This window comes from Pristiophorus japonicus, chromosome 13 (genome assembly GCF_044704955.1).
Source record: "Pristiophorus japonicus isolate sPriJap1 chromosome 13, sPriJap1.hap1, whole genome shotgun sequence".
In the NCBI taxonomy this organism is placed as follows: domain Eukaryota; kingdom Metazoa; phylum Chordata; class Chondrichthyes; family Pristiophoridae; genus Pristiophorus; species Pristiophorus japonicus.
This window is the reverse complement of record NC_091989.1, coordinates 69,418,380-69,562,558: the sequence shown is the minus strand read 5'-3', so window position 1 is coordinate 69,562,558 and position 144,179 is coordinate 69,418,380. Positions and strand designations below refer to the sequence as shown.

The window sequence follows — 144,179 nt, the reverse complement described above, 5'->3', positions numbered from 1 at the left end:
ATCTTATTGTTCAGGGTAAATACACAAAAACAAATATGATAATACATACAATCAGGGATAAAAAGGTGCTTATCAGAGATAAGTTACTAGTAACACAATGGGTATCAGAAATGAGCCATTGGCATATATAGCCAACGTGAATATTGACATTGGTCGCACGCCATTGTAGCAATAATGCATCGTGCCGTCAAATGGAAGGCAGCAGGTTTGATCCATTCTGTCTCCCCACCCGACTCCTCAGGTTCTGATTTCAACCATGCTGTGTGGTGAAGACACTTGTAGAACCGAATCAATTTTCACTGGAGAAAATAGAAAAGAAAGAAGAATGATTCGCATTTATACAACGCCTTTCATTACCTCAGGACGTCCCAAAGCACTTTACAGCCAATTAAGTACTTTTGAAGTGTAGCCACTGACGTAATATAGGAAAGGCTGAAAGTCGACTAGATTCAGATCTTTAAAAAGGCGAAGGGTGTGGTAATGTAAATGTAAACCGATTGTTTAACTTGGAATGTGTAGTGAATTAACAAGGTGTGAGCGAGCTATGATTGTTAGATTTCTGCTCATTGACTGAGCCATTGAAAAATCTAGTCCATGTGCAACCAATTCACAGTAAATCTTTGTCAATACTCTCATTTCATGAGCGGCATAAATATCTATTTATGAATGGGATTGAACTATCTAAAGATAAAGGCAGTGATTGATGACCTAATTCTGTATGGAGCAGCATAGGACCAAGGATGTCATCTGAGAAACGCAACTAGTCAGATTGAACAGTGTGGGCTGTGAGATTCAATGAGTAACCTGGCGGGTGTCCCCAATGATACAGAGCTAAAGTCTCTGGGGCGGATTTTAATTCCGAGCGGGTTTCCGGCAAGTTGATTTCTCACCTGACAGTGGCAGCGGGAGGTCATGGTGATTTTAACCACCGGGCATCATTTAAATGTCGTCGGTCCACTTCCTGCCCACGACGGGCATGCAGGTGGTGCAGAGCATCTGGCCGCAGGCGAAGATCGGGTGGGTCATGGCTGCCCACCTGCCATGACACAGCGATCAATGTCCATCAATGAGTCTACAACAGACCCAGACATGGGGTGAGGAAAACCCCCAGTGGGGGAGGGCTTTGGGAACCACAGGTCCACAATCACCTGTTCCTCCCAAGCTCGCTGCACTCGCCACACGGCATGTCTCAAATTACTCATCGCAAAATATTATTTTAACATAAGAAATAGGAGCAGGAGTAGGCCATTTTGTCCCTCAAGCCTGCTCCGCCATTCAATAAGTTAATGGCTGATCCAATCATGGACTCAACTCCATTTCCCAGCCCGCTCCCCATAACCCTTGACTCCCTTATTGCTCAAAAATCTGTCTATCTCCACCTTAAATATATTCAATGACCCAGCCTCCACAGCTCTCTGGGGCAGAGAATTCCATAGATTCATGACCCTCTGAGAAGAAATTCCTCCTCATCTCAGTTTTAAATGGGCGATCCCTTATTCTGAAAGAAATCTATTTAATTTGCATTTAAGTGAATCAATACTATCGGCTTCCATTAGGGAATAGTGGACCTCTGGGATAGGCTTGTGCACAATGGTCCCACTAATTGTTTTTGTGCGTGACTCTTTTAAATTTGCTGCATGGTATCTTTCAGCGGCAACAGCTTGTGAGCAGCTTGCGCGGGACCCCCCCACCTCAATGAATATGGCCCATGCACTCTTGGGGGAATATTGCTGCTGTGGTGAACACTGTTTTATTGTATACCTTCAAGAGAGAGCTGAAAATATTTCTGGGTAGGGTGGATGTGACCAGTTTTGGTTGCCCTACCTAAGGAAAGAGATACTTGCCTTAAAGGCAGTGCAACAAAGGTTCACTAGATTGATTCCTGGGATGAGGAGAGATTGAGTAGATTGGGCCTCTACTCTCTGGAGTTTACAAGAATGAGAAGTAATCTCCTTGAAGTGATCTCATTGAAACATGTAAGATTCTGAGGGGAATTGACAAGAGTCTAGAACTAGGGGGCCATAGTCTCAGGATATAGGGTCAGCCATTTAGGACTGGAATGAGTAGAAATTGCTTCGCTCAGAGGGTTGTGAATGTTTGGTATTCTCTACTCCAGAGGGATATAGATGCTCAGTCATTATGTATATTCAAGAATGGGAGCAATAGATTTTTGGACTCTAAGGGAATCAAGGAATACGGGATTGGGCAGGAAAGTGGAGTTGAGGTTGAAGATCAGCCATGATCTTACTGAATGGCGGAGCAGGCTCAAAGGGCCCATATGGCCTACTGCTGCTCCTAATTATTATGTTCTTAGGTAAATTACCTCATAAAAGAGGTAGATATCCCGTGACGTAAATCAGGGGCAGGGTGGTTAGTTTCAATCGCCTGAGGGAGTCGGAGAGGAATTTTCCAGTTTTTCTTCCTCTAAAATATTTGGTTTCTTTAAACTTGTTTTTTCACCTCTGGGTGGGTGGGGTGTGTATGTACTGTGATGTACTCTACGCCTTTTTCCCTGCAAGAATCTGAAATTCCTCATTTCATAATCTATCTTCCCTCTCTTTATCATTTTTTTAGTCGTTCTTCGCTGGCTTTTAAGAGGTTCCCAATCCTCTGACCTCTCACTAATCTTGGGCACATTGTATGCCCTTGTTTTCAATTTGCTACCATCCCTTATTTCCTTAGTTAGCCATGAATGGTCATCCTTTCTCTTACAGTCTTTCCTTCTCATTGGGATATATTTTTGTTGAGAGTTATGAAATATCTCCTTAAATGTCTGCCACTGCTCATCAACCATCCCATACTTTAATCTATTTTCCTAGTCCACTTTAGCCAACTCTGCCCTCATACCTTTATAGTCTCCTTTATTTAAGCTTATGGTTGAATAGCTAGGTCCTTCATTGAAACACCTGTGAACTCATCCCTTTTTGGCATGGAAACAGTCATCCTTGTTTCGAGGGACAACCTATGATGTGATGTGAGTGTGAAGCTTGCAGCAGTGGTACGCGTGTGAGGGTGAGGTGAAGCTACGAGTGTGAGGTATGAGTCCTATTTGTTAGAAATTGTTGATAGGTGAGTGATGGGGGTGTGACGCATTGAACAGTGTGTGAGGCCAGTGGTGGGGTACAGAACTTGAAGATGCATTCACTGACCTTGGCTATTCATGTGAGGTCATTGAACTTCTTGCTGCACTGCATCCAGATCCTCGGAGCTTGACTTCTGGCATTGACAGCCATGGCTATCTGCTCCCATTGTCTCTCTTCAGAGTTTGTTTGGAGTGCTTCCTTGGCCTTGTGGCTAGAGGACCTCTCTCCTCATGTCCACCTCCTCTACCAGGAACCTTGGAGTTCGCTCTCTCTCCTGTTGTGCCATTAGTCACTCTCCTTGCAGGTCAGATTCCCTTTCCCAGCCACTTCCAGCAGCTGTTCCAGCCAATGAAGTACTTTTGGAGTGTAGTCACTGTTGTACTGTGGGAAACACGGCAGCCAGCTTGAGCATTGCAAGCTCCCACAATCAGCAATGTGATAATGACCAGATAATCTGTTTTTTTGTTATGTTGATTGAGGGATAAATATTGGCCCGAACAATGAGGATAACTCCCCTGCTCTTCTTTGAAATAGTTCCATGGGATCTTTTATGTCCATCTGGGAGGGCAGACGGAGCCTCAATTTAACATCTCATCCAAAAGACAGCACTTCCGGCAGTGCAGCAATCCCTCAGCATTGCACTGGAGTGTCAGCCTAGATTTATGTACTCAAGTTCCATGGAGTGGGGCTTGAACGCACATCCTTCTGACTCAGAGGGGAGTGTCCTACCCACTGAGCCACAGCTGACAAAAGGTGCAAGTTGCCTTCAATTGATTCAGGCTAGTTTTAAGTGGTGCAGACTAGCTTTAAGTGGTGCTAACTTGGGCCACCTGCTGTGGTATGTTGCAACTCAACAGCATGTTTAGCCCTGGGCTGCACGCAGCCATTATTTAAATTAGCAGGCAGCATGAAGTTTGCATGCTGCCTGCATCAGAAGTAATGGTTATCATACATCTCAATCCCCCGCCCATTTTCAGAGGCTATAGAATGTAGCCCTCCTAGTCTTTTCAGTTGAGGGGTGTCTTATATTTGGCCTTCAGCTTGGTTCTTCCATTTTTTTAAAAAGCAACCAAAAGATAATTTTAAAAATAGACAAAATATAACTTTATAAAAACAAACTAATTCCAGATCTTTGCAGAATCAAAATTTTGTATGCCAATTTCATTGCGCTTTATCCCATCGTGCTCTATGCAGCCCTGATTGTTATGTCAATAAGAAGTCTGACATAGCATTAAAGACATTTTTGGCAGTCAACAAATAGGAATTATGCAAGAGGCCAATTTCATGAATCGCAGCTGAATACGAAAGGTTATAGGTCAGTGAGTGTCAATGGTGAAGAGTGGTGTTGCTTGTGCCAATTTGCCGCTCGACTTCCAACTTTGACGTACAGCTAATCCAACTGGCCAGCTGCCTAAACATACCAACCAGCTGAAGCTGGCAAACAAGCCAGTAATTGTCATCCTGAGCTTCTCGGATGGATTTTACATCTTTATCTGCAAGGGGATGATGAGTTGCATGACCTGATTTTAAGGTGGCAACTGTGGCTCAGATGCGGCCGTGTGTGTTCTCCGTTTTGGAAGGCAGTCTGAAATGCATGTTAGCGAGACAAGGCCGATTGTAAGCTGGCAAAATGTTGCTTTTTATGTCGAATACATGAATAAACAGAATACAGTTTTCCACTGAGGTACATTTATTTCCTTTCTGACCATCCTAGCATAAAATAACAACCCTAGCAACTGTGCTGCTGTTGTGGGCTAACTTCATTAACCAGTTAGCAGTCCCTGGTCAAATTGGTACTAATTTTTAATGATACGCCATACGTGTTCATACCTCAGCCTAGGGTTTCTGACTCTGACTGATTAGTGAGATATTGCACAGTTCGAGAGTGACTGTCCAGAGAGGGTGATAGAGACAAGCAGAGACAGACAAAGGCTGTCTGACTAATTCCTCAACTCTGAATGACAATGACAGGCTCTGTAAAAGTGCCATTGAAAGTTACACCTTAAACCCCCCTCCTTCCCACCCGGCTTTGTGTGGAAGCTCAAGGTACCTAAACGATCTGTCCAGCTAAACTCTCTGCCTGCCATAATGAACGAAAACCCATATTGGCACCAGGAAGTTCTGAATAACTTCTCATTGTTTCAATGCTGACAAAACAAGCAAAAGTAAATAGTTTGCAAGGATGGCTGCCTGGCATTCCAACCTGAGTAACATTCGCAAGTGGTTTGTGTATCTCTGACAGTTAACGCTTTGTAAGCTGAAACTATTTCATCGCAATATCACAAAAGTATCAGTCAGGATTATGCATTCGAGTCTCTGGAGTGGGGATCAAACCCATAACCTTCTGACTCAGAGGTGAGAGTGCTATCGCTGAGCCAGGGCTAACATAACATAACAGCAACAATTTTTATTTATATAGTGCCTTTAATGTAGTAAAACAACCCAAGGCGCTTCACAGCAGTGTTATAAGACAAACGAGCGACGTGATTGGGGCCCAGGAGAGACGGGGCCCAGAAGAGGCGAGGCCCAGGGGCAGCACAGGCCAGCCCACACTGCGACATATGTGCGCACTAGGTCCGTGCAGCAGAGCAGGCCTCCAGTCGTCCTTTAACTCTTGCCACTGGACCAAGACCTAGCTCTGTCAAGCCCGTGTGGTGGCTGGTGTGCAACGGTCACCACACGTTAAAAAAATCCGTGCACAGGCATCTTCCACCCTACAAGATGTAGTTCAGGACCTGGAATATCAGGTCCTCATCGAAACACCTGTGAACTCATCCCTTTTTGGTGTGGAAGCAAGTCATCCTCGATACGCGGGACCGCCGAAGAGAGAGAAGACAAAACAAATAAATTTGAAACCGAGCCACATAAGAAGAAATTGCAGCAGATGACCAAAAGCTTGGGTAAAGAGGTGGGTTTTGAGGAGCGTCTTAAAGGAGGAAAGAGAGGTAGAGGGGTGGAGAAGTTTACGGGGAGAGTTCCAGAGCTTGGGGCCCAGGCAGCTGAAGGCACGGCCACCGATGGTTGAGCAGTTATAATTAGAGATGCTCAAGAGGGCAGAATTAGAGGACGCAGTCATCTCCTAGATGCTAGGGAGAGGAGACAGTTAGCAGTAGAGAATAGTAGCCGGGGGTTATTGTAGTGGAGTATTTAAAATAAACACAACACCAGGTCTGGGTTTGAAGATTCAAGTAGTCTTTATTTTGCACCAGTGGGGAGACCGCCTGCTGGTTGTCTGTCGCCAGGCTTCTCCGATGATACAAAGTTCCAAGCAACCTTTTATACACTGAATGATGCATGTCAGTCTCATCCACGACCCCCATGCCCCAAAGCCCGCGTGCACAATTGCTGATTGACTAATTCCCTTTCACATCACACAATCATTGGCCTATGTCTCATACCAGATGGAGTTTCTCCAATGTGTTACCTCTGACCCTTTGCCCTGTTTAACTGTCTCTCTGGGCCTTGGGCCTTCTGTGGTTCAGCAGTTTGGCTATTTGTAATTGCCCTCAGGTTACACAGCTTGCAACAGTTAATCATTCTGACATGTTATTTTTAGCGTTATCTCTTCTGCCCGTTAAGCAACTTAGAAAGCTGACCACTACAAAAGCCTATTTAGCTCTTTTTAGTTCCGAGACCCATTCTTAACCCTTTAATTATGGCAGAGCTTGAAAGCCCCACTTTAGACCCCCCTTTTGGTACTTGGCTACTCTGCCCAAGATTACTAAACACATTCTACTTCATCCTGTGTCCCCTGCTCTGTTCTGTGGTGATCAGCCACGTGGTTTGGGGGCTCGGGACGTGACCTATGTCTCAAACTATTTCAGGGTACTCGGCTAACAACTTTCGCTGTTCCATAATTAAAGCTTTTGCTTTCCTTCTCCGTTGCCTCTTTCTGCATGCCGTGCATAACCCAATTCCCTATCCGACAGCTAGCCCTAACTGTATGACCAACAATACGTGAGAGGCTATACGAATTCACGGATGGATATTCACATTTATTCCCCAATTCCATACATGTTCCCACTATTGAGTGTCTTCCAGGGTTTCTTCAATGTCCTTTGAATGCTGAATGGTATCTTCCAAAATTCCATGATACCGATGTATGCTTTTCTCAGTGTCCTTTTTCAATTGCGTCAAATGTTCTTTGAGATGGGGAATGTCTTGCCAACTTGGTATGTTATATTGTTCCATTTCATCATTCCATCTCGGTTGTTTAAAGTGATGATCCCGATGCGTTCCTCTCTTCGTGGGAATAGATATTGATGGCCTATTTTGACTACAGCTTTAGGCATAAAACAGAAATTAGGTTGTGGGATCGCACATATGACATTACCATGCTTGTATTCATTTTCCTTGGTCAATATGCAGTACGGCCCATCATCCCAGGCTGCCACCTCAGTCCCTCTCTGACTAAGGGGGCTGATTTCCAACGCGCAATTAACCGTCTGAGTGAACCCGCACGCTATACGTTGCCCTCCTTCTATGGGGTATGCGCACACTATCACAGCCGAATATTGCGTGCAGCCGTCGATGTGTATCCCTTGGAATGGGTCACTTAGTTTCACAACATAGGGGGGCGTATCATGGACTAAAACCCGGGATGGACCTTGTATCTCGCCTATATTTTGTACTGCCCACAGAGGTTTGGCCTCCACGCCCTCCAGCTGTGGGAATGCGAGGAACATACCTATCAATTTCACTTCTCTGGTAATACCAGTACTTGGGGACAACAGCACTTGTGTTGTCTTGCGAACATCGCAGAGGGTAATACCATCCTCAGTCCATTTGGACAACTGCTCATTACTTATCCAATCGGGTATTTTTCCTTGTTTCATCTGGTTTACATTGCGTCGGATATTCCCCAGTAACCACGTGCCACACATTGCACATATGAGTTCTTTATGCGTTTCTTGGGCTAAGGCATGTAGTCGTGCACTAATCTTATTGATAGTCTGGGCATGGGGCTCGAGGATCTCCTCAACTTGCAGCACTTGTCTGGCGACCTCGTCCCCTGTTTCTGACAACTGAGATGTCAGATCGTTTCCCCTCAGTAACTAAGTCTTGGGCTAAGTCTTGGACCTCTTGGTCTAGACTGGCTATGTCAAAAGTGTTGATGGTTGCCCCCCCCCTGCCACATACCCTGCTCCTGCCGTCTCTAGTACTCCCCTCCTTTTCCTGCTCAACCGCCCTTGGGATCCCTGTAATTGTTTCTCCAACAAATTTTCCCATACTCCCGTGGTGTGCCTATCACATCGCTTAGGTAAAGTTATCCCGCTAATATTGAGGGCAATGTTAACAATTCTGTGGGACACTTCAAAATACCCTACTTTCCTGGTTTGCTTCATCACCAGGCCTCCCTGGGCTCCTTCTGTTACTGCAGGACACGGCAGAGGAGCTGGTGGGGCTGGTCTCTGTCCTCTCTTTATCCGGTACTTTCCATTTCTTTGCTCACACACACCGCTATCATCATACACATCCCGGCGTTGCCGTCGAGGCGTCAAGTCTCGGCATTTAAAGGTCACCATATCTACTTGTAGCGCCTTATTTCGGACGAGCCTGGTGCATAGCCCCCATCGAAATACCAATAGACATATCCCATGGAGTTCCATTTTAGTACCATCCAAAATCATACTTTCCCCGCCCCCACCGGCGGTTGGAACATGATCTCTGTCCCATCTTCAAAGCTTCTGCTGTCCACACATCGCACTTGGAGATCAATCCCGTCATTCACGTACAGGTGCCCATCACAGGCACACCCCTCCAGGTGGCTTGGCCTATAATACAGGGACCAATCCCTGCTGGCGAGAGTGAGGGTGGTGAGAATCATCCATTGGGTTATTGCCATATCGATTAACCTATGGATTAAAGCATACTCTGGTCGTCACCGGGGTTATTATTTCTTCTTATCCTATCCTAACTCTTCCCTTTCTAACCGGTACTGCTGGGATTGATCAGTGATCCAGCGGACCCATATCCTGTCGCTGGAGAGATACCACTAACGATGTCTCCGCAAGATCCTACAAATCCCCTGGGAAGACAGACACATCAGTGTCCTCGACCAGGCCAACATCCCCAGCATTGAAGCACTGACCACACTTGATCAGCTCCGCTGGGCAGGCCACATTGTCTGCCTGCCTGACACAAGACTCCCAAAGCAAGCGCTCTACTTGGAACTCCTACACGGCAAACGAGCCCGAGGTGGGCAGAAGAAACATTACAAGGACACCCTCAAAGCCTCCCTGATGAAGCGCAACATCCCCACTGACATTTGGGAGTCCCTGGCCAAAGACTGCCCTAAGTGGAGGAAGTGCATCCGGGAGGGCGCTGAGCACCTCGAGTCTCATCGCCGAGAGCATGCAGAAAACAAGTGCAGGTAGCGGAAAGAGCGTGTGGCAAACCAGTCCTACCCACCCCTTCCCTCAACGACTATCTGTCCCACCTGTGACAGGGACTGTGGTTCTCGTATTGGACTGTTCAGTCACCTAAGAACTCATGTTAAGAGTGGAAGCAAGTTCTCCTTGATTCCGAGAACATAAGAACATAAGAACATAAGAATTAGGAACAGGAGTAGGCCATCTAGCCCCTCGAACCTGCTCCGCCATTCAAAAATATCATGGCTGATCTGGCCGTGGACTCAGCTCCACTTACCCGCCCGCTCCCCATAACCCTTAATGGTTAAAAATCTATCTATCTGTGATTTGAAAACATTCAATGAGCCAGCCTCAACTGCTTCCTTGGGCAGAGAATTCCACAGATTCACAACCCTCTGGGAGAAGAAATTCCTTCTCAACTCGGTTTTAAATTGGCTCCCCCGTATTTTGAGGCTGTGCCCCCTAGTTCTAGTCTCCCCGACCAGTGGAAACAACCTCTCTGCCTCTATCTTGTCTATCCCTTTCATTATTTTAAATGTTTCTATAAGATCACCCCTCATCCTTCTGAACTCCAACGAGTAAAGACCCAGTCTACTCAATCTATCATCATAAGGTAACCCCCTCATCTCCGGAATCAGCCTAGTGAATCGTCTCTGTACCCCCTCCAAAACTAGTATATCCTTCCTTAAGTAAGGTGACCAAAACTGCACGCAGTACTCCAGGTGCGGCCTCACCAATACCCTGTACAGTTGCAGCAGGACCTCCCTGCTTTTGTTCTCCATCCCTCTCGCAATGAAGGCCGACATTCCATTCGCCTTCCTGATTACCTGCTGCACCTGCAAACGAACTTTTTGGGATTCATGCACAAGGACCCCCAGGTCCCTCTGCACCGCAGCATGTTGTAATTTCTCCCCATTCAAATAATATTCCCTTTTACTGTTTTTTTTCCCAAGGTGGATGACCTCACATTTTCCGACATTGTATTCCATCTGCCAAACCTTAGCCCATTCGCTTAACCTATCTAAATCTCTTTGCAGCCTCTCTGTGTCCTCTACACAACTCGCTTTCCCACTAATGTTGGTGTCATCTGCAAATTTTGTTACACTATACTCTGTCCCCTCTTCCAGGTCATCCATGTATATTGTAAACAGTTGTGGTCCCAGCACCGATCCCTGTGGCACACCACTAACCACCGATTTCCAACCCAAAAAGGACCCATTTATCCCGACTCTCTGCTTTCTGTTAGCCAGCCAATTCTCTATCCATGCTAATACATTTCCTCTGACTCCGCGTACCTTTATCTTCTGCAGTAACCTTTTGTGTGGCACCTTATCGAATGCCTTTTGGAAATCTAAATACACCACATCCATCGCTACACCTCTATCCACCATGCTCGTTATATCCTCAAAGAATTCCAGTAAATTAGTTAAACATGATTTCCCCTTCATGAATCCATGTTGCGTCTGCTTGATTGCACTATTCCTATCTAGATGTCCCGCTATTTCTTCCTTAATGATAGCTTCAAGCATTTTCCCCACTACAGATGTTAAACTAACCGGCCGAAAGTTACCTGCCTTTTGTCTGCCCCCTTTTTTAAACAGGGGCGTTACATTAGCTGCTTTCCAATCCGCTGGTACCTCCCCAGAGTCCAGAGAATTTTGGTAGATTATAACGAATGCATCTGCTATAACTTCTGCCATCTCTTTTAATACCCTGGGATGCATTTCATCAGGACCAGGGGACTTGTCAACCTTGAGTCCCATTAGCCTGTCCAGCACTACCCCCCTAGTGATAGTGATTGTCTCAAGGTCCTCCCTTCCCACATTCCCGTGACCAGCAATTTCTGGCATGGTTTTTGTGTCTTCCACTGTGAAGACCGAAGCAAAATAATTGTTTAAGGTCTCAGCCATTTCCACATTTCCCATTATTAAATCCCCCTTCTCATCTTCTAAGGGACCAACATTTATTTTAGTCACTCTCTTCCGTTTTATATATCAGTAAAAGCTTTTACTATCTGTTTTTATGTTTTGCGCAAGTTTACTTTCGTAATCTATCTTTCCTTTCTTTATTGCTTTCTTAGTCATTCTTTGCTGTCGTTTAAAATTTTCCCAAATCTTCTAGTTTCTCACTAACCTTGGCCACCTTATACGCATTTGATTTGATACTCTCCTTTATTTCCTTGGTTATCCACAGCTGGTCATCCTTTCTCTTACCACCCTTCTTTTTCACTGGAATATATTTTTGTTGAGCACTATGAAAGAGCTTCTTAAAAGTCCTCCACTGTTCCTCAATTGTGCCACCGTTTAGTCTGTGTTCCCAGTCTACTTTAGCCAACTCTGTCCTCATCCCACTGTAGTCCCCTTTGTTTAAGCATAGTACGCTCGTTTGAGACACTACTTCCTCACCCTCAATCTGTACTACAAATTCAACCATACTGTGATCACTCATTCCGAGAGGATCTTTTACTCGGAGATCGTTTATTATTCCTGTCTCATTACACAGGACCAGATCTAAGATAGCTTGCTCCCTTGTAGGTTCCGTAACATACTGTTCTAAGAAACAATCCCGTATGCATTCTATGAATTCCTCCTCCAGGCTACCCCGTGCGATTTGATTTGACCAATCAATATGTAGGTTAAAATCCCCCATGATTACTGCCGTTCCTTTTTCACATGCCTTTATTATTCCCTTGATTATTGTCCGCCCCACCATGAAGTTATTATTTGGAGGCCTATAAACTACGCCCACCAGTGACTTTTTCGCCTTACTATCTCTAATCTCCACCCACAATGATTCAACATTTTGTTCATTCGAGCCAATATCATCTCTCACAACTGCCCTGATATTATCCTTTATTAACAGAGCTACCCCACCTCGAGGAACTGCTTATGATGATAATGCTGTTGTCATCCATGTCTATATCTGCCAGTGCTCCGCGGGTGCCTCTGAAACAAAATAGTTAAGACATCTACCAGTCGTCAACTTGCAGTTTGATTTAACTTTGACTGTCTCCTTGGTCTTATACATTTTTAATTGGGTCCAGTGTTTCCATCTATCCTCACCCTTCATGTCCACACAGGCACATGTATCACTGGTCAGGATTACCTCATATGGTCCGCTCCATCTGGGGGCAAACCCCACTCGCCCGGGTCCTACCTGAACCAACACTCGTTCGCCCAGCCCCGGTACAGATCCTACTGGTCCCTTACTCTGAGCTTCCTGGTCCTTAATAGTCTGCTGTTCCTTCACCTCCTTTTGTAAGTCCCGTAACTGTCTGTCCAAGAGTCGCACATAGTTTCGAATGCGATCCCTTATTGGACCTAAGTCACCACCATCGGTAGATACTCCTTCCGGTAGGTGCATGGCCCATAAGTTTGTACGGGGTCAGTCCAGTTGTCTGATTTGGTGTTGCCCGAAGGCACATTAGTATACCTGGCTGGATGTCTGCCCACCCCCGTCCTGTTCCTGTGATGGCCTTGCCTATGGGTCTGCCCACCCCCGTCCTGTTTCTGTAATGGCCTCGCCTATGGGTCTGCCCACCCCTGTCCTGTTTCTGTAATGGCCTCGCCTATGGGTCTGCCCACCCCTGTCCTGTTTCTGTAATTGCCTTGCCTATGGGTCTGCCCACCCCTGTCTTGTTTCTGTAATGGCCTCGCCTATGAGTCTGCCCACCCCTGTCCTGTTTCTGTAATGGCCTCGCCTATGGGTCTGCCCACCCCTGTCCTGTTTCTGTAATGGCCTCGCCTATGAGTCTGCCCACCCCTGTCCTGTTCCTGTGATGGCCTTGCCTATGAGTCTGCCCACCCCTGTCCTGTTCCTGTGATGGCCTTGCCTATGGCGATTTTTAATGTACGGTTCATTCGTTCGACCATTCCCGAGCTCTGAGGGTGGTAACGGGATGTGGAATTGCTGCTGAATCCCTAACAATTGGCAGGCTTTCTCCGTGACCTTTCCCGTAAAGTGTGTACCCTGATCAGAATCTATCTGAAGGGGAACTCCCCCACCGAGGGATTATGTCGTACGCGAAGATCTGGGCCACGGTTCTAGCTACAGTCTCAGGTGGGGAATGCCTCCACCCATCGGGTGAATTGATCTATCACTGCCAGACAATATATCTTCCCTCGGCCTTGGGGTAATGGTCCCGTAACGTCTATCTGTAAATTCTCCCATGGACCTTTGGGTCGTGGCTGGATTGCCATCTTGACCCTTATTGGTCTTCCCGGATTATATTGACCACACACTATGCACCGTTGGCAATACTTGGCTACATCTCTCCTAGCCCGCTCCACCACCAGTCCCGACTCATGCCATTGCACCCTCCATGGTCGGGGCCATGGTATATATTCAGCAGTTCCCAATGAATACAGTCAGACGCTCCCACTGTAGATCCTTCCTCCATATTCCATCCTCTCCTTGTACAGCTCCTGTCCTAGTCCATAATTCCTGTTCTTCTACGCTCGCATCCTCCTGTAGCTTGTGTATATTCATCTCCCCGAGTCCTATGGCGGCTGCAGCGATCATAGTAACTGGCTCCATGCCTGCAGCTTCTTTGGCAGCTTCATCTGGTAACTCACTGCCTCTTTGCTGGGCATCTTCTACCTTCCTGTGGGCTTTTATCTTTATCACTGCTGCTTCCGCGGGTTCCTGGGCAGCTTCTACTACATCTAACAATGTTCTCGTGTTTTATGTGTCCTCCTCCCGAGTTTACATGCCCCCTCCTAATCCTTGCTGTCATGTAGCCATGTACTACACCAAACGCGAACCGGCTATCGCTAAAAATATTAACCCCTTTTCCCTGAGCTAATTTTAATGCCTTGGTGAAGGCCACCAATTCTGCAATTTGTGCTGATAAAGTTCCCTCCAATCCTTCTTTTGCTACAATTTTCCCGTCTTAATTAACTACAGCCCAACCTGTATGGGGTTCTCCATTTATATACCTGCGTGATCCATCTACATATTAGGTTTGGTCCCGGTTCATCTAACATGTTTCTCTGTATGTCATCATCTTTTGTCAGTTGACATTCATGAGCCTCTCCCTCCCATATATATACCATTTGCCGGATTCACTCGGCCATCCATCACTGTCTGTACTGACCAGTCCTTGGGTATGAGGACTGCTTCCCAAACAACTCTCCGGCTGTCTGAAACGGACCGCAGTTTACCAGTATTCAATAACTCTACTAGGGTATGTTATGTGTGTAGCACTATCTGGCCGGACATTACCATTGGTTTGCAGACCCTGACTGCTCAGGCTGCACAGTCTAACACAGCCACACATCGAGCCATTCCACTGACCACTGGTGTTTGTTGCGTGGAGTAGTACGCTATTGGTCGCATACTTCCCCCATGCTCGAAGCGAGGATGACTTGCTTCCACGCCAAAAAAGGATGAGTTCACAGGTGTTTCAATGAAGGACCGAATGAACTACATCCTGAAGGGTGGAAGATGCCTGTGCGTGGGTTGTTTTAACATGTGGTGACCGTTGTACACCAGCCACTACACGGGCTTGACAGAGTTATGTCTTGGTCCAGTGGCAACATTTATCCAAGATGACTGGTGACCAGCTCTGCTGCATGGACCTAGTGCGCACACATATCACAGTGTGGGCTGGCCCCTGCTGCCCCGAACTCACGCCTCCCCTGAACCGCGATCACATCCCTCCATAGTCTCTCGCCGCTCCTTTGCCCCGACCTCGCCGCTCCTGCTATATCTGCCCATGCTTCAATACCAACCTGGATCTTGATGACGTCACTCTTCGCTGCCGTCACCCTCCTGCACCAGCTCGCGCTGCTCCCTGAAGTATTATGTCTCCACACTGCTCCCAGGCCACCATACCTCCGCTCCTTTTATGGCCCTGACCTGCCAGCCTACCACAGCATGATAGAAGTTGTCTTCTATGCTGCAATATACGTGAAAAGATCGGGTTATATTTGGGAGTCCCAGGGCTGGTGCTGATACGATTTTTAGTTTGGTATCTGCTACATCTTGCTCCGGTCCCCATTCTATTTTATCCGTGGAGGACTTCCCTCCCTTCACCAGCTTCTGGATGGGTTGTGCAATAGCTGTGAAATGGGGTATAAAGTTCTGGCAATAATTAACCAGCCCGAGCACCTTTCGCACCCCCCTCACTGTAAGTGGTTTTGTCATGCCACTTATGGCTGCCTTTTGGTCCTCGGCTAGGGCTTTGCAACCATGACTTATTTCATGCCCTAAATATCGCACCTGGGTGTGTCCCACCTGAGCTTTCTTGGGGTTCACTTTAAAGCCAGCTTGTTCCAAGGCCTGTAGGGTGCACAGCAGTGCTCCCATGTGCCCTTCCTGACTTTCAGACACGATCAAAAGATCGTCCACGTACTGCACCAGGGTGCTTCCATACTGTTTCAAATCTACATCCTCCAGTGCCTGACTCATTACCCGGTGAAATATATTGGGACTGTTGTGGAATCCCTGTGGGACTCTTGTCCAGGTGCATTGCCGGTCCCCCACAGTAAAGGCGAACCTATCCTGGGACTCGCATGCCAGGGGAATCAACCAGAACCCGTTGGCTATATCTAGGACAGTGAAGATCCTGTGTTGGGGTTCCAAGCCGTTGAATATGGTCGACGGGCTGGCTATATGGGATGTTCTCTCGGAGTTACTTTATTTGGACCCGTATAATCGGTCGTCAGACGGCATGATCCGTCCGGCTTCTGGACCGGCCATACCAGGGAATTGGTAGTGGAGGTGGCTTCTCTCAACACTCACTGTTCTACCAACTCTCGTACTATCTCCTGCACCGCCCTCCTCGCTTCAGGTTTTATAGGATATTGTCGATGCGTGCTGTGGACGGGCCTGGTATTATAATGGGATCTATTTTTACCCGTCCACATTCCTGTTCTTTACCCGCTCACACTCCGTGAACAGCTTTGCACAGGATTCCCCATTTCCCCCCTTTAGTCCAGTCTCTCCCCAAAGGTTTCACACTCCCTAGTTTTGTTGCATACGGGCCAGAGCCCTATCTCCCCCCAACCCGTTGCTTTCACCCACTGGAGTCAACCTATATCAATTGTCTATTCCTTGGGTCAATTAGTATGTTTCATTCATTCAGAATATCTACTCCCAAAATAGTCCCCTCTGGATTTTTGTATACCCATAACTGAACTGGTAATAATACTCCTTCTACCTCTGATAGCTGTGTTTCACTTTTATATGCTGTCATTTGGTTACCCCCCACTCCTTGGATAAGTAAGGAGTGTTTGGCGAGGAGGAGGTCTAAGTTAGTTATTGATACTGAAGCCCCTGTATATACTCACATATCACACTGCTGGTCCCCTAACAGCGTGGTTATGTACATGTGGGGCTCATCCCTTTTCGGCGTGGAAGCAGGTCATCCTCGTTTTGAGGGACTGTCTATGATGATGATGTACACACGGGGGTCCTGTCCCTATCCGGGGGCCGATGCTACCGACGCTTTTGGCTGTGCCAGGGACTTGATGATCTCAATCAGCTGGTCTCTAGTCATGTTGGCCATATTGGACACTTGCTCGTTTGGGGGTGGGCTTTGCTGTCTTCTGGCTCTCTGCCCCTCGCTACCTCCTTCCTTTGCCCAACAATCCCTGGCCTCATGTCCGAGTTTGTGGCAATTGTGACACTATCTCGCTATCTTCCTTGAGGCTCTGCACTCATTATGCCGGTGCCCGGGTTTGTTACAGATGTAACACACTTCGGGTTTCCCGACCGCCCCCACTGCTCCTAATTCTTCCGCAGCGGCCACCTTTATTTTCTGTTGGTTGTCTAGTTCGGTTGCCCATCGTACCAGGTCATCACACGTTTGTTGTCTCCGCAAGATCCTACAAATTCCCTGGGCGGACAGACGCACAAACATTAGCATCCTTGACTAGGGCAACATCCCCAGCATCGAAGCACTGACCACACTCGACCAGCCCCGCCAGGCAGGCCACATTGTTCGCATGCCAGACACGAGACTCCCAAAGCAAGTGCTCTACTCGGAACTCCTTCACGGCAAGCGAGCCAAAGGTGGGCAACGGAAACGCTACAAAGACACCTTCAAAGCCTGCCTGATAAAGTGCAACATACCTACTGACACCTGGGAGTCCCTGGCCAAAGACCGCCCTAAGTGGAGGAAATGCATCCGGGCGGGCGCTGAGCACCTCGAGTCTCATCGCTGAGAGCATGCAGAAATCAAGCGCAGGCAGCGAAAAGAGTATGTGGCAAACCTGTCCCACCCACCCCTTCCCTCAACGGCTGTCTGTCCCACCTGTGACAGAGACTGTCGTTCTCGTATTGGGCTGTTCAGCAACCTAAGGACTCATTTTAAGAGTGGAAGCAAGTCTTCCTCGATTCCGAGGGACTGCCTATGATGATGATGATAATGGTGATGCATTGTGACCAACCCAGTTTGTAATATGGCTTGGTGGGCACTGCTCATTCTATCTTTGTACATCTTTTGAAAGGCTCGATTATCCCTGTTCGGTTGTGGTATGCCTGAATGGGCCAGAAAACTGGTCCATTTTCGTCTTCCATATTCATGCGCTGATTCTCCCTTATTTTGTGTGACCCTCCATTATTATTGCCCAGTTTACAGGTACTACTCCCATGACCCGTGTAACATCAGCTTTAAACACATCATAGTCTGCCGCTTGTTGGGCAGCTGTGGGTGCCACTTCGGCGCGTCCCGTCCTGTCCCTGAAACTTTGGGCCAGTCGTTGCCACATATCTTCACTCATTTTTGCTCTGACTAATCCTCCCACATCACAATTATGAAAGTTATGACATATTCGCGTTTCCCTTATTTTTTGCCAAAATGTCCCATTACATTGTCTGGGTTTTAAATCTGGCAGTATCTGTAGTAGTTTTAATTTGTCACCTGGGGAGAATGACCTGGTCTGCTAGTGCTGGGAGAGCTACTGCCAGTCCCTGGGTTGGGAACTGCGGGAGCTCCTGGTATGAACTCTACCTTAATGGGGGGCCGCTGGCAGTTGTTTCTCATAGGTGGGTGGTCTGACCCACTCGGGGTCTTGATTATACTCAGCCGTCTTTCTGCCTAAGACCCCCCAGTCTATATCGTTGTCCTTTTCGCGTGTCCTGACGGGTGCTGTCGCCATCACACCTACTGTCGGTTTATCGCTATTTCGACGCTTTTCAGTCAATAGTCTAGTTCGTCTACTTAATTCATAATATACATGAGTGACTAAAATGAGAACTTTCTCCTCCTTTTGTTTCTTTTCCGACTCCCACCATTTTCTTTGTTCAGCGGGTGGGTCGTCTGGCTTCCAATTTTGTTTAATCATTATTTCAATTCGTTTTCGATTTTTGTCTGCTAGGTACCATGTCAGAGATCCCTGTAGAAACATAGAAACATAGAAAATAAGTGCAGGAGTAGGCCATTCGGCCCTTCGAGCCTGCACCACCATTCAATAAGATCATGGCTGATCATTCCTTCAGTGGGTATGATCATGGCTGATCATACCCCTTTCCTGCTTTTTCTCTATACCCCTTGATCCCTTTAGCCGTAAGGGCCATATCTAATTCCCTCTTGAATATATCCAATGAACTGCCATCAACAACTCTCTGCGGCAGGGAATTTCACAGGTTGACAACTCTCTGAGTTTTTCACTTTCCATGGATATTGGTTGTCAGCGGTATGTCCCTTACTTACTCGCTCTGAGTGAAACCGTTACTTGCAACCTATTTGTTGTCAGTGGTATGTCCTTTACTTACTCCTCACGAGTGAGACCGTTACTTGCAACCTTATTGGTTGTCAGTGGTACGTCCCTTACTTACTTCTCATGAGCAAGATCGTCACTTGCGACCTAAACCAATTATCGATCGCAACGTTACACAGACACACTTCTATATAACCGATCGTAATTGTTTCACCTGGGATCTTCTGCTGACTACTTGAAGTCTCGGCCAGACCTGCAGATTCGGATCTCTCGGGCAGCAGAGACCAGGCAGATTTCTGCCCTTGTTCTAACTGTGCGTGGTAATTAAAACATACTCACGCCTTTGACATGGTTTCCATCTGTCGATGTCCCCCGTCCGCTTGAGATCCTGCTGACTATGCCAATTGTAGTGGAGTATTTAAAATAAACACTCAAACACCAGGTCTGGGTTCGAAGATTCAAGTCATCTTTATTTTGCACCGGTGGGGAGCCCACCTGCAAGTTTGTCTGTCGCCAAGCTTCACCGATGATGCAAAATTCCAAGCAACCTTTCATACACTGAATGATGCATGTCAGCCTTGTGCACGACCCCCATGCCATTTAATTGGCCCAAAGCCCGCGTGCACAACTGCTGATTGACTAATTCCCTTTCGCGTTACACAATCATTGGCCTATGTCTCATACCAGATGGAGTTTCTCCAACGTGTTACCTCTGACCCCTTGCCCTGTTTAACTGCCTCTCTGAGCCTCCTGTGGTTCAACAGTTGGCTATTTGTAATTGTTCTCAGGTTACACAGCTTGCAACAGTTAATCATTCTGACATGTTATATTTACCGTTATCTCTTTTGCCCGTTAAGCAACTTAGAATGCTCACCACTGCAAAAGCCTATTTAGCTCATTTTAGTCCCGAGACCCATTCTTAACCCTTTAATTATAGCAGAGCTTGAAAGCCCCACTTCAGTTATCATTGCAATCCAGAATGATCCTGGAATAGTGAGCATTTTTTGCAGACAAGAGTAGGACCCGATAATGCTTTATGTGGTCCAGCCAGATCTGGCGGTGAATGGCTAAACCAGTTGTCCACCATAACCATTCAAGTCTGTGTCCCTTGGACTTGAGGGAACAAAGATCAGGGCTGTACCAGAGGGAACGGCCAGGGTGAGAGGGAGTAATGATTTTAACAGGGACTAGGACATCAAAGGGGGAGATGAGGGTGCAGTTGGGCAGATTGATGGCTACTATGTTCCAGTCCTGTTCTCACATTTCCTGTTTCCAAATATTTTTCTTGAAAGATTCTGATTAATGCCGCTGCTATTTGTGCCTTAAACTGCTTCGGGATGCATACTATCTGGGCTTGGCGCCTTTTCTACTTATAATCCAATAATTTTTTTCAATATAGTTCCCTTTTGAATACTTACAAACCCCATCCCCGCCAGGTAATGTCACTTCCACACCCTATTCATAAAAGAAAAACTTGCATTTATATAGCACCTTTCACAATCTCAGGACACCCCAAAGCACTTTATAACCAATGAAGTATAGTCTCTGTTGTAATGTGGGAAACACAGCAGCCAACTACGCACAGCAAGCTCCCACAAACAGCAATGTGATAATGACCAGATAATCTGTTTTTGTTATGTTGATCGAGGGATGAATATGGGCCAGGACACCAGGGATAACTCCCCTGCTCTTCTTTGAAATAGTGCCACGGGATCTTTTACATCCACCTGAGAGAGCAGACGGGACCTCGGTTTAACGTCTCATCCGAACGATGGCACCTCTGACAGTGCAGTGCTTCCTCAGCACTGCACTGGAGTGTCAGCCTAGATTTGTTGTGCTCAAGACTGGAACATCCACTGCCGCAGCCCCCATCCATGCCTTTGTTACCTCTAGACTTGACTATTCCAACGCACTCCTGGCTGGTCTCCCACATTCTACCCGACGTAAACTAGAGGTAATCCAAAACTCGGCTGCCCATGTCCTAATTCGCACTAAGTCCCGCCCTCTCATCACCCTGTGCTTGCTGACCTACATTGGCTTCTGGTTAAGCAACGCCTCGATTTCAAAATTCTCATCCTTATTTTCAAATCCCTCCATGGCTTCGCCCTCCCTATCTCTGTAATCTTCTCCAGTCCCACAACCCCCCCGAGATGTCTGCATCCCCTAATTCTGCCTTCCTTAGCATCCCTGATTATAATCGCTCAACCATTGGTGGCCGTGCCTTCTGTTGCCTAGGCCCCAAGCTCTGGAACTCCCTGCCTAAACCTCTCCGCCTCTCCTTCCTCCTTCAAGACGCTCCTTAATACATCCTTCTTTGGTCACCTGCGCTAAATTCTACTTACACGGCTCGGTGTTAAATTTTTATCACATAATACGCCTGTAAAGCACCTTAGGACGTTTCACTATGTTAAAGGCGCTATATAAATATAAGTTGTTACTGTTGTTATGTTGACCAACAGTTTTCTTTCTTACTTCCTTTTAGCCTTCCTAATATTGGTCAGAGGCAACTGCTGATGTCTGGTTATGATCAACGAGCTATGGCCAGTTGCACAATGTTTCACAAAATCCTGTTATTGTTTACAATGGCTAAATTTGTACAATATTTCAATTCACATTTTTTTCGCAGCTGCTGAAACATTTATCAAATTCTCCATGACCTTCCACTGCCTGTCCGACACTAGTGTAGCGTTTGCTGAATGTTGGAAGTGACAGTGACAGCTGAGGTTTAGCCAACCCTTTGGAAGGATTGATTGACTTGAGCAAATACGTAATAGCAGTTATTTTAAGAATTATAGGGCGCATGCCCGAATTCATAATATGTACTCGCATTGAGAATGCGAATTCAGAAAATTCCACATTATCTTGTAAATCCCACAGAATGAGACCATTCGGCCCATCATTGCCAGCACAGACACGATGGGTCAAAGGCCTCCTTCAGTACTTTATGATTCTGTGATTTAATTATTCCTGGGAAAAAACTTGAATTCATATAGCACCTATCATATTGTCCCAAAGCACTTCATAGCCAATGAAGTACTTTTGAAATGTTGTCACTGTTGTAATGGAGGGAAACGCTGCAGCCAATTTGCGCACAGCAAGGTCCCACAAACAACAACAAGGTTCAGTGACTCGATAATCTGCTTTGGTGGTATAGGTTGAAGGATAAATGTTAGTCAGGACACCGGGGAGAACGTTCTGTTTTTCTTCGAATGGTATTGTGGGATCTTTTACATCCAGTTAAAAGGGCAGGCATGTGAGATCTGATTGGAAAACCAGCACCTCAGCACTCCTTCAGTACTGTGCTGGAGTGTCGTCTGACATTCAGTGCTCAGGTCCCTGGAGTGGGGTGTGAATTCACGACCTGCAAAGAGTGCTACCTCGAAGCCAAGGATGACATGCAAAAAAACATATTTTGTTTGTTGGAAGTTTCTCCCCACCCATGTTACTCATCACAGAGTCTGGAAGTTGTCAAACTGGAAACTGGCCTTGAATCAGACGTCAAGAGAAATACTGTCACAAAAACTGTCACTTAGTATTTACGTGTGTTTCCTTGTTAAACTTACCCTAATGTCACATAACTGTGTACTTGTCATATCATAGGAAGAAAGATAGAAAGAAAGAAAGAAAGACTTGCATTTATATAGCGCCTTTCACGGCCTCAGTATGTCCTGAAGCGTTGAACAGTCAATGAATGACAAATTTATATATTTTTCTGAAGTCTAGATGCTGCTGTAATGTGGAAAATGCAGCAGCCAATTTGCAGATAGCAAGTTCCCAGAAACAGTCATGAAAAATAAATGGCCAGATAATCTGTTTCAGCGATGTTGGTTGAGGGGTAAATTTTGACCAGGACACCAGAGGGAAGTCCTGTGCTCTTACTCGAATAGTGTCGTGGATCTTTTATGTCCATGTGAGAGGGCAGACATGGCCTTCATTTAGCCTCTCATCCAAAAGGCAGCACCTCTGACAGTGGAGTATTCCCTCAGCACTGCAGTGTCAACTTGGATTATATTTTCAAGTCTTTGGAGTGGGACTTGAACCCACAACCTTCTGATTTAGAGGTGAGAGTGTTACCCACTGAGCCACAGCTGACATACGACACTCCCAGGCTTCCAGTAGGGGGTTGCGTGCACAGTGCGTGCATTATGTGAAATTATAGACAGGCAGGCTAAACAGCTACTCACCAGCTTCGCTGGGCGGGCCACATCGTCCGCATGCCTGACACAAGACTCCCAAAGCAAGCGTTCTACTCGGAACCCCTACACGGCAACCAAGCCCAAAGTGGGCAGAGGAAACATTTCAAGGACACCCTCAAAGCCTCCTTGATAAAAAGAAACATCCCCACCGACACCTGGGAGTCCCTGGCCAAAGACCGCCCTAAGTGGAGGAAGTGCATCCGGGAGAGCGCTGAGCACTTCGAGTCTCATCGCCGAGAGCAAGCAGAAACCAAGCACAGGCAGCGGAAGGAGAGTCCAGCAAACCAGTCCCACCCACCCTTTCCTTCAATGACTGTTTGTCCCACCTGTGACAGAGACTGTAATTCCCGTATTGGACTGGATGGAAAGCCTTCCTCGATTTCGAGGGACTGCCTATGATGCTGATAATGACGATGACACGTTCCATCAAAAGATACCAAACAGCAAACTGTTCCTGCACTGGGGAAGTTTAAAATCCTGGCAGCACTCAAATGGTTAACAAGTAACAACTTTACTCATTTAGCACATGCTCCTCAATTAAGCAAGAAAATCACTGGATTTGGGTCATTGCAGGATTATAAGGAAATATATCTCGTTTTTAACAATGCTCCCAAACATGAACGGACTGGGAAAAAAATGCAGCTCACCCACAATAAGGGCTCTATAACCTCCTCCAGCCCTACACCCATCCCTATCTCTGTAACTTCCTCCAGCCCTACAACCCTCCCTATCTCTGTAATCTCCTCCAGCCCCATACCCCTCCCTATCTCTGTAACTTCCTCCAGCCCTACAACCCTCCTTATCTCTGTAACCTCCTCCAGCCCCACAACCCTCCCTATCTCTGTAACCTCCTCCAGCCCCACAACCCTCCAAGATCTTTGCACTCCTCCAACTGAGGCCTCTTGTGCATCCCTGATTATAATTGCTCCACCATCGGTGGCCGTGCCTTCAGCTGCCTGGGCTCTAAGCTCTGGAACTCCCTCCCTAAACCTCTCCACCTCTCTACCTCTCTTTCCTCCTTTAAGTCGCTCCTTAAAATTCACCTCTTTGACCAAGCTTTTGCCATCTGCCCTAATATCTCCTTATGTGGCTTGGTGTCAAATTTTGTTTGATAACGTTCCTATGAAGCACCCTGGGACATTTTACGACGTTAATCGCGCTATATGAATGCAAGTTGTTGTTTTTGTAGTGCTTAATAAGACAACGGATTAAACATTCTTTGTACAGCACCATAATTTCAAATCCTGATTGATTGTGTTTTGAAGGCAGTAGAGGAGAGAAGTCTAATGGGGTAATTGTATGAATTGGCTCTCCTGGAGTGGAACTTCAGACATTGAGAACGCATATCAGGAATCAGGAGCTGCCCCTTGAATATGTTAGCTCATGAATTCCGTGAAGCATTTGTTTCTGACCAGTAACCATGATACCTTTTAGGCATAATTACCCAAATGTTTGTTACTGTTATTGTACGATGTAAAACATGACACTGAGTCTCGTCAACAGTTCAAATCATTGGACCGGTTGAAGTCAAACAGAGAAGTGATGTGGTGTACATAACCTACCAGAAAACTTTTGATCCTAGGCAAATGACCTTTGCATCACTGCGCCCCAGAAACTGGGGAACGGTTTAGTATATTAACAACTTTCAGACCCCCATCTGGAGCACTGCGTTCAGTTCTGGGCACTGCATGTTGGGAAGGATACACTAGCCTAAGAGCGGGTGCAGCTCAGATGCATCAGAATGATACCGGGGCTAAAAGGGTTAAATTATGAGGACAGATCTGCATAAACTTGGCTTGTAATCCTTTGAGTGTAGCAGATTGAGGGGTGATCTGATGGAACTGTTTAAAATGTTAAAAGCATTCAATCGGGTAGATACAGAGAAAAGATCATGTCCATTGTGCCCCGTCGGGGAGCTCCTCAGCCACAGGGAGAAGACGGTTGAGGAGGACTCTAGCGATGACTTTCCCAGTGGCTGATAACAGGGAGATTCCCCTGTAGATGCCGCAGTCGGACTTGTCCTCTTTTTTAAAGATGGTCACGGTCACTGCATCTCTGAGATCTCCTGGCATGCTCTCCTCCCTCCAGATGAGAAAGATGAGGTCATGTATCTGCGCCACCAGTGCCTCTCCGCCATACTTTAGTGCCTCAGCAGGGATTCCATCCGCTCCCGTAGACTTGTTGTTCTTAAGCTGTCTTATGGCTTTTTTTACCTCGTGCAGTGTTGGGGCAATTTCCTCTGGTGGGGAATCAGAAACAAGAGGGACATAATCTTAAAATTTGCGCTAGGCCATTCAGGATGGAATCGGGGAGAATTCTTTCACACAATGGGTAGTAGAAATTTGGAATTCTTTCCCCCTAAAGGTTCTAGATGTAGTATCAATTAGAGCTTTCAGAATGGGATTTTCATTAGGTCAGGGTATGAAGGGGAAGGTAACAAAAGCAAATAAATGGGGTTGAGGTGCTGATCTGCCATGATCTATTTGAATGAAGGTACAGGCTCGGGGAGCTGAGTGGCCTCCGCCTGCTCCTCTGTTCAGTTCATGCTCAGTTTAAATCCTGTTGCATCATCAAGAGATCTCAATTTTCCTATGCTGTCGTAAAACTGGAAGAATGTTTTAGTTATATTTGTCTTATGAAGCGACGTTTGGTTTTAGTTCCCTCTTGGCCTTCTTTTTTTACACTTTTTAAAAGTCATTATTTCCCGGTGGTTTCCCTCAACATTTTCTTCCCACAGTTTGCTGCTGTTTACTCATTGCACTTTGTATTGCTTTATTGATCAGTTTCTTTAACCTGTGCTAACTAGGCCATGATATGTTTTCAATCCTGCATGCTTTGAAAATAATAAAGTTCAAATTGTACTCGTCCAGATGCGGGACTGTCGTGCTCGGGAACGGAACATGTCCCATTTTGGGAACCCGGTGATTATTCAAGCACTCCCAAGTTAGGTCATCATCATAGGCAGTCCCTCGAAATCGAGGAAGACTTGCTTCCACTCTTAAAATGAGGCCTTAGGTGGCTGAACAGTCCAATACGAGAACCACAATCCCTGTCACAGGTGGGACAGACAGTCGTTGAGCGTAAGGGAGGGTGGGACAGGTTTGCCGCACGCTCCTTCCGCTGCCTGCGCTTGATCTCTGCATGCTTTCGGTGATGAGACTTGAGGTGCTCAGCGCCCTCCTGGATGCACTTAGTCCACTTAGGGCGGTCTTTGGCCAGGGACTCCCAGATGTCAGTGAGGATGTTGCATTTTATCAGGGAGGCTTTGAAAGTGTCCTTGTAACATTTCCGCTGCCCACCTTTAGCTCGTTTGCTGTGAAGGAGTTCTGAGTAGAGCGCTTGCTTTGGGAGTCTCGTGTCTGGCATGCGAACGATGTGGCCTGCCCAGCGGAGCTGATCAAGTGTGGTCAGTGCTTCAATGCTGGGGATGTTGGCCTGGTCGAGAATGCTAACGTTGGTGCGTCTGCCCTCCCAGGGGATTTGTAGGATCTTGCGGTGACATCATTGGTGGTATTTCTCCAGCGACTTGAGGTGTCTACTGTACATGGTCCATGTCTCTGAGCCATACAGGAGGGCGGGTATTACTACAGTCCTGTAGACCATGAGCTTGGTGTCAGATTTGAGGTCCTGGTTTTCAAACACTCTTTTCTTCAGGAGGAACTATTGGCTGGATTTTCGGGTGGTTTGCAACCGGGTTTTCGCCACGTTTTGACCATCTGCGGCGAAAAACAGGGCGCTCAGCTGTTTTCCACCCGGTTGCGATTCACGGCTCAGTTTTTTGGAAACACCGCCGGGGAGAGCTGCGCCGGGGTGTAACGCCTCGGATCGCGACAATGTCCGAGTTTCGCCACTCCCCCGGCCCCTACGCTGCGCCCCGATGACCGCCAGGGAAAACACGGCGGGACAGCCATTCCGGCAGCGGTAAGTTGGAAAAACTGAAGAAAAAGTAAGTTAAAGTTTTTATTTTTTAATATTTTTGTAGTGATTTATGAGGTAAGGGTGTTGGCAATGTTTTTTGAATGTTTTCCCCCCCCTCCCAAGGCCTCTCTCGGAGCACTCCCGGCCCGGCACTAATGTTGGCGAGGTTCCCGTTTTTGCGCCACGAATAATCGTGCAACGCCTCCCTTTGCACTGCGCCCCTAGTGCAGACCCCAAATGTCGAGAGTTAGGCAATTAATCGGTAACGTTAATTGGGCGGCAATTTTCCCGCCCCGCCTCCGTTTTCACCCCAAAACGGAGAAAGCCGAAAATCCAGCCGATTATTATTCTAATAATCTTGGCACAGGTACTTGTATGGAATTGATTGTGCTGACATGTTTGCCTGTCGGGGAACATCAGCAAATTCCAATTATATAAAGCCTTTAACCTGGGACGTGCCCCAACACACTTGACACGGGGAGGAGAAGAAGAAGGAAGAAAACATGACAGGAATGAAGGATGGATGTCGAGGCCTTGTGCGAGAGTTGGGGAGCTGGCTGAAAGTTTTGTCGGAAAGATGTATTTTCAGAGGCGTTTGAAAGGTGGAGAGAGCAGTGGTGGGGAGGAGGAGAGATGTAGCCAGGATGTTCCTGACAGCAGGGCCAGGATGGTTGAAGTGTCTGCCATGGGGTTTGCATAGAAAGCCTTCATATAAATGATCATTAATTCAATACATCCAGTAATTTGTGGGCTGCCACTGGAAAAATCTGACCACGAAAACTGCCGGATTGTCATAAAAACCCAACTAGTTCATTAATGTCCTTCATGGAATAGAACCTGCCACCCTGGCTGGGTCTCACCTACACCTGACGCCAGTACCACACTACGAGGTGGGCGAAAAAAAATTTGTTGCCCACATCCTAAGAACAAATGAAAAGACCGCATCTTGTTGGGCATCTCAGTGTATCAGTCTTGAAGTTTTATTGCAAGGGGGATAGAGTATAAAAGCAGAGAAGTCCTGCTACAACTGTACAGGGTATTGGTGAGGCCACACCTGGAGTACTGCGTGCAGTTTTGGTCTCTGTATTTAAGGAAGGATATACTTGCTTTGGAGGCTGTTCCGAGAGGTTCACTAGGATGATTCCGGAGATGAGGGGGTTGACTTACGAAGATAGGTTGAGTAGGTTGGGCCTATACACATTGGAGTTCAGAAGAATGAGAGGTGATCTTATCGAAACATATAAGATAATGAGGGGTCCCGACAAGGTGGATGCAGAGAGGATATTTCCACTCATAGGGGAAACTAAAACTAGGGGACATAGTCTAAGGTGCCGCCCATTTAAAACTGAGATGAGGAGGAATTTCTTCGCTGAGGTTTGTAAATCTATGGAATTCTATGCCCCAGAGAGCTGTGGAGGCTGGATCTTTGAATATATTTAAGGCAGAGAGAGACAGATTTTTGAGTGATAAAGGAGTAAAGGGTTATGGGGAGCAGGCAGGGAAGTGGAGCTGAGTCCATGATCAGATCAACCATGATCTTATTGAATGGCGGAGCAGGCTCAAGGGGCCAAATGGCCTACTCCTGCTCTTATTTCTTATGTTTTTGAAGGGAAGAGGGTGCCCACGAAGACCAGAGTCGGATGGCCAAAGGATGTAAAACTGGAGATGGTTGCAGAGATAGGTCTGGGAGAGGACATGGACTTAGTTGAAGATGAGGATTTCAAACTTTAATTTATTGGGCATGGGGAGACAATGTCAACCAGAAAGAACGGGGGTGATGGGTGATGGGTGAGTGAAACTTAATGTGGGGTGAGAATATTGACAGTTGGGCTTGGACAGGTTGGAATTTATAAAGGGTGGAGAACGAAGGTGGTGGGGAGGTCAGAAAGGAGGGCATTGGAGAAATCGAGTCCAGAAGTGAGAAAAAGGGGACAGGCATGGACACAGGAAGAAACGCACCAAATCCCTTCACCCATCAGCCCTGTGCTCGCTGACCTACATTGGCTCCCGGTTAAGCAATACCTCGATTTCAAAATTCTGATACTTGTTTACAAATCTCTCCAAGGCCGCGCCCCTCCCTATCTCTGTAATCTCCTCCAGCCCCACAACCCCCCGAGATGTCTGCGCTCCTCTAATTCTGCCCTCTTGAGCATCTCTGATTATAATCGCTCAAACATTGGTGGCCGTGCCTTCTGTTGTCTCGGCCCCAAGCTCTGGAATTCCCTGTCTAAACCTCTCCGCCTCTCTACCTCTCTTTCCTCCTTCAAGACGCTCCTTAAAACCTACCTCTTTGACCAAGCTTTTGGTCATCTGCTCTAATTTCATATGTGGTTGACTCTTAACCCCCTCTGTAGTGGCCTAGCGAGCTCACTATCACCTCAGGGCAACTGTGAATCGGTAATAAATGTGGCTTTACCCACATCCAGATACCAGAGGACCAAGATCCAGGCTGACACTCCAGTGCAGTGCTGAGGGAGTGCTGCACTGTCAGAGGTGCCGTCTTTCAGATGCGACATTAAACCGAGGTACCGTCTGCTCCCTCGGGTGGACGTAAAAGATCCCATGGCACTATTTCAAAGAAGAGCAGGAGAGTTCTGATCAATATTTGTCGCTCAATCAACATCACTAAAACAGATTATCTGGTCATTATCGCATTGCTGTTTGCGGGAGCTTGCTGTGCGCACATTGGCTGCCGTGCTTCCCACATTACAACAGTGACTACACTCAAAAAAAAAAAGTACTTCAATTGGTTGTAAAGCGCTTTGGGATGTCCGGCGGTCGTGAAAGGCGCCATAGAAAATAAGACTTGCATTTATATAGCGCCTTTCATGACCATTGGATGTATGAAAGCGCGTTACAGCCAGTGAGTGTACAATGTTGTCACTGTTGTAATGTGGGGGAAAAATGCAAGTCTTGCTTCTTTGACCCCAAGATGAAATCAAGAAAGATCTTGCTTTAGAGGTTTTTTTTGCAACATCTGATTCAATTTTTTGAACTTGTAGTACTTTGTTTTTAAATAACCCTGCATAAAAAGGCAACCAATGACGTGGGCTAGGGGCAGATTTGGGAACACGGAGTGCAAGGGGGAGGTTTTGTGAAGGCTGAGGCTGTGGGTGGGCGCCTGGTGCTGTGAGGTTGAGTGACGCGAGGGCTGGGGAGGGAGGCAGATGCCTTTTGTCCCGGCTGATGCAATGAGGGGCAGGTCAGAAGCACCTTAAATAAAGCAGAAACCGAGCGCAGCCTGTGGCAACGTGTCTCTCTCTCTCTCTCTGCAGTGGTGGGCTGTGGAATCCGCTCATCGGACCGACCACTGGAGACTTCGCTGCAATTCACTCCCACACGTTACACTTAAACCTTCCAACACTATTCCCCTCCTATCTGCAGAATCCACTGGAAAGAATTAAAACGTGCCTGGAGACTGATAGATTAAAAAAAATGGAGGTAAGTGCAGCTTTTCCTGTTTTATTGCAATTGCATCTGACACAAAGTACTCCTGGATTTTAACCAAAGCTTCCTGGGCAAGGGCGAACAATGCAACGCAATGTGTCCCTTTTGTTCAGGTCAGAATTATTAACTCTTGTTAAAATACAACTTTGGAATCTGTGCAGAGTGATCTGACTGTAATTTTAATAATGCAAAATGCAAAAAAACAACCCTGCCTGCATTTGTGTTTTCGTGCAAAAAAATTCATGAAATTTATGCTCACTTTAATCAAACCGGATCTTAATTCCTGTACAGCAGGGTAGAGAAGTTGCACTGGCCCTTCATGTTGAGATTGCACAGTAGTCCCGCTCCCTGCTCAGCCGCTGGGTTTATTTCGAGCTCTGCTTCCCAACCTCTGAAGGGCAATGCTGCTATTACTAGAGCTGACAGCTCTCAGTCTGACTGGCTGAGAGAGCTGCTGTGTCTCGTTTCTCCTCCTTTTTCAGAGATGTTCAGTTCACACTGAACTGTCGAATGCCGTGACTCTCTCTCATGTGCATGGCTAAAAATCGTAGCACACTTTTTTTCTCCTGACAAAATCATTGTAAAATGAACATCTCTTCTTGCTGGATCGAGAAGAGACAGGAAATCGGCAGGATTACATAGGATTACATCGGATTACACAGGATGTACAACATAGGAGCAGGCCATTCGGCCCAACCTGTCCATACTGGCTGGCGTTTATGCTCCACTCCAGCCTCCTCCTGTCTTTCCTCCTCTAACTCTATAAGAACATAAGAAATAGGAGCAGGAGTAGGCCACTTGGCCCCTCGAGCCTGCTCTGCTATTCAATAAGATCATGGCTGATCTGATCTTGGCCTCAACTCCACTTCCCCGTCCGCTCCCCATAACCCTATCCGCATAACCCTCTATCCCCTTCTCCCTCATATGTTTGTCTAGCCTCACCTTAAATGCCTCTATATTATTCACCTCACTCACTCCCTGTGGTAGTGAGTTCCACATTCTCACCACTCTCTTTGGGTAAAGAAGTTTCTTCTGAATTCCCTATTAGATTTCTTGGTGACTATCGTATTTTGATGGCCTCTAGTTATGCTCTTCCCCACAAGTGGAAACATTCTCTCTGTGTCCACTCTATCAAAACCTTTTCATCATTTTAAAGACCTCTACTAGGTCACCCCTCAGCCTTCTTTTTTCAAGAGAAAAGAGACCCAGCTTGTTCATCCTTTCCCGATATGTATACCCTTGCATTTCAGGTATCATCGTTGTAAATCTTCTCTGCACCCTCTCCAGTGCCTCTATATCCTTTTTATAATATGGCGACCAGAACTGTGTGCAGTATTCCCAAGTGTGGTCTAACCATTTGAGAGGAAAAAAATATCTTGGAAAGAAAGAACTTGTATTTCTATAGCGCCTTTCACGACCACCGGCTGTCCCAAAATGCTTCGCAGCCAATGAAGTCCTTTTGAAGCGTAGTCACTGTTGTAATGTAGGAGACGTGCCATCCAATTTGTACACAGCAAGGCCCCCCCCCCGCGATGTTGGTTTTGGGATAAATATTGGGCAGGACACTGAGGAGAACTCCCCTGCTCTTCTTCGTATAGTGCCATGCGATCTTTTATGTCCACCTGAGAGGGCAGATCGGGCCTCGGTTTAACGTCTCATCTGAAAGACAAAGGGCTGGATTTTTGGTTGTCTAAGGCCTCAGTTAGCGGCCAGAGGGGGCGTTAATAGGAGTGTTAGAGCTTAGTGACCGGGCGCGTAGCTTTCATTAGAGGCTCACCGGGGGAGCAAACCAGTAGCGCCCGGCTGCTGACGATCGCTCCGGTCATGACATAATCCTGGTGCCACGCCCACACTTGCTCCCCGGTCGGTAAATTCGGTGCGCCTCATTGAGCGCCCGCCAATAACACCGTCTGGAAAAACAGTGGGTACAGGCTTGCAGAGTCGTTAACTGGCGGCTACTTAAAGGGATGAGGAAGTGCTTCCCTCAGAGGTCACAGTCAGTGCAACGTTTACACACAGCACGGTGCATGAGCCTCCCAGTTTGCCGCGGCAGACAGACCTAACAGCGCAGGGGGAAACAAGTGAGTTTGAAAACTGTAATGAGTGCATTACTGTGCTGCGCCTTTAAGACTCGGCGTTTTCCGGGATCTGATTCAGAGTTCCGCCCAATGGGTCCACAAAATGTACCGACCAAACTTTCGTTATCACCGCCCCCAGCTCTGATGTGCAACGGCTGAATTATCGCCCCTGTCACAGCTCCTCGACCGATTCTGATGAATTTCTAGCCGGGAGGTGCAAACCTTTTCAAGGAGCTAAAATTCCCGCTCTGCCTGGATTACCGCCGCAACGTGACCGAAGTACTCCCCCAAACAGTGCATGTTTTTTTATAAAAAGATAAATCGTCTGATGAAGACACTGGAAATCATAAGTGCTCATCGACCTGAAACGTTAACTCAGTTTCTCTCGCCACAGATGCTGCCTGACCTGCTGAGTGTTTGCAGCAATTTTTGTTTTTATTTCAGATTCTAGCTTGCGCAGTATTTTGCTTTTGTCACAGTTGTGCATTGTTGTGCAATGGGGAAACAGGTTGGGCCATCCTGTCCCCTGTAGCTTGATGTACTGTGACTGATAGGATTTCTGTTTAGCATCGATTGTTTTATAACATTGTAAACCATTTAAATCTGGGGTGGCTTTGTACAAGTACAGTTACTTTGATACTTGGCATCGACTGTGCAACTTCACTGGTCACGCACCATTTCAAGTTCCTACATATCTGCGATTTTAAGATGAGGGACAGAACCATTTTGTTTACTGTCCAGAATTCAAAAGTCACATGTTTTTGATTTATTGAGTTTAATCTACAGTGACTAGATAATCAGCATCACATGCACTTGTGCAGAACCATATTTTCTTGCAGGCAGATATAATTTTCCCCTCATTCTGATCTTTCTGTTATTGTATTTATATAGCGCCTTCCACAACCACCAGACGTCTCAAAGCACTCTACAGCCAATAAGTACTTTTTGGAGTGTAGATACTGTTGTAATGTGGGAAACATGGCAGCTAATTTGCGCACTACAAACTCCCACAAACAGCAATGTGATAATGACCAGATAATCTGTTTTTTTTGTTTGTTTGATTGAGGGATAAATGTTGGTCCAGGATACAGGGATAACTCCCCTGCTCCTCTTCGAAATAGTGCCACGGGTTCTTATACGTCCACCTGAGAGAGCAGACGAGGCCTCGGTTTAATGTCTCATCCGAAAGATGGCACCTCCAACAGTGCAGCACTCCCTCAGCACGGCACTGGAGTGTCAGCCTGGATTGGGACTATGAACCCACAACCATCTGACTCAGAGGCAAGAGTGCTACCCACTGAACCACAGCAGACACTGGGTCATATCAGCAATCAAATGAGTAAATATATCAAAGGAAAATAAAAATCACTGGATAACTTGAGTCTGATAATATTAATCATATCTGTAGGATACATCATGTGGGTACAATGGTATGGGATTAGCAACCCAGAGATTGAAGTGGCAGTTTTCACCTTCAATGATTAGGCGATTAATTGACGTGGCGGAGTGGATTCCACCCAACTAAAGAGCTCCAGTTCGGGGCACCGTAGCTCAGGAATGCTATATTGTCCTTAGAGAGGGAGCAGTGCAGACTCACCAGACTGACACTGGGGCTAAAAGGACAGGTTGCACAGACTAGGCTTGTATTCCCTTGCGTATAGAAGATTAAAGGGTGATCTAATTAAGGTGTTTAAGATGTTTAAAAGATTTGATAGGGTAGATAGTGAGATCCTATTTCCTCAAGTGGGGGGAGTCCAGAACAAGGGGGCATAACCTTAAAATTAGAGCCAAGCCGTTCAGGGGTGATATCAGGAAGGATTTCACATAAAGGGTGGTAGAAATCTGGTACCCCGCCCCCCCCAAAGCTGTTGAGGCTGGGCGGGCGGGGGGTGGGTGCAGGGGGGGGTGAACTGAAAATGTCAAAACTGAGATAGATAGATTTTTATTTGGCAATAGAAGCAAGGAGGGTAAATGGAGTTAAGATACAGATCAGCCGTGATCAAATCGAATGGCGGAACAGGCTCGAGGGGCTGAATGGCCTCCTCCCGTTATAGCACCTGCCTGATTTTCATCCCGTTCAAAATCAACATAAATGGAAAATGGTTGGGTTTTGTAGCGGGTGGGCAATCTGCTCTGCTAGTCTAGCCCCCCAAGTGCTGAAGGTTAAAATGACCCCCCCACCCCCCCCCTGCTGTGTTTTTACGCCCCACCAGCGCAAGTTGTGAAATTCAATTTAATAAATTTGATAATTTGTGGGCTGGGGTATCCAAAAAAAAAGATAGATACTAATGAATTGTTGTAAAGTCCCAGATGGTTCACCTAATGAAGGGAGCCCGTCACCCCTCGCCCCCCCCCCCTTCCCCCAACACTCACGCCCACCAGGCCTACTTGTAACTCTGGATGGTTGACCTTTAATGGTCCTGGAAGTGGTTGAGCAAGTCATACAGTCGATCTAAATATAAGCAATGAATGCAGTGTTGCCCACTTCCACCAAAGATAAATTGCACACACAATACGCTTAGCAGGCAGTCTACAATTCCTCTCATCCCGACCTTGATGTATTGATACCTTAGGTCTGAACCTGTGACTTGTTCTAGTTTCTGTCCACTTCCCCTCATGCCACCTCCAAGCTCACCTTGTCCGTGAGACCCACCTCCTGCTCTCTTGACCCCATTCCCACCAAACTACCATCCACCTCTCTTCAGCTACTGTTTTCCTCCATTTCAATACTGTCGATTTCACTCCCGCCTCAAAAAATCTCACCGTAGACCCCTCTGTCTTTGCAAACTGCCACCCAATCAGCAGCCTCCCTTTCCTCATCAAAGCCCTTGAACGTGTTGTCACCTCCCAAATCTGTATACATCCTGCCCGCAATCCATGTTCCAATCTCTCCAATCAGGTTTTCCCCTTGCCACAGCACTGAAACGGCTCTCATCAAAGTCACAAGTGACATCCTATGTGATTATGACTGCGGTAAACTATTCCTCCTCATCCTTCTCGACCTGTCTGCAGCCTTTCACACGGCCAACCACAAAATTCTCCTCCAACGCCGCTCCTCCATCGTGCAGCTGAGCGGGACTGCCCTCACTTAGTTCCAGTCTTACTGATCCAATTGTAGCTAAAGCTTCTCTTCCAGCTCCTGCACCTTTACTTTCGGAATCCTATTCCTCATCATTCTGCCACTCTCTGCCTTGGCCTCAGCCCATCTATTGCTTCAATCCTCATCCATGCTTTGGTCATCTCCACAATGGACTGTTACAATGCTTTCCTGATCGGGCTCCCAACCTACACCCTCCATAAATTTGAGCTCATCCAAACTCTGCTGCCCGTGTCCTAACTCGCACCAAGTCCCGCTCACCCATCATCCCTGTGCTCGCTGACCTACACTGGCTTCTGGTCCTCAAATTTAAAATTCTCATCCTCGCGTTCAAATCCTTTCATTGCCTCTCTGCTCCCTATCTCTATAATCTCTTCTAGCCCACCAACCCTCCATGAACTCCTCCAACTCTGGCCTTCAACATACCCCAATCCCTTCGCCCCACCATTTGGTGGCCCGTATCTTCAGCCGTCCTGGCCCTAAGCTCTGGAATTCTCTCCCTAAACCTCGCCCCTCTCAACCCCTTTGTCATCCTTTGATGTGACAAAGATTTTAGTCTCCCTCTCCCACAATATCGCCTTCTTTGCCTTAATGTCACTGTTTGACTTGGCTTCTGTGAACTGCCTTGGGATGTTTTCCGATAGTAAGGATGCTATATAAATGCAAGTCTTTCAGTCCTGGCCAAAGTTATCCCTCAACCAAAGCAGATTGACTAGTCGTTTATCTCACTGCTGTTTGTGAGATCTTATTGTCCACAAATTGACTGATACGTTTTCCTAAGTAACAACAGTGTCTGCGCTTTCAAAGATAATTCATTGGCTGTAAGTGAGTGCTGGCAGGTTACTTGACCTTAATTGATCACCCATTGTATTATTTCCACCCCGGCTCCTTTCAGCTGTGCAGATCTTGGGCGAGAAATTCTGTGCTAAAGATCTCTACCCCCCCTCGACAATACTTCCTTCAGGCTGTTTGCTATTTGCACTTTGTAAAATGTGTATTCACTGTTTCCCAGTCAGCACATCTGCATGACAGGACCCTTGGCTCAAGAGGCTCAGTTCCTGCGATGAAGATGCTGAACTGTGTCTGTGCCCTGATTGCAAGCTTGACTTCCCATTGGATGTAACTCATGCTGCAGTGCATCAGAAAATTGTCTGCTAGGCTCAGTGGGTGCAGCAGAAGATGGTGGCTTTAAGTTCCACTCCAGAGACTTGAAAACATAATCCCTGTGCAGTACTGTCTGACACGCCCAGTGCAGTACTGAGGCAGAGGAAACGTTTCAAGGTCACCCTCAAAGCCTCCTTGATAAAATGTAACATCCCCACTGATACCTGGGAGTCCCTGGCCAAAGGCCGCCCTAAGTGGAGGAAGTGCATCCGGGAGGGCGCTGAGTACCTCGAGTCTCGTCGCCGAGATCATGCAGAAAGCAAGCGCAGGCAGCGGAAAGAGCGTGCGGCAAACCAGATTCCCCACCCACCCTTTCCCTCAATGATTGTCTGTCCCACCTGTGACAGAGACTGTAATTCCCGTATTGGACATTTCAGTCACCTCAGAACTCACTTTCAGAATGGAAACAAGTCTTCCTCAATTTCGAGAGACTGTCTATGATGACTAAGGCAGTACTGCACTGTTGGAGATGTCGTCTTTTGAGTGACACGCTAAACCTAGTCTGCTCTATTGGGTGGATGCAAAAGATCCCTCGGCACTATTTCAAAGACAAGCAAGGGAAGTCCTCCCCGGTGTCCTAGCCAATATTTATCCCTCAACTTAACATCACTAAAAGAACAGATTTAATGATCATTTATCACATTGCTGTTTGTGGGACCGTGCTGTGTGCAAATTGGCTGCTGCGTTTCCCACATTAGAACAGTGATTGCACTTCAAAAGTACTTCATTGGCTGTAAAACACTTTAAAAGGGCTAGATTTTCGGGGCGGTAATGGCGGCGGGGCGATAAAGTTAGCACCCGGGAACAGCTTGCGCCTCAGTCAGCAAAATTGGGCAGCTGGGCACTAAGGGAGGCGTTGTACACCTGTCTTAGGGCGCTAGGCCGGCTGAGCATGGGAAAATCCCGAGCTAAACAGCCGGCCTCGGAGCGCCCTGAGAGAGGCCTGGGGAGAAAAACACCCCGAAAAAACCCATCAAAAACATTCCCAATACATGGCCCACGCCACCACAACATAAATCGCAAACAAAAGAAAAGAAAAACCAGCCACACTTACCTGAGGTATACATTACTGACCTCACCACAGCCGGTGTATAGGTTGGACTGCCCGCTTCCACAGGCGGTACCAGCAGGGGGCGCTGCGGGGTGCACGACTCAGGCGGGAGTGCAAAAGCGAGCCGGTGTCGTAACCAGGGGCCTTGCACACCGACTCGCCTCTCCCGGGCGGTAATGCTCCGCGCCCCCACCGAAACCGTCCCCAAAAACCCCGGCAGGGCGCTGAAAGCTGGCTGCCCACCCGGTAAAGCTCACCGCCACCACTGTTGTCCCTCCGAGGCACAAACAGAGGCGGACATCACCGGAAAATCCAGGTTGTCTTGAGGTTATGAAAGGCGCTATATAAATGCAAGCTCTTTCAATTAAAATACCATGTTGCTGGCTGGGCGGCAGATCGAATGACACAAAAGACAAACAAACCTGGAAAGGCAAGAACTCTCTGGGGAACGGAGGACCTCCCAGAGGTTGGTTGTCAGCACCTGCCTGGATGTGCTTCAGAGACCTTCACACTTGGCCACAAGTCCTGCAGTGTAACTGGACCATCGTACTCTGCTGCAGGAAGAACCTGAAGATGAGCTTGGAATGACATTGCGCATGTGGACCCTAATCGAACGGGAAAGGGAGGGACTAGCCTGACTTCATTAAACCCCAATTCCGGGCCTCTCGTCTCCAAGCTGTTGAGCGGTGAAGGGAAGGTGTTTACCGGAGTGCCTCTTTCCCATTGCTGCTGATATTTGCCATTTCATCTGTTCTGTGAAAGGTTAGTGTTTTTTTTGTGGAAGAGTGCAGGGTAATGTAGAGTGCAATCCCAAAACACCACTGAAAGTAATAATTATAACAGTCCCAGAATCAATCCACAGCAATGGAAATTGTGGTTGGCTGGTGTGATGGGTCGTGTGTTTGTGTGTGTGTGTACATAAGAAATAGGAGCAGGAGTAGGCCATACAGCTCCTCGAGCCCGCTCCACCATTCAATAAGATCATGGCTGATCTGATCATGGACTCAGCTCCATTTCCCCGCCCGCTCCCCATATCCCTCGACTCCCTTATCGCTCAAAAGTCTGTCCATCTCCACCTTAAGTATATTCAATGACCCAGCCTCCACAGCTCTCTGGGGCAGAAAATGCCATATATTTACAACCCTCTGAGAGAGGAAATTCCTCCTCATCTCTGTTTTAAATGGGCGGCCCCTTATTCTGAGACTATGCCCCCTAGTTCTAGATTCCCCCACGCGGGGCAACATCCTCTCTGCATCTACCCTGTCCAGCCCCCTCAGTATCTTATACGCTACAATAAGATCACCTCTCATTCTTCTAAACTCCTGAGAGTATAGGCCTAACCTGCTCAACCTTTCTTCAAAAGACAACCCCTTCATCTCAGGAATCAACCTCGTGACCCTAGTGTAGTCCCTGAGTAAATGAAACACCCGAGTCCCCATGTGAAAAAGGAACGGCAGTAATCATGGGGGATTTTAACCTACATATTGATTGGTCAAATCAAATTGCACGGGGTAGCCTGGAGGAGGAATTCATAGAATGCATACGGGATTGTTTCTTAGAACAGTATGTTACGGAACCTACAAGGGAGCAAGCTATCTTAGATCTGGTCCTGTGTAATGAAACAGGAATAATAAACGATCTCCTAGTAAAAGATCCTCTCGGAATGAGTGATCACAGTATGGTTGAATTTTTAATACAGATTGAAGGTGAGGAAGTAGTGTCTCAAACGAGCGTACTATGCTTAAACAAAGGGGACTACAGTGGGATGAGGGCAGAGTTGGCTAAAGTAGACTGGAAACACAGACTAAACGGTGGCACAATTGAGGAACAGTGGAGGACTTTTAAGGAGCTCGTTCATGGTGCTCAACAAAAATATATTCCAGTGAAAAAGAAGGGCGGTAAGAGAAGGGATAACCAGCCGTAGATAACCAAGGAAATAAAGGAGAGTATCAAATTAAAAACTAATGCGTATAAGGTGGCCAAGGTTAGTGGGAAACTAGAAGATTGGGAAAATTTTAAACGACAGCAAAGAATGACTAAGCAAGCAATAAAGAAAGGAAAGATAGGTTACGAAAGTAAACTTGCGTAAAACATAAAAACAGATAGTAAAAGCTTTTACCGATATATAAAACGGAAAAGAGTGACTAAAGTAAATGTTGGTCCCTTAGAAGATGAGAAGGGAGATTTAATAATGGGAAATGTGGAAATGGCTGAGACCTTAAACAATTATTTTGCCTCGATCTTCACAGTGGAAGACACAAAAACCATGCCAAAAATTGCTGGTCACGGGAATGTGGGAAGGGAGGACCTTGAGATAATCACTATCACTAGGGGGGTAGTGCTGGACAGGCTAATGGGACTCAAGGTTGACAAGTCCCCTGGTCCTGATGAAATGCATCCCAGGGTATTAAAAGAGATGGCGGAAGTTATAGCAGATGCATTCGTTATAATCTACCAAAATTCTCTGGGCTCTGGGGAGGTACCAGCGGATTGGAAAGCAGCTAATGTAACGCCTCTGTTTAAAAAAGGGGGCAGACAAAAGGCAGGTAACTATAGGCCGGTTAGTTTAACATCTGTAGTGAGGAAAATGCTTGAAGCTATCATTAAGGAAGAAATAGCGGGACATCTAGATAGGAATAGTGCAATCAAGCAGACGCAACATGGATTCATGAAGGGGAAATCATGTTTAACTAATTTACTGGAATTCTTTGAGGATATAATGATATCCTCAATAGAGGTATACCGATGGATGTGGAATATTTAGATTTCCAAAAGGCATTCGATAAGGTGCTACACAAAAGGTTACTGCAGAAGATAAAGGTACGCGGAGTCAGAGGAAATGTATTTGCATGGATAGAGAATTGGCTGGCTAACAGAAAGCAGAGAGTCGGGATAAATGGGTCCTTTTTGGGTTGGAAATCAGTGGTTAGTGGTGTGCCACAGGGATCAGTGCTGGGACCACAACTGTTTACAATATACATAGATGACCTAGAAGAGGGGACAGAGTGTAGTGTAACAAAATTTGCAGATGACACAAAGATTAGTGGGAAAGCAGGTTGTGTAGAGGACACAGAGAGGCTGCAAAGAGATTTAGATAGGTTAAGCGAATGGGCTAAGGTTTGGCAGATGGAATACAATGTCGGAAAATGTGAGGTCATCCACCTTGGGGAAAAAAAACAGTAAAAGGGAATATTATTTGAATGAGGAGAAATTACAACATGCTGCGGTGCAGAGGGACCTGGGGGTCCTTGTGCATGAAACTCTTTTAGAAAATGCTGAGAACCGCAGTCGGTAGGATTCGAACCTGCGCGGGATAACCCAATGGATTTCTAGTCCATCGCCTTAACCAGTCGGCCACGACTACCCCAAAAGGTTAGTTTGCAGGTGCAACAGGTAATCAGGAGGGCGAATGGAATGTTGGCCTTCATTGCGAGAGGTATGGAGTACAAAAGCAGGGAGCTCCTGCTGCAACTGTACAGGGTATTGGTGAGGCCGCACCTGGAGTACTGCGTGCAGTTTTGGTCACCTTACTTAAGGAAGGATATACTAGCTTTGGAAGGGATACAGAGACGATTCACTAGGCTAATTCCGGAGATGAGGGGGTTACCTTATGATGATAGATTGAGTAGACTGGGTCTTTACTCGTTGGAGTTCAGAAGGATGAGGGGTGATCTTATAGAAACATTTAAAATAATGAAAGGGATAGACAAGATAGAGGCAGAGAGGTTGATTCCACTGGCCGGGGAGACTAGAACTAGGGGGCACAGCCTCAAAATACGGGGGAGCCAATTTAAAACCGAGTTGAGAAGGCATTTCTTCTCCCAGAGGGTTGTGAATCTGTGGAATTCTCTGCCCAAGGAAGCAGTTGAGGCTAGCTCATTGAATGTATTCAAGTCACAGATAGATAGATTTTTAACCAATAAGGGAATTAAGGGTTATGGGGAGCGGGCGGGTAAGTGGAGCTGAGTCCACGGCCAGATCAGCCATGATCTTGTTGAATGGCGGAGCAGGCTCGAGGGGCTAAATGGCCTACTCCTGTTCCTAATTCTTATGTTCTGTTTTTATGTTCTTATGTACAATGTATTCGGAGGTTATAGTGCAATATAATGTCTGGATGATAACAGAACAAGAGTGAGTGCTTTACTGGGGCTGGAGCTGTCCATTATAGCAGCCCAGAGATCACTTCTGTTGTTCCACAATTGATAGCTGGAATAACTCCAGTCAGTACCTTTCTTCCTAAGTTCCTGTCCTGCCTCTGTCCAAATTTAACCAGTCATTAAACACCGGGTGCTTATCGATTTACCAACGTACACCGTGCAATGGGTTCAGGTCAGGTTTTATAAACAGAAAACTACACAGAAAAGAAGAAAGACTTGCATTTATATAGCACCTTTCACAACCACCGGACATCTCAAAGCGCTTTACAGCCAATGAATTACTTTTGGAGTGTAGTCACTGTTGTAATGTGGGAAACACAGCAGCCAATTTGCACACAGCAAGCTCCCACAAACAACAATGTAATAACGACCAGATCATCTGTATTTTTGTGATGTTGATTGAGGGATAAATATTGGCCCAGGACACTGGGGATAACTCCCCTGCTCTTCGTCGAAATAATGCCATGGGATTTGTTACATCCACCTGAGAGGGCAGACGGGGCCTCGGTTTAATGTCTCATCCGAAAGACGGCATCTCCAACAGTGCAGGCACTCCTTCAGCACTGCACTGGAGTATCAGTCTAGATTTTTGTGCTCAAGTTCCTGGCGTGGGACTTGACCCCACAACCTTCTGACTCAGTGGCGAGGATGCTACCCACAGAGCCACAGCCTCTTTTTGTACTAAATGCCCGCACTGCTCGCATCAGTCGTGGCACACACTGATTACCCAGCATTCTGCAGGCACTGTGTTAGACCATGAAATAAGGACGGGGAGATCTCGTGGAGCAATGGGTCGATGGTTGAGTTCAGCAAAGCCCAGACGAAGCAGTGCTGTGCGACACGCTCTCCACAGAGAACATGGACGCCTCTCCCTCTCACTGCCGTCCCCAGCAAGTACTTAACTGTGACCCTCTGGGCTCGAAGGGCCGAATGTCCTACTGCTGCACCTATTTTCTATGTTTCTATGTTAAAGATGCTGTTGCTCGCGGATGAGTGTCTGGGACAAGGGGCAGTGAGTGTCCTGTTGGATAAATTAATGCACGCCCCCTTGTTACAAAGACAGCAGATGCAAGTCTCCAAGGTCAAGCTATTGTTATGGCGACTGATAGCTTCAGAAGTTTTAAGCGCTCATTAGTGTTTACGCTTTAAACTCATTTATTTTGTCAATTAATAATTGTTTTAATTTATTTTTGTGTATATGTATTATTAAATGACTCTTAAACTACCTGTATCCCGCTTTATCGGGCTGGCTATTTGTTTACACTTGTCAGTGGAAAGTACCTGGTGTGACATACATTGTCCTCCGGCCAAAAAGGTTTGTGTATTTTAGTCACAATCAAAGGGCAATGTATTCTGCTGTGCACATTCCAGCTACTGTTGAACGATATTTACTGGCAAAGTATGTGGCCTAAAGTGGGTCATTTGAAACCCCTGAATAATTCCAAGTGTGGAGCTGGGGGTTACTGTGGGGGTTACTGTGGGGGGGGGGGGAATTCACTGTGGGGGTCACTATGGGGTTACTGTGCGGGTTACGGTGGAGTTACCGTGGGGGTTACCGTGGGGTCACCACGGGGGTCACCATGGAGGTCACCATGGAGGTCACCATGGAGGTCACCATAGGGGTAACCGTTGGGGGTTACCGTGGGGAGTTACTGTGGGGGTTACCGTGGGGGTTACTGTGGGGTTAGTGTGTGCAGGTACTTGAGATTTACTGAACGGATTCGACAAGTGTTGTTGTGAATGTCTCGCAATTGTTTTCTCTTGAAGCAAAAGTGGATGTTTTTGGTTGAAGCTTGACACGTTGCACTTTCTATCCAGTTACAATCTTTTGTTCTTTATTTCCTGTAGGGCAGCAAACATGGAACGGATGGGAATTCCCCACAGCCTGGGACTGACACATTTAAGGTATGTCCCTGAATCTAGATTAGTGTCTGGGCACCACATATATGTGGTTCAGTGTTACATGTCAAGGATGCTTTAAAATGTGCATTGAACATTATTGAGACTGGAGAGTAGAAGGATATACAGGGCAATGGCAAGTAGGAGCCAGTACAACCTTAGACTGCAGTGGGGCTGACAGACTCAAGTTATACTGTTGGTTCTGTAGCACTCTATTAAGGGCACATGTGTACTTCCATCTGACACATACAGGTACTGACACACACGCACACACACACACACACACAGGTACTGACGCACACACACAGGTTCCTACACACACACACACACACACACGTTTTTACACACACACACACACACAGGTACTGATGCATGCACACACACACAGATATTGATGCGTGCACACACATACACACACAGGTAGTGATGCATGCACACACACACACACACCGGTATTGATACAGACACACAAACGCACACACACACAGGTATTGATACAGACACACACACACTCACACAGGTGCTGACACACACATGCACACACACGGGTACTGATGCGCACACACACACACACACACACGTAGTGACACACACACACACACATACCGATGCGCGCACACACACACACAGGTACTGATACACACACACACACACACACACACACACACACAGGTACTGATACACACTCACACAGGTACTCTCACACACACACACACACACACACACACACACACATGCGCGCGTACCGATGCACACACACAGGTGTGTCATACTCCCAAATTGTGCTAGGGTTGATTAGACATTTGATGATGAAAGTTCTGTTTCCAGCCTATTGGGCCTGGCAGTGTGATACGTTAGCAGTCATTACATCCCAGAAACTGGGAAATATCATGGGGACTTGATCCATTATGTTTATGCTGTATACTGTGCATTTTCTGGGTCATTTGTTGACTTACTGTGTAGCTGTGTGTTTTGGGGGAAATGTTATACTAAACATCAATGGCCTGGCTGCTCTGTGCCGTTGGTATCCAACGCCAATGATGGATTAATAATTGTGGTATAATGACTGCAATTTACAGAGTAATCATCTGCAGTTTATTACCAGTTAGTGTATATTACAATTAGATAATATCTAGGGATTTCCTGGTTGTAATCTTACGTGAACTCTTGATTGTATACATAGTAATTACACAAACGGAAATCAAAAGCACAATTGTCTGTGTCCAATTAATCCAAGTGTCCGTCATGTGTTAGTACACAACTAGAATCAGGGCTGCTGTTTCACTTTGATAAACCTTTAAAATAAACACTGGCCGATCTTCTGCGGCATTATACACAAGATCTAGTGTAGTCTTCAGGTAAAGTGAGGCTAGAGAGGAGGTGGGAGACCAGGGAATAACCCCCACGTTATTCAGTCCCCATCTTAAAGCCATACATTCTATTCTTATTTTTATATTTCTATTACAAATTACTATGGCCACATTTATAATGGAAATTGTGTAAACGACTGTTCAGGACTGGGGAGGGATAATGGAGATTAGCTGCACTAGGCGATGGACCTGGGCTGTGTTTGCACTGTGGGATGGACCTGTGGGATGGACCTAGGCTGTGTTTGCCACGGGGAATGGATCTGTGGGATGGACCTGTGCTGTGTTTGCACTGTGGGATGGACCTGGGCTGTGTTTGCACTGTGGGATGGACCTGGGCTGTGTTTGCACTGTGGGATGGACCTGGGCTGTGTTTGCACTGTGGGATGGACCTGGGCTGTGTTTGCACTGTGGGATGGACCTGGGCTGTGTTTGCACTGTGGGATGGACCTGTGCTGTGTTTGCACTGTGGGATGGACCTGGGCTGTGTTTGCACTGGGGAATGGTCCTGTGGGATGGACCTGGGCTGTGTTTGCCACGGGGAATGGATCTGGGGGATGGACCTGGGCTGTGTTTGCACTGTGGGATGGACCTGTGTTGTGTTTGCACTGTGGGATGGACCTGTGCTGTGTTTGCACTGTGGGATGGACCTGGGCTGTGTTTGCACTGTGGGATGGACCTGGGCTGTGTTTGCACTGTGGGATGGACCTGGGCTGTGTTTGCACTGTGGGATGGACCTGGGCTGTGTTTGCACTGGGGAATGGTCCTGTGGGATGGACCTGGGCTGTGTTTGCCACGGGGAATGGATCTGTGGGATGGACCTATGCTGTGTTTGCACTGTGGGATGGACCTGGGCTGTGTTTGCACTGTGGGATGGACCTGGGCTGTGTTTGCACTGTGGGATGGACCTGGGCTGTGTTTGCACTGTGGGATGGACCTGGGCTGTGTTTGCACTGTGGGATGGACCTGGGCTGTGTTTGCACTGGGGAATGGTCCTGTGGGATGGACCTGGGCTGTGTTTGCCACGGGGAATGGATCTGTGGGATGGACCTGTGCTGTGTTTGCACTGTGGGATGGACCTGGGCTGTGTTTGCACTGTGGGATGGACCTGGGCTGTGTTTGCACTGTGGGATGGACCTGGGCTGTGTTTGCACTGTGGGATGGACCTGGGCTGTGTTTGCCACGGGGAATGGACCTGGGGGATGGATGTGGGCTGTGGTTGAATTAGAGGCCAGTGGAAATAACGATCAGGCAGGATGTATAATGGATAGCCGATCCACAACTGCCCGTTTTCCGCCACTGCGGAAGTTAAAATCAGCCGTTCTGTGTGTGACTCTCCTTGTTTAGCAAGTAGAATGTTTACATTTTCTAACTGTCAGCATTACATAACTGACAATCTGTTGAGAAATTTGAGGCTGTTTGCTTCAAAATTCAAATAACCTGGGGGTACTTGTGCATGAAACACAAAAGGATAGTATGCAGGTACAGCAAGTGATTAGGCAGGCCAATGGTATATTGGCCTTTATTGCAAAGGGGATGGAGTATAAAAGCAGGGAAGTCTTGCTACAGGATATTGGTGAGGCCACACCTGGAAAACTGTGTGCAGTTTTGGTTTCCATATTTACGAAAGGATATATTTGCTTTGGAGGCAGTTCAGAGAAGGTTCACTAGGTTGATTCCGGAGATGAGGGGGATGACTTATGAGGGAAGGTTGAGGAGGTTGGGCCTCTACTCATTGGAATTCAGAATAATGGGGCCAAGTTTCGGCCTGAGTTGCTCCTGTTTGTTTGGAGCAACTGGTTTAGAATGGAGTATCTTAGAAATTTGAATTCTCGCCATTTAGTTTGCTCCAGTTCTAGTCAGTTCGAACAGTTTCACTTTGGAACAGAATTTTTTTTTCAAAAGGGGGCGTGTCCGGCCACTTACGCCTGTTTTCAAAGTTTAGGCAGTGAAAACTTACTCCAAACTAACTTAGAATGGAGTAAGTGAAGATTTTTGTACGTTCGAAAAAACCTTGTCTACGCTTTAGAAAATCAGGCGTAGGTTACAAATCAGGCGTAGGGAATGGAGCGGGGGGGGAGGGTTTAAAGGGAAGTTTACAAACATTAAACACTTCAGTTTTACAAATAAAGAGCCATCATCAATAATAAATGATAAATACATCAATAAATCAACCAATAAATCAATCAAAAAAAATTAATAAAAAATAAAAAAAATTAAAAAAATCAATAAATAAAACATTTTCTACTTACTGACTGCAGCACCGGGAGTCCTCCAACAGCGTGCTGGGACGACCCCCCCCAGTGTGTCTCTGTCAGTGTCTCTATCTCTCTGTCTGTCTGTGTGTGTGTGTCTCTCACTCTCTGTCTGTCAGTATCTGTGTTTCTGACAGCGAGGGGCGGGGGAGAAGGGGGGTGGGAGGGGGAGGGGGAGAAGGGGGAGGGAGGTAGAGGGGGGTGGGGTGGGGGGAGGAGGGGGTGGGGTGGGGGGGGGAGGAGGGGGGTGGGGGAGGAGGAGGGAGGTGGGGGGGTGGGGAGGAGGTGGGGGAGGAGGTTGGGGGGGAGGAGGAGGAGGGGGAGGAGGAGGAGGTGGGGGGGAGGAGGGGGAGGAGGAGGAGGAGGGGGGTGAGGGGGAGGGAGGGAGGGAAGGAGAGAGGAGGGAGGGAGGGAAGGAGAGAGGAGGGAGGGAGGAAAGGAGAGGGGGGATGGAAGGGAGAGAAGGAGGCTGAACGGCCGGGCCCAAGATTTCGGGCTGGATTTACAGGTAGGTGGCGTCGGGTTTCGGGGGGGGGGTCGCAGAGGTCACCGGGGGGGGGGGGGTAAGAGTCGCGGAGGTCCGGGGGGGGAGGGAGCGGAGGTCGAGTCGCCGGGGGTGGAGGGGGAAGCAGAGGTCGAGTCGGGGGGGGGCGGGGGGGGGAAAGCGGGGGTCCGGTCGGGTGGGAGGAGCCTTATCCACGCAGCCCCAGTGAAGCCATTCGGCCAGGGCTAGGGGCTGCGTGCTTCGGGCCCCTCCCACAGTTTTGCCCACTGTAGCGCGCATGTGCAGAGGACCCGGTACTGTTTTCAGCGCAGAGACCTGGCTCCGCCCCCTACAGCTCGTGCTGCGCCGCGCCCAGCTCCAGAGGGCCTGCAGGGAGCCGGAGAATAGGTAAGTTTTTTTTAGGCGCACTTTCTGGCGCAAAAGGCGGGTGTCCAGGGAAACGGCGCAGCCCGAAACTTGGGCCCAATGAGAGGTGATCTTATTGAAACGTATAAGATTATGAGGGGGTTTGGCAAGGCGGATGCAGAGAGGATGCAGAGACTAATACTAGGGGGCATAATCTTAGAACAAGGGGCCGCCCATTTAAAACTGAGATGAAGAGGAATTTCTTCTCTCAGAGGGTTGTAAATCTGTGGAATTCGCTGCCTCAAAGAGCTGTGGAAGCCGGGACATTGAATAAATTTAAGACAGAGATAGACAGTTTCTTAATTGATAAGGGGATAAGGGGTTATGGGGAGCAGGCAGGGAAGTGGACCTGAGTCCATGATCGTATCAGCCATGATCGTATTAAATGACGGAGCAGGCTCGAGGGGCCGTATGGCCTACTCCTGCTCCTATTTCTTATGCTCTTATGTTCTTATGTAACTCGAATTACAACAAGGAAAAGGACTGTTTGTCTCTGAGCTTTCTGGAGTTTATAGAACACGAAACAACTCCATGCTTAAATTCAATCACGTTATTATGAAATAGGTACATCTTTGGGGAGGGAAGGTAGTGTGAGTTTAATGTGTTTAAACGCTTTTTGGATATTGTAAATTAAAGTTACTGAAGGACGAAAGAAATAATTTCAGAAGGGATTTTGAGTAATTTGTGGGAGTATTGTGTACAGTTTTAGTCTCCTTACCTGAGGAAAGATATACTTGCCATTGAGGGAGTGCAACGAAGGTTCACCTACTGATTCCTGGGATGGGGGAATTGTCCTATGAGGAGAGATTGAGTAGACTAGGCCTATATTCTCTAGAGTTTAGAAGAATGAGAGGTGATCTCATTGAAACATATAAAATTCATCCAGGGCTTGATAGGGTAGATGCAGGGAGGATGTTTCCCCTGGCTAGAGAGTCTAGAACCAGGGGTCACATCTCAGAATAAGGGGTCGGCCATTTAGGACTGAGATGAGGAGAAAGTTCTTCACTCAGAGGGTAGTGAATCTCTGGAATTCTCAGCCCCAGAGGGCTGTGGAGGCTCAGTCTTTGAGTATAGTCAAGACAGAGATCGATAGATTTTTAGATATTAAAGCAATCAAGGGATATGGGGATCGGGCAGGAAAGTGGAGTTGAGGTTGAAGATCAGCCATGATTTCATTGAATGGTGGAGCAGGCTCGAGGGGCCGAATGGCCTACTCCTGCTCCTAATTCTTATGTTCTTATGTTCTAACAGCACTGTGGGAGTTCCTTCACCACAAGGACTGCAGCGGTTCAAGAAGGCGGTTCACCACCACCTTCTCGAGGGCAATTAGGGACGGGCAGTAAATGCCAGCCTTGCCAGCGATGCCCACATCCCGGGAACGAATATGAAAAAACAAATTATAATAGCGGGGGAAGGTCGCCTTAAAAAGTAGCAAAAACATGACAGCAGGAAGTCAAGTTGTGCAGACAGGAAGTGCATGTAGGCATAAGATACAGATAATTGCCTTGAATGTCATTGTAATGTGCAGTGACATTTATCATGAATTACTGTCAGGGTAAATTTTCCCGTTGACTGCTCGCGGGTCAGAGCCTCAACTGCAGGAAGCATATATTGGCCAATCGCTCGTGCTGAGGGTTGTCACCGCTTCGATGTGCACCTGTGATTTCCCCGTACCCAGTCCCGGCCGCATGCGATTCTGTGTGAGAGCACGCTATCAGAAAACTCAGCTCCTTAAGTGAACCTTTATACATTCGCCCCTCATTGTTTAAAAATGCCTGGCAACTAATGTACAATATAACAGCGTCTGACCAAATCCCCGCGGCAACAGTGACAACATTTATAAGCATCAGATCTCTAGTTCGGTAAAGCAGCCTTTCTGCTCAGGTAATTTAACTGGAAAATATCCAGTGCCTGTGATGTGACCACATCTACTCGATATTTTCCAGTCACACCACCTGACAGGTTACTTTCTCTAACCAGAGATCTGATGCATATACATATTGTCATTGTCGCCGTGGGGATTTGGTCAGGCGTTTTATTGCTAATGTCACTGTGTCACATGTGTGGGAAGAACAGTGGCTTTACATTTTATAATATTAAGACCAGATTCAGAAATGTGGAGAATCATAACCACTATAGTGCTGTGTGTAACAGTGTATATTACAGGTACAACATCTCAAATCCATCAACCTCGGGACTGAGAGAGAGCGTGCCACTTTTTGGATTTTGCCGAATTTCGGGCCTCGTTGTTGCCGCTCCTTGGCGCCCGCTGATGCTCCGCTCCTCGCCGATCCTTCGCTCCTCACCGCCCGGCGATTCCCGCCAATTCTCGCCGCCCATGACCCCTCCCAGGCGCTGCGGTTTTTTTACCGGTTTCCTCGTCCCTCGCCGCCCGAGGTCGCCATCTTGGCCACCTGAAAAATGTCCGGTTTTGGGACAGCTGGATTCAGGACGTTGTACCTGTACAGTATTTGAGACTGTGAATATACATTGTTAGTGCAGTTTTTGGAGGCACAGGTTGAACCTCTCTTATCCGGAACCTTCGGGACCTGGCCTGTGCCAGATAAGGAATTTTGCCGGATGAGGGGTGGTCACATTAAATTGGATAGTACAGGTACTGAGCAAAGGGGGATATCGGGGCTGGCTGGCTTGGGGCTGGGATGCGGCAGAGCGATCATGGTGGTGGGGGCGGGGGGGAGGGGGAGGTGGATCGCAGGGTCAGGCCAGCGATTGCGGGAGTCGGCAGCGAGGAAGGACTTCAATTTGTTCATGTCGGAGTTCTGTGCACGCGCCACCCGGTGGCCGGGAATAGTTCTGAATGAGTGGTGGTTCTGGATAAGGGAGTTCTGGATAAGGGAGGTTCAACCTGTGTAAAGACCAGAGAATGTAGCACCAACTCTACAAAAACCAAATGGACTAATTGATAAAATAAATACGTGTGTTATGTTTATATACCGACTGCCTCTTGCCTTTGCCATTTCAGCTCTTCCCCTTGAATCTTGACTTGCTTGTTTGCAATTTACACAAGGCACTTTCTTGTAGCTTAATATATCTGGAAAAGAATGTTAAACAATCTTGCATTTTATAGTGCTTTTCATGTCGTCAGGATGACCTAAAAGCCAAGGAAGTACTTTGAAGTGTCACCACCTGGTTCTTGTAGCACTCTCGCCTCTGAGTCAGAAGGTTGTTGGTTCAAGTCCCACTCCATGAGACTTGAGCACATAAATCTAGGCTGACACTGCAGTGCAGTTCTGTGGGAGTGCTGCAATGTCGGAGGTGCTGCCTCTCAGATGAACTGCTAAACCGAGGCCCCTTCTGCTCTCTCAGGTGGGTGTAAAAGATCCCATGGCACTATTTCAAAGAAGAGCAGGGGAGTTATCCCCAGTGTCCTGGTCAACCAGCTCCTACAAAAACAGATGATCTGGTCATTATCATATTGCTGTTTGTGGGAGCTTGCCGTGCACAAATTGACTGCTTCCTTTCCTGCATTACAACAGTGACTACACTTCAAAAGGTACTTCATTGGCTGTAAAGCACTTTGGGACGGTCGGAGGTTGTGAAAGGCGATATAGAAATGCAGTTGGCTATGGAGAAACATGCCCGGCAGTGACAAACAGAAGACCAAATGCCTTCCTCCCCCTTTGGTTTCTGGGTCACAGCTTTGAGCCCAGACTAACACAGAGAGCCTCATGTTCGTTTTCGCCTGGCGTCCTTTCCCCACACCATGCACCCTGGCGCCGATAGATCGCAATCGCCTTGCTGTTGCTTCAGCCCGTGCTTGGTGCCGGTGTGGATGGGAACAGGTATAGGCTGGGTACAGTGGTGTGCGGGAGCGGGTATAGGCTGGGTACAATGGTGAGCGGGTATAGGGCGGGTACAGTGGTGAGTGGGAGCGGGTATAGGGCGGGTACAGTGGTGAGTGGGAATGGGTATAGGGCAGGTACAGTGGTGAGCGGGAGCGGGTATAGGCTGGGTACAATGGTGAGCGGGTATAGGGCGGGTACAGTGGTGAGTGGGAGCGGATATAGGGCGGGTACAGTGGTGAGTGGGAATGGGTATAGGGCAGGTACAGTGGTGAGCGGGAGCGGGTATAGGCTGGGTACAATGGTGAGCGGGTATAGGGCGGGTACAGTGGTGAGCGGGAATGGGTGTAGGGCAGGTACAATGGTGGGAGACAAAACCAACGTGCAAGAATCAAGTGAGGTGCAAAGTTCCCCTTGTTCCACTTCCACAGTGTGACCTAACCCTAACCCCTGCCTGTTGTGGCACCTAATAACCTGTGTGGAGTTGTGAATAATTGTGCACATGGGGATACAGCGAGACATTGAGTGATGTCTGCGACGGGGAATCAGGCAGGTCATAAAACAATGAAATTAGAACTGGTGACAGAAATCGGCCCCGTGTGAATTATTTCTGAAGGGAACTTGGCAAATACCATGTAGCACAAATCTGATCGATCTGGTGAACCTTTCTCATTTTTCAGATTGATATAATCCAATAGATTTCCTTCGTGGCTTTTAAAATGGCCACGTGTTTTTCTGCATGCCTTCTGTTTACACTAACTTTAACTTGACATAACTTTAATTTCCCTTCCACCCAATGGTTAACTTATGAGGACAGTTTGCATAAACTAGGTTTGTATTCCCCTGAGTTTAGAGGATTGAGGGCTGATCTGATCGAGGTGTGTAAAATGATAAAAGGATTCAGCAGGATAGATACAACAACAACAACTTGTATTTATATAGCACCTTTAAAGTAGTGAAACGTCCCAAGGCGCTTCACAGGAGTATTATGCGATAAAAATTTGACACCGAGCCGCATAAGTAGAAATTAATACAGGTGACCAAAAGCTTAGTCAAAGAGTATGTTTTAAGGAGCGTCTTGAAGGAGGAAAGAGAGGTAGAGAGGTTTAGGCAGGGAGTTCCAGAGCTTGGGGCCCAGGCAACAGAAGGCACAGCCACCAATGGTTGAACAATTATAATCAGCGATGCTCGAGGGCAGAATTAGAGGAGCGCAGACATCTCGGGGGTTGTGGGGCTGGAGGAGATTACAGAGATAGGGAGGGGCAAGGACATGGAGGGATTTGAAAATAAGGATGAGAATTGTGAAATCGAGGCGTTGCTTAACCAGAAGCCAATGTAGGTCAGCGAGCACAGGGGTGATGGGTGAGTTAGGACATGGGCAGCCGAGTTTTGGATCACCTCTAGTTTACGTAGGGTAGAATATGGAAGGCCAGCCAGGAGTGTGTTGGAATAGTCAAGTGTGGAGGTAACAAAGGGCTTCCTCTGATAGGGGAATCCAGAACAAGGGGAAACAGTCTTAAAATTTAGAGCGAGTGATGTCACACAAAGGGCAGTCAAAATCTGGAATTCTCTTCCCCAAAAAAGGCTGTGGATTCTGAGGGTCAATTGGAGCGTTCTAGACTGAGATGGATCGATTTGTGTTGGGTAAGGGTATCAAGGGATATGGATCAAAGACGGGTCAATGGGGTTGAGGTATAGATCGGCCATTATCTAATTGAATGACGGAACAGGCATGCGTGGCTGAATGGCCTCTCCTCCTGTTCCTCTGTTCCAACTAATAGTTTTTGTTCAATCCCTCATTTTAGACGTGCTTTCTGTGTTGCCCAATGACCCTAGTTGAGAGGGTTTGCAAGCATCAGGGTCCCTAGTCGGGGGTCTGTGCCAGCTATGTAACTGGCCATCAGGAGGTGGACAAGAGCAGCCTCTCTTAACTTTCACTTTGACTTTTCCTCCCTTCTCGGTTGGAAAGTGCCTTCATGGCCCCTCCTTTCCATGAGTATAGGAGCCAGGATGTCTTACTACAGTTATACAGGGCCTTGGTGAGACCACACCTGGAGTATTGTGTGCAGTTTTGGTCTCCTTACCTAAGAAAGGATATATTTGCCATAGAGGGAGTGCAACGAAGGTCCACCAGACTGATTCCTGGGATGGCAGGACTGTAGTATGAGGAGAGATTGGGTCGACTAGGCCTGTATTCACTATAATTTAGAAGAATGAGAGGAGATCTCATTGAAACGTATAAAATTCTGACTGGGTTGGACAGACTGGATGCGGGGAGGATGTTTCCCCTGGGCTGGGAAGTCCAGAACAAGGGGACTCAGTCTCAGGATACGGGGTAGGAAATTTAGGACCGAGATGAGGAGAAATGTTTTCACTCAGAGGGTGGTGAACCTGTGGAATTCTCTACCACAGAAGGCTGTGGAGGCCAAGTCACTGAATATATTTAAGAGGGAGATAGATAGATTTCGAGAAACAAAGGGCATCAAGGGGTATGGGGAAAAAGCGGGAATATGGTGTTGAGATAGAGGACCAGCCATGATCATATTGAATGGCGGTGCAGGCTCGAAGGGTCGAATGGCCTACTACTGCTCCTGTTTTCTATGTTTCTATGACTCGACTGCGGTAGGGAACTCGCCTGCGTTGGGAAGTGATCGCAGCTTTACTGTTCCATGGCCCAGCTGCTTTGAACACCAGTGTGCAGTGACCATAGCCTGAGTCGCTACAAGGTCAAACTCGGGGAGACCGCGTGGTGATTCCACCGTCTGATGCTTCGAGCGATGACCACAGTGGACGTGCCCCAGGAAGTCGTGGACACGCAGCCCCAGTTTCACGAGGTGCGGACTCTGAGACCGCCAATCCCAATCGGGAGCGGTGGATCACATCAATCGCTCCTTGTAGGCAATCATTCCTAATTTGCTGCATTCACCAGAAAAGATCCGAAAAATAAACCTGTGAACGGTTCGGTTTTACAAGGATGTTACCAGAATGGAGAGGATGCAACTATGAGCAGGCTCGGGGCTCTTTCCTCTGAAGAGCAGAGAACATAAGAGCAAAAGAATTAGGAGCAGGAGTCGGCCACTCGGCCCCTTGAGCCTGCTCCGCCATTCAATGAGATCATGGCTGATCTTCGACCTCAACTCCACTTTCCTGCACTATCCCCATATCCCTTGATTCCCTCAATATCCAAAAATCTATCGATCTCTGTCTTGAATATGCTCAAAGACTGAGCCTCCACAGCCCTCTGGGGTAGAGAATTCCAAAAATTTACCACCCTCTGAGTGAAGAAGTTTCTCCTCATCTCAGTCTTAAATGGCCGACCCCTTATTTTGAGACTGTGACCCCTGGTTCTAGACTCCCCAGCCATCCTCCCTGCATCTACCCTGTCAAGCCCTGTAGGAATTTTGTATGTTTCAATGAGATCACCTCTCATTCTTCTAAACTGTAGAGAATATAGACCTTTAAAATTGTGACACAGTAGGCATGGAGCAACTGTTTCCGCTTGTGAGTCACTAACAGATCAAATAAAAAGTTTAAGAGCAATTCCTTTACACAGAGAGTGAGTATGTGGAACTCGCTGCCACAGGGAGTGGTTTAAACAGAGAGCATTGATGTAATTAAGGGGAGGCTTGATGCATAGATGAGGGAGAAGGGAATAGAGGGGGGCAGGGCGGGAGGAGGCTAATTGAGTGGGAGGAGGCTTCTGTGGAGCATAAACTCCGGCACAGACCCATTCGGCCAAATGGCCTGTTTCTGTGCTGCAGACACGATGTAATGTTGCACACACCAACTTTTCAGAAGATTGCGAACTGGTGTTTCTTTAGCCTGAATATTTTTTTTCCTTTTCTTCAAGGCTGCCGATGTTGAGATTGAACTGGTTTCAGCTTCAGCAGAGAAGCCGGACCCGACCCGGCTTGCATTTGGGGCGGTGTTCACTGATCACATGCTGATGATTCGCTGGACGGCAGCAAGAGGCTGGGACAAGCCACAGATTAAACCGCTGCAGAATCTCTCGCTCCATCCGGCAGTGTCGGCGCTCCATTATTCGGTGGAGGTGAGTTGGCGGGAGGGAAGTCCTCCCTCTGCTTCGCTTTCCTTTGTTCACTGTGCCAGCTGTGGCTCAGTTGGTAGCACTCTCACCTCTCATTTAGAAGGTCATGGGTTTGAGTCCAAATTTGTGCGCATATTCTCGGCTAACATTCCCGGTGCAGTGCCGAGGGAGCACTGCACTGCCAGAGGTGCCGTCTGTCGGATGGGACGTCTGCCCTCTCAGGTGAAAAATCCCACGGCACTCCCAAAACCCCCCGCGACCTCTCCCACCTCAAAGGACAAGGGCAGCAGGCGCATGGGAACACCACCACCTCCACGTTCCCCTCCGAGTCACACACCATCCTGACTTGGAAATATATCGCCGTTCCTTCATCGTCGCTGGGGCAAAATCCTGGAACTCCTTCCCTAACAGCACTGTGGGAGCACCTTCACCACACGGAACGGACTGCAGCGGTTCAAGAAGGCGGCTCACCACCTCCTTCTCAAGGGGCAATTAGGGATGGGCAATATACTGAAGAGGAGCAGGGGAATTCTCCTTAGTGTCCTGGCTAACGTTTATCCCTTAACCTACATCACTAAAACAGATGATCTGGTCATTATCACATTGCTGTTTGTGGGAGCTTGCTATGCACAAATTGGCTGCCGTGTTTCCCACATGACAACAGTGACTGCACTTCAAAAGTAATTCATTGGCTGTAAAGCGCTTTGGGACACCCAGTGGTCGTGAAAGGCGCTATAGAAATGCAAAACCTTCTTTATCACAATAGAGCAGTTTAAGTTTTTGAGCTAATTTGAGGTTTTGCGCAGGCCGGATACACTGTAATCGCTGGTCTGGGGCCACCTGCAGACAGGAACTGCCATTGCCTCTGTGCTTCCATGCGTCTAATCAATCGCACGGCACTCTCCCAGACAGGACTGTGAGAGACACAGACACAGGACCTGCTTTCTGTCTGGAGATGGGCTGTGCGACTGACTAGACGTACAGACGCACAGAGCTCACTCTTAACACTCTTAACAAATCAGCGCGGTCCCGGCCTGCAAGACCATCAGCAGGCCGGGGCCATTAGAGGGAGCAGAGTGCGGCGACATACCACTGCAGGGAGCAGTGCGTGGTGCTGCAGGAGGGCGACGGCTGACTGCAGTGTGGGCAGGTACACTAGGAGCACCGAGGTCGGGGCAGAGGAGCTGCGAGAGATTGTAGAGGGACATGATCGGGGCCCAGGAGAGGTGTGAGTTCGGGGCCCAGAAGAGGCGAGGGCCCTGGGCCAGCATGGGCCAGCCCACACTGCGATATATGTGCGCACTAGGTCCGTGCAGCAGAGCTGGTCTCCAGTCATCTTGGTTAATCCTTGCCACTGAGCCAAGACCTAGCTCTGTCAAGCCCGTGTGGTGGCTGGTGTACAACGGCCACCACATGTTAAAAAAATCCACGCACAGGCATCTTCCACCCTTCAGGGTGTAGTTCAGGACCTGGAATATTAGGTCCTTCATTGAAACACCTGTGAACTCAGCCCTTTTTGGTGTGGAAGCAAGTAATCCTCGCATCGAGGGACTGCCTACAATGATGATTTTGATTTGTGTTTATTATTTTGGAGAATGTATGACGAGCACACTGTACAGTAATTGGTTGACGTACATTGTCCTGAACGGAGACTTTTCCTGCTCCTCGGATGCTGCGGGAGACGGACCACAGCACCCTCTGGTGGTATTTACCTGGCACTGCATGATGCTGCACAGCTGGAAGAAAGAACTTGCATTTCTGTAGCGCCTATCATGTCGCCACCTCAGGACATCCCAAAGCGCTTTACAGTCAGTGCAGTATTTTTGAAGTGTAGTCACTGTTGTAATGTAGGAAACGCGGCGACTAAATTATGCACAGCAAGTTCCCACAATAAGCTGCTCTGTTTCAGTGATAGAGGTTGAGGGATAAATATTGGCCAGGACACCGGGGATAACTTACCGAGCAAGATTTTTAACTGACCTGTAAACCAGAAATGGGAATGAGCAGAAAACCTGCCGTACAATGAAGTGCCTCACATACGCAATTCAAAGACAACTTTTCTCGACCACGTTTTTTTTTTAACTGATCAGCCGTGGAATCTCCTGAAAATGATGTGTTTGACCTGATGTTTTCCCTACAGCTGTTTGAAGGGATGAAAGCATATCGAGGAGTTGACAATAAGATTCGGCTGTTCAGGCCCATGTTGAACATGGAACGGATGCTGCGATCAGCCACCAGAGCCTGCTTACCTGTGAGTATCTGGGCAGGTGTGCCAGCATTCATCTTCACAGATCGATAACGGCATAGAAAACGTCTGCATCCTAACTTGGCAGCTCCTTATAACGCAGTGCGCTTTTCTTCTGTAATGCAATGCTTGATCCAAAGGTGGTGCGATCTTGTTAATCAATGCATGCTGTAATCAGCGCATAGACCTTTAATTACAACTCTAATTGTCTGTGTTTATAAGTCTACATTAGACATCTAGCAACATAGGCCCCAAGTTTCCACATGATTTGCTCCTGATTTTTAGGAGCAACTGGTGTAGAACGGAGTATCTTAGAAATCGGAATTCTCGTCATTTAGTTTGCTCCAGTTCTAGTCAGTTAGAACAGTTTCACTTTGGAACAGAATTTTTTTTTCAAAAGGGGGCGTGTCCGGCCACTTACGCCTGTTTTCAAAGTTTCGTGAGTGAAAACTTACTCCAAACTAACTTGGAATGGAGTAAGTGAAGATTTTTGTATGCTCGAAAAAACCTTGTCTACACTTTAGAAAATCAGGCGTAGGTTACAAATCAGGCGCAGGGAATAGTGGGGGGGGGGTTGTTTAAAGTGAAGTTTACAAACATTAAACACTTCAGTTTTACAAATAAAGAGCTATCATCAATAATAAATGATAAATACATCAATAAATCAACCAATAAATCAATCAAAAAAAATTAATAAGAAATATTTTTTTTTTTAAATCAATAAATAAAACATTTTCTACTTACCGACTGCAGCACCGGGAGCCCTCCAACAGCGTGCTGGGATGCCCCCCTCAATGTGTCTCTGTCAGTGTCTCTATCTCTCTGTCTGTGTGTCTCTCATTCTCTGTCTATCAGTGTCTGTGTTTCTGACAGCGAGGGGAGGGGGAGGAGGGGGTTAGAGGGAGAGAGGGGGGGAGCAGAGGGAGGGAAGAGGGAAGGAAGAGGGAGGGATGGGGAGAAGGGGGAGGAGGGGGGGAGAACGGGGGAGGGGGGAGAAGGGGATAAAGGGTAGATGGGGGAGAAAGGAGATGGGGGGAAAGGAGATGGGGGAAAGGAGATGGGGGGGAAAGGAGATGGGGGGGGAAGGAGATTGGGGGGGTGGGGGGGAAGGAGAAGGGGGAGGGAGGCTGAACGGGCCTGGCCCGAGACTTTGGGCAGGGCCCGTCCCCAGCACCAGATTTACAGGTAGGTGGCGTTGGGTCGGGTCGGGGGGGTGGTGGGAGGGAGGTCGGTTCGGTTTGGGTCGGGGAGAGGGAGGTCAGGTCGGGGGGAGGGAGGTCAAGTCGGATCCAGTCCGGGGGCGGGGGGGGTGGGAGCGGGTGTCGGGTTGGGTCCGGTCTGGGGGCGGGGGGGGGGGGGGGGGGAGCGGGTGTCGGGTCCGGTCCGGGGGGTGGGGGGGAGCAGGTGTCAGGTCCGGTCCGGAGGCGGGAAGCGGGAGTCGGGTCGGGAGGAAGCAGGAGCTGGCCGTGGGAGGAGCCTTATTCACGCATTCGGCCAGGGCTAGGGGCTGCGTGCTTTGGGCCCCTCCCACACAGTTTTGGGCGCCTGGAGCTACTGAACACGCACGCCCACTGTAGCGCGCATGTGCAGAGGTCCCGGCACTGTTTTCGGCGCAGGGACCTGGCTCCGCCCCCTACAGCTCCTGCTGCGCCGCGCCGAGGGCCAGAGGACCTGCAGGGAGGTGGAGAATACGGAGGGTTTTTTTAGGCGCACTTTGTGGCGCGAAAAACGGGCGTCCAGGTCAGGACTGTGCCGTTCTAGGCGCGGCTCGAAACTTGGGCCCATAGAAACAGGAAAACATAAGAAATAGGAGCAGGAGTTGGCCATTTGGCCCCTCGAGCCTGCTCCGCCATTCACTAAGATCATGGCTGATTTGATCCTGGCCTCAAATCCACCTCCCTATAACCCTTGACTCCCTTAGTGTTCAAAATTTTGTCTATCTCCACCTGAAATATATTCAATGACCCAGCCGCTGGGGTAGAGAATTCCAAAGGTTCATGACCGACTGAGAGAAAAAATTCCTCCTCATCTCCATTTTAAATGGGCGACCCCTTATTCTGAAACTATGCCCCCTAGTTCTAGATTCCCCCACGAGTGGAAATATCCTCTCTGCATCTACCCTGTCAAGCCCCGCTCAGTATCTTTTATGTTTCAATAAGCTCGCCTCTCATTCTTCTAAACTCCTGAGCGTATAGGCCCAACCTGGTCAACCTTTCTTCATAAGACAATCTCTTCATCTCAGGAATCAACTTCATGAACCTTCACTGATCTGCCTCCAATGCAAGTATATCCTTCCTTAAATACGGAGACCAAAACTGTACGTAGTACTCCAGGTGTGGTCTCACCAATGCCCTGTACAGTTGTAGCAGGACTTCCCTACTTTTATACTTCATTCCCCTTGCAATAAAGGCCAACATTCCATTTGCCTTCCTGATTACTTGTTGTACCTGCATACTAACTTTTTGTGTTTCATGCACAAGGCCCCCCAGATCCCTCTGTACCGCGGCATTTTGTAATCTCTTCCCATTTAAATATTAATTTGCTTTTTTATTTTTCCTACCAAAGTGGATAATCTCACATTTTCCAACATTAAATTCCATCTGCCAAATTTTTGCCCACTCACTTAGCCTGTCTATATCCCTTTGCAGATTCTTTGTGTCCTCCTCACAACTTGCTTTCCCACCTATCTTTGTATCATCAGCAAACTTGGCTACATTACACTCGGTCCCTTCATCCAAGTCATTAATATAGATTGTAAATAGTTGAGGCCCCAGCACTGATCCCAGTGGCGCCCCACTAGTTACCGTTTGCCAACCGGAAAATGACTCATTTATCCCGACTCTCTGTTTTCTGTTAGTTAGCCAATCCTCTATCTATACTAATATATTCTTCTTCTTAGGTAGTCCCTCGGAGTCGAGAATGACTTGCTTCCACATTAAAATGAGTTCTCAGGTGACTGAGGCGTCCAATGCAGGATCTACAGTCTCTGTCATAGGTGGGGCAGACAGTGGTTGGGTTGTCGTGCGCTCCTTCCGTTGTTTGCGCTTGGCTTCCGCGTGCTCCCGGCAAAGAGATTCGAGGTGTTCAGCGCCCTCCCGGATGCGTCTCCTCCACTTTGAGCGGTCTTGGGCCAGGGATTCCCAGGTGTCGTTGGGGATGTTGCATTTTTTCAAGGTGGCTTTTGAGGGTGTCCTTGAAGCATTTCCTCTGCCCATCTGGGACTGTCCTCAGGCTGTGTCAGAGCTCCGAGTAGAGCGCGTGTTTTGGAAGTCTAGTTAGTATTGGGCATGCGGACAATGTGGCCCGTCCATCGGAACTGATGACGAAGTCCAACACCGCCTTCAGTATGCCAGTGCAGCCTTCGGTCGTCTGAGGAAGAGAGTGTTTGACGACCAGGACCTCAAACCCGGCACCAAGCTCATGGTCTACAGAGCAGTGGTGATAACCGCCCTCCAACATGCACTATGTACAGCAGGCACCTCAAAACACTGGAGAAGTACCACCAACGCTGCCTCCGCAAGATGCTGCAAATCCATTGGCAGGATAGGCACACTAGTGGCAGTATTCTCGCTCAGGCCAATATCCCCAGCATCGAAGCATTGACTATGCTAATATATTACCCCTAAACCCGTGAGCACTTATCTTGTGCAGTAACCTTTTATGTGGCACCTTATCGAATGCCTTCTGGAAATCCAAATACCCGACACTACTGGTTCCTCTTTATCCATCCTGCTCGTTACATCCTCAAAGAACTCCAGCAATTTGGCAAAAATGGTTTCCCTTTCACATCCACTATTTCTGAAGCCACTCCTTTTAAGACTTTAGGATGCAGGCCATTCGGTCCAAAGGACTTGTCCACTTTAGTCCCATTAGTTTGCCTAGTACTTTTTCTCCAGTGATAGTGATTGTTTTAAGCTCTCTTCCCCCCCGCTAATAGCCCCTTGATTATCAATTATTGGGATGTTTTTAGTGTCTTCTACTGTGAATATTGATACAAAATATTTGTTCAAAGTCTCTACCATTTCCATTTCCCCATTATTAATTCCCCAGTCTCATCCTCTAAGGGGCCAATGTTTACTTTAGCTATATTCTTCCTTTTTATATACCTGTAGAAGCTCTTACTATCTGTTTTTATATTTCTTGCTCGTTTATTCTCATAATCTATCTTCTCTTTCTTTCTTATTTTTTTAGTTGTCCTTTGCTGGTTTCTAAAAATTCCCCAATCTTCTGGCCTTCCACTGTTCTTCGCGATATTGTATGCCTTTGTTTTCAATTTAATATCATCCTTTACTTCCTGAGTTAGCCACGGCTGGTTCATCCTTCTCTTAGAGTCTTTCTTTCTCACTGGAATATATCTTTGCTGAGAGTTATGAAATATCTCCTTAAATGACTGCCACCATCTTACTCTTTTACTATATTTTCCCAGTCCACTTCAGCCAACCCTGTCTTCATACCTTTGTAAGTGCCTTTATTTAAGTTCAGGACACTAGTTTGAGACTCAAGTTTCTCACCCTCAAACTGAATTTGAAATTCTACCATGCTATGATCATCTTCCCAAGAGGATCCTTCACTACGAGATCAATAATTAATCCAGACGCATTACACATTACCAGATCTAAAATAGCCTGCTCCCTGGTTGGTTCCACAACATATTGTTCTAAGAAACCATCCCGCATACACTCTATGAACTCTTCCTCAAGGCTACCTTGGCCAATTTGATTTGTCCAATCAATATGAAGATTAAAGTCGCCCATGATTATTGCCGTACCTTTCTTACAAGCCTCTATTATTTCTTGATTTATACTCTGTCCTATAGTGTGGCTACTGTTTGGGGGCCTGTAGACCACTCCCACCAGTGATTTCCTACCCTTCTTATTTCTTATCTCCACCCAAACTGATTCTACATCTTGATCTTCTGAGCCAATATCATTTCTCGCTACTGCACTGATCTCGTCCCTTATTAACAGAGCTCCCCCACCTCCTTTTCTTTTCTGCCTATCCTTCCGAAATTGCAAATACCCCTGAATATTCAGTTTCCAGCCTTGGTCACCTGGCAACCACGTCTGTGTAATGGCTACCAGCTCATTCCCATTTATTTCTGTTTGTGCCGTCAACTCATCCGTCTTGTTACGAATGCTGCCTGCATTCAGATAAAAAGCTTTTTACTATTTTTTCCCTACTCTGACCCCACTTTCTGATGCACTCTTATGTTTACATGCTCTGTCCCTTCCTGTCACACTCTGGTTATCATTACCCCTATCGCTACGCCTTCTCCTCGTGCCTGCCCCATCATTCAGTTAGATCTGTACCCCAACTCCATTTACCCACCTTTGCTCCATGTCGCTCGGTACCCTTACCCAACAAAAATCTATTGGCCTCAGTCTTGAAAGCCCCAATTGACCCTCAGCCTCGTCAGCTTTTTGAGGGAGAGAGTTCCCGATTTCCACTACCCTTTGTGTGAAGAAGTGCTCCCTGATTTCACTCAGGAATGACCGAGCTCTAATTTTAAAATTGTAGCCCCTGGCTCCAGATTCCCCCACCAGAGGAAATCGTTTCTGTATCTACCCTGTCAAATGCCTTTGTCGTTTTATCATCTTCATGGGCAGTCCCTCGAAACGAGGATGACTTGCTTCCATGCCAAAAAGGATGAGTTCACAGGTGTTTCAATGAAGGACCTAATATTCCAGGTCCCGAACTACATCTTGAAGGGTGGAAGATGCCTGTGTGTGGATTTTTTTAACGTGGGGTGGCCGTTGCACACCAGCCACCACATGGGCTTGACAGAGCTAGGTCTTGGTCCAGAGACAAGGATTAACCAAGACGACTGGAGGCCCGCTCTGCTGCACGGACCCAGTGCGCACACATATCGCAGTGTGGGCTGGCCCGTGCTGCCCCTGGGCCCTCGCCTCTCCTGGGCCCCGAACTCACACCTCCCCTGGGCCCCGACCACACCTTGATTAGATCGCCACTCAACTGCTAAACTCAAGATCTGAACATAGAATTACGTAGAATTTACAGCACACAACCAGCCCATTCAGCCCAATGGGTCTCTGCTCCAAACCTTCGATGCTCCCTTTATTTTAGAGATTTTTAAATCATACACAGGCTTATTTCGAAAAGCCAACTGTTCAGCACACCCCTGCAGACTCGAGCAGCCCCAGTCGCTGTGTTTATCGATGATGTCGCCATGTGTTTTGAGCATTAACGGTATCTGCAGCTGGGCGATTCGTTTTTATAATTTTTCTTTCCTGTTCAATTCGTTACCAAAAGGAATTTTGTTTGAATAAGTGTTCCCTTTGCCAGAGCTTCGATCGGGGGGAGCTGTTGGAGTGCATCAAAAAGCTGGTGGAGATGGACAAAGAGTGGGTGCCGTACTCAAAGGCTGCCAGCCTCTACATCCGCCCGGTCTTTATCGGAACAGAGGTGAGACCATCTGGGCCTGTGAGTACGTGCGTGTATTTGTGTGCGTGTGTGTGCGCGTGTGCCTGTATTTGTGCACGTTTGCGTGTATTTGTACGTGTGTGTGTATTTGTGCGCGCGCGCGTGCGTGCGTGTGTGTGACAGTGTGTGTGACTGTGCGCGCGTGTATTTATGTGTGTGTGAGACCGTGACTGTTTGTGTCTGTGACTGTGTGTGTGTGTGTATATTTGTGTGTGTGTGAGACTGTGACTGTTTGTGTCTGTGACTTTGTGTGTGTGTATTTGTGTGTGTGTGAGACTGTGACTGTGTCTGTGACTGTGTGTGTGTGTATTTGTGTGTGTGAGACTGTGACTGTTTGTGTCTGTGACTGTGTGTGTGTGTGTATTTGTGTGTGTGTGAGACTGTGACTGTTTGTGTCTGTGACTGTGTGTGTGTGTGTATTTGTGTGTGTGTGTGACTGTTTGTGTCTGTGACTGTGTGTGTGTATTTGTGTGTGTGTGTGAGACTGTGACTGTTTGTGTCTGTGACTGTGTGTGTGTGTGTATTTGTGTGTGTGTGAGACTGTGACTGTTTGTGTCTGTGACTGTGTGTGTGTGTGTATTTGTGTGTGTGTGAGACTGTGACTGTTTGTGTGTGTGTGTATTTGTGTGTGTGTGTGAGACTGTGACTGTTTGTGTCTGTGACTGTGTGTGTGTGTGTATTTGTGTGTGTGTGAGACTGACTGTTTGTGTGTGTGACTGTGTGTGTGTATTTGTGTGTGTGTGAGACTGTGACTGTTTGTGTCTGTGACTCTGTGTGTGTGTGTATTTGTGTGTGTGCAAGGGGCAATTTTGCGAGTGCCTCCCCGCCAGTCAGTAAGGGGTCGGTGAGTGCAGCGGGAAAACGAGCGGAGCAGTCCTGGATATGCTCCGCTCCTGAGGAAGGGTAATTTCTAAAATGGCGGCCCCCCCACAGAGAGTCGGTGGCAATTCCATGCCTCTTGTGGCTGCCACTTTTCGGCAGCCTTATCGGGAGGGGCAATTTCAGCCCTAATAAATTTGACACCGAGCCGCATAAGTAGAAATTAGCGCAGGTGACCAAAAGCTTAGTCAAAGAGGTATGTTTTAAGGAGCGCCTTGGAGGAGGAAAGAGAGGTAGAGAGGCGGAGAGGTTTGGGGGGAGTTCCAGAGCTTGGGCCCAGACACAACAGAAGGCATGGCCACCGATGGTTGAGTGATTATAATCAGAGATGCTCAAGATGGGTGGAATTTGAGGAGTGCAGACATCTCGGGGGTTGTGGGGCCAGAGGAGATTACAGAGATAGGGAGGGACGAAGCCATGGAGGGATTTGTAAACAAGGATGAGAATTTTGAAATCGAGGCGATGCTTAACCGGTAGCCAATGTAGGTCAGTGAGCACAGGGGGTGATGGGTGAGTGGGACTTGGTGCCAGTTAGGACACGGGCAGCTGAGTTTTGGGTCAGCTCGCGTTTACGTAGGGTAGACATGACCTCCCATCTCCTACCGCACCATCCAGTCAAACAGCAACTTTCCCCCATCCCCAATCATTTTATAAACAAAAGTGTTCAAAGTAAATGAGAAAAAAAACACCATTATTTAAACACCCCTGTGATGTTTATGAGACAGGATTAATAAACCATCTCCTAGTAAAGGATCCCCTTGGAATGAGTGATCATAGCATGATTGAGTTTCAAATTCAGATGGAGGGTGAGAAAGTTGGATTTCTAACCAGCGTACTAAGCTTAAATAAAGGAGACTATAAAGGTATGAGGGCAGAGTTGGCTAAAGTGGACTGGAAAAATAGATTAAAGTGTAGGACGGTTGATGAACAGTGGTGTACATTTAAAGAGATATTTCACAATTTTCAAGAAAAATATATTCTAGTAAGGAGGAAAGGGTGCAAGAGAAAAGAAAGCCATCTGTGGCTAACTAAAGAAATAAAGGAGGTATCCGATTTAAAAACAAGGACATACAAAGTGGCCAAAACTAGTAGGAGGACAGAAGATTGGGAAGCTTTTAAAAGCCAGCAAAGAATGACTAAAAAAATCTTTAAGAAAGGGAAGATAGACTATGAAAGTAAACTAGCATGAAATATAACAACAGATAGCAAGAGTTTCTATAGATATATAAAAAGGAAAAAAGAGTGGCTAAAGTAAATGTTGGTCCCTTAGAGGACGAGGCCAGGGAATTAGTAATGGGGAACATGGAGATAGCAGAAACTCTAAAGAAGTATTTTGTATCAGTCTTTATGGGAGAGGACACTAACAATATTCCAACAGTGGATAGTCAAGGGGCTATCTGGTTGAACGAGATAGAAGGACCAAGTTTGTGGGCAAGTGAGTGTGTACAAGGACCATCAGCAGGTCGGGGCTTTCAAAGGAGCATACCACTTAAAGGTACAGCGCGTGGAGAGCGACGGCTGTGGAGAGGGCAACTGGATTGGACATCACCAAAGTCCAGGTCGGTGATTGGAGCGTGGGCAGGTACAGCAGGAGCAGCGAGTGATTGTGGAACAATGTGATCGGGGCTCAGGGGAGGCGAGGGCCCGGGGCAGCATGGGCCAGCCCACACTGCGATATGCGTGCACACTAGGTCCGTGCAGCAGAGCTGGTCTCCAGTCGTCCTGGGTAATCCTTGCCGCTGGACCAAGATCTAACTCTGTCAGGCCCGTGGGTGGCTGGTGTGCAACGGTCACCACACGTTTTAAAAAATCCACGCACAGGCATGTAGTTCAGGACCTGGAATATTAGGTCCTTCATTAAAACTCCTGTGAACTCATCCTTTTTGGCTTGGAAGCAAGTCATCCTCGATACGAGGGATCGCCTATGATGATGATGAGTCAAGGGGGGGAGGAACGTAACACAATCACAATCACTAAGGAGGTGGTACTCAGTAAGATAATGGGACTAAAGGCAGATAAATCCCCTGGACCTGATGGCTTGCATCCTAGGGTCTTAAGTGAAGTAGCAGCAGGGATTGTGGATGCATTGGATGTAATTTACCAAAATTCCCTGGATTCTGGTGAGGTCCCAGCAGATTGGAAAACTGCAAATGTAACGCCCCTATTCAAAAAAGGAGACAGACAAAAAACAGGAAACTATAGACCAGTTAGCTTACCATCTGTGATTGGGAAAATGTTGGAGTCCATTATTAAAGAACAATAACAGGACATTTGGAAAAGCAAAATTTGGTCAGGCAGAGTCAGCATGGATTTATGAAGGGGAAGTCATGTTTGACAAATTTGCTGGAATTCTTTGAGGATGTAACGAACAGGATGGATAAAGGGGAACCAGAAGGCATTTGACAAGATGCCACACAAAAGGTTACTGCACAAGATAAAAGTTCACGGGGTTGGGGTAATATATTAGCATAGATAGAAGATTGGCTAACAAACAGAAAGCAGAGAGTTGGGATAAATGGTTCATTCTCTGGTTGGCAATCAGTAACAAGTGGGATGCCACAGGGATCAGTGCTGGGACCCCAACTATTTACAATCTATATTAACGACTTGGAAGAAGGGACTGAGTGTAACGTAGCCAAGTTTGCTGACTATACAAAGATGGGATGGGAGGAAAAGCAATGTGTGAGGAGGACATAAACAAGCTGCAAAAGGACATAGACAGGCTAAGTGAGTGGGCAAAAATTTGGCAGACGGAGTATAATGTTGGAAAGTGTGAGGTCATGCAGTTTGGCAGAAAAAAAAACAAAGAGCAAGTTATTATTTAAATGGAGAAAGATTGCAAAGTGCTGCAGTACAGCAGGACCTGGGGGTACTTGTGCATGAAACACAAAAGGATAGTATGCAGGTACAGCAAGTGATCAGGCAGGCCAATGGAATCTTGGCCTTTATTGCAAAGGGGATGGAGTATAAAAGCAGGGAAGTCTTGCTACAGCTATATAAGGTATTGGTGAGGCCACCCTGGAATATTGTGTGCAGTTTGGGTTTCCATATTTACGAAAGGATATACTTGCTTTGGAGACAGTTCAGAGAAGGTTCACTAGGTTGATTCCGGAGATGAGGGGGTTGACTTATGAGGAAAGGTTGAGTAGGTTGGGCCTCTACTCATTGGAATTCAGAAGAATGAGAGGTGATCTTATCGAAACGTATAAGATTATGAGGGGGCTTGACAAAGTAGATGCAGAGATGATGTTTCCATTGGTGGGGGAGACTAGAACTAGAAGGTATGATCTTGGAATAAGGGGCCGCCCATTTAAAACTGAGATGAGGAGAAATTTCTCTCAGAGGGTTGTAAATCTGTGGAATTCGCTGCCTCAGAGAGCTGTGGAAGCTGGGACATTAAATAAATTTAAGACAGAAATAGACAGTTTCTTAACCGATAAGGGGATAAGGGTTTATGGGGAGTGGGCGGGGAAGTGGATCTGAGTCCATGATCAGATCAACCATGATCGTATTAAATGGCGGAGCAGGCTCGAGGGGCCGTATGGCCTACTCCTGCTCCTATTTCTTATGTCCTTATGTTTCTCCCGGGTGTTGCTCCCAGCAGTACCCTGGAGATTAATCTTTAACTCCTGAAGGCTCCCGGGCAATCCGGGAGGGTTGGCGACCCCGAGATTAGCGCCCGGGGAGATGGAGAACGTTACCCTGCCGTGTGGCGTGCTTTGACTCTGACTAACCTTCTGATTGTGATTGCAGGCTTCCCTCGGAGTGAAGAAACCCACCAACGCCTTGCTGTACGTGATCCTCAGTCCGGTCGGGCCTTATTTCTCGACGGGAAGCTTCTCCCCCGTGTCCTTGCTGGCGGATCCCAAGTACGTTCGCGCCTGGAGAGGAGGAACGGGTGATTGCAAACTGGGAGGGTAGGTAAATCAGCAGAAGCAGGGTGATGATACCCCGCCCGGCACACCCTCAGGCCGTCCCAAAGCAATTCACAGCCGATGTAGCACTTCTTGAGGTGGAGAAATACCACCAACAATGTCTCCGCAAAATCCTACAAATCCCCTGGGAGGACAGGCGCACCAACATTAGTGTCCTCGTCCAGGCCAACATCCCCAGCATTGAAGCACTGACCACACTTGATCAGCTCCGCTGGGCAGGCCACATCGTTCGCATGCCAGACACGAGACTCCCAAAGCAAGCGCTCTACACGGAACTCGTCCACGGCAAATGAGCCAAAGGTGGGCAGAGGAAACGTTACAAGGATACCCTCAAAGCCTCCCTGATAAAGTGCAACATCCCCACTGACACCTGGGAGTCCCTGGCCAAAGACCGCCCTAAGTGGAGGAAGTGCATCCAGGTGGCGCTGAGCACCTCGAGTCTCATCGCCAAGAGTGTGCAGAAATCAAGCGTAGACAGCAGAAGGAGCGTGCGGCAAACCAGTCCCACCCTCCCTTACCCTCAACGACTGTCGCACCTTTGACAGGGACTGTGGTTCTCGTATTGGACTGTTCAGCCACCTAAGAACTCATGCTTAGAGTGGAAGCAAGTCTTCCTCGATTCCAAGGGACGGCCTATGATGATGATGATTCACCATAACATCGTCCGTCTCCGCCACCTGTCTCAGCTCATCCGCTGCTGAAGCCCTCATCCATGCCTTTGTTACCTCCAGACATGACTATTCCAATGCACTCCTGGCTGGCCTCCCACATTCTACCCTTCGTAAACTAGAGGCGATCCAAAACTCGGCTGCCCATGTCCTAACTTGCACCAAGTCCCGCTCACCCATCACCCCTGTGTTCGCTGACCTACATTGGCTCCCGGTTAAGCAACACCTCGATTTCAAAATTCTCAGCCTTATTTTCAAATCCCTCCATGGCCTCGCCCCTCCCTATCTCTATAATCTCCTCCAGCCCCACAACCCCCCGAGATGTCTGCGCTCCTCTAATTCTGCCCTCCAGAGCATTCCTGATTATAATCGCTCAACCATTGGTGGCCGTGCCTTCTGTTGCCTGGGCCCCAAGCTCTGGAACTCCCTCCCTAAACCTCTCCGCCTCTCTACCTCTCTTTCCTCCTTCAAGACGCTCCTTAAAACCCACCTCTTTGACCAAGCCTGTGCTAATTTCTACTTATGCGGCTCGGTGTCAAGTTTTTTCCGCATAATATTCCTGTGAAGCACCTTGGGACATTTCACTACGTTAAAAGCGCTATATAAATACAAGTTGTTGTTGTTGTAATGTGGGAAACGAAGCAAGCTCACACAAATAGCAATGTGATAATGACACCTGTTTTGGTGTTGATTGAGGAATAAATATTGGCTGGGACACCGGGCAGAGCTCCCCTGCATTTCTTCGAAATAGTGCCGTGGGATATTTTACGTCCACTTGACTCGGTTTAACATCTCATCCGAAAGATGGCACCTCTGACAGTGCAGTGCCCCCTCAGTGGTGCACTGGAGCATCAGCCTGGATTATGAAGTGGGGAATTCAGCTGGCGATACCGTCTGTTGAGAAGTCCAAATGTAGTGGGACCGAGCCACAGACGGCACAGGCCCAGCTGAGGTCCTGAGCCTCGTTCATTACTTTTGCAAATTTTCCCATTTTTAAAATATATTTTCAGGAGAGGCAGGGGTTTGATTTTCCTGCCTTAGGTTCTCGCTGATTTCAGGAATCCAGGTTCCGTCCAGTAAAAGGGACAAGAAGGGAAATAGTTCTGGCCACCGCAGCTCAGGAGAGGGAGCATTACCCTCGGAGAGGGAGCAGCGCAGGTTCACCAGACTGACACCGGGGCTGAAGGGGTTAAATTACGAGGACAGGTCTGCACAGACTGGGTTTGTGTTCCCTTGTGTATGGGAGATTAAAGTGTTTAAGATGATTAAAGGATTTGCCCGGGTAAATAGAGAGAAACGATTTCCTCTGGTGTCCAGAACAAGGGGGCATAACCTTAAAACGAGCCAGGCTGTTCAGGGGCGATGTTAGGAAGCACTTCTTCACACAAAGGGCAGTGGGAATCTGTAACTCGCTTTTCCAAAATGCTTTTGCGTCTGGGGGTGAATTGAAAATGTCAAAACTGAGATTGTTTGGCTTTTGTTGGGTAAGGGGATTAAAGTTACGGGACCAAGGTGGATAAATGCAGTTAAGATACAGATTGGCCATGATCTAACTGAATGGTGGAACGGGCTCGAGGGGCTGAGTGGCCTCCTCCTGTTCCTGTGTAGAAGGCCTTGTAAAGGCTTCGAGCATCGTGCCTTCATAAAGGTATAAAGAAAAACAGGACTGACTGTTCTGAAGGGCAAGGAGACGGGGATACATGGGGGGAGGGAGAGACCCTGTTGAGGGGAAAAGGAGAGAGCGAAAATGGGAGACCATTGTGGGAGAGAGGGAGAGGCGATGTTAAGCAGGAGGGAGAGAGAGAATGAGAGACCATTGTGGGAGAGAGAGAGAGGCGATGTTGAGCAAGAGGGAGAAAGAGAATGAGAGACCATTGTGGGAGAGAGAGAGGCGATGTTGAGCAAGTGGGAGAGAGAATGAAAGACAGTTGTGGGGGAGAGAGAGGCGATGTTGAGCAAGAGGGAGAAAGAGAATGAGAGACCATTGTGGGCGAGAGAGAGAGAGAGAGGCGATGTTGAGCAAGAGGGAGAAAGAGAATGAGAGACCATTGTGGGCGAGAGAGAGAGAGAGAGGCGATGTTGAGCAAGAGGGAGCGAGGACGAGACACCGAGTTGGAAGAGGCAGGAGAGAGACCTGAAGGGGTGAATTACAAATGCTGTCCCTCAGAGCTGCTGCTGCTGTTGTGAGCAATACCCATCCGAGGCCTCTCAGCCTGACAGCGCCTCCCTAACTAAACTCCCCCCGCGATGCTCAAAGATTTGCCGTGTTGAGTATACCGTCAAAGTTTTGTAAAGACAGGCATTTTTTTTTGTGATCGAATGGGGAAAGGCTTTCTAATGGAACAAATTTACATATGCAAACGTTACTTAATTAGCACTGACCCATCATCGTGTGTTTTTGCTAATGGTGTAATGACGGCCGGTTTTCAGGGGGACTAGGTTGCGACAAGGATGTGCGGAGGTCAGCCTTTACAGCTGGGCTCTGTGGGAAGGAGCAGTTGGCAACCTTTTTGCCCCAGGCACTAAATTAATTTCAGATCTTCAATTTTAAAATGCAACACCTTTTGAATGTGTGAATTCTGTCTTAATTGATGTGACACTTGCTAAGTTTGAAAAAGTTAATTGCGTGCCCTTATTAGCATGGCTGGCCTTAATTCTTTTGCAGCACATACTCCGCTTTCCATTAAGTAAAATTATTTCCTTAGCTGCTTTCCTTTCAGGAATCGATGATGCTTCTTTCAAAGAACTTGCGTATAATTCTTTGCTTCTGATTCACTTGTTTTGGTTTTTCTCAAAAGATAGTAGGTGGGAGGAGTTATTGATCTGGACAATGAGAGAGAGAGATTCTGACGAGAGAGAGAGAGAGAGAGAGAGCAGGAAACTAGGACAGCTTGCCTGCTCTTCATTTATTGCCTTGGGATCTTTTATATCCACTTCAATAAGAAGACAGAACCTCGGGTTATCCTCTCATCTCAAATACAAGACAACAGACAATGGAAGCGCTTCCTCACTGTTTCTCTGAAATAGTAGCCTGGATTTATATACTCAGGTCGTTGTGTGGGGCTTGAACCCACTGCCTTGTAACATATCATTCCAGGGAGCCCATTTGAAAACCGTATTTGACCCTGGTGAGACCACATCTGGAGTACTGCGTGCAGTTTTGATCTACCTATTTCTAAAAGGATATTCAGTTATTGCAGAGAAGGGTTGGTGCTAGAGTTTAAGGGAATGGCATACTCTCTGAAAACTGTGGAAGGATATAATCGAGATCTTTAAATCTGTGAACGGTTTGACAAATAGGAACCAAGTAAGCTTTTGTACTGCGTAAAGAATTTAAGCACAAGGAGTTGTGTTTACAAATTAAGAACAACAAAAGGAATTAGGAAATATAGCAGCAACGTTTTGTTACTGACACAGATGGTAGAACAAGAAACTTTAGAAGGTTTCAAGAAGGAAGTAGACAGCTTCTGGTCAACAAATGGGTTTCAGGGATTGAGGGGACAGGGTGGGAAAGAAATGCATGCATTTATATAGCTCCTTTCACAACCACCGGATGTCTCAAAGCGCTTTACAGCCAATGAAGTACTTTTGGAGTATAGTCCCTGTTGTAATGTGGGAAACGCAGCAGCACTATTTGCTCCCACAAACAGCACAGTGATAATGACCAGATAATCTGTTTTTGTTATGTTGATTGAGGGATAAATATTGACCAGGACACCGGGGATAACTCTCCTGCTCGTCTTCAAAATAGTGCCATGAGATCTTTTACATCCCCCTGAGAGAGCAGACGGGGCCTCAGTTTAACGTCTCATCTGAAAGACAGCACCTCCAACAGTGCAGCACTCTCTCAGCACTGCAATGGGAGTGTCAGCCTAGATTTTTGTGCTCAAGTCTCTGGAGTGGGACCTGAACCCACAACCTTCAGACTCGGAGGCGAGAGTGCTGCCTACTGAGCTACAGCTGACACTGGAATGGGAGGCTTGTATGGAGTCCAAAGCCTGGCTTAGACCACATTCAGTGTAATGCTAAAAATGCACAAGGGCTAGACAGTCTCCTGCCTGAAACGGTTCCTACCCAGAGACTAAAGTGCCACCACTGAAGCAGGCTGACATGCCATTGTATGCCGCTTCCTACTTTGGGTTCTTTTCACCAGGAGACCCCCAAACCTATCTGTCTCCAATGGCAGCTGGTAATTATTCCACCACTCACACCCTATCTAGACTCATCTTTTGTTTCCTAACTTGTGTCATTACCATCTCAATTTGGCCCATTGTCCCTTTTGTCTCTCAAATCTCTCCTGCCTTCCACCCAATCACAGACCTTCCCCTTTGCTCTTTCCTCCCCTCCCCCCTTTCAGTGCCCCCTTGCACCTCCTTAAGAATCTGTCACATCTCGAACCATCGCCAATTCTGCCGCAGGGTCACAGACCCGGAACGTTAATTCTATTTCTCTCTCCACAGATGGCGCCTGACCCGCTGGGTATTTCTGTTTTTATTTCGGTCTTTCCGTGCCTTCTGTGTCGGCCTGTTGCTCGGGTACTGCTGCTTGCTGGGCTTGACCCCCAGGGTCCCGTCTCCCAGACACCAGGGGCCTGTTGCGCTTAGCGAGAGGGGCGTGACTCCCCACCCGCGGCCAGCTGCCGGTGACAATGGGTAGGGGCAGCTCCCCAGATTGCCGACCGGTTACAACCGGGGCCTCTGGTTTTTTTTTTAACCCATCGTAAGGCGGAGAGAAACAGCTTTGAAGAAATGAAGCCAGATCATAAGTCTTTATTCTCTTCCGCTTCAGAAATTACGGGGCGTCGCTTTACGTCCAAGCTGAAGCCGCGGTGGCAGGATGTCAACAGGCTCTGTGGCTGTACGGAGATGACCACAAAATAACGGAGGCCGGGACCATGAACCTGTTTCTTTACTGGATAAACGAGCAAGGAGGTACAGTGATGCAGAAACTGAACTCAATCCCATTTGTCTTACTTATTGTTTGTTTTTTCTAATTAATACATTGACTGAATATATAAGAACATAAGAATTAGGAGCAGGAGTGGAAATTAATGACATCATCATAGACAGTCCCTCGAAACGAGGATGACTTGCTTCCACGCCAAAAAGGGATGAGTTCACAGGTGTTTCAATGAAGGACCTAATATTCCAGGTCCTGAACTACATCCTGAAGGGTGGAAGATGCCTGTGCGTGGATTTTGTTAACGTGGGGTGGCCGTTGCACACCAGCCACCACACGGGCTTGACAGAGCGAGGTCTTGGTCCAGTGGCAAGGATTACCCAAGACGACTGGAGATCAGCTCTGCTGCACGGGCCTAGTGCGCGCACATATCGCAGCGTGGGCTGGTCCGTGCTGCCCCTGGGCCCTCGCCTCTTCTGGGCCCCAGACTCCCGACTTTCCTTCTACAAACTCTTGCCGCTCCTTCGCCCCTCCTGCTGTGCCTGCCCGCACTGCAATCAGCGACCTGGCTTCGCAGCCACCGCCCTCCTGCAGTGGTACGCTGCTCCCTCTGATGGCCCTGGCCTGCTGATGGTCTTGCAGGCTGGGACCGTGCCGATTTCTGTGCGGGGCCACCGCACGCTGCTCCCTCTAATGCAGCCTTTCAATCACGTGGGACTGGAGTCACATGTAGGCCAGACCAGGTAAGGGTGGCGGTTTCCCTTCTGTAAGAGCATAAGAATTAGGAGCAGGAGTGGGCCATTCGGCCCCTCGAGCCTGCTTCACCATTTAATAAAATCATGGCTGATCTTCCACCTCAACTCCACTTTCCTGCACTCTCCCTATATCCCTTGATTCCCTTCATATCCAAAAATCGATCGATATTATGGGAAATAACTAACTTGCATTTATATAGCGCTTTTCACAACCTCAGGATGCCCCAAAGTGTTTAACAGCCAATGAAGTACTTTTTGGAGTGTAGTCACTGTTGTAATGTACAAAACGCGGCAGCCACTTTGTGCACAGCAAGCTCCCACAAACAGCAATGTGATAGTGACCAGATAATCTGCTTTAGTTAGGTTGGTTGAGAGATAAGTATTGACCAGGACACCGGGGAGAACTCCCTTGCTCTTCTTCAAATGAGTGTCACGAAATCCTTTACGTCCACCTGAGAAAACCGAGTCTTGGTTTAAGGTCTCATCTGAAATACCAGGGAGAACTCAGAATGATTACAGCACAGAAGGAGGCCATTCGGCCCGTCGAGCCCATGGCGGCTCTCTGCAAGAGCACTTCAGCTAGTCCCACTCTCCAGCCCTTTCCCCGTAGCCCTGCAAACTCCCCTGCTCTTCTTCGAATAGTACCATGGGGATCTTTTACGTCCACCTGAGAGGGCAGACGGGGCTTCGGGACCTCAATTTCCCCCTCGCATACTAAAAGCAAATTGATCCGAATCTTGTAATATATTGGCGTCTTATATTTATGCCAGTGAAGAATGCACATGCATGCTCACACACAATTACACACAGAAATATATTGCCCCCTAGCGCTATCCACCGATAAAGATTAGATTTTTTATACATATACACAAGATGGCAACTGAGCTGGAAGAAAAACTTTCAGAGCTCGTTGAACAGAGTCCCCGAGTGGCCAGAATCTGTGCTTCATTCCTGCAGGTAGTAAATTGTTGTTTTGAGATTTTTTTTTAAGTAAAATTTAAATTTTGTTAAATTTTTTTTCTTACTTATTTTTCTGTCTCTTTTCCCTCTCTCTCTTAATCTAAATCTTCTTTCCCTTTTTAATTCTCTTTCTGTATCCGACTCGACTCCAATCTACCCTCCTTCTCCATGTCGTTCCCCCGTTTCTTTCACAATCCTTAAACCTGATTGGTTACGGAACGAGACTGTTGTTCCTGCCGCTCGCTGAAGTCCCACAGTGCCCCGTTACCCTCACTAGCCCCCCACCCCCCGCCCAATCAGCTCACATACACAGCAAGTTACGCGCATCAACATTCTTAGCTGAACAATGCAGGAACAAAGTCTAACTAAAGAAGCTTTCCCATCGAGTGGGATTTGTGATTTATTGGTGCCCCGCTCCAGCAAGATCGGGCCCAATAAATCACACATCCCGCTCAATGATGAAGCTTCCTATTCTCTCTTTGGGGCCGGGCACATATAATGAAAATGGCGATTGTTCTTAAACCCAGAACAGTTACACATAGTAAAGGAGGTGAGGTTTGTCCAATCTCGTTAAGCACAAGACGTTCTCAGAATAAAAGCTACTTTCTGACTGGTGTTTGGAGTATTTCCTGCAACATATTCATAAATGATGTTGCCAATGCTAAGGTACGCGATATGTACGTGCACTAGGTCCGTGCAGCAGAGCTGGTCTCCAGTCGTCCTGGTTAACCCTGGCCACTGGACCAAGACCTAGCTCTGTCAAGCCCGTGTGGTGGCTGGTGTGCAACGGTCACCCCATGTTAAAAAAATCCACTTCATTCCTTCAAGACTTAGTTTGGGACCTGGAATTTTAGGTCCATCATTGAAACGTGGAAGCAAGTCATCCTCGATTCGAGGGACTGCCTTTGATGATGATGATCATAATGTAAATAAAAGTCAGTTTAATCCTATGGCGCGTAGAGGGATCTGCCCGAGTGGCTTCTCTCCATTTCATTACAAAATCAACCATTCTCCTTCAAATTTTTCCTCGTGGCTTTAATAAAACCCGCCAGAGCCTCCCCAGTCAAATGCACTTAATATATTCTCTAATCTGGCTGCAAGGATTGCAGTGAAAGTCTTGCAAACGGAATGGATAAAGGATGTAAGATAAGCATGTAATTACCTCACAGTGGAAAGCTCCTAGCTGGTTACGGTAATGCAGAGATTAATGCTATGCTCTGTTTCTGTTAGCAGGCTGCTTTCGATGGCTTAATTAACAGTGTGTGAAAATTGTTTTACCGACGCGAGAGAGAGAAAGGACGCTTCAGAAGTAGCTATTAAGGACCATTCGAGGGTAGCTTGCTCTCCGGTTCTCCTGCAGTGCGCGGCGAGGCGCCTGAATCCACTTATTGCAAACAAACGGGCGCATTTATATAGCACCTTTCACCACCCCAGAACTTTCCGATGCACTGTACAGCCAATGAGGTTCTTGTTTTGAAGTGCAGTCCCTGTTGTGCTGGAGTGAGCACGGCAGGCAATATGCACACAGCCAAATCCCGCAAACATAAGATCATAAGGAATAGGAGCAGGAGGAGGCCATTCGGCCCCTCGAGCCTGCTCCGCCATTCAGTAAGATTATGGCTGAACTTCTACCTCAACTCCACTTTCCTGCACTATCCCCGTATCCCTTGATTGCATTAATATCCAAGAATCTATGTCTTGACTATACGCAATGACTGAGCCTCCACAGCCCTCTGGGGCAGAGAATTCCAGAGATTCACCACCCTCTGAGTGACGACATTTCTCCTCATCTCAGTCCTAAATGGCCGACCCCTTATTCTGAGACTGTGACCCCTGGTTCTAGACTCTTCAGCCAGGGGAAACATCCTCCCTGCATCTACCCTGTCAAGCCCTGTAAAAGTTTTGTGTGTATCAATCAGATCACCGTGAGATAGGCCGAGTCTACTCAATTTCTCCTCATAGGACAATCCCCTCATCCCAGGAATCAGTCTGGTGAACAACATTGAAATCAATGCAGAAATGACACTTGCATCAGGATATGCAAATCAAGTTATTCCCCATTTCCTGCGGCTTATCCACGTGGAGGGGCACCGCGAGGGAAAGGCAAGAAGATGTGACGTGACGTCCTGGAGCTGCACATTGACACTGTTAGCTTTTATGATGGTCAACAACAACTTGCATTTATATAGCGCCTTTAATGTAGTGAAGGAGGGAGCGAGAAAACAGGAAATTATAGACTGGTTAGCCTGACATCGGTAGTAGGGAAAATGTTGGAATCAATTAATAAAGATGAAATAGCAGCTCATTTGGAAAGTAGTGACAGGATCGGTCCAAGTCAGCATGGATTTATGAAAGGGAAATCCTGCTTGACAAATCTTCTGGAATTTTTTGAGGATGTAACTAGCAAAGTGGACAAGGGAGAACCAGTGGATGTGGTGTATTTGGACTTTCAAAAGGCTTTTGACAAGGTCCCACACAAGAGATTGTTGTGCAAAATTAAAGCACATGGTATTGGGGTAATATACTGACGTGAATAGAGAACTGGTTGGCAGACAGGAAGCAGAGAGTCAGGATAAACAGGTCCTTTTCAGAATGTCAGGCAGTGACTAGTGGGGTACTGCAAGGTTCAGTGCTGGGACCCCAGCTATTTACAATATACATTAATGATTTAGACGAAGGCATTGAATGTAATATCTCCAAGTTTGCAGATGACACTAAGCTGGGTGGCAGTGTGAGCTGTGAGGGGGATGCTAAGAGGCTGCCGGGTGACTTGGATAGGTTAGGTGAGTGGGCAAATGCATGGCAGATGCAGTATAATGTAGATTAATGTGAGGTTATCCACTTTGGTGGCAAAAACAGGAAGACAGAATATTATCTGAGTGTGACAGATTAGGAAAAGGGGAGGTGCAACAAGACCTGGGTGTCATGGTACATCAGTCATTGAAGGTTGGCATGCAGGTACAGCAGGCGGTGAAAAAGGCAAATGGCATGTTGGCCTTCATTGCAAGAGGATTTGAGTACAGGGGCAGGGAGGTCTTACTGCAGTTGTACAGGGCCTTGGTGAGGCCACACCTTGAATATTGTGTTCAGTTTTGGTCTCCTAATCTGAGGAAGGACATTCTTGCTATTGAGGGAGTGCAGCGAAGGTTCACCAGACTGATTCGCGGGATGGCAGGACTGACATATGAAGAAAGACTGGATTGACAAGGCTTATATTCATTGGAATTTAGAAGAATGAGAGGGGATCTTAAAGAAACATATAAAATTCTGACGGGATTGGACAGGTTAGATGCAGGAAGAATGTTCCCAATGTTGGGGAAGTCCAGAACCAGGGGTCACAATCTAAGGGTAAGGGGTAAGCCATTTAGGACTGAGATGAGGAGAAACTTCTTCACTCAGAGAGTGGTGAACCTGTGGAATTCTCTACCACAGAAAGTTGTTGAAGCCAGTTCGTTAGATATATTCAAAAGGGAGTTAGATGTGGCCCTTATGGCTAAAGGGATCAAGGAGTATGGAGAGAAAGCAGGAGTGGGGTACTGAGGGAATGATCAGCCATGATCATATTGAATGGTGGTGCAGGCTTGAAGGGCCGAATGGCCTACTCCTGCACCTATTTTCTATGTTTCTATGAAACGTCACAAGACGCTTCACAGGAGTATTATGTGTAAAAAAACTAATTTGACACCAAGCCGTTTAAGTAGAAATTAGCACAGGTGAAAGAGGAATGTTTTAAGGAGTGTCGTGAAAGTGGAAAGAGAGGTAGGGAGGTGGAGAGGTTTAGGGAGGGAGTTCCAGAGCTTGGGGCCTAGGTATCAGAAGGCACGGCCACCAATGGTTGAGCGATTATAATCAGTGATGCTCGAGGGCAGAATTAGAGGAGCGCAGACATCTTGGGGGGCGTTGTGCGGCTGGAGGAGATCACTGAGATAATATAACTCCTGAATAATATAGCTTCAATAGTGTGGCAGGGCTGTGCACAACACAGTGCTCCGGCACCCATGTGCTACGCAAGACGTTAAAATGGATTCTTCCGTCGGGCACGCGGATGATGTGGCCCGCCCAACGGAGCTGGTCGAGTGTGGTCAGTGCTTCGATGCTGGGGATGTTGGCCTGGTCGAGAACACTGACGTTGGTGCGTCTGTCCTCCCAGGCGATTTGCAGGATCTTGCGGAGACATCGTTGGTGGTATTTCTCCAGCGACTTGAGGTGTCTGCTGTATATAGTCCACGTCTCTGAGTCCCACCCACCCTTTCTTTCAACCATTGTCTGTCCGACCTGAGACAGAGACTGTAATTCCCGTATTGGATTGTTCAGTCAGCTGAGAACTCACTTTTAGAGTGGAAGCAAGTCTTCCTCGATTTCGAGAGACTGCCTATGATGATGATGATAAAATTGATTCACTAGTTTAAAGGTTCTCCTGACCCTTGCAATGAAACATGGCTGACTATGACAGCATTGCTGTTGCTGTTACCTTGTGCTCTGATTTAAGATTTTAACTGAAGCTGTTGTCTTCTGTCCCCACCATAAACTCTGTACCCTAGCCACTGACTCAATCCTCTTCCCTGGCTAGTGCCTGTGGCTGAACCAGACTGTTCCCTGGGACCCTGGTCAGCCTCCAATCTTTCACCCTCCCTAAACTTCAGCGCATCCAAAACTCCGCTGCCCATGTCCTAACTCGCACCAAGTCCCGTTCACCCATCATCCCTGTGTTTGCTGCCGTGTTCCTAACTCGCACCAAGTCCCGTTCACCCATCATCCCTGTGTTTGCTGCCGTGTTCCTAACTCGCACCAAGTCCCGTTCACCCATCATCCTGTGCTTGTTGCCGTGTTCCTAACTCGCACCATGTCCCTTTCACCCATCACCCCCTGTGCTCGCTGACCCACATTGGTTCCCAGTCCCCTAACACCTCACATTTAAAATTCTCATACAAAAGCAAAATACTACGGTTGCTGGAATCTGGAATAAAAACAGAAAATGCTGGAAATCTCAGCGGGTCAGGCAGCATCTGTGGAGAGGAAGCAGAGTTAACGTTTCAGGTCGATGACCCTTCATCAGAAAATTCTCATCCTTGTTTTCAAACCACTCCATGGCCTCGCCCCTCCCTACCTCTAATCCCCTCCAGCCCCACAACCCTGCCGAGGTCCCTGTGCTCCCCCAATTCTGACCTTTTGCGCATCCCTGATTTTCTTCCACCCTCCATTGGCGGCCGTGCCTTCAACTGTCCAGGCCCAAAATTCTGGAATTTTCTCCCTAAACCTTGCCACCTCACCGCCTCTCTCTCCCTTTCAGATGCTCCTTGAAGCCTACCTCTTTGACCAAGCTTTAGGTCACCTATCCTAACATCACATGTGACTCTTTGTCAATTTTTGTCTGATAACGCATCAGTGACGGGCCTAGGGATGATAAATGCGCTGTATAAATGTTGGTGTTGTGTGGCAATTTTATAAAGATAACTGTACTACTGAACATGGCAGGGGACATCAGTGACATTTCAATTTGTATCTGTTCAGTATGGCTTGTATTGTCCATTTAAAGGGCAGCCAGCTAGTACACGCACAGCAGAATAGCAGAATAGGACCGATATCTGTGTTCAGCAATTCATAGTCCCGGCAGAGATTGAATACATCTTAATTGAAGCTCAAGTAAGCTGAAAGTGTTATTGTCCCTTATGGGAAAACAAGTGTTTCTGATTTAGTACTTACTATAACGCACTAAGCTAGCTTGACAATATATTGTCCCATAGCGCTGAGAAAGTTATCTCTGGAATAATCCTTTTAGCATCGGCACATTTTAAGCATCTATCCGTCAAAATCTGAATTAATAGCAGCATCATCCATGGACGAATGTATTCTGGGATTCAATTCTGAAAAGATTTTACATCCATATTTGTCCTCACATAATTACTTAGCTCAACTATTAAAGGATAACTTCGGGCTTAATCACCAAGTGTTCAAAGCAGAATAAAAGACAACCTCTGTGTGTATTTGAATTACAAACTGCTTAGATGTTAACATCTTTTGCTCCAATCACCAAGATCGATACTTCCACCTCCGTAACATCGCCCGTCTCCATCCCAGCCTCAGCCCAGCTGCTGCTGAAGCTCTCATCCATGCCTTTGCAAGGATGAACCTCGACTATTCCAATGTCCTCCTCCCTGGACTCCTCACCTTGCACGCTCCGTAAACATGGGTTCTTCCAGAACTCTGCTGCTCGTGTCCTCACTCGCACCCAGTCCCGCTCACCCATCGCCCCTGTGCTCACCTAATTGGCTCCCGGTTAAGCAACGCCTTGATTTTTAAATTCTCATCCTTATCTTCAAATCCCTCGCCCCCTCCCTATCTCTGTAACCCTCTCCAGGCCCACAATTCTCTGAGATCTCTGCGCTCCTCTAATTCTGGCTTCAAGGGGTATGGAGAGAAGGCGGGAAAGGGGTACTGAAGGAATGATCAGCCATGATCTTATTGAATGGCGGTGCAGGCTCGAAGGGCCAAATGGCCTACTCCTGCACCTATTTTCTATGTTTCTATGGCTCAGTGCGTAGTTCACTCGCCTCTGAATCAGAAGGTTGTGGGTTCAAGTCCCACTCCAGGGACTGAAGCACAAGAATCTAGGCTGACACTCCAGTGCAGTGCTGAGGGAGCCGTCTTTCGGATGAGATGTTAAACAGAGGCCTCGTCTGCTCTCTCAGGTGGATGTAAAAGATCCTGTGGCATTATTTCGAAGAAGAGCAGGGGAGTTCTCCCCGGTGTAAAAACAGGAAATGCTGGAAATCTCAGCGGGTCAGGCATCATCTGTGGAGAGAAACAGAGTTAACGTTTCAGGTCGATGACCCTTCGTCAGAACTGGCGAATGTTTGAGATGTGAGAGGTTTTAAGCAAATGTAGGGGCAGTGAAAGGGGGCGGGGAGGAAAGAACAAAAGGGAAGGTCTGTGATAGGGTGGAAGGCGGGAGAGATTAGAGAGACAAAAAGGATGATGTGGCTGTGAAAGGGTGATACTTGATCAAACAGGTTATTCCCGGTGTGCTGGCCAGTATTTATCCCTCAACCAACATCACTAAACCAGATGATCTGGTCATTATCACATTGTTGTCTGTGGGAGCTTGCTGTGCGCAAATTGGCTGCCGCGTTTCCCACATTACAACAGTGACTACGTCTCAGAAAGTACTTAATTATCTGTAAAGTACTTTGGGACTTCCAGTGGTCATGAAAGGTGCTTTATAAATGCAATCTTTCTTTGTGAAGTGGGGTTAAAGACGTTGTATAAATGCAAGTTGTTGTTCTTGAGGTGTAGCGACCTGGTTGAAATAATATAAGTGCTTGTGGTTTTCCCTATTCTCCAGTTCCCTGCCTATGCTGCAGCAGTGGGAGCGCGCCGTGGGACTAGAATACTCACGGTAGTTTCAGGGGTAAACATCAGTCTCATAAATTGAATGCCTGAGCCCCTGCAGAAGGCCTGGGCCCTCCCTTTACTCTCTCAGCATGGTCAGCTCTAGCAACACACAGTTTACCCATGAGTAACGCACCACCGCTAATTTGTCATCATCATAGGCGGTCCCTGGAACGAGGATGACTTGCTTTGACAAGAGTTCACAGATGTTTCAATGAAGGACCCGATGTTCCAGTCCTGAACTCCAGTTGAAGGGGTGGAAGATGCCTGTGCGTGGATTTTTTTAACGTGTGGTGACTTGCACATCAGCCACCACACGGGCTTGACAGAGCGAGGTCTTGGTCCGGTGGCAAGGGTTAACCAGGACGTCTGGAGACCTGCTCTGCTGTACGGACCCAGTGCGCCCACATATCGCAGTGTGTGCTGGCCTGTGCTGCCCCTGGGCCCTCGGCTCTTCTGGGACCCGTATCCTCATTCGCCGCACCTGCGCCCACGATCTCTCGCCGCTCCTCCGGCACAAACATTCACCGCACCGCCGCACAATCTCTCAAAATAATAATTACAACTTCACAAAGCCACACTTGCTACATATTCAAGAACTAAAGATTAATCTTTTTTGTAGGCTCATGGAGGAAATCAGAAAGAAAGACTTGCATTCACATTCAATGCCTTTCACCATCTCAGGACCTTCCAAAATGCTTTTACAGCCGTTGAAGAACCCTCTGTGCCTCATTCTTAGCCCTTTTGTTTTTCAAGATTTAATCAATTAAGTCATTGTGACACTCAATGGTTTTATGAGAGAGAGAACTGTTGTTAAATGGCCTGATAAGATTCGGGTTCATGTTCATTACCTCCTGCACTAATCATTATGTCACAGGGAGCTCCTAGCAACTCAAAGCAGGAGTGTGATTCCGAGGAATCTACGAAAGGTGCCCACACAGCAGCACTTGTTTACGAACAAAAGAAAAAAAGAAAGATCTTGCATTTATATAGCGCCTTTCACAACCTCAGGACGTCCCAAAATACTTCACAGCCAATGAAGTACTTTTGGAGTGTGGTCACTGTTGTAATGTGGGAAACGCGGCAGCCAATCTGCGCACAGCAAGCTCCCACAAACAGCAATGTGATAATGGCCAGATAATCTGCTTCACTGTTAAATACCATCAGTGATTTATCCCATCATAACACACAAGGAAAATTATAGCATTGGGTTTTAAAGATGACAACAGTTTGCCTCGCTTTCTTTGAAATGAATTGTCAGTGTGTGGAAGACGTGGCATCTCTCTGCCACCAGCTGAGAAAACAGCGTCAAGGTGACAACCTCGATGAATGATACAGCCTCCTTGTGGAAATTTGCTTTACATTCTTCGAATTTTTCGACAGGTGCCTGCGAATGTTGCCTGCGTTTAACATTCTGATAATGCCAGGGTAAGGCTGCTGCAGTTAAGCCGGTGAGGAGACGCAATGACTTCTGACCAGGATATTGGCCACTCCAGGCCGTGACCCCTGGACATGTAGCCAACGACACCAGCAACGTGCAGTTAATTAGTGCCTTTAACGTAGTAAAATATCACTGGTATTCGTGCGTTGTCTTTCTCCCTGGATACAGAAACTTTGCAAGACAGAGCTCGGCTTCTATCGCACAGGCATCGGCGATTCATGACTCTGATCGGTCATTCACATACCATAGCCTGATGGGGATGTATTTAATTTTAAAACCCTCCTTTTCAGGAAAGAAAAAAAAAGACTTGCATTTATATAGCTCCTTTCACGACCACTGGACATCTCAAAGCACTTTACAGCCAATGAAGTACATTTGGAACGTTGTCACTGTTGTAATGTAGGAAACATGGCAGCCAATTTGTGCACAGCAAGCTCCCACAAACCCCACTGTGATAATGACCAGATAATCTGTTTTTTTGTCATGTTGATTGGGGGATAAATATTGGCCCCAAGACACCGGGGATAACTCCCCTGCTCTTCTTCAAAATAGTGTCATGGGATCTTTTACATCCACCTGAGGGGCCTCAGTTTAACATCTCACCTGAAAGGCAGCACCTCCGACAGTGCAGCACACCCTCAGCACTACACTGGGAGTGTCAGCCTGGATTTATGTGCTTAAGTTCCTGGAAGTGGGACTTGAACCCACAACCTTCTGACTCCAAGGCAAGAGTGCTGCCCACTGAGCCACAGCTGACACTAAGCAGCAGTGAGTTTCTGATGATTTTGACAGTGTCCTTCAATAGGTACTGAGCAGATACTGGAGGCTTCCCCACAGGGAGAGAAGGGAAAAATCAAAGGAAGAGACACTCCTGGCCATTCTCCGGAGCCTCTCAGCAGCTGGACTGAGAGTGGCATCGCCAGAGGTCTGGGAGCAGGGTAGCTCCCTGCCTGCTTGAGTCAGGGCACGACGCAACTCTCCCCATTGGTCAGTAGTTGACAGACTGACAGCTTAATAATTCATGCAGGATATTATTCTGCTGTTATTAACACCTTGTACCCTTTTGGTTTCTTTGTGTCAAACATACATGATTCTGAGGGGGCTTGATAAGGTAGATGCTGAGAGGTTGTTTCCCCCGGCTGGAGTGGCTAGAACCAGGGGGCACAGTCTCAGGATAAGGGGTTGGCCATTTAAGACAGAGATGAGCAGGAATTTCTTCACTCAGAGGGTGGTGAATCTTTGGAATTCTCTGCCCCAGAGGGCTGTGGATGCTGAGTGTCTGAATATATTCAAGGCCGAGATAGATAGATTTTTAGAGTCTGGGGGAATCAAGGCATATGGGGATAGAAACATAGAAAATAGGTGCAGGAGTAGGCCATTCGGCCCTTCGAGCCTGCACCACCATTCAATATGATCATGGCTGATCATGCAACTTCAGTATCCCATTCCTGCCTTCCCTCTATACCCCCTGATCCTTTTAGCCGTAAGTGCCACATCTAACTCCCTTTTGAATATATCCAACGAACTGGACTCAACAACTTTCTGTGGTAGAGAATTCCACAGGTTCACAAATCACATAGAATCGGGCGGGAAAGTGGAATTGAGGTCGAAGATCAGCCATGATCTTATTGAATGGTGGAGCAGGCTCGAGGGGCCGAATGGCCGACTCCTGCTCCCAATTCCTATGGTCTGATTTTTGTGATAATCTCAACAGAGGGAGAAAAAATGATGGAAGCATTGTTTGCCGTGTGGAAGGAGGGGACTGATAGACTGTAGCAGCTACGTCACTGCTTGTATTTGACTTCAAATCAATCCCTGAGGCTTATGTGCAAGTTAAAATCTCTCAGAAAATTCTTTCCGAAAACAGGAACCGGCAACAAAAAAGTGCTTTTTTAAATCAGGCCAGCTTTAAACAATGTGAGAAATTAGGATAATTGGCAAGTGAACCAGAGCGGAGATGGGGAGAATTTATTTTTCACACCGCGAGTTGTGATCTGGAATTCACTGCCTGAGACGGTGGTGGAAGCAATATGTGTGCGCACTAGGTCCGTGCAGCAGAGCAGGTCTCCAGTCGTCTTGGTTAACCCTTGCCACTGGACCATGACCTAGCTCTGCAACGTCCCGAATCCGGAACTTCGAAAACCGGACATTTCGGCGAGTGGAGGATTGGCGGGCGGTGAGGTCCGAAATCCGGCAAACCTCAAAAAACGGCACGGATTCGATCCCGAGGATCCCGGGGAATATCCAACACAATGTAAACCAGATTTCAGGCTGTGGATTTTCTTTTCTGAAATCCGGAAAAAAACCCAAACTGGCTCGGATCTGGTCCTGAGGATTCTGGATTTCAGACGTTGTACCTGTGGTAACTTTCAAAAGGGAATTGGATAAATAACTCGAAAAGAAGACTTTGGGGAAAGAGCAGGGGAGTGAGACACCTGCTCCTGTGCTGCATCTTTGGAATTCTCTGCCCCAGGGAGCTGTGGAGGCTGGGTCATTAAATATATTTATGGTGCAGATAAGACAGATTTTTGAGTGATCAAGGAGTCAAGGGTTATGGGGAGCGAGCGGCGAAGTAGAGTTGAGGCCAGGATCAGATCAGCCATGATCTTATTGAATGGCAGAGCAGGCTCGAGGGGCCAAATGGCCGACTCCTGCTCCTATTTCTTAAAAGGAGCGGAGGTGCGGCAGCCCGGGAGCAGCCTGGTGTAGTACCACTTCGGGGGGCAGCGCGAGCTGGTGCAGGAGGGCGACGGCAGCGAAGAGTGACGTCAGCAAGGTCCAGGTCGGTGATTGGAGCGTGGGCAGGTACAGCAGGAGCAGCGAGAGACTGTAGAGGGACGTGATCGGGGCCCAGGAGAGGCGTGAGTTCGGGGCCAGGGGCAGCACGGGCCAGCCCACACTGCGATATGTGTGCGCACTAGGTCCGTGCAGCAGAACAGGTCCCCAGTCGTCCTGGTTAACCCTTGCCACTGGAACAAGACCTAGCTCTGTCAAACCCGTGTGGTGGCTGGTGTGCAACGGCCACCACACGTTAAAAACATCCACACACAGGCATCTTCCACCCTTCAACATGTAGTTCAGGACCTGGAATATTAGGTCCTTCATTGAAACACCTGTGAACTCATCTTTTTTTGGCGTGGAAGCAAGTCATCCTTGCTTCGAGAGACTGCCTATGATGATGATTCTTATGTTCTTATGTATGAAATGGAGCAGTGTATGCAGGAAAACAGAAGAAATCTGTGGTGATAAAAAACGCACTTTAAAAAGCAGCAGGAATACGATTATACAGCTGGCACACTGCCTGCAACTGGATATCTGTGCACATCTCGAATAAGTGTGTTAGTTTTCCGGCTGTACATTCGCTAAGTGCAATCTGTTCCGTTCTCTTACAGAGGAAGAGCTTGCGACACCCCCACTAGATGGCGTCATATTACCTGGAGTAGTGAGGCAAAGCATTCTGGACCTCGCACGCAAGTGGGTCAGTAGACATTGCTTAATGAGAGAGCATTAACTGTACTATGTTCAAGTGAGATATTAACCTCACCCTAACAGCTAATTAGGTGCTCTTTATGCAGCATCAAATTTGTATTCTGTTAATCTCTCTGTTTAATTTTAATTTGAACGGTAAGTATTAATGTAACTCACATCGGAATCTCAATCCCAACAATGTTACATTTCTTCAATAGTGAGAATCAATATCCATTATTTCCGACTGAACAGTCAACTTAACCTGACACATTTATTAACATCTTGCACTTCTGGGGGGTAAATATTTGGTGAGTCTGTGGTAGGTTTCGTTAAAAATGCTGGTTACAGACCGTTCAAATGTGGACCTGTCAATGCTGTTTCAGACTACCAGGGTTATATTACTGATAAAAGAGTGTTTAGTGATCATTTTTGTCTTTAATAATATGTCAAAATAAGTGAGCGATATCTGATTGCTTTTCATGTTTTTTTTTTAAACACAGAACCAGTTCAAAGTTAAAGAGCGTTCTGTCACCATGAGCCAGCTAGTCACTGCACTGAAGGGGAACCGGGTCAAGGAAATCTTTGGTTCAGGAACTGCGTGTGTCGTGTGCCCCGTGGGACGGATCCTGTACGAGGGCGAGGTGAGAGCTCGAAACAGCTAACTATGTAAATGTCGAGAGACCTTCAGCTCGAAGTCTGACAAATTTATTAACCGCGGTATACGCACCACATGAAAGCACAGTTTGGGGGATTTCAACTACCCCCAAATAACCTGGCAGAGCGAGGGAGTGAAAGGGGAGACATGCGACTGGAGTTTTTACAATGCGTACGCGGGTTCTTTCTAACCCAGTATGGAAGAAACCCAACAACAAAACAACTTGTATTTATATAGTGCCTTTAATGCAGTAAAACATCCCAAGGTGCTTCACAGCAGTGTTATAAGGCAAAACAAATACATTTGACACCGAGCCACATAAGAAAAAATTATGGCAGAAAGCTTGGTCACAGAGGTAAGTTTTAAGGAACGTCTTAAAGGAGGAAAGAGAGGCGGGGAGGTTTAGGCAGGAAGTTCCAGAGCTTGGGGCCTAGGCAACAGAAGGCACGGCCACCAATGGTTGAGCGATTATAATCAGGGGTGCTCAAGAGGGCAGAATTTTGAAGAACGCAGACATCTCGGGAGGGTTGTGAGGCCGGAGGAGATTACTGAGATAGGGAGGGAGCGTTGCTAGACCTGCTAATGAGAAATGAACCTGAGCAGATAGGAGAAATAAGCGTGGGAAAATATCTAGGGAGTAGGTGATCACAGTGTAATAAAAGTTTCAGATGATTACAGAGAGAGGTATAGACAGTGCAGAGACCAACGATGCCACATGGAGTGACTGCAGCAGATCGTATTGCCGCAGTTAATGGGGAGGTTTGATGGATTCGTGAGGGAGAATGAAATGGAGAGGTACACGGGCAGGTTGGGAAGAGATGGTTAGAGTGGGAGGCGGCTCGTGAGGAGTGTACACACCGGCACAGACCAATTAGACCGAGTGACCTGTTTCTGTGTGAATGCTATGTAATTCTGTGTAATAACAATGATGTTTTAAGTTGTTTCCCGGTTTGCCTGCGCACAGTGCCAATGCTGCTCTGGGGCAGAGCAACTGGATTCCCTGCTTGGGCTCGCCATGGTCACTCATGGTCCGGACCAGTTTGTCATTTTACGCGAGCGAGAGACGAGGGTCTCGTCCTTGGCCTGAGATGATTTTATATGTCTCATTCCGCGTGGAGTTAAAAGCCAGAACCAATCTGTTCCCAGCCAGTTGCTCTGCAAACTCACCCTCCCTTTTTAAATGTAAAAAAATAAGCTCAAACTCAGACGACAGCCACGATTCTCTGTTGCTAGGCAGCCCGCGACGTTTCATCCATTGGAACGGGATGGACGGGGGAAATCGCCAAGCTGACCTGCCCTTGGAAGGTTAAGGTTCCGGTGTAGCGGCGAAGGTTCCTCCCATTGCACCCCTCGCATGGACGCATGGAGCACTGCGCAGAAATGGCAGCAACGCTTGCCCACAAAATGGCGGCAGCACTCGCCCACAATATGGCGGCAGCGCTCGCGCACATACCAAGTCGCTCTGCCTCAAAGTTTACTCATTCTTCGTGATGCATTCTTTTGAGACATTTCCGAGAGAAGCGATCAGGCGCGACGTAACAGCCGATCCTTTTTTTTATGCACGTGCATTTTTTTTTGGTTAGCTGTAGCAGATGTGACGTGATCACCCCCGGCAACCAACCCAGAAATTGGATACTGTCATACAGTGATGCAACTTTTGCTCCTTCCCCCCTCCCTCCCGCCCTCACTGTCTCTGTACCTCCATCTGACCAACGTCATTGATAACAATGTGAACCTATCATCATCATCATAGGCGGTCCCTCGAATCGAGGATGACTTGCTTCCACGCCAAAAAAAGGATGAGTTCACAGGTGTTTCAATGAAGGATCTGATATTCCAGGTCCTGAACTACATGTTGAAGGGTGGAAGATGCCTGTGCGTGGATTTTTTTAACGTGTGGTGGCCGTTACAGAGCTAGGTCTTGGTCCAGTGACAAGGATTAACCAGGACGACTGGGGATCTGTTCTGCTGCACGGACCTAGTATGCACACATATCACAGTGTGGGCTGGCCCGTGCTGCCATTGGGCCCTCGCTTCTTCTGGGCCCCGAACTCGTGCCTCTCCTGGACCCCGATCACATCCCTCCACAGTCTCTCACCGCTCCTCCGTCCCAACCTCGCCGCTCCTGCTGTACCTGCCCAAGCTCCAATCATCGACCTGGACCGTGATGACCTGCCTCTTCGCTGCCGTCACCCTCCTGCACCAGCTTACCTTGGGTCGCCAAATCAATCAGCCGGGGCGGGGGGGGAGGGGGGGAGCAGCACCTCACAGGCGTTTGATATGCAGACGTGCTGATACCAGTTCCCGCTATCCGCAGTGGACAGTAAAACCATTGATGGGTTGTGTCAGTGAAATAACTCTGGACATTGGCCGAAGTCTCCACTTTGCACAGTTTCTCGTGGAAGACCTCACTTTGCCTGAAATCAACGGAGCTTCTAAACTGGCAAATACTGAATTGCAAGGAATAGAGTTTAAGCGGCGCCTTTGCAATTGGCTTGTTTGGTGATGGTAACGGTGAGCGCTGTTTGCCTGATATAGGTGAGCGGCCATGATAAGTGCAGACAATGTAAGTGACGGGGACCATGGTACAGTTTTACAGTATGTTTTATCCCTCTTAATTTTCTCAGAATCTGCATATTCCAACCATGGAAAATGGACCGAAATTAGCAACACGGCTCCTTGAAACCCTGACTGACATACAGGTGAGTGTCACTTGCCAGATTACAGGATTGCCAGGGCTTCTGTCAGTAGTTTGACAATGAGACATCACAGGATAACTGAATAAGGGAGGGATAATGGAAGGTTAGGCTTAATGCAGTTGTACCATGTGCAATGTAATTTGCTTCATGGGTTCTTTGCTTGAGAATTCATAGCAGCACATTGCTATTAAGAACGAGTTGGTTTATTAGCAAAGGTTTAACAATCACATTACACATTACCAGTTCATCCACCAGGCTCACAGCCACCTGCCTTATCGTAGATCCCCCGAACCCAACTGGCTGGGGTTTTATTGAGTCTTGTGAACATCACGTGACTGGTTAAGCCACTCACAACTCAACAGCTCTACAACTATTTTGTTGTGAACAAAATAAAACATTAACTCAAGTGCCCCCTCATTAAAGGGGGGGGGGGGAACACCAAAGACTTTCAAACAAGTGCCCCCTTGTTTTTTGTTTTTTTTTGTGTCTTTTTTTAGGGCACTGAAACACAAGTTATACAAGTGCCCCCTGGCTAAAAAGTGGGGGGGGGGCGGGGGGGAGCACTAAAACCAGCACAATAAACAAATTAAACTTTAGACATAAAAGCAAATTAAAATTTGGTTGCCAGCACTCCAGTCCCTCCGGCGCCCATCTCTCGTGGAAGGCCGCGAGCGTACCGGTGGACACCACATGCTCCATCTCCAGGGACACCCTGGCTCAGATGTAACCGCGGAAGAGAGGCAGGCAGTCGGACGGATCGACCCCCTTGACCGCCCGCTGCCTGGACCGGCTGATGGCCACCTTGGCCGTGCCCAGGAGCAGTCCTACGAAGAGGCCCTCGGACCTACCCGCTCCCCTCTGCACAGGGTGCCCAAAGATCAGGAGTGTGGGACTGAAGTGCAGCCAGAATTTGAGGAGCAGCCCCTTCAAATAATGGAATAGGGGCTGCAACCTCACACATTCAATAAAAACATGGAACACGGACTCCTCCAGACCGCAGAAATTCAACAGCTCTACCAACCTGTGAGCATACTCACAGATGCAACATTACACCACGATTTCCAATACTGCAGAAATATGGGGTACACAATAAGGAAATATGCCATCTAGACAATGAACGCATATGTCTTTATTTGTTCCTGGGATGTTTGTGTCCCCTTCAGTTTAAAGGTTGAGGGGTGAACTAATTGAAGTGTTTAAAATGATGAACGGATTCGCTAGGGTGGGCGCAGAGAAAGAATTTCCACCGCTGGGGTTATCCAGAACCAGAGGGCAGTGGAGCTAGGAGTGGGAATCTGGAACTCAGTAATGACGGGTAAATGGAATTGAGACAAGAATCAGCCAATTGAATGGCAGAACAGGCTCGAGGGACTGAATGGTCTGCTCCTGGAAAGCTCCGACAACACTGGCGAGCCAGTATTTTTTGTCCATATCTAGTTGCCTTAAGGGGGTTAAGAGGGAATTAGCGGCATCATGTGGGACTGGAGTCACATGTAGGCCAGAGTGGATAAGGGTGGCAGTTTCCCCTCCCCGAGGATCATTCAGGAACCAGATTTTGATGACAATCTGCCCACTTTCATCATCGTGTTTTTCTGACTCCAGTCCACATTGAACTTAATTTCACAACTTGCCCCGGTGGGATTTGAACTCAGGACCACCTAGGTTGCTGGACCAGTACCACGACCACAAGATCCCGGGCTTTATAAAAAATAAGCTGCTGGACCGAACATCACAACTTGCATTACAAAAGGCAAACCTAAGGCAAACCTATCATCATCATCATCATCATAGGCAGTCCCTCGAAATCGAGGAAGACTTGCTTCCACTCTAAAAATGTGTTCTTAGCTGACTGAACAGTCCAATACAGGAATTACAGTCTCTGTCACAGGTGGGGCAGACAGTGGTTGAAGGAAAGAATGGTTGGGACAGGTTTGCCGCATGCTCCTTCCGTTGCCTGTGCTTGATTTCTGCATGCTCTCGTCGACGAGACTCGAGGTGCTCAGCGCCCTCCCGGATGCTCTTCCTCCACTTAGGGTGATCTTGGGCCAGCGACTCCCAGGTGTCAGTGGGGATGTTGCACTTTATCAAGGAGGCTTTCCTTGAGGGTGTCCTTGTAATGTTTCCTCTGCCCACCTGGGGCTCGCTTGCCATGTAGGAGTTCCGAGTAGAGCGCTTGTTTTGGGAGTCTTGTGTCAGGCATGTGGACAATGTGGCCGTGTGTGGTCAGTGCTTCGATGCTGGGGATGTTGGCCTGGTCGAGGCCGCTAACATTGGTGTCTCTGTCCTCTCAGGGGATTTGCAGGATCTTGCGGAGACACCGTTGGTGGTATTTCTCCAGCGATTAATAACAACTACTTACCTAAAGAAGCTCCAGATTTTTATTATTGTTTAGCGGGTGTAATTCCAGCCAACTTCGAGCTTTGTCACCCCCAGCACGCAAAGTGTGTAGCTCCCCAGATAGTTCCGTTAACTGGCACGATTCAATGCGTGGGACCACTGCTTATTTTGATATGTGTGACTGACCTGGACTTGGGTGCACAGGGCATAACTTCAGAGCTAGCAGGTAAATAGTGAGGAGGGTAGTAACAGGCTTCAGGAGGACATAGACAGACTGGGGAAATGGGTAGACACGGGGCAGGTGAAATTTAAAGCTGGGAAGGGTGCAGTGATTCATTGTGGGAGGAAGAATGAGGAGAGGCCATATAAACTAAATTGTACCTTTTTATAGGGGTTGCAGGAACAGAGAGACCTGGGGGTGTATGTACACAAGTCTTTGAAGGTGGCAGAACAAGTTGAGAAAGCAGTTAACAAAGCATATGGGATCCTTGTCTTTATAAATAGAAGGATAGAGTACAAATACACGGAAGGTACGCTCCACCTTTATACGTCATTGGTTAGGCTCCAGCGGGAGTATTGTGTCAATTCTGGGCACCGCACTTTAGGAAGGGTGTCAAGGCCCTGGAGAGGGTGCAGAGGGGATTTACTGGAACGGTACCAGGGATTAGGGACTTCAGTTACGTGGAGAGACTGGAGAAACTGGGGTTGTTCTCCTTAGAGCAGAGAAAGTTAAGGGGAGATTTAATAGAGGCGTTCAAAATCAAGAACGGCTTTGATAGAGTAAAGAAGGAGAAACTGTTTCCAGTCGAGTCGGTTCTGACAGACACAGATTGAAGGTGATTGGTGAAAGAGTTAAAGGGAAGATGAAGATCATTATTTTACACAGTGAAATGTTGTGATTTAGAATGCGCTGCCTGAAAGGGCGGTGGCAACAGATTCGATAACTTTCAAAAGGGAATTGGGTAAGTAATTGAAAGGGAAAAATGAGCAGGGTTATAGGGAATGAGGAGGAGAACTGGGACTCATTGGATAATTGTTTCAAAGAGCCAGCATGGACACGATGGGCCGAATGGCCTCCTTCTGTGATATATCATTCTTTGTTTCTATGATGTGGTTAGTATTTGTCCTCAAGAACATATGTCATTGTCACCAAGTCGCCACAGGTGAAGATTTGGGGCTGGATTTTCGGCTTTGCTGATTTCGGGGCGGTAATGGCGGCGGGGCGGTAAAGATTGCACCCGGGAACAGTTTGCGCCTCAGTCAGCAAAATTGGGCAGCTAGGTGGGGCGCCAAGGGAGGCGTTGCACACCTCTCTCGGGGCGCTAGGCCGGCTGAGCATGGGAAAATCCCGAACTAAACAGTCGGCCCGGGAGTGCCCTGAGAGGGGCTTGGGGAGAAAAAAAACCCTGAAAAAAGTCCTCCAAAATACATGGCCCACGGCACCACAACATAAATCGTAAAACAAGAAAAGACAATCACACTTACCTGAGATGGACATTCCTTGCTTCACTGCAGACGATATAGGTCGGACCGCCCGCTTTCACAGGCGGTCCCAGCAGGGGGCGCTGCGGGGCTTACGGGAGGCAAGAATCAAGCCGGTGTTGTAACCAGGGGCATTGCACACCGGCTCACCTCTCCCAGCTGGTACTGCTCAGTGCCCTGCCGAAACCGGCCCCGAAAACCCCGGCGGGGCGCTGGAAGCTGACCATCCGCCCGGTAAAGCTCACCGCCGCCATTGCCGCCTCTCCGGGACGAAAACAGAAACGGACAGGACCGGAAAATACAGCCCAAGACAAGTGTTTAACGATGGCGTGGGACAACAGGGCAGCAGTGGTGTGGATGTGTGTCAGGATACATGGGCCTAGAACTTTGGGGATGCCCATTTTTGGGGCATATGGGGGGAGGGGGAGGGTGCCGGTAAATGTCCTGTGCCTGAATGGTGAGGCCCGAGGCTCCCCAGATATTGGGCCTTGAGACATTATAATGGAGCAGAGCAGTCAGGGTGATGAGATCCAGCCACCGAAGAACTGCAATATGCAGCTCGTATGGCAGTGGGACGGATACGGAATCTGGTCTAGGTGTCAGATAGGAGATGGGGGTCAGGGCCAGGGATCGAATTAGGTGTTGGGGATTAGACTTGGAATCGCGGAGGCCGAGAATGGAGAGGGGACATAGATCAACAAAGACTTGCATTTATATCGCGCCCTTCAGGGCCACTGGACGTTTTAAAGTGCTTTACAGCCAATGAAGTACTTTTGGAGTGTAGTCACTGTTGTAATGTGGATACGCAGCAGCCAATTTGCGCACAGCTCGCTCCCACAACCAGCAGTGTGATAATGACCAGATAATCTGTTTTTTTGTTATGTTGATTGAGGGATAAATATTGGCCTCAGGACACCAGGGATAACTCCCCTGCTCTTCTTTGAAATAGTGGCCATGAGATAATTTGCATCCACCTGAGAGAGCAGACATGACCTCTGTTTATAACATCTCATCCAAAACATGGCACCTCCAACAGTGCAACACTCCACTGGAGTGTCAGCCTAGATTTCTTTTTGTGCTCAAGTCCCTGGAGTGGGACTTGAACCCACAACCTTCTGACTCAGAGGTAAGAGTGCTACCCACTGAGCCACAGCTGACACTAAGGAGTAACGCTCCACACTGAGATCATGAGACATATTACAACATACAAAGACATACTCATTGGAGCAGCAATCCGCCACTCGGCGCCGGTCGGAGTATTGTGGTCAATACTGGGTATTACTGGGGAGAACATTTGGGTGCAAACACTGATATATTTGTGGGTTTTTTAAGCTTGCCTTGCAGAAAGAGGATTATTTAAATCCTACTGACCAGTTTGAATAGGAAAGAAAAGAGCCTAAATTGACAGCTTGGCAGAATCTGCTGGGGAAAAAAAATGCTGCATTTTAGGCTAAGGAAATCTGATTTCAAAATCCGTGGAGTGATTTTATGTTACCGGAGAAAGGGACATTTTGCAAATGGACATTCTGCTCTGCAGATGTGCTTTAAATTCTTGTACAGCGGGGTTCCTGAGGCAGCTCAGGACAATCACTGCCATGCAAACACAATCTCAGGCAACATAACAACAACAACTTGTATTTATATAGCACCTTTAACGTAATGAAATGTCCCAAGGCGCTTCACAGGAGTATTATGAAACAAAAAATTTGACACCGAGCCACATAAGGAGAAATTAGCGTAGGTGACCAAAAGCTTGGTCAAAGAGGTAGGTTTTAAGGAGCGTCTTGAAGGAGGAAAGAGAGGTAGAGTGGCTGAGAGGTTTAGAGAGGGAGTTCTAGAGCTTGGGGCCCAGGCAACAGAAGGTACGGCCACCAATGGTTGAGCGATTATAATCAGGGATGCTCAGGAAGGCAGAATTTGAGGAGTGCAGACATCTCTGGGGGGTTATGGGGCTGGAGGAGATTACAGAGATAGGGAGGGGCGAGGCCATGAGGGATTTGAAAACAAGGTTGAGAATTTAGAAATCGAGGTGTTGCTTAACCGGGAGCCAAAAGTAGGGCAGCGATCACAGGGGTGATAGGTGAGCGGGACTTGGTGCGAGTTAGGACACGGGCAGCTGAGTTTTGGATCACCTTCTAGCCTACGTAGGGTAGAATGTGGGAGGCAAGTCAGGAGTGCGTTGGAATAGTCAAGTCGAGAGGTAACAAAGGCATGGATGAGGGCTTCAGCAGTGGATGAGCTGAGGCAAGGGCGGAGATGGACAATGTTAGAGGTAGTAATAGGCAGTTTTAGTTATGCTGCTAATATGTGGTCGAAAGCTCATTTCATGACACCAAGGTTGCGAACATTGTGGTTCAGCCTCAGACAGAAGTTGGGGAGCGGGATGGAGTCAGTGGCTGGTGAGCCGAGTTTGTGGCAGGGAATGAAAACAGTGGCTTTGGTCTTCCCAATATTCAATTGGAGAAAATTGCTGCTCATCCAGAACTGGATGTCGGATAAGCAGTCTGACAATTTAGAGACTGTGGAGAGGTCAGGAGAAGTGATAGTGAGGTAGAGCTGGGTGTTGTTAGTGTACATGTGGAAACTGACCGTGTTTTCGGATGATGTCGCCAAAGTTACCTCAGCCTGTTTAATGGTAGCTAATGTAGTAGTTAATACAATCACAATTAAACAAAACGAAGAGCTGCTTTGCAAGTACTTAGTGCGCTGCACGCACTGTTGGTATTGTGAAGGCAACAGTTTGAATCGGATCAGGAGCCCTGTGTGTTAATAGCAGCATTGATCAGTGATTTTTCTTGTATTCTGCCATGACTGAAAGTGTCAGGCCAGCACCTCGATTCAGCTCGGCGTCAAGATGGTACTGCTGTAGTGACAGAATGGTGCCTGTGAGAACGAGCTGGCCCTATTACTCCATCCGCTGCTCCAGCAGGAAGGCTGAATGTGAAACACTGCAGAGGAACACAGAAAAGGCACGAATTAAGGCCGGGGGCAGGAGGCGGGTGGGCAGGGCGGGGGGGGGGAGGTCAGAAAAATGCAGGAGATACACAGCAGGTCGATCATTATTTCAAAGAGAATGGCCCCTCCTGAAATACTAATCTTTCAGCAGAACTTCTGACAGAGAGAGGGACCGAGTTTCTGTTCCTCGAGTTTGCGTTGAGCATCGTTGCAACAGTGTAGGAGACCAAGGACAGAGAGGCCAGATCTTTTCAACAGCCTTTTATAACAGCCATCTCAACTTGTTCTGCCACCTTCAAAGATTTGTGTATATACAACCCCAGGTCTCTCTGTTCCTGCACCCCCTTTAAAATTGTACCATTTCGTTTATATTGCTTCCCCTTATTCTTCCTACCAAAATGTTTCATTTCACACTTCTATGTGTTAAATGTCATCTGCCGTGTGTCCGCCCATTCCACCAATCCATGTCCCCCTGAAGTCTCTTACTATCCTCCTCACTGTATACTGCATATCCCAGTTTCGTGCTATCTGCAAACTTTGAAATGATACCCTGTATACCCAAGTCCAGGTCATTAATAATGATCAAAATGGGCAGTGGTCCCGATATCGATCCCAGGGGCACACCACTGTATACCTCCCTCCAGTCTGAAAAACAGCCGTTCACCACTACTCCCTGCTTTCTGTCCCTGAGCTGATTTTGTATCCACATCACCCCTGACCTTAATCCCATGGGCTGCCTGTATTGTCACACAGTACCCACCTTTAGTCCCATGGGTTGCCTGTATTGTCACATAGTGCCCACCTATAATCCCATGGGCTGCCTGTATTGTCATACAGTGCCCACCTATAATCTCATGGGCTGCTTGTACTGTCACACAGTATCCACCTTTTGTACGCGTTGATCATTGCCCCAGGGAGAAGCAGGCCCAGCTGTCACTTGAAGGAATTCAGTGAATCAGCGAGCACCACACCAACCAGCAGTCTGTTCCACAGGTCCATGATTCTCTGGGGAAGGAGCCAGCTCTGAAAATCAAACTTAGTTGTGGCCTTCCATAACCTGAAATTACGACCCCTGGACCTCCCTAACTAATTCAGTTCAAACAAATTTCAATCGAATCACCCCTAAGTCTAAGCTTCCATGAAGTATAGTGACGCAGCAATTGGAACCTATCTTGATAACTAAGATGCTTTAAAAAAAAGACTTGGATTTATATAGCCCCTTTCATGACCACCAGACGTCACAACTCACTTTACAGACAATGAAGTACTTTTGGAGTGTGGTCACTGTTGTAATGTGGGAAACGCAGCAGCCAATTTGCACACAGCAAGCTCCCACAAACAGCAATGTGATATTGACCAGATAATCTATTTTTGTTATGTTGATTGAAGGATAAATATTGGCCAGGACACCAGGGATAACTCCCCTGCTCTTCTTCAAAATAAGTGCCATGGGATCTTTTATGTCCACTTGAGAGAGCAGATGGGACCTCGGTTTAACGTCTTGTCTGAAAGAAGGCACCTCCAACACTCCCTCCACACTGCATTGGAGTGTCAGCCTAGATTTATGTGCTCAAATCCCTGGAGTGAGATTTGATACCACAACCTTCTGACTCTGAGGCAAGTGTGCTGCCCACTGAGCCACAGCTGACAATGAAACTGGGAATTAATCCAGTGGCCCTCCTCTGCACCCTTTCCAAATCCTTAATATTGCCCTCCATGTGAGGATATCAAAACTGGACACAGTATTCTAACTGAGGCCAGGAAGAAGAATATGACTGTCTTAATATAGTCCGGTGTACTCTAATAACACTATATTGTGTACTTTACACCATTTACACAGAGCACACATGGTGCGAGGAACGTCGGTGTTACTGGGGCAGAAGGGGGCTTTTAACATTTGAATGGGTACTTTAGGCCATCAATCACAGGACACAGTCGCTTGCATAGACAGAGATCGTCGTTTGTATGGCACCTACAGTGCTACTGGATAAATAATCCAGAGGCCTGGACTAATGATCCAGAGAATTTGAATTCAGTTTTAAAACGAAGAAATCTGGAAATAAAAAGCTAATATTAATAATATTTTTCATGAAGCTGTCGGATTGTAAAAACCCATCTGATTCACGAATGTCCTTTGGGGAAGGAAAGCTGCCGTCCTTGCCCGGTCTGGCCTACATGTGACTCCAGGCCCACAGCAAGGTGGTTGACTCTTGACTGCCCTCTGAGCTGAGCAAGCCACTGGGTTGTATCAGAGCGCGATCAATGGTTCAGGCAGAAGGCCCACCATCTTCTCAGGGCAACTGGGGATGGGCAATAAATGATAGCTATGAGGACAGATTGGATAGGCTGGATTTGTTTTCTTTGGAGCAGAGGAGGCTGAGGGGAGACCTTATTGAGGTGTATAAAATTATGAGGAGCCTAGTTAGAGTGATAGGAAGGACGTGTTTCCCTTAGCAGAGGGGTCAACAACCAGGGGGCATAGATTTAAAGTAAGTGGTAGGAGGTTTTGAGGGGATTTCTTGGGGTCTGGAACTCACTGCTTGAAAGGGTGGTAGAGGCAGAAACCCTCACCACATTTAAAAGGTACTTGGATGGGCACTTGAAATGCTGTAACCTACAGGGCTACGGACCAAGAGCTGGAAAGTAGGATTAGGCTAGATAGCTCTTTGTCGGCTGACGCAGACAAATTGGGCTGAATGGCCTCCGTCCATGCTGTAAATCTCTAACATTGTATGAAATGCCGACTTTGCCCACATCCTGAGAATGAATACATTGAAATTACAGCGGTACCTGTTAACCTCCTTCACCCCAGCCCACACCCCCCCCCGCCTCTCACCCCCCCCACCCCACCCCTCACACCCCCCCGTCCCTCATTCACCCCCATCCCACACTCACCCCCCCCCTCCGCCCATCACCCCGCCCACCCTGCCCCTCACCTCCTCCCCGTCCTTCATTCACCCCCATCCCACACTCCCCCCCCCCTCACTTCCCCCCCCGTCCCTCACTCCCCCCCCCCACCCTTCCTCACTCCCCCCCCATCTCTCACTTCCCCACCCCCCCGTCCCTCACTCCCCCACCCCTCCGTCCCTCACTCCCCTCCCGTCCCCATCCCACCCCCATCCTTCACTCCCCCCCCGTCCCTCACTCCCCCCCCCCACCCTCCCTCACTCCCACCCCCCCATCCCTCACCCACCCCCCCGTCCCCGTCCCACCCCCGTCCTTCATTCCTCCCCCGCCCCTCACTCCCCTCCCCCCCCGTCCCTCACTCCCCCCCGTCCCACCCCCCGTCCCTCACTTCCCCCCCCCGTCCCTCATTCACCCCCGTCCCACACCCCCCCCGCCCCTCACTCCTCGTCTCCCCACCCTCCCGTCCCTCACTCCCCCCTCCCCCACCCCCCGTCCCTCACTTCCCCCCCCGTCCCTCATTCACCCCCGTCCCACACCCCCCCGCCCCTCACTCCCCGTCTCCCCACCCCCAAATCCGCCCCATCCCTCACTTCCCCCCCCCGACCCTCATTCACCCTCGTCCCACCCCCCCCCCCGTCCCTCACTCACCCCCCGTCCCTCACTCCCCCACCCCTCCCCCCCGGCCCTCACTCCCCCACCCCCCCCGTCCCTCACTCCCCCCCCTCCCCCACCACCCGTCCCTCACTCCCCCCCCCCATTCACCCTCGTCCCATCCCCCCCCGTCCCTCACTCCCCCCCGTCCCTCACTTCTCCACCCCCGTCCCTCACTCCCCCACCCCTCCGTCCCTCACTCCCCCCCTTCCCCACCCCCCGTCCCTCACTTCCCCCCCCCCGTCCCTCATTCACCCCCGTCCCACCCCCCCCGCCCCTCACTCCCCGTCTCCCCCCCCCAAATCCCCCCCATCCCTCACTTCCCCCCCCCGACCTTCATTCACCCTTGTCCCACCCCCCCGTCCCTCACTCACCCCCCGTCCCTCACTCCCCCACCCCCCCCGTCCCTCACTCCCCCCCCGTCCCTCACTTCCCCCCGTCCCCGTCCCTCATTCACCCTCGTCCCATCCCCCCCCGTCCCTCACTCCCCCCCGTCCCTCACTCCCCCATCCCTCACTCCACACCCTCCCCCCATCCCTCACTCCACCCCCCGTCCTTCACTCCACCCCCCTGTCCCTTACTCCACCCCTCCCAGTCCCTCACTCCCCCACCGCGCCCCCCTCACTCCACCCCCCTGTCCCTCACTCCACCCCTCCCCGTCCCTCACTCCCCCACCGCCCCCCCCTCACTCCACCCCGTCCCTCACTCCACACCCCCCCGTCACTCACTCCCCCCCCCCACTCACTCCCCCCCCCTCACTCCCCCCCCACCCCGTCCCACACTCTTCTCCCCCCCCCCTGTTCCACACTCCCCCTCTGTCCCACACTACCCCCTGCCCCTCACCCATCCCCCCCCGCACCACACCCCCCCCGCCCCACACTCACCCCCCCCGCCCCCCCACCATACCCCCCCCACCCCACACCCAACAGAGGCCGGAATGCGGTGGGGATCTGCCGCAAGATGTTATATAGAGCCTAATCTTGGTCCGGGGTCAGGAGTGGCGATGGGGTGGGGACGAAGCCTGTCCCGTTGACTATACAGCGGGATTCCAATGAAGCCAGAAACCCTAAAACAACTCCGCGCAGTCAGCGCCTCATCGGTGACACGAAAGGCCCATTTGCTGATGTGCCATGTGTGGGCAGTGCGTGTCTGGGAATCCCAGGGGTGCTGCTTATTGTGGATGAAATCCCAGGGGTGCTGCTTATGGAGGACGGAAATCACAGGAGAGCGGCTTATTGAAGACGGAAATCACAGGGGTGAGGCTTATTGAGGACGGAAATAACAGGGGTGCTGCTTATTGAGGACGTAATTCCCAGGGGTGCGGCTTATTGTGGACGGATACTCCGCCAGCAGCGCGCCTGTGATTGGCCGATCTGCCAGAAGTGCGAGACCCCGTGTTGGCAATGGGGGATCCGGGAAATTCCGCCCCTTCCCAAATCTCATTTTAGTGGTTTCCAGGATCATTTTTCTTTTACTCGCATTCAAATAGCACTTTTCACAATCGCAGGACGCCCCAAAGAGCTTCACAGCTAATGAAGTGCTTTTTGAAGTGTAGTCGCGGTCGGAATGTGGGAAACGCGGCAGCCAAATTGCGCACAGCAAGCTCCCACAAACAGCAATGAGAGATACGACTGTTTTAGTTGCGTCAGTTGAGGGATGAATTTTGGGCAATACACTGGGGGAGAACTCCCCTGCTCTTCTTTGAATAGTGCCGTGGTGTCTTTTACGTCTGTCTGAGAGGTTCAACGTCAGTACTGCACTGAAGCACCGCCTAGATTAGGTGACAACGACTGTACAAGATCAGCCATGCTAATACAATTGCGATGAGAAAGATAATGTACACTTTGGAAAACAATATTTAAAAGCTTGAGAGGGGGTAATTTAAGGCTATTACCACGCGATAGGAAAATAAATGCTTGCAACACAATCAAAGATTAATGGAGAGGTAATGTGCAGATAATTGTAATGTGTTTTCTTTTGACAAAACATGAGCTCGATACACGCGTGCAGTTTCATTCACGGCGCATGCTAATAGGTTTCAAATATCTTTGACAGTACGGGCGGACCGCGAGTGACTGGACCTCCCTGGTGGTATGAAAGTTGGACAATCATTGAAAGCCGAACGTCTGAATTGCTGAGCAACAGAACGAAGGCACAAGTGTCAAAGCTGCACAAACTTGCAGTCCAGCAACTGGGAACACCTTGCGAAGGTTCGTGACTGCTGCCTGCATCAAAATAAAGCACAAAGCATTTTGTAACGTGAAAGGTGAATTGTAATCGTGTGTATTCCACTCAGTAGAGGAGCCAAACCAAACCTGCATTTAGTGTCAGGCTGAAACTGCCACCCCCCCCCCACCCCCGCAGGTTCTAATTCAATTTTTGCCGACGAGCTTCAGTGCAGTCCTCTATTCCCAGTCCTCTCCTGTTTCGCAGCGACTCGGTGTGATATTGACTTGTGGGTTACAGACACTTCATCGCCTCTGACACTCTGCTAGAATCCCCTCCGGCCAGGTTGTCAGGGCCTGTTGATTCAGTGTGCTTAGCATGCAGTCAGCGACTGTGTATACGAAGGAATTTGTACAGGAGCTGTCATTGATGTGCTGCTGTTAGGCTAGTGAACCGTTCAAAATGGCAGATAATTTTCCCAGCCCCCCCCAAAAAAATAGATTACTGTCTGGAATCGGGGTCAACATCACATTATATTTTATGCTCGTAGAATCCTAAATGCCTCGGAATCATATTGTATCAGTAATAGTGACACGTAAGCAGTGATCCAAAACTAGAATTGTAACTGGGTAGTCGTAGCAGTTCAAAATGCCAAATAATAGATTCCTACAAGTGAATTACAAGGCTGCTCGCCAATCTCAGAGGCTCAGCTTACATCAAGTGAACCTTTGATAACTTATAAACAGCCTTTAGTGCACCCGATACCGTACTACTATATATAGGTACAATATATACTGTGTAGTTGAGTTTTAAAAGGTAAAATATAAATTCATTGTTCTATCTCTGTTCTCGGTAGATGGGTGACACTCAAGCCTGTATTTATTCCCTATCCTTTGTTACCTTGGAAGGATGGTGGGTTTTAAGAATCAACCACACCGTATGGAATCGGAACCACAAATAGGCGAGAACAGGTCAGGGTGGCAGGTGGATAGATTTTTATTAGGCGAGGGTATTTATGGTTACGGAACATAGGTGGGTAAATGGAGTTAAGATGCAGAGCAGCCAGGATGTAATTGAATGGTGGAACAAGCTACATGGGCTGAATGGCCTCCTCCTGTTTCTATATTCCTTGAGGTAAACTAAAGGTGATCCAAAACTCGGCAGCCCGTGTCCTAACTCGCACCAAGTCCCGCTCACCCATCACCCCTGTGCTCGCTGACCTGCATTGGCTTCTGGTTAAGCAATGCCTCGGTTTCAAAATTCTCATCCTTGTTTTCAAATCCCTCCATGGCCTCACCCCTCCCTATCTCTGTAATCTCCTCCAGCCCCACAAACCTCGAAATGCCTGCGCTCCTCTAATGCTGCCCTCCTGAGCATCCCTGATTATAATTGTTCAACCATTGGTGGCCGTGCCTTCTGTTGCCCCAAGCTCTGGAACTCCCTCCCTAAACCTCTCTGCCTCGCTACCTCTCTTTCCTCCTTCAAGACACACCTTAAAACCTACCTCTTTGGACCAAGCTTTTGGTCACCTGCCCTAGTTTCTACTTAGGCGGCTCAGTGTCAAATTTTTTATCTCATAATACTCCTGTGAAGTGTCTTTGGATGTTTCATTACGTTAAAAACACTATATAAATACAAGTTGTTGAAGGATTTGTGTGAGCCAGTTTGGTTTGTACATCAACCCAGCACCTTTCCCTGGTCATTATTGTTCACTTTGTGCCAGCCCACGGATTTTATTGAATTCAGTTTCACTCAAGAGCTGCGATGGGATTTGAACTCAGGGTTGCCAGTCCAGTACTGTGACCACTGCACTTGCGTAACCCCACAATGTAAATTAAGTCATAACCATGATAACTTCAGCTTAGCTGGCGTGGGTGGTGGTGCTGTCCTCTCTCCAGTGAGCACCTTTGATGTAGTCATGCGAGTCACAGTAGAACATTCCAAGCTTTCACGACTGAAATATTGACGGGATACACCGTCGTGTGACCAACAAGCTGTTATTTTACCTCAAAGATCACAGGGTTTTTCACTATGCACTGTATATACATATTTATATATATAGAGAGATATCGGCAGAAATTGCAAGGCTCAGCTACCAGTCTCAAAGCTTTGGTGACTCAGGCACAGGGCCCAGAATCGGAGTTACTGAGGGAGTGCTGCACTGTCGGAGGTGCCGTCTTTCGGATGAGACGTTAAGCCGAGGCCCCGTCTGCTCTCCCAGGTGGATGTAAAAGATCTCGGGAAACTGTTTCGAAGAAGAGCAGGGGAGTTCTCCCTGGTGTCCTGGCCAATATTTATCCCTCAACCAACAGATGTGGTCATTTATCTCATTGCTGTTTATGGGGGCTTGTGTGTGCAAATTGCCTGCTGCTTGTCCCTACATTTCAACAGTGACTACACTTCAAAAAGTACTTCATTGGCTGTGAATCATTTTGGGACATCCTGAGGTCGCTATATAAATGCAGGTTCTTTCTTTAGTGTCTGGGACCTGTGCTTACATCTCACAAATCAGACAGAGCCCTTGCAGTGTCTGCCATATAATTGTATAACAAAATACTTCACACTGTGTTTAATAGTACAATGCTGTTGTGCGAGTTGTATTATTGATTATATACATGGCCATTGGCTCAATAAAACTTTTGTTGTGGAATCTTTCATTTGACTTTGTACTGCCTTCAATATTCAAAGTGACTATTTTGTTTCGAGAAAGTGGTTCATTATAAATCAATTCTGGTTTCAGCAAGGAAAAAGGAACGGCAACAAATGGGACACTTTCATCACCTGTAAATGTGCATCATTAATGGATTTACAGGTGTGACAATCCCGTTAGTTAAAGAGTCAATGAACTGTCATTATTTGAGTGTCAGTCGTACCCTCAGAGTCAGAAGGTTGTGGGTTCAAGTCCAACTCCAGTGACTTGAGCATATAATCTAGCCTGACACTCCAGAGCAGTGCTGAGGGAGTGCCGCACTGTCAGAGGTGCCGTCTTTCAGATTAGACATTAAGCCGAGGCCCCGTCTGCTCTTTCAGGTGGATGTAAAAGATCCCACTGCGCAATTTCGGACGGGAGCAAGAGAGTTCCCCGGTGTCCTGGCCAATATTTATCCCTCAGTCAACATCACCGAAACAGATTAACTGCTCATTATCACATTGCTGTTTGTGGGAGCCTGCTGTACACAAATTGGCTGCTGCATTTCCTACATTGCAACAGTGACTACACCCCGAAAGTACTTCATTGGCTGTAAAGTGCTTTGGAAGGTCCTGAGGTTGTGAAAGGCGCTATATTAACGCAAGTCGTTTTCCATTACTGTGGGGTGAATTTTCACCTGAATGAAACAGGTGGGTTGGAGATGGGGGAGGAAATGAAAGTTGTAACAATTTAAAACCCAACCGCAACTCGCCTCCAGCCCGCCCTCTTTCACCTTTCATCTTTCACTGGGTGGGATGGGTGGCGGATGGCGGGGTCGTGTTGGGCAGCTAACCCGCTGCCAGTAGGCGAGTTGGCATTTTAAACATAATAATGAGGCGTGCGAGTCCCTGCGGAGCAGGTTTTACTGCAGGAGCCGGGGATCCCGGGACTCCTGGTAGTTGCACAGCCTCGGAGAGTAATCCTTGTGGGCCTGCAGCAGCACAAGTGCTTCCTCCTGGCCCCCCAAGCTCCCCCACCTTAATGCATTTGCTTCATGGGTTCTTTGCTTAAGCTTTCATAGCAACACATTGCTATTAAGAACTAGTTGGTTTATTAATCACACTACACATTACAAGTTCATCCACCAGGCTCACAACCACCTGCTCCATCGTGGATCCCCCGAACCCAACTGGCTGGGGTTTTATTGAGTTTTGTGAACATCACGTGAATGGCTAAGCCACTCACAATTCAACAGCTCTACAACTATTTTTGTGAAAACTATAAACCAAGTGCCCCCCTTAAAAGAGACACTAAAACCGACAAATTAAACCAATTAAACTTTTTACATTATTGATCAATTTAAAATTTGGTTGCCGGGGGTAATGATGCACTCCAGTCCCTCTGGCTCCCACCTCTCGCGGAAGGCTGCGAGCGTACCGGTGGACACCGCGTGCTCCATCTCCAGGGACACCCTGGCTCGGCTGTAACCGTGGAAGAGAGGCAGGCAGTCGGGCTGAACAACCGCCCGCTGCCTGGACCGGTTGATGGCCACCTTGTCCAGGCCCAGGAGCACAATAGCTCTACAACTATTTTGTTGTATATCAGTAATCAAGTGCCCCCTGATTAAAGTGGGGGCACACTCCAAAAACTTTTCAAGTGCCTCCTTGTTTTTTTGGGGGGTGGGGTTTTGAGGGCACTAAAAACACAAATTATACAAGTGCCCCCTGGCTAAAAGGGGTGGGGGGGGCACTGAAACCGGCACAATAAACAATTTAAACTTTAGACAAAAAAAAGCATCAAATTAAAATTTGGTTGCCGGGGGTGATGATGCACTCCAGTCCCTCCAGCGCCCACCTCTCGCGGAAGGCCGCGAGCGTACCGGTGGATACCACGTGTTCCATCTCCAGGGACACCCTGGCTCGGATGTAACCGCGGAAGAGAGGCAGGCAGTCGGGCTGAACGACCCCCTCGACCGCCCACTGCCTGGACCGGCTGATGGCCACCTTGGCCGTGCCCAGGAGCAGTCCTACGAGGAGGCCTTCTGACCTGCCCGCTCCCCTCCGCACAGGGTGCCCAAAGATCAGGAGTGTGGGACTGAAGTGCAACCAGAATTTGAGGAGCAGCCCCTTCAAATATTGGAAGAGAGGCTGCAACCTCGCACATTCAACATAGACATGGAACATGAACTCCTCTAGATCACAGAAATTACAGGCGGCCTGGGAGCCCGTGAACCAACTTAAAAACTTATTGCACAGGACTGCTCCATTCAACACTCTCCAGGCCAAGTCCCCAATAAATAGAGGGAGGACTCCCGCGTAGAGAGCACTCCACTGGGGACCCCCGCCTCCTCCGGATGGCAAGATGGTACGCCATGGCGTGTCCAGACAGCATACTCACTGGTGCAATGAGCAACTCACCCAGGCTTCTTTGGTAGCACCTCCCAAACCCGCGACCTCTACCACCTAAAAGTACCAGGGCAGCAGGCGCATGGGAGCACCACCACCACCTCCAAGTTCCCCTTCAAGTCACACGCCATCCTGACTTGGAAATATATCGTCGTTCCTTCATCGTCGCTGGGTCAAAATTCTGGAACTCCCTCCCTAACAGCATTGTGGGAGCACCTTCACCACAAGGGGGCCGAAATTGGTTGACATACTGCCCCCCTACCGCCATTGTACTGCCCTAAAATGCGATTTTGGTCAAAAAACATCTACAGATCGATGACATACTGCTCGGTGGAATATTCGTCATTGACGTACCGCCGAGCGGTATGCACACCGTCTGCTGTGTAGGACCGCCTGCATGCCGCCCAAAAAGTCCGATTTTCATCGCACATGCCGACATACCACCAGAGCTGCATACCGTCCTGGAAAAGGTGGTTTTACACGATGGTAAGTGGATGGGAATGGGCGGAGTGCATGGATCCGCCATTTTGGAAATCGGGAACTGTCAGCAAAAGCAGCAGCTCTGTATTTCTGAGGTGAACAGTGACTTTACAGCGTGCTTTTGATTAGAAAAGGTATATTTACTATTACTGAGTAACTTATTAAGATAGAAAGACATTTTAGTTGGATTGTTTTCAAGAATGGGGCCTGTGTTACCTCAGCCTGTATTGCTGACAACCTGTCTAATGGAGGAACCAGATGTGAGGAAGTTTATTCAGCATAGTTATAAGGGTAATGGAAGAGGTTGCAGAATGATGATGATGAGGAGGAGGAGGAGGAGTCCTTATCCGCAAAGGATCTTCAGGGAGAAGTGTTCATACTTGGACCTGACTGATCGACAGTGTGTCCAAAGGCTGCACTTCCGAAAAGCGGTCATCACTGAGATTTGCCAGCTCATTAAGGCAGACCTGCATCCTGGTACCACCAACATTACTGCACTCTCTATCGAGATGAAGGTGACTGCGGCACTTTCCTTTTATGCATGTGGGTCTTTTCAGGCATCAGCTGGGGACATATGCTGTATTTCTCAGTACGCTACTCATCGCTGCATTCGACAGGTAACCAAAGCACTGTATGCACGCACGGATGGAATTTATAAACTTCCCAATGACCAGGGAGGCACAGAGTGAGGGGGCTTTGGGATCTGCACACATTGCCGGTTTCCCCAAGGTGCAGGGTGCTGTTGACTGTACTCATATTGCCCTGCGAGCACCATTACAGGAGGCGGAGGTGTACCGAAACCGTAAGGGATTCCACTCCCTCAACATGCAGCTCCTCTGCGACCATACACAGTGCATAATGGCATTGAGTGCCCACTTTCCAGGGAGCATCATGATGCGCACATCTTGCGGGAGAGCACTGAGTCTGACCTGTTGAAGTCTAGAGCCACAAGGTAAATGCTGGATGCTGGGGGACAAAGGGTACGGCCTCGCCTCCTGGCTCTTGACCCCCTTGTGGAACCCTCACACAGAACCTGAGCAATGATATAAGAGCCATATAGCCACACGTAACATAATTGAAAAGACAATTGGAGTGCTGAAGCAGCGCTTTCGTTGCTTGGACCACTCGGGAGGCAGGCTGTAATACCACCCTGAGCAGCTTGCTCAGTTCTCATTGGTGTGCTGCAGGTTGCATAATTTACCCAATCATGGGGGGGACAGGAATTGCCACAAGGGACTGCGGGACCACCTGAGGAGAGAGTGCAGGAGACGGAGGAGGAAGAGGAGGACAATGAGGGTCAGGAGGATGACAAGGAGCTTCCAGATGAACTCATGGCATTTCCCCCTCCCCCCCCACACACCACAGCGGACGGCACGTGGAGCGTGTGCCACTGCAAAATTGTTACATCAGCAGCTCATAAATGAACATTTTGCTTGAATGTGGAGAGCTGCGTTTTGGGACCCTGATGACTGTTACCCCCAAAATTTGACACTGTACAAGAGAGTGCTTAAATTCAATTCAAATGTTTATGTCAAAATGTAAAAAATATACAATTTCAAAACTCTGTAAAATGTATAACTATAAATCTACTGTAACAACTTTAACTTTAAAAACAACTTTTAACAAATATTTTACAACTTTAATAATCTTTAACAAATCAAACGTCAATTACAACAAAACGACCCTTTACTTTCCCCGCCCTCTGCCCCTTCCACAACCGCGTGCTATACCACCTTGGAACTATTCTCCCCTTTCTTACTCCCGCCCTTCCCATTCCCGGTGTCCCTGAGCCTGGACCTTCCCGTGCTGGTACCAAGCCGGCGAGCTGCACCGCACCCCGAGTGCTGTTGCTGTCACTGAGGGTCAGACTTTGCAGGCGCAATAACTGGGGCCTCAGGAGAAGCTCACGATGTGGAAGGCGAGGCTTCAGGGCTGGGAGACGATGTCAGCTTCCCACCCTCAGGTGCTGTCGACCTGACTATGATGGCATGGGGGGATTCCGCGCCATGTCCCAATCCCGTCGATTGCTGCATGGCTTCGACAGAGTTGGCGGTTCGCTCCATCATATCCTTCGACTGCCGCTCTGACAGAGCTGCCATGTTTGTGGCTGCCATAGTCGGCCTTGAGCAGCTCTCGACCTATGTCCACGCTGGCCTGTGACAGACGCACCATGTCCTGGTACGTGCCTACAGCAACCGACCTTTCCTGCACCAGCCTCCATCGCTGCGGCAAAGGCGCTGCAACACTGGGGGTGCCTTTCTGCGCACGGCTTGGTCCCGCAGTATCAGAGGAGCCTTGGGGGAATCCCCTGAATACAGACTCGGCGGTGGAGGATGTTCCAGCTGTCCCACATGGAGCTGGTGTATCCTCCTCCGTCTTCACCCCCACCTCCACCTCCATTGGCTCCAGGCTGTTCCTGTACCTCTTCGTCTTCATCATCTCTGCCAGTGGTGAAGTCGGGAGAGGGCTGGGTGACGCCAGAGGTGGAGGCAGTGAGTCTTTCTGTGTCGCTGTAGTCTGAATCATCCGAGTCTGAAATTACAAAACAACATTTAAAAAAGCTTGGCACCGGGAGAGGGGTCAGGGTTACATGAGTACATATTCCAGTGACTTATCGCAGGCTTACTTAAATGTCCACCACTGCTGCAGTACTGCATTACATATCGCAGACAGACAATACATATAGGCATTGTGTTACATGCCCCCGACATTGCAGTACATCACATCAGGCCAACATTACAGTTACAGTTACATTACATGAGAGGACCGCAACACAGACTGCATTTTATTCCACTGACCATCCTGTGTGAGTGGGCCAGCTCCAATGCCGGTGGTGACACGGTTGCTATCCCCGACCAGGGACAGGGCACGGATCTCGATGTCAGTCAGAGGCTCCTGGGTTATGGGTCCTCCCCTGTACACTGCTGCCCCTCAGTCGGACCTCCCCGTGGTGGTACCAAGCCGGCGTGTAGCAACGCACCCCAAGTGGCGTTGTTGACGTTGGGGGTCAGACAAGTAAATCAAAGTAAAAATCTTCAATCCATTTAACATCGCACACACACACACACACACACACATAAAAAAAGTACTGCGTTGATCCTCTTCTCATTGCCTGAAAAGCACAAATACATCGCTGTAATCTTAAGATAAATAACATCATCCGTGTGACACGGAACCTACATTTACATGATACATGGCACATGGGGGGTGCATAAATAAAATCATGACTTACTCTTGCTACCCTCACCAGGTTGTTCCATCTCTTACGGCACCTTTCCCCGGTGCATGCCATGGTACTTTCAGGGGACACAGCCTCCCCGATCTCGTCCCATATTTGGTTGTACTCCTTTGGGGGGGAGGGGGGTTTCCGCGACCACTCTTGGTTAGCTCGGAGAGCCTCTCTGTTACGTGCTCCAGAAGGACAGGTAACTCCGTCTCATCGATGGCAAGCACCCTCAATCTCCGCTCCTTCTCGATGAGCTGTGAGGAGGATGCTAAGAGGCTGCAGGGTGACTTGGACAGGTTAGGTGAGTGGGCAAATGCATGGCAGATGCAGCATAATGTGGATAAATGTGAGGTTATCCACTTTGGTGGCAAAAACAGGAAGGCAGAATATTATCTGAATGGTGACAGATTAGGAAAAGGGGAGGTGCAACGACCTGGGTGTCATGGTACATCAGTCATTGAAGTTTGGCATGCAGGTACAGCAGGCAGTGAAGAAGGCAAATGGCATGTTGGCCTTCATAGCTGGAGGATTTGAAGATAGGAGCATCGAGGTCTTACTGTAGTTGGACAGGGCCTTAGTGAGGCCTCCCCTGGAATATTGTGTTCAGTTTTGGTCTCCTAATCTGAGGAAGGACGTTCTTGCTATTGAGGGAGTGCAGTGAAGGTTCACCAGACTGATTCCCGGGATGGCGGGAATGACATATGAGGAGAGACTGGATCAACTGGACTTGTATCCACTAGAGTTTAGAAGAATGAGAGGGGATCTCATGGAAACATATAAAATTCTGGCGGGATTGGACAGGTTAGAGGCAGGAAGAATGTCCCTGATGCTGAGGAGTTCCAGAACCAGGGGTCAGAGTCTAAAGAATAAGGGGTAAGCCATTTAGGACCGAGATGAGGAGAAACTTCTTCACTCAGAGAGTGGTGAACCTGTGGAATTCTCTACCGCAGAAAGTTGTTGAGGCCAGTTCGTTAGATATATTCAAAAGGGAGTTAGATATGGCTCTTACGGCCAAAGTGATCAAGGGGTATGGAGAGAAAGCAGGAAAGGGGTACTGAGGTTGAATGATCAGCCATGATCTTATTGAATGGCGATGCAGGCTCGAAGGGCCGAATGGCCTACTCCTGCACCTAATTTCTATGTTTCTATGTTTCTGCGCTTGAATGTCTTTTTTAAAATTGCCATAGTATTTGTATTTGGGTGATTTTTCCTTTGTTAAATATCTCCTCTTAGTCTTCAAGCGAAAGAATTGTTAGTCGATAGGAATATATTTGGTACTTTTCAAGTAATTGCCCATCGACTAGCTTGCTGCTCCTTCTCACTCTCTCTCCCTCCTCTTCAACTCGCTGCGCATGCGCGGGTGACCCCTGACCCCCGAAATCGCGGGTAAAACGTTTGTGTAAGAAAAACGGGAAAAGAAATCGCGCATGCACAGTTCTGTGCTGCACCGTCCATCGAGGAGATAGTTAATCTGGATCGACTACTAAGGTACACACCGTCCGATGCAGACCGCTGACATACCGCCGAAGAAAGTGTGACCAATTTTGTCCTCTTCGGGCTCGGCGGTATGCCGGTGGTGTGAAACGACGTACCGCCGGCATACCGCCGAGAAATGGGCGGACCTTACACATCAATCAATTTCGGGCCCAAGGACTGCAGCGGTTCAAGAAGGCGGCTCACCACCCCCTTCTCGAGGGCAATTGTGGATGGGCAATAAATGCTGGCCTTGCCAGCGACGCCCACATCCCAGGGCCGAATTAAAAAAAAAAATTACACCCACCATCGGCCTGCAGCACCTGGGGTCGGGTTCGGACCCCACCCTGGGCTTGGAACCCCTCCCTCCCCCCCTTGGACCCAGCACCTATTGCGGCAACCTGGTCAGCCAGCGTTCCCCCACCCAATTGGAACCCGGCCTGTCAATCAGACTGGCTTCCGGGCAAGGCGCCCGCCCATCACGCCACGCACACGCGGACTCCACAGCGTGCAGGGAGACCCGGACTTCCGGGCTTCCCGCAGGGTACTGTAGCCCCCCCGCTCCGGCTGGGTGGGAAACGGGAACATCCTGGCCTGTTTGTCCTTAACAGTATCAAATAAAAAGCAGTTCGCTCACACAATGTGGGTTCGAGTAATTTGCGTGCACATACCTTAATTGGCTTTATCACTTTGAATGTTTTTCTTCCTGGTTTCTAAGAACCAGCCTAGTTTTTCCATCGCTTTCTTCCTAAATCACAAATTACTGAACACAGAATTTTGGCTGAAGGTGATGCATCTCTTTTCTCTGACAGCACGCTTACATGTTCAATTGAAATGATGCCCCTCCCGCCAATGTAGTCACGTTGGTTTTGACCATGCTGGTGCCAAGCATAGGGTCGTGTAACTGAGAATGCTATCTCCTAACCCAGTGCACATTGGTGCCATTCCATGGGCAGGCCCATCTTGGAGCAACGATAGCTGCACACATTGTTCAACTTAACGCTTGACGAACTACACCAATCTCGGTGGCCCCATTTCACATCCTTGGAGCTGGAAGTGTGCTGGGCTCGCTGACTGTCCATTTAAAATGGGAACCGCACTGGAGGCACGTCATCCATTTTAGAGATCCCATTATTAAAGGGGATGCTATTAAAAGCTGCAGAATATTGTTTTGTTGCAGTGATCTGTTCTGCTTGCGTTTTTGCATTGTTTTTGCTGCTGGATTGAATGCAGCCCAGTTTGTGCATATTTTCGATTTTTTCCATACCCCTATTTTACATCTGTGGCTTTGTTTGGCTCCAACAATATAGGTCACATCCAGCCACAATTCTGAAGATAGGTGTACCTCGCGACTTGCTGCTTTTGGAGAGGAAGAGGGGGATTTCTGAGCATAGATGAGAGGGAGGTTGTCTTGCCCCAGTCATTCCTCCCAACCACATATGTTGATTGAGCATACTCACAGGTACATACATTACACTACTTCCCCTTTTTTTTAGAAGCAAGGTATTTATACAATATGTCAAAAGATTACTTATCATGATTACAATTTTACAAAGTTGACTGCTGAGCCTGAGTATATTGTTGGAAGCTTTTAGCTTCCTCCTGCTCCAACCTCCATTTCTTTGCAGTTGGCTGGCTATACCCATTTTCTATATTCTTATTTGACTCCAGAGACCGCCTTGGGGAATTTCTGTTTTCGGGGCCTGTAGCCCAGGATTCCTGACCTCTATCTTCCTGTGTCCTCTTGAGTTTCCTTGAGCTTCACGGGTTCTTTGCTTAAGAATTCATAGCAACACATCGTTATTAAGAACTAGTTGGTTTATTAGCAAAAGATTTAACAATCACACTACACATTACCAGTTCATCCACCAGGCTCACAACCATCTGCCTCATCGTGGATCCCCCAAACCCAACTGGCTGGGGTTTTATTGAGTCTTGTGAACATCACTTGATTGGCTAAACCACTCCCAACTCAACAGCTCTACCAACTCTGTAAGCATTCTCATCAGTGCATAAATTACAGGCAAGGAGTTTTGTTGGATCCTTGATGCCTTCTCTAATGTGGGACTTTGCAGATAGCTCAGGGCTGTGAAAGTCACATGATTTATTTTTAATGAAAATCAGCTTCATAACGCAAAGGATTATGGGCTGAAATAAGAGCAGGGGGCCAACATTAAAAATAGTTTTTAGATACCTCAACTTTACAGCAGCTTCTTGTGTGGCTGGCCCAGGTCTATAGGCTCAACATGGAGCAGGTCAACACCTGCGACCCTGATCGCAGCGTTGGCTCCATTGTAGAACAATCTAAGGTACCACTGTTACTGAAAACAAGTTGAGTTTGCGCAAATCAGGCGTTTTCAAAGTACTGACAAAATTAGAAGAGTTAAAAGGATACAGTTAGCCAATCAGAGATAGAATAGAAATGTGCGGCGATGTTTGAAATCAGCCGTGTGGACATATATTGGAGTAAATTGTGACTGATTTTTGAAAGATTTATTCTCGGGATGTGGGCATCACTGGCAAGGCCGACATTTATTGACCATCTCTAGTTTGCCTTGAGGAGATGGTGGGCCCTTCTCCTCAAACCGATGCGGTCCCTGTGAAGGTGTTCTTCGTAGCGTTTTTTGATACAACTGCGGGTTGGTGGGACCTGGAGTCACGTGTTGGCCAGACCGGGTAAGGACGAGAGGTTTCCTTCCCGAAAGGGCAGTCGTGAACCAGTTGGGGTTTTTAATCACAAAACACCAGCTTCAGGGTCACTTTTTACGGATGGCAGCTTTTAATTTCCAGATTTTAAAAAAACTATAAAAATTTTCAAACTGCCACGGTGGGATTCAAACTCAGATTCTCTGGGTTATTAGTCCAGGACACTGGATTACTGGACCAGCAATGTAACCGCAACACCGCCGCAGAAAGAAAACCAAAATGAAAATGTTTGAAGAACCTTCCCACGGTAAAGATCTCAGAAGAAGATGTTCATTCATTGTAGTTACGGGAAAGCTAGTAACTAATAAGGTAGTACTGATAAATCCAATAGGGAATTCAGGAGAAACCTCTTCACCCAGAGAGTGTTGAGAATGTGGAACTCTCTGCCACAAGGAATGGTTGAGGTGAATAGCAGAGATGCATTTAAGGGGAAGCTGGATAAACATGTGAGGGAGACAGGAATAGAAGGATATGTTGATGGGATCAGATGAACTAGAGTGGGAGGAGGCTCGTGTGGAGTGTAAACCAGGCGGGTCGAATGTGCTGTTGCTATGCTGTAATCTCTGTAATTCCAGTATGTAGAGGTCCTCAGACATGCTTCAGTGGAAATGTGAAACAGGGCTGCTGATTCACTACTGGCGAAGACTAATTTCACCCAGCTATGTAACGCAGACAGCACGTACAGTACAGCTTTTACTGAGATACAGCAACAACTTGCATTTATATAGCGCCTTTAACGTACTAGAAGGTCCCAAGGTGTGGAGTGCGCTCCTGTACACAGGAACGTTATCAAACAAAACTTGACACCAAGCCATGTAAGGGGATGTTAGAACAGGGCTTGGCCAAAGAGGTAGGTGTCAAGGAGCGTCTTAAAGGAGGAGAGAGAGGTAGAGAGGCGCAGAGGTTTAGGGAGGGAGTTCCAGAGCTTGGAGCCCAGGCAACACATGTTACGTTGCAAAATACAGCAAAGGTGACAGGATGGTTGAACAAAGCTGAATCTGAAGCTATGGTGTGAAGGGATATAAAGGGAATTGCAGAAATGAAAGTGAAGCTGGTGAGAAAGGGCTCAAGCAGATAAGGGATTGTAAGACTTCTGGAAGATAGTGGAGAACTGAGAAAAAGGTTAAGAATGAAACACTTGGATTTATATAGCGCCTTACACGACCACCGGACGTCTCAAAGCGCTTTACAGCCAATGAAGTACTTTTGGAGTGTAGTCACTGTTGTAATGTGGGAAGCGTGGCAGCTAATTTGCTCACAGCAAGCTCCCACAAACAGCAATGTGATGATGACCAGATAATCTGTTTTTGTTATGTTGATTGAAGGATAAATATTGACTCAGGACACCGGGGATAACTCCCTGGCTCTTCTTCAAAAGACTGCCACGGGATCTTTTACGTCCACTTGAGAGGACAGACGGGGCCCCGGTTTAACGTCTCATCCGAAAGACGGCACCTCCACTAGTGCAGCACTCCCTCAGCACTGCACTGGAATGTCAGCCTGGATTTTTTCTGTGGGGAGAAATAAGGAAAGGTCACTGCAACCTTTGCTCTGTGGTGAACTCTTGACCGACAGGCAAGGGCAGATGTTTATCCTGGAACCGTCTAAACATGCAAACTATAACGACCCAGTACAGCCATAAAAGAGGCAGTAGTTTGGATTTAAAGCACAACTAAAACTCTCGCCCCAAGGTGTTCACTTCATGAAGCATGTCTGTGTGGACTTGCATTCTTTATGTCCCTAAAAGTCGACTTATCTATCTTCATTTCCACAAAGGTCTGTGATTTCCAATAAATAGCACATGGGAAAGAGATGTAGCTGTTTACTGATGAAAACTATCCAACTTAATCACCACAGTTTATTCCCGCAAACCTCATGATTTCGCCAGTTGGAAAACCATCTCCAAACCAAGAGTTTTATAAACTGTTCTGTACAGAGGGCCCAGTGCAAATATTGGCCCACTCCCCAGGACATCCTGTCCTAACTTCTGAAATATAGTGCCAGCTACCTAACCTGTATCAGTGCTCTTATTGTAGAAGGCCATTTTGTTGTTTGTTTGTGTACAGCGACAGAAATCTGACAAAGGGAGATAAAAATCTGATGTCCTTGCTACCCCATGGAGATCATCCCGTGGCCCCTGTAAGGCCTCGTTTGAGAGCCTTTGGCCTAAATCCTTTATAAACTGGCCCCCAAAACTAGAAGGAAATTAGACCTGGGGCCACAAAGCACCGGATGCTAAAGTTTTATTTGTTTAGTTGTGGTGCAGAAATGGTTCACTCCCTGGTTTTTATTTGCACCGTCCTCTCCCACACTTCGCACACTGGATGTTTTCAAACTGCTTGCATTGTATACCGACTGAACAAGGTGCTGAGGAAACGATTATCCTCCCACTCATAGACTCTCCTACATAAGTGTTTTTTTTGCATTCTTTTGCTCTAAAATTGCTTTCTACATTTGCCGTCTTTTAAAAACAAGTGTCAAATGGCATTGACAGACATTAATATCTCTTTGCTTTGATCGCAAACTACTTGTTTCTACTTGTCCTTTGCTATTCCTTGTACGGGAATATTAAGAGACCCCCCCTCCCCAAAGTGGGGTTAATTTTCACCTTCAACACCTGAGCAGAGCAGTTCAGCCACCTAATAAAGAACAAAAAGAAAGACTTGCATTTATATAGCACCTTTCACAACCACCAGACGTCTCAAAGCACTTTACAGCCAATGAAGTACTTTTTGGAGTGTAGTCACTGTTGTAATGTGGGAAACGCAGCAGCTAATTTGCACACAGCAAGCTCCCACAGATAGCACTGTGATAGTTGTTATGTATCTGGACTTGTATATACTCTGTACAGCCACCAGAGGGCTCATTCTCCAGAGTCCCAAGTGATCTCATAATCCCTTGGGAGCACAGGTATTTAAGAGTGCTTCACAGGTTGGAGGGAGACTCTGGAGACCTGCAATAAAAGACTAAGGTCACACTTTACTTTGAGCTCACAGTGTTCAGACTGACTCTTTCTCCATACACTACAACTGGCGACAAGATACAGATAGCGAACCCAAAGATGCAGAGAACAGTGGGCATCCTGGAGAAATTCTCGGAGGGAGGTGATTGGGAAACTTTTGTGGAGCGACTCGACCAATACTTCGTGGCCAACAAGCTAGATGGGGAAGAGAGCACTGCCAAATGTAGAGCGATCCTCTTCACCGTCTGTGGGACACCAACGTATGGCCTCATGAAGAATCTGCTCACTCCAGCGAAACCCACGGAGAAATCGTACGATGATTTGTGCATACTGGTCCGAGAGCATTTGAACCCGAAGGTGAGGTACCGGTTCTACACCTATAAAAGATCTGAAGGCCAGGAAGTGGCGAGTTATGTCACCTTATAGGACATTGCGAATTTGAAGGACATTTGGAGCACATGCTCAGGGACTTTTTCGTACTTGGCATTGGCCACGAAACCATACTTCGCAAATTTTTGACTGTAGAGACCCCAACCTTGAGTAAGGCCATAGCGATAGCCCAGGCGTTCATTGCCACCAGTGACAATACTAAGCAAATCTCTCAGCACTCAAGTGCTGCTACAAGTACTGTGAACAAAGTGATGTTGTTTTCGAATTGTAATGGACAGGGCAAGTTACACATACCTGCAGCTACACGTCCACAGATGTCTCAGAGTCCACCATCAAGGGTGATGAGTGCAAGGCCATTAACACCTTGTTGGCGCTGCGGGGGTGATCATTGTTTCCATTCATGCCGATTCAAAGGATACATTTGCAAGAGCTGTGGAACAATGGGACACCTCCAACGAGTGTGCAGGCGAGCTGCTAGGCCTGCTAAACCTGCAAACCACCACGTTGCAGAGGAGGACAGATCCACGGAGGATCACGACGAAACAGAACCTCTGATAGAGGAGGCAGAGGTACATGGGGTGCACACATTCACCACGAATTGTCCCCCGATAATGCTGAATGTTGAACTAAATTGACTCCCAATGTCAATGGAGCTGGACGCGAGCACGAGCCAGTCCATCATGGGCAAAAGGACTTTCGAAAGGATGTGGTGCAACAAGGCCTCAAGGCCAGTCTTAACTCCAATTCGCACAAAACTAAGATCTTACACCAAAGAAGTGACTCGTGTAATCGGCAGTGCTACCATAAATGTCTCCTTCGATGGAGCGGTGCATAAGCTACCACTCTGGGTGGTACCGGGCAATGGTCCCACGCTGCTCGGCAGGAGCTGGCTGGGAAAGATATGCTGGAACTGGGACAACATCCGAGCGCTATCGCCCACTGACAACACATCATGTGCACAGGTCTTAAACAAATTTCCTTCACTGTTCGAACCAGGCATCGGGAAATTCCAAAGAGCAAAAGTGCAGAGCCACCTAATTCCGGGGGCGCGACCCATCCATCACAAGGTGAGAGCAGTACCGTACATGATGAGAGAAAGGGTAGAAATCGAGCTAGACCGGCTACAAAGAGAAGGCATCATCTCACCAATTGAGTTCAGCAAGTGGGCCAGTCCTATTGTCCCAGTCCTCAAGGGAGACGGCACTGTCAGAATCTGTGGCGATTACAAAGTAACTATCAATCGTTTCGCCCTGCAGGACCAATACCCACTTCCAAAAGCCGACGACCTCTTTGCAACGCTGGCGGGAGGAAAGACGTTCACAAAGCTGGATATGACCTCAGCCTACATGACGCAGGAACTGGAGGAATCATCGAAGGCCCTCACCTGCATCAACACGCACAAAGGTCTTTTTGTTTCTAACAGATGCCTGTTTGGAATCCGATCAGCGGCGGCGATATTCCAGAGAAACATGGAAAGTTTACTGAAGTCGGTCCCGCACACCGTGGTCTTCCAGGATGACATCTTGCTCACAGGTCAGAACTCAGTCGAGCATCTGCAGAACTTGGAGGAGGTTCTTAGTCGGCTCAACCGCATGGGGCTCAGGTTAAAACGCTCGGTGTGTTTTCCTGGCGCCTGAAGTGGAGTTCTTGGGAAGGAGGATTGTGATGGATGGCATCAGGCCCACCAACGCAAAGATGGAGGCAATCGAGAACGCACCGAGGTCACAGAACGTGATGGAGCTGCAGTCGTTCCTGGGACTCTTGAACTACTTTGGTAACTTCTTACCGGGTCTCAGCACCTTGCTAGAACCACTGCATGTCTTACCACGAAAAGGGGGCGAATGGGTTTGGGGCAAAAACCAAGAAAATGCCTTTGAAAAAGCAAGAAAATTGTTATGCTCAAACAAATTGCTTGTGTTGTATGATCTATGTAAGTGTTTGGTACCAGCATGTGATGCGTCGTCATATGGCGTCGGGTGTGTATTGCAACAAGCTAATGATTTCGGGAAACTGCAACCGGTTGCTTATGCATCCAGGAGTCTGCCTAAGGCCGAGAGCTACAGCATGATTGAAAAAGAAGCGTTAGCGTGTGTCTATGGGGTAAAGAAAATGCATCAATACCTGTTTGGGCTAAAATTTGAATTAGAAAATGACCATAAGCCACTTATATCCCTGTTTTCCGAGAGCAAAGGGATGAATACCAACGCATCGGCCTGTATTCAGAGATGGGCGCTCATGTTGTCCCAATACAACTACGCCATCCGCCACAGGCCAGGCACAGAAAATTGCGCTGATGCTCTCAGTAGGCTGTCATTGCCCACCACGGGGGTGGAAATAGCGCAGTCCGCAGATCTAGCCATGGTTATGGAAGCATTTGAGAGTGAGCAATCACCCGTCACTGCCCGGCAGATTAAAACCTGGACAAGCCAGGACCCCTTATTATCTCTCGTCAAAAGCTGTGTGCTTCACGGGAGCTGGTCCAGTGTCCCAGTGGAAATGCAGGAAGAGATAAAGCCGTTCCAGCGGCACAAAGATGAAATGTCTATACAGGCAGACTGCCTTCTGTGGGGCAATTGGGTAGTGGTCCCCAAGAAGGGCAGAGACACCTTCATCAATGACCTCCACAGTACCCACCCAGGCATCGTAATGATGAAAGCAATAGCCAGATCCCATGTGTGGTGGCCTGGCATCGATGCGGACTTAGAGTCTTGTGTTCACAGATGTAATACATGCTTACAGTTAAGCAATGTACCCAGGGAGGCACCGTTAAGTTTATGGTCTTGGCCCTCCAAACCGTGGTCTAGGGTACATGTCGACTATGCAGGCCCGTTTTTGGGTAAAATGTTCCTTGTGGTTGTAAACGCGTACTCCAAGTGGATTGAATGTGAGATAATGTCGGCTAGCACGTCCGCTGCCACCAGTGAAAGCCTGCGGGCCATGTTTGCCGCACATGGCTTACCCGATGTCCTGGTAAGCGACAACGGGCCATGTTTTACCAGTGCTGAGTTCAAAGAATTTATGACCCGCAACGGGATCAAACATGTCACATCTGCCCCATTTAAACCAGCGCCCAATGGCCAGGCAGAGAGCGCAGTACAAACCATCAAACAAGGCTTAAAGAGGGTAACTGAAGGCCCACTGTAGACTCGCCTATCCCGAGTCCTGCTTAGCTACCGCATGAGACCACACTCACTCACTCACTGGGATCCCACCTGCTGATCTGCTCATGAAAAGAGCACTTAAGACAAGGCTCTCGTTAGTTCACCCTGACCTACATGCACAGGTAGAGAGCAGGCAGCTTCAACAAAGTGCATACCATGATAGCGCAAATGTGTCACGCGAGATTGAAGTCAAAGATCCTGTATTTGTTTTAAATTATGGGCAAGGTCCCAAGTGGCTTCCCGGCACTGCCATGGCCAAAGAGGGGAGCGGGGTGTTTTTGGGTCAAACTTTCAAATGGACTCATTCACCGGAAACACTTGGACCAAATCAAACTCAGATTAATGGACTACCCCGAGCAACCTACCTTGGACCCTACCTTTTTTGATCCCCCAACATACACACCAGTGGCAACCAACACAACGGTTGACCACGAAGCAGAACCCATCATCCACAGCAGCCCAGCAGGGCCCAACGCACCAGGCAGCCCAGCAAGGCCAGCTGCACAGCAGCCCAGCGAGGGCCCAACAAATGATTCAACAACACCAGCTTTCACACTGAGACGATCAACCAGGGCAAGAAGGGCCCCAGATCAACTCACGTTGTAAATAGTTACACTATTGACTTTGCGGGGTAATGTTGTTATGTATCTGGACTTGTATATACTCTGTACAGCCACCAGAGGGCACATTCCCTGGTATCCCAAGGGATCCCATAGTCCGTTGGGAGCACAGGTATTTAAGGAGGCTTCACAGATTGGAGAGGCACTCTGGAGACCTGCAATAAAAGCCTAAGGTCACACTTTACTTTGAGCTCACAGTGTTCAGTCTGACTCTTTTCCCATACACTACAATAATGACCAGATAATCTGTTTATGGTATATTGATTGAGAGATAAATATTGGCCAGAACACCAGGGATAACTCCCCTGCTCTTCTTTGAAATAGTGCCATGGGATCTTTTACATCCAGCTTCGAGAGCAGACGGGGTCTCGGTTTAACGTCCCATCCAAAAGACGGTACCTCCGACAGTGCAGCGCTCCCTCAGCACTGCACTGGAGGGTCAGGCTCAATCATGTGCTCAAGCTTCTGGAGTGGGACTTGAACACATGCCCTTCTAACTCAGAGGTGAGAGTGCGATGCACTGAGCCACGGCTGATACCTAAATTTGAACACAAGAAAGTTCCTGGTTTATACATTTTTCTTCTTTGAAGTTCAAGAAAATTCCTTAATGATGGTTGCAACAATAATGTCTTGCCCTGAGGCACTGACACAAATCCTAAGCCACAAACTGCTCCTTTTGTTTAGCAATTAAGGTTTGTATGTCCAGCGATTAATTCACAGATACCAGAACAACCAGCCATGCTAACATTATTGTTAGATTGGCGATGATTGGAGCGTGGGCAGGTACAGCAGGAGCGGCGAGAGACTGTAGAGGGATGTGATCGGGGCCCAGGAGAGGCGTGAGTTCGGGGCCAGGGACCCAGGGGCAGCACGGGCCAGCCCACACTGCGATATGTGTGCGCACTAGGTCCGTGCAGCAGAGCAGGTCTCCAGTCGTCTTGGTTAATCCTTGCCGAGCTCTGTCAAGCCCGTGTGGTCGCTGGTGTGAAACGGCCACCACATGTTAAAAAAATGCATGCACAGGCATCTTCCACCCGTCAGGAGGTGGTTCAGGACCTAGAATATTCGGCCCTTCATTGAAACACCTGTGAACTCATCCTTTTTTGGCGTGGGAGCAAGTCATTCTCGATACGAAGGACTGCCTATGATGATTGTTACCTGTAGTTGTGCACAGCACTCTTGTCTGACAGGCAGATCCTTCAAAACAATCTTTTAATTCAACTATTTTAAGGATCAGAACAGCACTAAACTGTTACAGGACTGCTACTCCAGAAGCCTGGAAAAATAATCCAGTAGAATGTGTGTTCATATCCCACCATGGCAGTTTGAGAATTTGAATTCAGTTAAAAAAAATCTAGAAATAAAAATGTGGTATTCCTAAAAGTGACCGTGAAGCTGTTGGAGCTGAAGTTGGCAAGTTGGATCCAAAATTGACTCGGAGATAGGAAGCAAAGGGTAATGGTTGATGGGTGTTTTTGTGACTGGAAGGCTGTTTCCAATGGGGTTCCACAAGGCTCAGTACCAGGTCCCTTGCTTTTTGTGGTACATAGGCGCGACCTCCCAAACTCCGTCCAAACTCCGGAATGTTCTGAAATCCGGACTTCACGCAGATCGGTGGAGGGGTCGTCCGAAATCCATGAAAATGTTCCAAAATCCGGAGATTTTTTTCACATCAGTAAATAATGCCCCCCTCCACACGCACATACAAACACACCAAAAAAAATAGCAAAAAGCAAAAAATCAAAAATCACAAAACATTCACAAGACACTTAACTATCGAATCGTTGCAAAAAAATTAAAAAATGAAAACTTTAACTTACCTTTTTTGCAAGTCTTCATACCGACCATTGTCCCAAGGGCTGCAACGCAGGTTTTTCCCAGGCTTTTTTTTCTTACCAACTATGGGCCCAAGTTTCCGCCCCCGTAAAAACAGCACACCTTCATGAGGTGCGTCGACTTTCTAGAATAAAAAGGGCGGCGAAAAGTTACTTTCTAATTCTCCGAGCTCCTCAGGATGTCTCCGGCCTCGGCGTAGCGCAGCACAAGGGGTGGGGGGGGCGGAGCCTGGACCTGGTGCTGAAAACTGTGCCGGGACCTCTGCACATGTGCGCTAGAGTGTGCGCGCATGTGCAGTAGCTCCTCGCAGCCCGAATCTCTGCGACGTTACGTGGGAGGGTCCCGAAGCACGCCGCCCCTAGCCCTGGCCGAATGGGCTCCCTAGACATTGAAGATGTGCTGAGTTATCGGGACTCGGGCTTCCTAGAAACATCCACACCCAGCATTTTAACACTCGGGCTTCCTAGAAACACCCACACCCAGCATTTTAACACTCTATCTAGAAATAACATGTTCAGAATTTTCAATTTATGGAGAGCATATATTCAAGTACATACATTTGAACTTTGTGCTCGTGTTTCATTATTGCTGGGATGATCTGATTAACTAGGAGCCTAGAAAGCAATGTCTGCCTGAGATGTCTGGAAGGGAAATTGCTGGTTTCATTGACAGACCGACTGACAAATCACCCGATGGGAAGTAAGTTGGAGGGAGAGCCCACTCACTTGCTGTGGTCAGGAGTTACACAAGCCCATGTTCGGAGTCAGTCTGTGTTCCGTTCAGAAGATGGGCGCTCAGGCCACGGATGACTCTGAGCTGGACTCGGGATTCACGTCTTTGAACATTCTCTGACAACCACAGATTTCGGCAAAGTAAGGAGATGACACTTCAAGACTGTATCCGCAGGGAGTGTGCCTAGACTGGGGGAGAAACACCCTGCTTTTATTCCGAACTGGTTGGAATTCTAAAAGTGGATTCTTGCAATCTGGAAGCACCAAATTAATAAACACCTAAATTAATAAGTGTCTCGGTACAAAATACGTTAATTCCGGTGTGTGCTCCAGTCGGCAAGGGAGGACGTCTAATTTTTATTACTTGATTTAATGTTCATTTATTGTTATTTAAAAATTATGATGGTTTGTATGCATCTTTATGGATAAAAGTGAAGTGTTTAATGCTTTGTAAAATCCCCTAACTTCCTCTAACTTCCCTTCCCCCCCTATCTCTCACTCCCTGCGCCTGAGCATACAAAAATCGACACTTACATCATTCTAAGTTAGTTTGGAGTAAGTTTTCGCTGCCTAAACTTGCAAAACAGACGTAAGTGGCTGGTAACGCCCCCTTTTGAAAAAAAAACTGTTCTAAAATGAAACTATTCTAACTCACTAGAATTGGAGCAAACTAAATGCCGAGAATTGCAATTTCTAAGATATTCCATTCTAAACAAGTTGCTCCAAAAAAATAGGAGCAACTCGAGCCGAAACTTGAGCCCAGTCACCGCTGAGCCAAATAGGTTTCCGGATTCGGATTTTGTCTCCGAAATCCGGAAATACCCGAACCTCGGCCCAGACGTTTCCGGATTCGGGACGTCGGAAATATGTTCGGAAATCCGGAAAAACCCGAAATCCGGAGGGATCTCTCTCCTGAGGTTTCTGGATTTGGGAGATCGAATCTGTATATATCAATGATTTAGGCTTGAATGTAGGGGATATGATTAAGAAGTTTGCAGATTATACTAAATTTGGCCGTGTGGTTGATAATGAAGAAGAAAGCTGTAGACTGCAGGAAGATATCAATGAACTGGTCAGGTGGGCAGAATAGTGGCAAATGGAATTCAATCTGGAGAAGTGTGAGGTAATGCATTTGGGGAGGGCTAACAAGGCAAGGGAATAAACATTAAATGGTAGGACACTGAGAAGTGTAGAGGAACAAAGGGACCTTGGAGTGCACGTTCACAGATCCCTGAAGGTAGCAGGCCAGCTAGATAAGGTGGTTAAGAAGGCATACGGAATACTTGCCTTTATTAGCCGAGGCATAGAATACAAAAACAGGGAGTTTATGCTTGAACGGTATAAAACATTAGTTAGGCCACAGCTAGAGTACTGCATGCAGTTCTGGTCACCATATTACAGGAAAGATGGAATTGCGCTGGAGAGGATACAGAGGAGATTTACAAGGATGTTGCCTGGACTGGAATATTTTAGCTATGAGGAAAGATTGGGTAGGCTGGGGTTGTTTTCTTTGGAACAGAGGAGGCTGAGTGGAGACCTTATTGAGGTGTATAAAATTATGAGGGGCCTAGATAGAGTGGATAGGAAGGACCTATTTCCCTTAGTAGAGGGGTCAACAACCAGGGGGCATAGCTTTAAAGTAATTGATAGGTTTAGAGGGGATTTTAGGGGAAATTTCTTCACCCAGAGGGGGGAGGGGATCTGGAACCTACAGGGCTACAGACCAAGAGCTGGAAAATGAGATTAGGCTGGATAGCTCTTTGTCGGCTGGCACGGACACGATGGGCCGAAATAGCCTCCTTCCGTGCTGTAAATTTCTATGATTCTATGATTGCCATAGAAACCCAACTGGTTCACCAATGACCTTCAGGGAAGGGCATCTGCCTTCCTTGCCTGGTCTGGCCTATGTGTGACCCCAGTCCCACACCAACGTAATTGACTCTTAACTGCCGTCTGATGTGACCTTGCGAGCCATTCACTTTTATCCAACTGCTGCAGCATTGTGGGAACCCCTTCACCACACAGACTGCCTGCAAATTAAGGAGAATGCCCACCAGTACCTTCTTGTCAGGGCAATTGGGGATGGGCAATAAATGTGGCCTTGCCTGCGATGCCCAAGAATGGATTTTTAAAAATAAGTACTTGAATAGTTTGTTTGTTTAACATCTCTCCATTTCCACTCCCGTCTATCTTTTCACTAGAATTAATAATATGATAGAAATGTTTAAAATCGTGAAAGAATGGGTCAAGATAGATAGAAGCAGAATGTTTCCAGTAGTTGAGGGGTGGAAGAACAAAAGGCCACAGATACAAGATCAAATGTAAGATATTTAGAAGCGAGGACACGAGAAACCTCTTTACACAGAGTTGTGAGGCTGTGGATTTCATTTGCAGGGTTAGTGGTTGAGGCACAATCTACAGCAAACTGATGATTAGATTGGAGAGGTGGATGAAGGAAAAGGGGTTGAAGGGATATGGGAACAGGGTGGGTAAATGTGATTAGAATGATTTGCTCACGTGGAGAGTAAACACTGACACGGACTGGTTGGGCCGCACTGCCTGTTTCCATGTTGTAACTTCCATGTGTTGCTATGGATCGTTGGAGGTTTGGAACTCCCAGAGCAACACTAAACACAAATGAATAGTTCCTTTGTTTATTGAACAACTATCAGTTTTACTCCTGTCTCCCTTTAAAATCAATGAAGGTTTTGTAGAATGCTTTGGATTCTTCCTTTTCTCTGAATCCTCTCCAGCACATTCGTGCTACTTTGAAGGTTGGGTGCTCAAAACTGCAGACAATATTCCAAATATGGCCTCACAATTATTCCATGCATGTTTAGAATAACTTGTTCTCATTGACCATCAAATGCCCTTGAGACGCATTCCGGTTCATGATCAGTTTTGCTAAGAACAATTTAATGTTGACTGAATACCTTCAGTGAACAATAATATCTAGATCCTTTCCCTTTGCTAATGGACATAGTGTGGCGAGTGTGCTGGCCTGGGAGAAGTTATGTGATGCTACGGAAAGCTGAATTAGCCTGTTTCTGATGTTCAAACTGAACGCATATGACATTGATGGACAGGGAGTGAAATATTACAGGTGTTTTTCCTGGCAGTCAATTGCTGTGGAATAAACTGTTTAATACAGTGTGGAATGTACATCCAACAGTGATTACAAGTCAGTAATCCGAGGAAAATCATTGACTATGAGAACAAGCCTTGCGTGGGTTAGAACTGTCACCTCAGCTTTGAGATTAATGCATTGGTTTCAATACAGGGCTAAGTTTGACAGAGAGGCACGCACAATAAACAAATGTGACCTCCAGATTTAACAAAGAGGCAAGGGATGACCCCTCAAATTGCAGATGTGTTAGCCTTATTTCGATTATTCAAGACCATGATGAGGGAAAGCACAAGGGGCCACCGAGCAGGAGAGCGTCTGATCAGACTGAGCCAGTATGGGCTCAGAAGGGGCAGGTCACGTCTGACGGATTTACTTTGAGAAGGTTACAGATCCGGTGGATAGGGGCAAGGCCGCGGATATCGTCTAACTGGATGCCGGGAAGATACTTGACACTGCGACACAGAACAGACTGGTCCATGAAGTGTGTGACCATGAGAGAGATGGCAAAGAATTAAGCTGGATTGATGCGTGGCTGAAAGGCTGAAGCTAAAATAGGCAGCGTGGCAAGGTGGCAGAGTGGAAACCAGCAGCCAGTGGAGTTCCAACGGGATCAGTTTTGGAGCCACTGACAGAGGGCAGATTACATCAAATCAGGTGCTGTGACCAATTATACTAGCCTAGGTGTGATATTCCAAAGGGATTTGGACAGGCCAGGTCAATGGGCAGAGATGTACTTCAACAAGGAGAAGTGTAGAGTCATGAAAACTAGAAGAAGCAAGAATGGGGATTGGATATTAAATAGCAACGTGCTTGAGGTAACAGATCTGGGGGTTTTGGTGAATGGATTGGCTCATTGTTCAAAGGCGGTGAAGAAAGCATATTAAATCCTCCTGACCCATCTTTTGTTTCCATGTTCATTTGTTTCCAAGCATTCGAAATAAAGTAAACGAGTTGACGGCACAAATCATAACAAATGGGTATGATTTGGTGGCCATTACAGAAACATGGTTGCAAGGTGGCCAAGACTGGGAATTAAACATACAGGGGTATCTGACGATTCAGAAAGATAGGCAAGAAGGGAAAGGAGGTGGGGTAGCTCTGTTAATAAAGGATGATATCAGGACAGTTGTGAGGGATGATATTGGCTCCAATGAACAAAATGTTGAATCATTGTGGGTGGAGATTAGAGATAGTAAGGGGAAAAATTCACTGGTGGGCGTAGTTTATAGGCCCCCAAATAATAACTTCATGGTGGGGCGGGCAATAATCAAGGGAATAATGGAGGCATGTGAAAAAGGAACGGCAGTAGTTATGGAGGATTTTAACCTACATATCGATTGGTCAAATCAAATCGCAGGGGGTAGCCTGGAGGAGGAATTCATAGAATGCATACTGGATTGTTTCTTAGAACAGTATGTAACAGAGCCTACAAGGGAACAAGCCATTTTGGATCTGGTCCTGTGTAACGAGACTGGAAAAATAAACGATCTCCTCGTAAAAGATCCTCTCGGAATGAGTGATCACAATATGGTTGAATTTGTAATACAGATTGAGGATGAGGAAATTGTGTCAGAAACAAGCGTACTATGCTTAAACAAAGGGGACGACAGTGGGATGAGGGCAGAGTTGGCTAAAGTAGACTGGAAACAAGGACTAAACGGTGGCACAATTGAGGAACAGTGGAGGACTTTTAAGGAGCTCTTTCATAATGCGCAACAAAAATATATTCCAGTGAAAAAGAAGGGCGGCAAGAGAAGAGATAACCAGCCGTGGATAACCAAGGAAATAAAGGAAAGTATCAAATCAAAGACCAATGCGTATAAGGTGGCCAAGGTTAGTGGGAAACTGGAGGATTGGGAAAATTTTAAGCAACAGCAAAGAATGACTAAAAAAGCAATAAAGAAAGGGAAGATAGATTGCGAAGGTAAACTTGCGCAAAACATAAAAACAGATAGTAAAAGCTTTTACAGATATATAAAACGGAAAAGAGTGACTAAAGTAAATGTTGGTCCCTTAGAAGATGAAAAGGGGGATTTAATAATGGGAAATGTGGAAATGGCTGAGACCTTAAACAATTATTTTGCTTCCGTCTTCACAGTGGAAGACACAAAAACCATGCCAAAAATTGCTGGTCATAGGAATGTGGGAAGGGAGGACCTTGAGATGATCACTATCACTAGGGAGGTAGTGCTGGACAGACTAATGGGACTCAAGGTAGACAAGTCCCCTGGTCCTGATGAAATGCATCCCAGGGTATTAAAAGAGATGGCTGAAGTTATAGCAGATGCATTTGTTATAACCTACCAAAATTCTCTGGAATCTGGGGAGGTACCAGCAGATTGGAGAGCAGCTAATGTAACGCCTCTGTTTAAAAAAGGGGGCAGGCAAAAGGCAGGTAACTATAGGCCGGTTAGTTTAACATCTGTAGTGGGGAAAATGCTTGAAACTATCATTAAGGAAGAAATAGCGGGACATCTGGATAGGAATAGTGCAATCAAGCAGACGCAGCATGGATTCATGAAAGGGAAATCATGTTTAACTAACTTACTGGAATTCTTTGAGGATATTACGAGCATGGTGGATAGAGGTGTACCAATGGATGTGGTGTATTTAGATTTCCAAAAGGCATTCAATAAGGTGCCACACAAAAGGTTACTGCAGAAGATCAAGGTACACGGAGTCAGAGGAAATGTGTTAGCATGGATAGAGAATTGGCTGGCGAACAGAAAGCAGAGAATCGGGATAAATGGGTCCTTTTCCGGTTGGAAATCAGTGGTTAGTGGTGTGCCACAGGGATCAGTACTGGGACCACAACTGTTTACAATATACATAGATGACCTAGAAGAGGGGACAGAGTGTAGTGCAACAAAATTTGCAGATGACACTAAGATTAGTGGGAAAGCGGGTTATGTAAAGGACTCAGAGAGGCTGCAAGGAGATTTGGACAGGTTAAGCGAATGGGCTAAGGTTTGGCAGATGGAATACAATGTCGGAAAGTGTGAGGTCATCCACCTTGGGAAAAAAAACAGTAAAAGGGAATATTATTTGAATGGGGAGAAATTACAACATGCTGTGGTGCAGAGGGACCTGGGGGTCCTTGTGCATGAATCCCAAAAGGTTAGTTTGCAGGTGCAGCAGGTAATCAGGAAGGCAAATGGAATGTTGCCCTTCATTGCGAAAGGGATGGAGTACAAAAGCAGGGAGGTGTTTCTGCAACTGTATAAGGTATTGGTAAGGCCGCACCTGGAGTACTGCGTGCAGTTTTGGTCACCTTACTTAAGGAAGGATATACTAGCTTTGGAAGGGGTACAGAGACGATTCACTAGGCTGATTCGAGAAATGAGGGGGTTACCTTATGATGATAGATTGAGTAGACTGGGTCTTTACTCCTTGGAGTTCAGAAGGATGAGGGGTGATCTTATAGAAACATTTAAAATCATGAAAGGGATAGACAAGATAGAGGCAGAGAGGTTGTTTCCATTGGTGGGGGAGACTAGAACTAGGGGGCACAGCCTCAAAATACGGAGGAGCCAATTTAAAACCGAGTTGAGAAAGAATTTCTTCTCCCAGAGGGTTGTGAATCTGTGGAATTCTCTGCCCAAGGAAGCAGTTGAGGCTGGCTCATTGAATGTTTTCAAGTCAAAGATAGATAGATTTTTAAGCAATAAGGGAATTAAGGGTTACGGGGAGAGGGCGGGTAAGTGGAGCTGAGTCCACGACCAGATCAGCCATGATCTTATTGAATGGCGGAGCAGGCTCGAGGGGCTAGATGGCTTACTCCTGTTCCTAGTTCTTATGTTCTTATGTTCTTATGTTTGTCCCATTATCACCCTCCTGTTGCCTTGCACCGACATCCCTTTTGAACTGTAATCACTCCTACCCTCCACCCTTTCACAGATATTTCTCTTTGCCCCTCCCTATCTCTGTAATCTCCTCGAGCCCCATAACCCCACGAGATGTCTGCGCTCCTCTAATTCTGCCCTCCTGAGCATCCCCGATTATAATTGCTCAACCATTGGTGGCCGTGCCTTCTGTTGCCTAGGCCCTAAGCTCTGGAACTCCCTGCCTAAACTTCTTCATCTCTCTACCTCTCTCTCCTTCTTTAAGATGATCCTTAAAACCTACCTCTTTGACCAAGCTTTTGGTCACCTGCGCTAATTTCTACTATGTGGCTCGGTGTCAAATTTATATATTTTGTCTTGTAACACTGCTGTGAAGCTCCTTGGGACGTTTTACTACGTTAAAGGCGCTATAGAAATACAAGTTGTTGTTGTTGTTTGCTCTTTCTCTGTCCTCCTGTTCCCCTGACTCTGTATTTGCTTAAAACCTGTTCATCTCTAGCATCTTCCAGTTCTGCTGAAATATCAGCGACCTGAAAAGTTAACTGTTTCCCTCTCAACAACCTGACCAGTATTTTCCATTGTTATTTCAGATTTCCAGCATCCGCAGAATTTTGCTTTTATTTTAAAGCAAATTAAATGTTGGGAGGCAGAGTTAAGTATGTTACTTACAAGTCTAAAGTGCTGAGGTTGAGGTTGTGTCTGGTCTTAGTGAGATTACACCTGGAATCTGAGTTCAGTCTGGTCTCCGTATTACAGGCTTATTGGTGGGAGCTCAGAGGAGGGCTACAATACTGAGTCCTGAACTTAGAGGGCTAGGCAACGAGGAGAGATCGCCCACCCTGGCACTCTACTCCTGGTGATGAGGATGGACTTGCTGGAGGGATTGAAGATTGTCACAGATTTGGAAAATTTGGATTCAGCAAAGTTCTTCTGTCAAGGACAAGATTCAAAGACTAAGGGACCCAGTTTAAAGTTAAGTGTATCGAAGGAAAATAGGAAATATAGACAACATGTTTCAGTCGGAGGGTGACAAAATATGCGGGCAGTGGAGCAGAAAGCCATCGCGGGGTTTAAAAGGGATTGGGTGAGTTCCTATTTAGAAGTGTGGAGTCATAAGAACACCTTCCGTGCTGTAAATTTCTATAATTCTATAAGAACATAAGAAATTAGAGAGATTACATCTGGAGTGTAAAGTAGCCAAGTTTGCTGACGATACAAAGATGGGAGGAAAAGCAATATGTGAGGAGGGCACAAAAAATCTGCAAAAGGAAATAGACAGGCTAAGTGAGTGGGCAAAAATTTGTCAGATGGAGTATAATGTTGGAAAATGCGAGGTCATGCACTTTGGCAGAAAAGAATCAAAGAGCAAGTTATTATTTAAATGGAGAAAGATTGCAAAGTGCTGCAGTACAGCGGGATCTGAAGGTATTTGTGCATGAAACACAAAAGGTTAGTGTGCAGGTACAGCAAGTGATCAGGAAGGTCAATGGAATATTAGCTTTTATTGCAAAGGGGATGGAGTATAAAAGCAGGGAAGTCTTGCTACAGCTATACAGGGTCTTGGTGAGGCCACACCTGGAATACTGCGTGCAGTTTTGGTTTCCATATTTACGAAAGGAGGCAGTTCAGAGAAAGTTCACTAGATTGATTCCGGAGATGAGGGGGTTGACTTATAAGGAAAGGTTGAGTAGGTTGGGCCTCTACTCATTGGAATTCAGAAGAATGACAGGTGATCTTATCGAAACGTATAAGTTTATGAGGGGGCTTGACAAGGTGGATGCAGAGAGGATGTTTCCACTGATGGGGGAGACTAGAACTAGAGGGCATAATCTTAGAATAAGGGGCCGCCCATTTAAAACAGAGATGAGGAGAAATTTCTTCTCTCAGAGGATTGTATATCTCTTGAATTTGTTACCTCAGAGAGTTGTGGAAGCTGGGACATTGAATAAATTTAAGACAGAAACAGGCAGTTTCTTAAACGATAAGGGAATAAAGGCTTATGGGAAGCGAGCAGGGAGGTGGAGCTGAATCCATGATCAGATCAGCCATGATCTTACATAATGGTGGAGCAGGCTTGAGGGCCCACTCCTGTTCCAATTTCTTATGTTCTTAGGAAATAGGAGCAGGAGTAGGCCATTTGGCCCCTCAAGCCTGTTCCGCTATTTAATGAAATCATGGCTGATCTAATCTTGGACTCAGCTCCACTTCCCTACCCGCTCCCCATAACCCTTTACTCCCTTATCGCTCAAAAATCTGTCTATCTCCATCTTAAATATATTCAATGATCCAGCCTCCACAGCTCTCTGGGGCAGAGAATTCCATAGATTTACAACCCTTTGAGAGAAGAAATTCCTTCTCATCTCAGTTCTAAATGGGCAGCCCCTTACTCTCAAACTATGCTCCCTAGTTCTGGATTCCCTCACGAGTGGAAACATCCTCTCTACATCTACCTTGTCGAGCCCCCTCAGTATCTTATATGTTTCAATAAGAGCACCTCCCATTCTTCTAAACTCCAATGAGTATTGGCTCAACCTGCTCATCCTTTCTTCATAAGTCAACTCCCTCATCTCCGGAATCAACCTAGTGAACCTTCTCTGAACAGCCTCCAATGCAAGTATATCCTTCCTTAAATACGGAGACCAAAACTGTATCCAGTGTGGCCTCACCAATACCCTGTACAGTTGTCGCAGGACTTCTCTGCTTTTATACTCTATCCCCCTTGCAATAAAGGCCAATATTCCATTTGCCTTCCTGATTTATTGCTGTATCTGCATGCTATCTTTTTGTGTTTTATGCACAAGGACCCCCAGGTACTGCAGCATTTTGTAATTTTTCTGCATTTAAATAATTATTTGCTTTTTAATTTTTTCTGCCAAAATGAATAACCTCACACTTTCCCACATTGTATTCCATCTGCCAAATGGTGGCCCACTCACTCAGCCTGTCAATGTCCCTTTGCAGATTTTCTGTGTCCTCCTCACAACTTGCTTCCGACCCATCTTTGTATCGTCAGCAAATTTTGCTACATTACACTCAGTCCCTGCATCCAAGTCATTAATATAGATAGTAAATATAGATCTCTATGGCACCCCACTAGTTACCATTTGCCAACCAGAAACTGACCCATTTATCCGACTCTCTGTTTTCCGTTAATTAGCCAATCCGCTATCCATGTTAATATATTACCTCCAACCCCGTGAGCTCTTACCTTGTGCAGTAACCTTTTACGTGGCACCTTCTGGAAATCTAAATACACCACAGCCACTGGTTCCCCCTTATCCACTCTGCTCGTTACATAAGAATATAAGAAATGGGAACAGGAGTAGGACATTTGGCCCCTCGAGCCTGCTCCGCCATTCAATAAGATCATGGCTGATCTCATCATGGACTCAGCTCCACTTCCCTGCCCGCTCCCCATAACCCTTTACTCCCTTATCGCTCAAAAATTTGTCTATCTCCATCTTAAATATATTCAACGACCCAGCCTCCACAGCTCTCTGGGACATCCTCAAAGAACTCCAGGAAATATGTCAAACATGATTCCCCTTTCATAAAACCATGCTGACTCTGCTTGACTTAATTATGCTTTTCCAAATGTCCTGCTACTGCTTCCTTAATAATGGACTCCAGCATTTTCTCAACGACAGATGTTAGGCTAACTGGTCTATAGTTTCCTGCTTTCTGTCTGCCTTCTTTTTTAAATAGGGGCATTACATTTGCGATTTTTGAATCTGCTGGGACCTCCCCAGAGTCCAGGGAATGTTGATAGATTACAACCAATGCATCCACTATCTCTGCAGCCACCTCTTTTAAGACCCTAGGATGCAAGCCATCAGGTCCAGGGGACTTGTCCGCCTTTAGTCCTATTATTTTATCGAGTACTTTTTCTTTAGTGATAGTGATTGTTTTAAGCTCCTCCCTCCCTATAGCCCCTTGATTATCCACTATTGGGATGTTTTAGTGTCTTCTACCGTGAAGACCAATACAAAATATTTGTTCAAAGTCTCTGCTTTGTTTTCCATTATTAATTCCCCAGTCTCATCCTCTGAGGGATCAAGTTTACTTTAGCTATACTCTTCCTTTTTATATACCTGTAGAAGCTCTTACTATCTGTTTTTATATTTCTTGCTAGTTTACTCTCATATTCTACCTTCCCTCGCTTTATAATTTTTTTGTTGTCATTTGCTGATTTTTAAAAAATGGCCCAATCCTCTGGCCTCCCACTAATCTTGGCCACTTTGTATGCCTTTGTTTTCAATTTGATACCATCCTTTACTTCCTCAGCTAACCACGGGTGGTTCTCCCTTCTCTTAGAGCCTTTCCTTCTTACTGGAATATATTTTTGTTGAGAGTTATGAAATATCTCCTTAAATGTCTGCCACTGTTTATCAACCATCTTACATTTTAATCTATTTTCCCAGTCCACTTTAGCCAACTCTGCCTTCATACCTTTGTAATTGCCTTTATTTAAGATCAGGACACTGGCCTGAGATCCAACTTTCTCACCCTCCAACTGAATTTGAAATTCAACCATGCTATGATCATTCTTTCCTAGAGGATCCTTTACTTTGAGATCATTTATTAATCCTGTCTCATTACACAGTACCAGATCTAAGATAGCCTGCTCCCTGGTTGGTTCCGCAACATACTGTTCAAGGAAACCATCTCTGATAGACTCTATGCACTCTTCCTCAAGGCTACCTTGGCCAATTTGATTTGTGCAATCAATATGAAGATTAAAATCGTCCATGCTTATTGCCGTACCTTTCTTATAAGCCTCCAATAGTTCTTTATTTATACTTTATCCAACAGTGTGGCTACTGTTAGGGGGCCTATAGACTACGCCCACCAGTGACTTCTTTCCCTTATTATTTCTTATCTCCACCCAAACTGATTCTGAGCCAATATCATTTCTCACTACTGCACTGATCTCATTCTTTATTAACAAAGCTAGCCAACTCCTTTTCCTTTCTGTCTGTCCTTCTGAATTATCAAATACCCCTGAATATTCAGTTCCCAGTCTTGGTCACCTTGCAACCATGTTTCTGTAATGGCTATCAGAGCTATTAGTTCCAGAATCACTGTAAGGAATCTAATGGGAGGCTTGCAAGAGTAGGCTGGATTGACAAATGACTTTCATCTGCCCAAATGATTTCTATGGAATCATCATCATCATAGGCAGTCCCTCAAAATGAGGATGAGTTGCTTCCACGCCAAAAAAGGATGAGTTCACAGGTGTTTCAATGAAGGACCTAACATTCCAGGTCGTGAACTACATCCTGAAGGGTGGATGATGCCTGTGCGTGGATTTTTTTAACGGGGGTGGCCGTTGCACACCAGTCACTACACGGGCTTGACAGAGCGAGGTCTTGGTCCAGTGGCAAGGGTTACCCAAGACGACTGGAGACCTGCTCTGCTGCACAGATCTAGTGAGCACACATATCGCAGTGTGGGCTGGCCCGTGCTGCCCCTGGCCCCTCGCCTCTTCTGGGCCCCGAACCCACGCCTCTCCTGGGCCCCGATCACATCTCTCTACAATCTCTTGCCGCTCCTTTGCCATGACCTTGCCACTCCTGCTGTATCTGCCCATGCTCCAATCACCGACCTGGACCTTGATGACGTCCCTCTTCGCTGCCGTTGCCCTCCTGCACCAGCTCGTGCTGTACTTTGCCGTGGTACGCCGCCACGCCGCCCATGGCCGCCGCTCGCCGCTCCTTTTATGGCCCCGATCTGCCGCTATGGAATCACTATGTTACTGTAAACCAGGGGGGAAAACCATTAGGAAGTGATAATGGACCTTTCTTCCTTTTGTTTAATTGTAGCTCACGGTTTTATTAAGCATCGCCGCGATTTCAAAATTCTCATCCTTGTTTACAAATCCCTCCATGGCCTCGCCCCTCCCTATCTCTGTAATCTCCTCCAGCCCCACAACCCCCAAGATGTCTGTGCTCCTCAAATTCTGCCCTCCTGAGCATCTCTGATTATAATCGCTCAACCATCGGTGGCCATGCCTTCTGTTGCCTAGGCCCCAAGCTCTGAAACTCCCTCTCTAAACCTCTCTGCCTCTCTACCTCTCTTTCCTCCTTTAAGACGCTCCTTAAAACCTACCTCTTTCACCAAGCTTTTGGTCATCTGCCGTAATTTCTTCTTATGTGTCTCGGTGTCAAATTTTTGTCTTATAACACTCCTGTGAAGTGCCTTGGGACGACTTACGACATTAAAGGTGCTATATAAATATAAGTTGTTGTTGTCAAATACTTCAACAGAAATTATTTCTCCTCCCACCCCACCACCACAACCCCCACCCCCAAATAAGTGCTTATTTACAATGTAATATGTCAATCTGCATTGACTCTTTTAAGAATTGGCCAGCTTGGCCTGACATAATTTGCATCATTAACTGTGAGTCAGTAATGCAAAGGACGGGGAAGATGTCAGTGTTTTTCCACAGCGTGGCAGAAGTACAGCCGAGCTATCGTCAGCACAGTGTGAATTCAGCAGCCAGGGGATTCTTTGCGGGAGGAATCTTGTTACACATCGTGTCTCGTGGGCTCTGCAATTCAGAACTAGAAAAATCTATTAGACTTATTTAGAGTAATGGAACTGCTAATCACCATGTTGTATTCCTGTCTCTAACGACTGGCTAGGGTTTGTTTTGCCATTCTCGGTGTTCTGGGCGTCGCTGGCAGAGCAACATTCTCGCCTCTGGCCAATAGGTTGTGGGTTCGAGTCCCATTCCAGGGACCTGAGCACAAAAAAAGCTAGGCTGACACTCCAGTGCAGTGCTGAGGGAGTGCTGCACTGTCGGAGGTGCTGTCTTTCGGATGAGACGTTAAACCGAGGCCCCGTCTGCTTTCTCAGGTGGACGTAAAAGATCCCATGGCACTATTTCAAAGAAGCAGAGGGGAGTTATTCCTCGGTGTCCTGGCCAATATTTATCCCTCAATAACAGAAAACCAGGTTAGCTTGTCATTATCATATTGCTGTTTGTGGGAGCTTGCTGTGCGCAAAATAGTTGCCATGTTTCCCACATTACAACAGTGACTACATTTCAAAAATACTTCATTGTCTGTAAAGTGCTTTGAGACATCCAGTGGTTGTGAAAGGCTCTATATAAATGTAAGCCTTTCTTTTATTTATTGCCCATGCCTAGTTGCCCTTGGGAAGGAGACGGAGATCCTTCCTCTGAAACCGCTGCAGTCCGTGTGGTGAAGTAACCTTTGGTTTACTTTGGAACAAAAGACAGCCATTTTTCAACACATCCAGTTGTGAATTCATGCTCAAAATTACGTGTATATTCCAAATGATGTAATTTTAGTCAAAGAATAAGTGACTGTGCTATTCATCATCATCATCATCATCATAGGCAGTCCTTTGAAATCGAGGAAGACTTGCTTCTACTCTGAAAGTGAGTTCTCAGGTGACTGAACAGACCAATAAGGGAATTACAGTCTCTGTCACAGGTGGGACAGACAGTCATTGGAGGGAAGGGGTGGGTGGGACTGGTTTGCCGCACGCTCCTTCCGCTGCCTGCGCCTGATTTCTGCATGCTCTTGGCGACGAGACTCGAGGTGCTCAGCGCCCTCCCAGATGCTCTTTCTCCACTTAGGGCGGTCTTTGGCTAGGGATTCCCAGGTGTCAGTGGGGATATTGCACTTTATCAGGGAGGCTTTGAGGGTGTCCTTGAAACATTTCCTCTGCCCACCTGGGGCTTGCTTGACGTGTAGGAGTTCCGAGTAGAGCGCTTGCTTTGGGAGTCTTGTGTCAGGCCTGATCAAGGACACTATTCACCTGCATATGATGTTACAGTGCGTGTAACGTGAAACAGTGTGTTTTTCTATGCTGTTCCTGTGATCATGGACTTCTATGTATTTGCTTCCTGATGTGCCCTGTGCCAATTATCCCCTGTTGTGTATGTATATACCCTGTACACTTACTGTACAGTTACATGAGACCCTTGAATGTATCTTCACACTGAATACAATATGCCTGTACCACCAGAGGGTGCAACTGGTGGAGACTTAGAGGTCACCTGCACACTGCAGGTAACCAAGTATAAAAGGGAGCTCACCTTACTGTGCCCTCATTCAGGAGCTGCAATAAATGGACTAAGGTCTCAACAGTTCAAGTGCAATATCTTACCTCGTGGAGTCATTACTAGAGTGCTTACAGACACAATATCCCCCTACTTCAGGAAATAGCAGTGGGTGTTGATGGTTGAGCTGACTGGGATTCAGAAGGGATGATTTTCACCTTCACTGCCTGGGCAGTATCTGGTGGACTGGACCATCCACCCATTGTCGAAGCCGCCTAATATTCATCCTATTGAGTTCAATGGCCCACTCAGCTGGCGAAGTGAAAATGTCTTTGAATCCCTCCCTGATGGTTGTCCAAGTGGGCTGAATCTGCCTTTGACTGCTTCCTAGATCTTCAAATCACAGTGGCAAAGTGAGAACTTCTGACTGCGTCTATGGCTTGCATTACTGAGGTTACCACTGGTGCCACCCCCTGCTCAATCACACTCAGAAAGAAAGACAACTGTTCTTCCATCCTTTGCACTGCATTGGCCATGGAGTCAACTACCTGATAAACTTGTCCCATTCACTGGAAATCAGGTCTACAAAGGTGAGAATCCCAAGGAACAGACAGTATATCAAACCTCCACCCAGACTTGCTGGTCAATCCACAGCCATCTCCTTTGCTATATTTTCAATCTCGGCTGACACTCCCAGTGCAGTGCTGAGGTGCTGTCTTTCAGATGAGGCGGTAAACCAAGGCCCCGTCTGCTCTCTCAGGTGGATGTAAAAGATCCCACGGCCCTATTTCGAAGAAGAGCTGGGGAGTTATCCCCGGTATCCTGGGCAATATTTATCCCTCAATCAACATAACATATACAGGTGATCTGGTCATTATCACATTGCTGTTTGTGGGAGCTTGCTGTGCGCAAGTTGGCTGCCGCGTTTCCCACATTACAACAGTGACTACACTCCAAAAGTACTCAATTGGCTGTAAAGTGCTTTGAGATGTCCGGTGGTCATGAAAGGAGCTATATAAATGCAAGCCTTTCTTTCTTCTTTCTTTCAGCACTTATGTCCAGCTCTGTTGCTACTTCATTCACATAACTAAACAATGGATGTACGTGTGTCACTG

At 47.6% G+C, this 144,179-nt stretch overlaps 1 protein-coding gene across 1 annotated transcript; it reads left to right on the top strand.

The window, feature by feature from the left end:
• Positions 1 to 30,349: 30,349 nt before the first annotated feature.
• Positions 30,350 to 108,096, top strand: bcat1 (branched chain amino-acid transaminase 1, cytosolic). Its single transcript, XM_070897619.1, has 11 exons — positions 30,350 to 30,674; positions 44,076 to 44,132; positions 56,312 to 56,512; positions 58,650 to 58,760; positions 65,058 to 65,177; positions 69,828 to 69,991; positions 75,466 to 75,608; positions 89,514 to 89,599; positions 90,090 to 90,230; positions 92,872 to 92,946; positions 105,331 to 108,096. Exons 1-11 carry the CDS (start codon positions 30,669 to 30,671, stop codon positions 105,370 to 105,372), a joined length of 1,146 nt encoding a protein of 381 aa, XP_070753720.1. The 5' UTR covers positions 30,350 to 30,668; the 3' UTR covers positions 105,373 to 108,096.
• The last annotated feature ends 36,083 nt before the right edge of the window (positions 108,097 to 144,179 follow it).

Bases quoted from the DNA above. Each gene is read 5' to 3' on its own strand.
- bcat1 (XM_070897619.1), top strand. The intron at 89,600-90,089 runs GTCAGTAGACAT...TTTTAAACACAG, and splicing joins TGGACCTCGCACGCAAGTGG to AACCAGTTCAAAGTTAAAGA. The intron at 92,947-105,330 runs GTGAGTGTCACT...TATCTTTGACAG, and splicing joins AAACCCTGACTGACATACAG to TACGGGCGGACCGCGAGTGA.